Source organism: Saccoglossus kowalevskii, chromosome 21, assembly GCF_978046115.1.
Source record: "Saccoglossus kowalevskii chromosome 21, keSacKowa6.1, whole genome shotgun sequence".
Taxonomy (NCBI): domain Eukaryota; kingdom Metazoa; phylum Hemichordata; class Enteropneusta; family Harrimaniidae; genus Saccoglossus; species Saccoglossus kowalevskii.
Window position 1 is genome coordinate 19,589,072 of NC_140661.1, and position 133,409 is coordinate 19,722,480.

Here is a 133,409-nt window from a genome sequence, read left to right on the forward strand (position 1 = left end):
ACAATATGTATATCGTTGTCACAACTTTTAAAATTGTAGAATCAAACACTAAAAACCACGACGATATCTTCATTGCCACACCGCCCAACAGAACTCGGCTATCTGTTTGGCTAATGACACTTTTGCGCAGAATCGACACGTTGTCGCTAAGCGACCGATACAATAAATTAAAGACAAATACCACGATAATTCGAATAATGTTAAACCTACATCGTTCGAATCATTTGTCGTGAGCCCTTTCTAAAACAACAACTGAATTCCCGCGGGACACGAAATTTGGAATAGATTATTGAGTCTGCAACAGACGACAATTGGACGGACGTTGTCGTCTCTTGGAAAACCACAATTCATGTTGGTCGGGATGGACAGAGTCACTGAGGTCAACATCCTATGTAACTTGGTTCATCATTTTTCTCACGATGGTTCTAATAATGTAAAGGTGCGCGGTGATGATGAACTTCTCAATAAGGCCACTTTATAAAGGTGTGATCGTTACATAACACAAGGTCTGAGGTTTCTGTCATTCGCACGGCATCGTAAAAAGCGTAAAAACGTTGTTTTGATTAAAACGGGAGGGTCGTCACCTGCGCACGCGCGGAAATTGAGTCCCAAGCGACGATAACAACGCACGCTAAAACGCAAAGGCTCATGGGTAGACGCTTGTTTGTAAACAACGACACGCTATGACCATCTGACGCATGCGCAGGTGACGACTCCCCCGCTTTAAATATTGCAGAGTTATAAGTGGTCACGGAATCCATTCACTGTCTGTACGCGATGTATGTGTTGTGTCAGATACACTACATGAGCACTGCATGACGGATGTATGACGTCACAGAAATGTTACTCATAGGCAGAATGACCGACATGCATCAGTGTCGATTCCGATGCTCTTGAACAATATTAATATTGATGCAATATTGATGCAATATTAAGGGACGTTCGACGTGGATCCCAAATACATTGTTTGTTTACGTGAAATTCGAACGCGAGCTGCATAAACTTTGAACGCCACAATGTTTTCCCGCCAACATTCCAGTGCAACATCTTACACATTTTTTCTATAATTTCTCTGTTAATTCTGGATTAATTAGGCATACTTTCCTTTTGGCTACATATCTTGATCAAAATTAATGAAAATTATTATGTTTTAATTGAATTTGACCTTGTCGTTGAACAAGTGAATAATGTGATTACATTGCGTAAACAAAATTACGATCAACGAGCCTGTCTCAATGAAAACCGCTTTTGTATTTAATGCCAATTTAATAGACCATTTTCCGTTCACTGCGAGAATCACGCGTTATGCGTGAAATCGAACGTAAAAACAGGACAAACAAAGGTCATAGCGTCGTAGTGGCGTCAAACATCGCGTGGGATTCGACAAACGCGAAAGTATTTCGGGGACATTTCCATGCTTAATAATGTGCTGTCCACATTTGATGACAGGCAATTTCGATTAAGTAAGGGTATTCGAAAGCAATATTCCTCTGTCGAAGATCGGCCGGTCAATGTAAGTTACGAAATATAGAAATTCTAGTTTAAAATCAAATCGTTCGATTTTTGCGGCAGACGTTCGACGCGCGTCTTTCATGCATCTCGCGAGATCTCGCAATTGTACGGAAAATCACCTATTCTTTTACTGCTAAAATGGCGGTAATTTTGACGTAATCAGAGAGAATATCACGCACATCCGAAACTCGCAATAATCCATTACTGTCACGTCTATAGCACAGCAAACTACATATGACATATTTTAACGTGATGTCATCGCAGTAATTCATTGCGATTGAGAAATTTATTTTTCATTGAATTCAATAAGTAAATAAAACAAAAAATCCACATTTTATAGGAGAATCCTTATACATTTTTGTATTGATACTGATTTATAATTACTTGCACATATAAATAACATACTAAATATAGGATATACTTTCTAAACACACACACATAACCTAAATGTCCAAAATATGGCGCGTCAATGAAGTGGGTCACATTTCTAAAAATAATAATAAATAATAGTCACACACTGTGACAAGTCCTAATCAGAGTAGTAGTAGTAACTTCTGATCTGTTTTGTCAACCATGAAATAACGTCACGAGCTTCATTCTGATTACTGTATATGTACTGTATGTGTATTGACCCGTACTAGATTTGTACAGCGTTTTGATGTTCCGTTCAATAATTCATGTTGTTGTGATATTTACATATGGTGTCCATGTACTAAATTACGTCATTTAATTTAAGTCACGCAACCAAAAGTTTACACGTCTGATGACAACAAAAATCACTTTTAGTTTCAAGTCGAAGAGGTAATCGCACTGTTAAAAGACAAGATGAACGGCACATCGTTTGAAGGACATTAAAAAAAAGACAATCATGATTCGGGGATGGGAAATACGAACGCATCAACAAGTTTTCAAAATTGCATTATATAACGCAGGCACAGTTAATTAAAAAGAAAATCGTAGTTCCAATTTGTTGCCACGGTAACCCTGCTACCTGTTTCAGCGGAGGGTAATTACTACAAGAACGACATGCTGCATCGCCCAGTCTGGAAGACGCTTTTTGACCTTTTGTTATTTATAAGAAACTACGGTTTAATGCATCGTAAATTGTCATCTAATTCGTTTCTTTTTCTTTTCATGATATCAATCGATGTCTTCATCAATTTTTCTATTTCCTCTTACAGAGTACCCTCTGACGATTGATGTTTGATTTGGCGCGTTTGTTAGTTCTTTTTGTTCTACGGGCACAGTTTACTGAGAACGAGTGTTAGATAAACGTATTGGGCTCATGTAAAAATGCGCGTGACAAAGATTTATGTAAGACTGCGCATGACAGTAACCATATTTTGTGTGTTCTTTCTTGCGAACAGATTATTCACTCTCGAAGTCAAATAGCAACAGGTGCATTTTCGAATGTTTTTTTATTTAGAGTACAGTGTGGCGCTGGGTCAGACGGGGATGGTTAAATATAAAATGAATTCGGGAATAGCTGCCCGTTCAAACAATGCCACGGCTCATCCAATTTCGAGAAAAAAATAGTAGAGCTGCAAGATAAAATACAAACAATACGCATGCGCGTGACAGCGATAACCCAACCTCAATTTCTCTACATGAGCATCTACCTAATTGAGTTCACCTAATGAGAAGTTTAATTGACATTTTTTAAAAGACAAATTGAGTTTCTGGGCAGCAATATATTTATTTTGGTACATTTTCTTTGATCTAAACCAGAACGCATCAATCTGCTAGAATTGTTTCTCGTTTTATTCACGTAGCGGTGCATGGATAGACTCAACGCTAAAACGGTCTTGGCTGACGAGTTCTGTACTTAAAGGTAGCTGTGACGAGTAGACAATCTCGAGCGAAAACAAGTAAGCGAAGACATTATAATGACACTATTACTTTCATTCAAGACATATACTCTATAGCTGCACATACTCAACACACGGAGATATTTTAACAATATCTGTACTGTTGCCATGGCAATTATAATAACAACGATTGGAATTTTATTATTCAGTCTGCCAATCTAAATTTATTATTTTTGTTCTCTAAAAACATTACGACATCATTTTTAACAATCGATTTAGTGATTTTATCACGTATTCATTTTCATTCAACTAACATATTTTCTCGACGCCATTACAAAAAGTAGCGCCCTTCATTTCGCGACGAGCGATTCTTGGACGCCATGGAATGTAACCATGGAGACGCCAACGATGTCGTTCAATTTGCAATTTAGGTTGTGTTTTATTTCGTCTTTAGAATATAGCTAATCTCCTAAAAACAATGTGTTTTGTGCATAATAAAAACAATATAGACGGTGGGATGACGTCACATACACGCTTTGTCGCTAGAGGGCGCGACGAAGAGGAATGTGTATAATACGTGGGAGAATTGATGATTGTCAAGTTGTAGGTTCAGGAGTGTATTTTCTGTGCTGCGCATGTGCAAACACAAGGCGTTCATAAATTTGCCAAGTCCATCGCCTCGTACCTAAACGTCTGAAATCAGCGAATAGAAATCTGTTCTTATCGTGGGCGCGCTGTATTACTTAACAATTTCTGCGCATGTTTATTTTCCATGTAACTAAACAAACACAACGTCTACGCTCAACAAATTACAGAAAAGAAAGACGATGGTTTTTTTCTACGATTCGAATTCATCAACTGAAGTATCAATTAATTTATTTGCATCATTTCTTTAATTTAAATAACAGCCAAAAACGTCTCTTCACTAATATGAATGAAGTAAGAAAACATTAAATTACTTGAGGATAACAGCCAAAAGCCACGTACACACGCATACACTAAAGTACCCACGATGAACGTCACTCATTCTCTGGACACTTAACAAGACATGGACGTTGTTCTCATACATTTCACAGACGTCTGTTAAAAGGTATTTCCTGTTTTCGCACCTGAATCATTCACGTCATGCATCACGATTCAGTTGACGTTGTCACCTGGGACGTTTTGACGCCCTCAGTGTACACAAGCTCAATGCAACAGGCAATTCCATGGACGACAGTTATCATTTCACAACGTGTAAAAATCACGTCTGCGCGGGTGACGCCACCTCTCCTCTCTCACAATGAGCAATAACGCAGATTGCAACGTATTTTGTTATCAGGTAAAGTCATCGTTTGAACTGTGATCCTCTTGAGCGTAAAGGTCGCTCGCTCTTCAAAACGCCATACGTTATTGTTGATTCGGGTAAACCGCGAGTCCCACCCGGGATGAAACACAAAAACAGCGCCCCCCATAATCTGGACGAATACCTCTCCAAACCTATAATTGGTCTACTGTAAAGGTAGCGAAGTTGTAAAGTTGCAGGTGTTTGATCAGTCACAGTTTGAATGACGTATTGCATCACCACACTGACATGCGAAGGTGTTTCTTATGGTCATCTAACTAATTTATTTTCCGCTACTATTAAACTGTGTATGACCAAGTAGGCTTGATCGCTAATCAATTCAGATACGAAGAGATCGACATCGCAAAGCTGAATAAAATGACTCTGCTGGTACTGCTGCACGATGCTATGTCAACACTAAACCATAAATTCCCATCAGTGGAGAATATTCAATAGAAGATAAAGCTAAAACTAACCAGGCACACGTTTCAGTAGACACTGTTACCAAAGCTGGTATGAACAAAAACACGTTACGCATACAAAGTCTAAGAATCTAAGAATTTCTCAGAATAACAGGATAGATTTGCATCAGTACAGCATTCCCGAAACAAATGGCGTATTGGTGTCAAAGAATTTAATGGCCATTTCACAGGTCTCACTTGAGACATAAAACCAATGGCCTTTGATGGACAGGGATTTACTCTAGCTACCCTGAACAATTTAAATAAAAAAAAACACTTCAACAAAGCAATCAATATTGTCAAATATTGGAATACTATGAGATGATTAAATTTACCAATCTGAAACTGATTGAAGTGATAACTTTCAATGCGTGGCGATATTTTCAAGAGAAGGAGTATACACTCTTTTTATGTTGGCGATCAATAAGCTGTCTGACTAAGAATGAATGATCATGATTTCTTTCATCGACGTACATTTCGTATAATTAGAATGAGTCGCACGAATGATGACTGCTATTGTTGAAATGTGCAGTAACTGTGCTAAAAAGTGGAGCATATACACGTTTCCTTGGGGTAGTTAGATATGTCGAGAAATAAGAATGCTTTGAGATATAACATGTAACTGACATACACATATTTTTTGCATATCACCAACTCTGAAATGTTGAGGCTGCTATTCTCGGAGAGTGCAACACGTAAAGATGATATACACATATTTTTGCATATCACTAACACTGAAATGTTGAGACCGCTATTCTCGGAGAGTGCAACACGTAAAGATGACATACACATATTTGTGCATATCACTAACACTGAAATGTTGAGGCTGCTATTCTGGGAGAGTGCAACACGTAAAGATGACATACACATATTTGTGCATATCACTAACACTGAAATGTTGAGGCTGCTATTCTGGGAGAGTGCAACACGTAAAGATGACATACACATATGTTTGCATATCATTAACTCTGATATGTTGAGGCTGCTATTCTCGGAGAGTGCAACACGTAAAGATGACATACACATATTTTTTTTGCATATCACTAACTCTGAAATGTTGAGGCTGCTATTCTGGGAGAGTGCAACACGTAAAGATGACATACACATATGTTTGCATATCATTAACTCTGATATGTTGAGGCTGCTATTCTCGGAGAGTGCAACACGTAAAGATGACATACACATATTTTTGCATATCACTAACTCTGAAATGTTGAGGCTGCTATTCCGGGAGAGTGCAACACGTAACGATGACATACACATATTTTGTTTGCATATCACTAACTCTGAAATATTGGGGCTGCTATTCTCGGAGAGTGCAACACGTAAAGATGACATACACATATTTTTGCATATCACTAACTCTGAAATGTTGAGGCTGCTATTCCGGGAGAGTGCAACACGTAACGATGACATACACATATTTTGTTTGCATATCACTAACTCTGAAATATTGGGGCTGCTATTCTCGGAGAGTGCAACACGTAAATATGACATATACATATTTTTGCATATCACTAACTCACTTATCACTAATGTTACGGGTATAAATGAAACGAAAATGATCACTGTCCTAAACTACTAAGGGTTATTAGGTATATTATTTCCGAATAATTAATGTTGTTGTTTGTTTGTTTGTATTAAAAATTATGTCTGAATGGCTACAAAATTCAAGTTATGTTACAGAGTGGGTACATAATATATGTATGTTGCACTCTGTGATCATTCATTACACTTCGTTGGGATTTTGTGACTTTAATGTAGAATACAAAATTTGCGAAAATTGACGAAAATAAACACGCACTGCTATTGTTTGTGTATTTTTTTGTCTTTGGAGTAGCTTTAGAAATATCTATATTTAGTCATTTATTGGGTTTTACCAGACGCACTTGCAGTATAGCCTTTTGTAAACAGTGATTTCTATTTTTATAATGTTTGACAATGAAGTACACCTTGAGATATCTATCAACATAACCACCGGTGCCACAGAGTTAGAAGCAATATGCATTAGACTTTTTCTCAAATTTGCATCATTGTGCGCGACATTATTTATATTACTTATTGAAACATATATGTTTTACAATAGTAATAGTAGTCAATAATTATCCCTATTCTTCCCGCATGTTGTTGTGATAGTATGACAAATGTGCCGTGTTTAGTAATCAATTCGATTTCGAATAATAAATGTGAGTGTTGGACTGTATCGCATTAAATTACAATGACGAATTACAAGACAGTGTGACACCTTCAACTGGACAGTTTCAACGACAAATCAGGCAGTCTACTGTAACAATCGCGGATTTAGTCATTATGAAAAGTTTCTTGTCAAGGGACACGACCCTTGTAGAAATCAGTTCTAGTTTCAAGGCTAGTCTGTTTTGAGAAATAAATTTTACAAAAAACAACAACAAAAATACACGTGGAATTATTGTGTTGAATGAAACACATATGATATAGTACGACATAGTATGTGCGAGCTTCATATATGTAGTTTGTTTATTTCGTTTATTCTTTGCCATGTCAGAAGCTGGTACAATACTAGTACATTCTTATATAACTACTTCACAATTATCCATAGGTTATGTAAATTTTCGGGGTTTAAAATAAAAAAGTCATGAACTTTATGACTTATAAATTAAAGAAATATAAATAGTTCGGAAAAAAACGAAAAGTCAATATAAAAATGGGGTGGGGGTATTGGTTTACTTATCAAAAATAACTTTCAAGTATTAGATTCTAACCTATTTGAATCACAAGATGATGATCTTGAAAGATTGTGGATAAAGGTACAGATTAAAGGGCATCAATCATTATGTATAGGGGTAGTATATGTTTTACCAGAAAATACTAATAAAGAGAAGGTAGATGAATTATACCATGAACTGTATGATGACATATCAAAATTGCTTGAAGCAAATAATCAGTTCATATTATTAGGAGATTTCAATGGTAGAATTGGGGATATATCTGGGGATGTAATTATTAATAATAATGGTAAAAAATTAATATCATAAATAGATGATTTTGACTCAATAACAGTGAAGTTAGCATTGGAAAATGGGCATGGTCTAGACATACGCAACAATAAGTTATTGACTATATGCTGACTAATAACCAATTTAAATACAAAGCTAATAAATTTTATGTTGACGATGAAAGAATATTTGACATTGGAAGTGACCATAACATTATGTACACCAGACTAGCAATACCTGACATAAAACCTGATATTAAACAAAAATGGGACATTAATATTGACACTAATTGGAATGAGATTCAGAATGTTTTAACAAAAAAACTTGAATCATATTATAGTATTGTTGCACTGGCTTCTGACAATGCAGATAAACAAACAGCATGTGATAAAGTATGGAATTGCTGGCTAACCAGTGTTACCGATACATGCCATGAAGTTATCGGTAAAAAAAACATTAAAAAGTACCACTAAGCCATGGTTTGATAAAGAAACCAAAGCTGCAATAAACTTAAGAAAACAATCAAATAAAAATCATAGACAGTGGATAAAAGAAATTGACAAGAAAAATAACCCAGATACTCATAAAGTAGGGCAAGAACTGTGGCATAAATACTTAGATGATAAACTACATGCACAAAACTTAATCAAAAAGAAACAAATATATACTAAAGACAAACAATGTGTTGATATTGCAAAATTAGGTGGCAAATCTACTCGAAAATACTGGTCCTTATTAAAAGGTACTAAACAAAGATCATATTCCACTGTGGTCCTTGACCAAGAAAATAAATTAATACTAGAAACAAATAAAGTGAAAAGAGTTTTTAGTAAACTACTGGCAACATCTTGATGAACACAATCAACAAAATGTAGATGAAAATGATGATCTATACTTGGAATCAACAAATTTTGAAAATAAAGTGATAAAGTCCATAATAGAATTTGATGAAGAATCAATAAAAAATACTGAAGTTATAAACATAACGAATGAACAAGTCAAGGAAGCGATTTCAAATCTTAAAAATAACAAATCTGCTGGACCAGATGAAATTACTCATGAAATAATAAAAGGAGGGGGTGAAGTAATGATTAAATCATTGAAACATCTTTTTAACTTTTGCTTTGAGATAGAAGCAGTTCCAAAAAATTGGGGATCAAACATTATTATACCAATACATAAGAAGGGAGACACCAAAAATTTGAACAATTACAGAGGTATTTCATTAAGCTCAGTTATTGGAAAACTGTATAATTGAATGGTCGAAAATGAATTGAGCCAATTGGTTGAACCAAGTAATATGCTGGGAGAAATCCAAAGGGGTTTTAGAAAAAACAGACACACAGGTGATCAAATTTTTATTTTGAAAGGTATATCAACTATCTGTAAACTAGACAAAAAGCACACTCATCTTGCATTCCTGGACTTCAAAAAAGCTTATGACAGTATTTGGCGAGAAGGGTTGTGGTATGCCTTATGGCAAAATGGGATAAAGGGAAAACTATTGCGTATAATAAAACACACTTATGACCACATTGAGAGTAAAATTACATTTGGAGATGTTGAAACCGAATACTTTGAACAGAAGGAGGGTCTTAGGCAAGGTTGTGTCCTGGCTCCAATGCTATTTGCAATTTATATAAATGAATTCAAAAAAATCCTGAATGATTCATCACTAGGCATAACAATAAGTAATATACTCATTAATGGGTTATTCTTCGCTGACGATGTGGCACTTATTGCCTCAAATGAGGAACAGCTAAAATCTATGTTAGAGATTGCCAATAAGTCTAATATCCTGATAGTAAATAAAAGAATAAATAAACATAAGGAATGGTATATTGGAGATTTAAAAATTAAAGAATCTAATGAATACAACTATTTAGGCTACTGGTTCACCAGAAACCTGTCTGATCATACTCACTGTGTAAAACTAAGTGAAAAATTCAAAAAACTATTCCCAGTAATGAAAGCAACCCTTGGAAATCATGGAAACATTAATAGGGTAGATTATGGATTATCACTATGGAATAATGTAATACGCCCTTCATTAGAATATGCTGGTGAAATAGTAACGCCTAGTTTATCTGATATGGAGAGTTTGGAAAAACTGCAAAGAACAGTTGGAAAATTTATACTGAAAAGTCAGCGAAACACTGCAAATGAAGCTGTTCTTGGTGGTCTTGTGTTGAATACAATGAAAAGTAGATTAGATATAATGAAGTTAAAATATTATAAGAGACTGAATGAAATGAATGAATCTAGGTGGACAAAAGTTATTTTTACTAATGTAAATGAGCTAAATCAAGAAACTGAACAACATAGAGGTTACATATTTTGGAACTGGCTAAAATATACAGATTATATAATAAAATATGTCAAAATAAACAAAAAACAGTTTACAAACTTAACTGATAAAAAACTAAAAACATTGGTTCTGAACCATGATGAATCCAAGTGGAGAGAAAATATGAAGTTAAAATAAAGCCTTAATTATTATAGAAACTAGCTTGAAAAGTGAGAAATATCTTCAGTCAATAAATAACTTTAAGGGAGCACAGCTAAAATTCAAATTCTTGGGCTGGCATATGAAAAACGAAAATGGGAAAATAATAGTGAAGATGACATAATTTATTTTGCAATGTCCAAGTTTTAAAATAAAAAGGGAAAACTTAATGTGTGAAATAAAAGAAATGTTATTGAAGATGAAAGAAACAAATTTATCTGATAACTTCCAGCAACTGAACAACAAAGAGTTAGTATGCTTCCTTCTGGGAGATACGACTCAAGGTTATAACAAAGAAATATGTTACACCATGGACAAACTTATGAAAGAATTTTTAGTTGATGCCATGGATGTTAGAACAACATTTTAAAACTAATAAGTAGATTGTAATGTTATTTTTATTTTACTAATATTAATTTTGTTATATGCTATTTTTCATGATCTATAACAGTATTTCTTGTATTTATTTTAAGAAACGTATCTTTAATTTTGCAGCTCCTGTAAAAGTGAGCCCCTGCTTTAAAAGGGTAGCAACAAATAAATAAATAAATAAGTCAGCGTATGGCGATGAAACCTCTTATGCAGCGCGACTTCATTTCGGTCAACAATGTCGTCCGTATTCGAGTAGTGAAAAGGTTTTGTGTATTCCGGACTATATACACGTGCAATCCCCAACACGGTGATTTGTAGCAACTGACTATCAACTTGAAATGTTCTGGGGACATTTTACAAAATTACATAGTACGTTAACATAAACGCTGTCATGGGCCTCGGTCTGCACACCTACTTACAGATTGACAGACATTATTCGTATATGTGAAGAATATATTTCGCTGATATTGAAGATATTGCCGTTCTTATATGTGTATGTTAGATTTTTAGATGTTATGGTAGCATAACAAACGTATTATTATTCGTGACTAAGTTCGTGACTATAGTTATAAAAACGCAAACAAACACAATCCCAGTGCAAATGCTGCGTACTCAATGTTCAAAATACAAAAAAATGTATAATACCTTTAGTGGATGTTAAACTCCTCGAAGTGGTACTCACGTGATACTTACTCGAAAGGTTATTAAATGGAAAATAAGTTGCACCACGCGATAGAAATTACGCATCACTCTCACTGAAAGATTAGTCCATCGCTTCTGGCGTCTCAATAAGATGACCGGGAGCGCCTTTTCACTTAATTGTAATTCTTTGTTAGAATGAATGTTGTCCTAAGGGCTACAAACAGTTCAGTCATTCGTTCTCAAATTTTAGATTCGACGCTTTCTATTTTAGTCTAAGAAAACGTTGTATATAAACAGGGGATATTGTCTGATGCGCCAACATGCGCTGATAGTGTATTTGAGAATAGAGATCCTTCACGGAAAATGCGCATTCGTGTCTATATGTAAATTTCCTTGAAACATTTTTTTGCCCACATTTCACACCCGTGCACGTACACAGCAAACGATACGCGAAAAGAATAATTTTAAGATGGTCTTATTTGTGATATGATTTTTTTAAAAATCCAGTGGCATTTACAATCAGCATATGCAATTGTGTTTACAGAAGACATTAAATAACTGCAAGCCGAACCTTTTAGTCGAACTAAAGGCAGCCATACTGTCACCTTGTGTTTGCTGTTTGTTAAGTGAACCACGAACTTCGGAAATACTTGACGTACGAACAAAAATGATACCATTCAAAACTAAAAGCAACTGAAATGGTTTGTAAGCAATATGAAAATCTGTGAATGTGTGTGTTTCTTAGTGTTGCCATAAGTGACCTAGTTGCGGCTGCCCTAAAAAATAAATCGCATTCGTTTTAAGTGGAATGCATCTAGAACTGTTACATTACAGAAAGTTTCCTGCATACTGTGTTCAGCCTTGAAATATTTGTAACGCTGCAGGCACCCTCGATGCTACTTGCGGGATTTGTAAAGACATCCAATTCATATTCAGGTTCTGGCGTATGTATATTAATACGCGTAAGATATACTATCAAATCCTTTAGCATGTAGACAGAGATGCAGGCACTTCCTACACTAATGTGCGCGCACAACAAGAGCGTAAAGCATTATATTATATCAATGGATATTGGCACAACATTTCAAGTTAATGTACTTAAAGGGCGGCAGTCGTCGTGCCGCGTCCTGTTCGATATGGGACTCATAGCGACGTATACAACGCGTGTAAAATACATTGTTTATTTACACGAAATTGGAACACGCGCTGCGCGACGACCACCGCGCTTTAAAATAAAGACAGTAAAACAAAATTCCGTCTATATACCATTGCCGCATTAATTTAATAGGATTCCAATTTTCGCGAACGCTGCGAGAATCAACACATATAACATATAGACAATCGTAGTAGATGATTGTTAGTCCTTGGTAATTATTCAAAATATTCAGACCGTGTTTTGCATATGGAAATGAGAAAAATAATATTACAATAACCTATTCTCACCAAGACGTTTTAAAAATGCAGTTGTTTTTGAGACACACAATGATTGTTAGCATTATATATACACATTAATATTTGTTGAATTGGCAATAAACTAATACAGTTTACCAATTTTCAGTTGTTATAAATTTGATCTTTGTGATAAATGTGTTAAACATATCTATGAATTAGATAGAATATAGTGCCTGAACCGATCGGAAAATATCGTAGACGTATAAGAACGCAGAACTTAAGAACGAATAAGCCACGTGACCTGCTTTCGATACACAAAATATATTCCATTCTCTGCGGATACCCAGTCTACTGTTCTCCTTACTTCTTTAGCCATGAGAGTATGATGGGAAAAACAAGTCTCGTGGCACTCTCGCACTCAACGAGATCTCGGCGGCCTGTCATGTAAGATGACTTTACGAATGAATGTCGAGCAGACAGATTCGGTTGAGCATGAATACAAGGCAGAAAGACATCACCTTATAGTTAATTGATATCCAAAATGTATAATCATAGTAGATAATTTACAAACAAACAAACGTCTGTCAAACATATTATATCAGCAGCAACAAACGCATTGCAGTACATGGTTAAATCACATCACCTGATATAACAAAATGAAAAACAAATTTCCGTTTACACAAGTTCTTCCTATAATCGAATTTTATTCTTGCTTTGAAGTGCCTCGCTTGCAAAGGGCAAAGAGGTCACAAGTGTACTCACAACCGCCTTCTTGCTGACGGAGAGAAATAAAATGGAAGCAGCTACTAATGGTGACGGAATTAATGGTTCTTGATGAACCGTTGCTAAGATTCGAACACTCAAGTTGAGGGCGTTGTTAGACAGATGTGATAAACAGGTTTTGACAACTGGAGTGTTTGTCGTTTTCGTGAAATGTAATGGATGTAGAAGGGGATGTGCATTTCATTGACTTGACCCACTTTTATAACAAGAAAATAAACACACATAAGCACATTTTAAGCACATTCTTCTTGGACAAGACAGTTTGTTCTGTATAATAGAGTAGATGATGGAGATATGCACCTGTTGAATAAATAGACATCATCCGGGAAACAGTGGAATCGATGACAAGAGAGGATGAGAGAATATTTGAAAGGCAAAAACAAGTTTCACTCGTTCTTCACGAGATCTCGACAGCACTTTGCTCCAAAGGTCTACTCGGGATTGCATAGAGAATCTCGAAAAGCTCCGTTAAACAACAAAACGCCCTAAAGTGTCGAACTTACAATAAATAAATAAACATATATAGACATCACAGTTTTACAAATGTGCACATAATGTACGTAATCTAAGGAAGAAAATGCTATACAATATTATAATCAGTATGTTTATGTAGGCGCACAACGTCATCAATAAATTGTGTGTCTGCATCATTTGAGTCCAAATGTTAATAATGTACTTATTTTCAGCGACTTATTTTCGTATAATTGGATGTTTAAACTAAAAATTAAAGATGTCAATGTAAAGAAGAAACTATTACAATACACTGTGGATACCTGATATGGGAAACATTAGATGTGATTCTACAACATTATATTGATTGGACATGTGTAGTAATTTCCAGTTGCCGAGCTTTGATGAATAAATGAATAACAAATCTTATAATCTAGAGTATAGACTTTCATATCTCACTTACCCCAAATATCAGTCTAACATAGAAATTGGGAAGGTGCAGTTAAAACACCACAGAATGTCATTATTTACATAAATAAACACAGTTCAAGAACACAAATGTACCCTCATGTGATTAGAGAATATTTTTTGAGTCATGAATATTTTAGAGATGCATTGGTTACATAGTTACTAATATTGAAATGAATCAATCCATGATTTTTACGCGGTCTCTGAATAAAAAAAAACTAAACCTTTAGTTAAATAAAACAGTGCAGTACAGTCAAATTGTGATTGGGAGAATTGGAAATGGTGCATCACGTATAATTACGAACAAATATAATTGCTATAATTTTTTCAAGAAATAAAGTGTAAAAACATATTGAGATTGTTGGCGGAGTTTCAGCGTGAAGACATATTCACCTTGAGTAAACGGTCTACTCAGATTACCACGATTGTTATTACATTGTACGAAAATATCAAAATCATTGATTTACTATAACTTTGCTTTACTATAAGGAAAAAGAGTAAAACGCGAAATAGATAGCTTTGTCACATATATCATTGCAGAATAGTGTAATAAAGCAGTATAATACTTGTCTATATTTAAATACCGTGTAATAAAAATCGAGGCATTCTGATTGTTTTATGCATGATGGCAAAGAATCACAAAATATGTTGATGGTCTTAAGCAATATTATTTTTAATAATTATATTGATTCAAATATTTCTGATAGTGTCTGCAAAAACGCGTGTCTGATAAAAAGCCGCGTATGTTCGACACGTCATTTCATATTCTCACAGCCTTGATTTCTCCGCACACAGAAATTTCAACCATGTCTGTGGCGTGAAAAGGACACTGTTAGAACAGACTCCAAAATTTGTAATGATGTGACCAATGCCACCTCAAAACTGAATATATAGTGATGACTCGGTATTTGGTTTTCACGACTAGCGAGAAGCACTGAACTAACCAACCATTAATCCAAAATCAAATAGATAGATCAATAAAGACTATATTTAAACTTATAAAAATAAAAAAAAATAAAGGTAGGACAAAGTACATTTATACACGGACTTACGAAAATGTGTACAGTGATATAGAAGTTGAAATGCACGAGAGGAAATGATCAGTTTATGTACAAAAGAATGATATATGGACTTCGAGGTTAAGACCACGAAGTGATATCAGGTGTTTGCAAAGATTGAGTATATCCTGTCTTACGGTTAGCACCCGCCATATGTCAATCGGAGTAGTCGATTGAGGAGCCACGTGATACAGAACGCTCTACGATGTTTGAATACGCGCTCAAAAATTACGATCGCTACGTTTAGTTGTTAGCCTCTAGGAGCTCTGAAATTAATACCAGGGATCAACAGGATATGAAATGCATGACCAATTTTAAACTCAGGAAGAAAGACAGCAAGGCACCAACTAATCATTAATCGCAATACAAATGTATCAGGTCATGGTACAATTATTCACAAAAAAAAAACAGGAGACGTATCGCTTCTGTGGAGAGAGCTTTTTAATAAATTGACAATTGTAAATTGGCTTCACAAATGATTGAATTCTTGTAAGATAATCAGTAATTGAATCCATGCGTTATATGATTGTAATTTATTTCGTCTAATATTATATCAGGATAAATTAATTCTCGATACATAAATATTATACTTTTTTACAATTCATACATAACCTTTAATCTTCGTATTGTCATGGAGTCGGCATTGAACATATTCTCAACTCGTGTTTAAAGACGCATGTTTAACATCAGGTTTGAATTGTAGTATTAATGTTACAGGTGGCTTTGCATTACGTTTAGTCATCTGTCGCATACGACTTATTTACCACTTCCGTGTCACTGAGAATGTTCTAGAACCGTACTGTGTCTGGGTGGAATATTCTAGATTATGTTTAGAGACTGGTTGAATAGGTAATAGAACACTGTAGGAGGCAATAGAAGGTAATGGAACATTCTAGAAATTTGTAGTAAGTTCAAGACTCATTATGTATGCTGATGTAATGGTCTATTTATAGACAGTGCGGGTATATATAGGGGAGTTGTTCAGCACTGAGATCAGATCGGAGATCTCGTTGAATTGTATTGGAGTTTAAGTATCTAGTTATTGGAGTAGTGGAATTTTACTACGTTATTGTACTTGATGTTTGCAGAGTATAATAATACCAGTACCAGTTGAAACCTCATCTGTTGGCTCCGTGTTCGTATGTTATCATCGCCGCCTGGGAAGTCTTTATGTTACTGTTGCCATTTTGGTATTTGAACCATCACACCTGTACTATACCAATTACGGTAATATTACGTTGCGTGTGACGTCATCACACAGCACCATTTGTTCATTTTTTAGACAATGTTTCTATTTTAGAGTTATTTAAGATATGTCAAGTAATTACAAAAAAACATTATACTTAGATTAACATGATTCATTTGCATATTAGCCATACACTCTTAGATTAACATGACTCATTTGCATATTAGCCATACATACTTAGATTAACATGACTCATTTGCATATTAGCTATACATACTTGGATTAACATGACTCATTTGCATATTAGCATTACATACTTAGATTAAAATGACTCATTTGCATATTAGCCATACATACTTAGATTAACATGACTCATTTGCATATAAGAATTACATACCTAAATTAACATGATTCATTTTATCCTTGCGCAAGAAGAATAATATGACTCATTTTTATAATAGCCTTATATGATTAGATTTGCGCGACTCATTTGCGTATTAAGCTACGTAATACATTTAAAATTACTCATTTGCCTATTAGCCTTACGTAATAATATTAACATGATTCATTAATAATGTCATACAAGAATATTATGTTCTATTTATCTATTTATTTGTATTTTTATCAACGGGGTAAATTATTAACTTTTCATATAAAGAAAACAAAGGAGAGAAGATTATTTATTACAAATGCGCACTTTTCTCTCAGCAGCTTTCTCCGATTCAAGTCATTTCAGATATGTGTGAAAGAATACTAAACTAAAGTATTAACTGCAATTTGTATATGAAAATTTTCTCCAAGGGGAGACAAATATAAATGTTTTGTCATTTTAAATTCGGGCGTTCAATTGTCAAAATATTGTATGGTGATTTGCATTGAATATCCGTGGTCTTAACTGCAGCGTGGAGTCGAACAAACTGGCACAACGGTCCCGGGACAACAGTACTGTACAAGGAGATATTTATTCGCCGAACAATTAAAATGTCGTTGTGATTTTCAGCATATGTATTGAAAATATTCTTCTGAATGTCAGAGTAAACAAACTTGTCGACTTTGTCAGTACTTTGACTTTCAACATTTTGCATTTTTATATCCAAATACGGCAGCCAGTAACAGTGTGATTGCGTGGTTCGGCGTGCAGTCGCCATGGAGTAGACTGTCGGCGTGATTTGCATAAAATCAGGGGTTATTTTATTCTTTCCCATGTGACCGGCCATCTTCCAATCAGCTCGGCGTATTAGAATACGAGAGATGACAATCGTGTGTATTGCTACATTACCACGTCACAGCTACTACTCGTAGATTCATTTCACATTCCAGAGCATAATGGCAACACAGTTTTCCATTTGCATCTATTACCTTAGATACATAATGGTGTATGTGGCCTAGATATCAATGAAAATGATTTTTTAGAAAGACATTTTGATGATAATGACGTGAAGCCTCATAAACAAGTTTATTTTGAGATATAATCATTCCTGGGACGAAATATCTGTTTGAATGAAACAATAATATCTCGTCACGTGCAAATTGTATATACGCAGGCCTATACGTATGACCTGAATAGGTTATTTGCAATAAAAGTAACGTGCAGCGCCAGCTACATGGTTCATGAAGAAGATGCTACAAAGAGGGCTTTTTGTCAGGACTGGTCGCTCACATGCAGGTTGATCGATGAAGATAAATGCCAGGCAGACAACATGCAAGGTGGTGACGTCATCGTCTGCTGTGAATCGTCGAGAAGTGCATGTAAATAATGTAAAGGATTTTGAGTGAATATAGAGGATTGAGGCTAGTGTGAGAAACTGTAATTGTTTAAAAGCTTTGTGTATTATTATTATCCGATTGTGACGTAAGCGCTAATTCCGTCTGACTGCTAATGCATTTTGCATGGGTTGTTGCTGCCATATGTTATTTCTGTTCATCTGAAATATGTTGAACTGGTGTATAGTATTGGGTAATGGCTGCAAGCGTCTTAAACTTATTCTGAGCGGCCATATTGAAACTGTACAATTGAAATCGATTTGAAAATTGTGGTAATTGACAAGCATTAGCGTGTGTAAAAAGGGGCGGGGTCACAAGAGTGTAATCCCTTCCATTTGAAAGAAACTTCATTTATGGAGTGACATGTTCGTATTTCAACCTGTTTCAGCTTGATTAGAGCGGGGGTGCCGTCACTTGCGCATGCGTCAGATGGCCATAACGTGTCACTGTTTACAAACAAGCGTCTACCCACGAGCCTTTGCGCTTTAGCGTGTGCTGTTATCGTCGCTTGGGACTCAATTACCGCGCGTGCGCAGGTGACGACCCTCCCGCTTTAACTTTTCTAATATTGCCAATAGCAGTGAAGTCAAATCTGTGACTCACTCAACGTCTGTGTTATTACTGTTTACCAGAGTATTTAAAAAACAAATTATTAATATATAAATGAAAATATATTTTTTTAATATTGAATACTTTACTCAGTGACTTTATATGAAAAATAGAACCGTTTCTCAAATTTATACATTGTCGTCTATGAGGAGTATAATTGTAGCGTGAAACCTAAAATTAGCGCGAATAGAGCAATGTTGTCTGAGTATTATGCGCGAGAAGTGAAAACTCTGCAGCGTTAGAAGCTTTGTAACTGAGAGAGTGTAAATGTAAAACAAACAGTAATGGTGGCAGCAGTGGGATTACATCAGCCCACCGAAGCATTCATTGATCAAAATCATAGCTTCATATGATATGTTGTTGGGTGCATTTATTCGGTAGCACAGCGGTATTCAGAGGTGAAAACTCTGGGTAAAATCTATCTATACATCGTGTTTCAAATTCCCTGCAAAATCACTGGAAACATATTTGGTTGGGAAAATGTGACTTAAAAGTGAAAAAAAAAGATTCAATTTAACACTGCTGTTGTTTTTTTCCGGCTGTTATCAGCATTTTAGGCGTAATGTCACGAAGTGAGCAGCTAATGATTAAATATCGAAAGTAGTTGTACTAATGGACAGAATGCTCTTAAGTAAAGACGGTATGGCAGTGTACCTTTCAGCGAAATTGTCAGCATGACAGTTATGAAACATGTTTAAGTGTTTTTTTTCGACAGTACTAAATGCACCATGTAAACACGATTATCTACGTTCCCTCTGTATGTGGTACACTGTTAGAATGAATACGCATGCTGTATTTTTATGTAGTGGATATGTTCAATACTGGACAAAATTCATTATTATATTAATGACAAATTATAATTCACCACTAAATGGTTTACATGCGTCTGATAGGATAGAATAAACGGCCTTGTACGCAGATCATTGGAAGCTACGTGAACACGCAATGAGTTGAACGCCGGCAGTGCACACTCTCAAAAAACACGCGCATCTATGCGTAATTTGAATAATGGTTTTTGAATAACTGCGTTGATGCATGTAGAATTGAAAAAGCATTTTTTTTATATTTCAAAGAATAACCTTACTTTATACTTTTCTTGCCATAATTACCTACACGTTGATGAAAAGAGATCGAGACTCGTGGTTATGATTGATTTAAACAATTTGCCCCATATCTAGACAGAAGCATGTCATTGGTGTACACACAAAAACAGCATTCTTTGAATGTATGTTTTCAAATTTATCTAATACATTTCACAAATGTGAAGCACGAGGACTGCCTGCATGCTTCTTTGCTTGTCATTTTGAATGGAGATTTTTTTTTGCAATAACAGATATTGTATAATTAGAATTTAGATATCGTATATTTGAGCCGCGAAGCAGACTGATATGATCCGCCTCGTCCAATAGTATTTTTCAGTTGAAACGACAAGGTTAGAAGATCCATCATTAGCTGAAATACAAATATTCTTCTTACGTGTTTTGCATGTTCTCGATCATCTCGACGTATACAAATATGACACCATTCTTGTAGACACTATTTATTCACAGTTAACTAACTCTCTTGCTGATTATTTAATTCCACTGCAGATGGGTTCTGTGAAGCAGCTCAATTTGCCACCTCCAGTTTTTAATCATTAACTAAATATGTTGCATGGGGAGATGCAACTGAATGAAAATTTCCCCATTCATCGACTTATTGCTTTACTGAGAAGCGTACGTTGACAATTGCTTCCTCGAGCACATTGCATCTTTACAAACAAGTAATTTGAATCGAGATATTGCTGCAAAATAGCCGATTGAATATATCTGCTTTTAGTTGTCAAGAAGAGTTTTGTATCGACGTTATGCGAACACTCGCTGCAAGATATTTGTATTCTAGAACATATTTTGTAATATCGAATATATATTCTACATTGAAATGTTGAGCAACTGAGGTACAGTACCCTGGAGTTATCGCACCATCCTTGTGTGATGTTTCTATAATCTTAATATTGTAAACGGAGGTGTTCTGTTAGATTAATCTTTTATTAAGTTTGTCTCCCCCAAAAAACGAAATGTAAAATATTGCAGTGACTTTCAGTGAAAAGCTTTCAAATAAATGCGTGTGCACTTAACTGGACTGCCTCTTCTATATACTCATGGGGATTTCAACTTGCATTATGGTAATAATCAACAACAACATTCGGTATCATTTTGCATCAAGCGCACAACGTCTTCAGTAGACTCATTTGCACGGAACACAGTTTACTGCACTATTGAAAGGCAATTCACATTCAAACTGTCATAATAATAATAATTTATTCAGTACTTTGGCCTCCGGCCTTATGTACAAAGAGTGTTACAAAAATAATAAGTACAAGAAGTAAAGATTACAAAAGAAAAGAAAAACACATTTTTTAAATACTATCTTGTATAGTATATGCCTGTATTAAATAGCATGCTATGTTTCTCTGTAAATGTTTGTTATTTGTTTTCATTAATTTATTAAATTTAATTGGATCTGGGTAAGTATAATAATAAGCTGGTAAGTATGTTTTCCTTATGTCAGAATAAAGTGGACAGCATAACAGGAAATGAAACTCGTCTTCAACGATATCACGACAAAAATTACAGTAACGTTCATTTCTAGAAACGTTTTCATCAATTCATAGTCCACCCCAGAAGCATTGTCCATTTTTAGCCTTTCCATATAATATATAACTCACATTTTTTAGCAATACATTTAGCCATGATTAGTATATATGGCATTATTTGTGACGATTGTTGTACTTAACCGTAGTATTTGTATATGTACATGATCTGAATCGATTTGACTGCTTCCATGTTCTTTCATCTCCTACAAAATTTCCTTTGCATTTCTAAGAACAGTTTATGAAAATAAAAAAGCTAAATCTGACATCATACATTGGTTATTAATGTAGGTGTTCTGTGAACGTGTACACCGGGATACATTCCCTAAAAGCTTAACCTTGTCTCCTACTACGAGGTGATTGGGGCATACACGATGATTGCTATCGAGCGTCTCCAGGCAAGAAATCCGTCGACATTTCCATTCCTTGATTTGTCGTGCTTGGAGGTGTTGGACGCTTTCCACTCAGTGCCACACGCAGACAATAATGACGTAGATGGTATATAATGGCATAGCAGTTACAGTACACTCGTAATAAATTACCGGTAAGAAGTCGATGTACTTCTCCCAGGTAAATACACAATTGAATATTTTGCCTGATTGCATTTTAAGGCTAAATAACACATTTTGGTTAGAATTCGCTGTGCCATGGTATAGCATTATTGTCTCTTGAATATATTGAATCAAAAATGCACATGAAACAGATAAGTAAACGTGAAACGATGAATGTGTTACGTCGTCATGAAATGTACATCACGTAGTGGAGTGCTAGAGGCACGTATGATCGGAGGGGGTGTAATGCTTTCCGTCTCGTATGCTGTTTGTAAACTCAGTGCACGTACAAAAATAGCGGTGCCCTTTTCGAGACGAGTAGTGAATTACTGCTGGATAACTGGAACTATCTCTGGGGAGACAATGTCTCCATAACAAAAAAACAACCAGAAGACAAACCACTGCTTAAAGGGCCGCAGTCGTCGTGCCGCGTCCTGTTCGATGTGGGACTCATAGCGACGTATACAACGCGTGTAAAATACATTGTTTATTTACATGAAATTCGAACACGCGCTGCGCGACGACCATCGCGCTTTAAATATCAAATCATTATGAGTAGTCGTTCTCTTTTGTATATAAAAAAACAACAACATGAACTGATCAAACGCTGTGAACTATTCAAGTTTGAAATTTCCTGATGGCTGGAAAAATGCAAATACGGGAACGTTAATTTTTTGTTCAGTGTATGTTTCGCCGTGTATATAATTAGTAAATAAAGCGGTCTAGATGCAGTATTATGAAATGTTTTTTTTTTAGTTTTCATTCTCGCTTCTCGAATAATTATTTTTTTAAACCTGAATTTTAAATAAATTCATGATAGCAAAACGTATACCATCAGTCACAGTATATAATGTGTTCACCAGCCAACGCTTTTAGATATAGGTTAATATTATTCTCGAAAAACAGGCTGATGACCGCAAACTATTTTTCAGCCGGAAGTACATTTTATTGCAAAATTGATAAATTCTGGGTATTTTTAATAGATTTTTTTACATAACTTTTAATTATCAAAAATCTAAGGGGCGCCATTGCCGTCATCAGTATAGGTTCTACAATATAATTAAACGATTATTGACCGCTTACTGAGGATCTCACGCTTTTGCTACTTTTCGTTTGTTTTAAGCATTGTGGTGCTCCCATGGTGCATCTCACTTTTTGTTGCGCATGCGCATTTTTTTTGTATGTTCATTAACTGAATGCCGCCATGTTTTCTGCCAAACGAACGTTCTATTTTACGATAAGACATACTCGGTTGTTCTTCTCAAGATATAATAAAAAAATATTCAAATATTCTCAAAATCATGAGATTTGATATAATTAAAATACCGAGAAATTAAATCTGATATATGCACAAAACATTCAAAATATTGCATTTAGCCACCATGTCGATGTGTTGTGTTTATTTGTTTAGTTACGTGCGTATGGTCAGTTAATCAATAACAAACCACACAGTGTATGTAACTATATATGTTCACAAAAATAACATTACCTATATTTATAGTTGTATAAATTCGTAGCTTGGCTCATGGGAGTTTGTGTTCCAATTGATCCGAATGCAGATACCCATGAACCAAGGTACACGGCATATAGTTATGTATTGTATATATAACTATCATCTGCGGTACCCTCAGTGTGTTTCCAACATAGAAACACATTCTTCACTACGGAGCAAGGGGCAATTATTAGTCACAAACAATATTTGCATATACATGTATATATATATATATGTACCTACCTTTTTATGCGGACTGTCTGTGTACGTCAGGTACTGAGACTGATAAACATGACAATGTCTGTATATATAGCTTAGGCTGACGTCATTCCTCGGAGTGGTATAAGTGTCAAGTACGCAGACAGGTGTGCGATATGCAATGTACATGATTCTTCCCAGGCATTATGACTACCTAGTTTGGTTTGAAACGACATAGTCGTGCTACGTAGGTTGTCTTTCATTTGTCTTGTACCACGACTTTCTTGAATTGGCCAATGGGCGTTCTACAGAATTGCCGGTGGTAATAATCACTACGTGGCCATGCTGTAAATAGTACACCATTAGTGTCGTGCTTATTTTTGTGAAAACACTTATTTTGAAATGTGTTTCAAGGAATTGGAATAAACATTTCTTTAGATAATTTGAAATACACATTATAGACAGCTAATTTGAGATGAGCCATGAAATCGGAAACATTCTAGAAAAAAAAGTTATTGTGAAAATAGTAGCAGGTGTTGATTTTATTGTGGTGCGACATTATATATGCCGGTGCCAAAACACAAATGTTCGTCAAGAATACAGACAGAAGAGACTATTATGGAAAAGAAATAATACAGGAAACAAATGTGACCCTATCAACCTTAACATAATGATTGGTTCATCCCTCAGTAACATAATGATTGGTTCATCCCCCAGTAACATAATCATTGGTTCACCCCTCAGTGACATAATCATTGGTTTGTCCCTCAGTAGCATACTAGTAATCATTGGTCCATTCCTCAGTGACATAATCATTGGTTCAACCTTCAGTGACATAATCATTGGTTCAACCTTCAGTGATATAATCATTGGTTTCATCCCTCAGTAACATAATCATTGGTTCATCCCTCAGTAGCATAATCATTGGTCCACCCCTCAGTAACATAATCATTGGTTCATTCCTCAGTGACATAATCATTGGTTCAACCCTCAGTAACATAATCATTGATTGGTTCATTCCTCAGTAGCATAATCATTGGTTCATCCCTAAGTAACATAATCATTGATTTATCCCTCAGTCAGAAAATACTTCGTTGGATGCTGTTCGTTGGTGAATATTTCCTATCAAGACTGTTCTAGCCAAAAAAATACCATCTGTACTGAAAAGATATAAACAATTGTGCGTACCTTTGAGCAGGAAGACACTATTAATAGCATCATTTAACTGAAAAAAAAGAAGTGTAGCCATCTGCTACGAATAAATATCCAAAAAAACACGTCAGATTTGATAAATTGCGTTAATTTAAATCGTTAGTATATAGGTTAATATGAGAATGCAATTACATGTGGAAATAAAGGCTGACTATGAAATCGTGTTGATATAGCGCGTTGATGTACAGCGTAAATAACAGAAGGCAAAATGTGACACTGTGACTAGTAGGTCGATGTGGCGGGGATCCCTGTGCGTACATTGCACTGAACCACGCAAGGTTATCATGAAATAATCTTAGGTGAAAATGACCGCCGTCCTCAAATATTATTCAATTCTAGTCAGTTATTGCGTTTGATGTTCCACTTAACTATGTGGTTATAGTATTCGGGACAGCAGACGCAGATGACATGAAGAAAACAGAACAAACGGCAAAACCCAATGGATTCTCGTTCCAAACGACACCTGGGCAGCCGTTTGCGTCCAAAGATAAAATTAAGTTAAAATGGGAGTGTCGTCACATGCGCACGCGCGGGAATTGAGTCCCAAGAGACGATGACAACACACACTAAAACGCAAAGACTCGTGGGTAGACGCTTGTTTGTAAACAATGACACGCTATGGCCATCTGACGCATGCGCAGGTGACGACTCCACCGCTTTAAAATTGTACAATGTAGTTGTGTTTCGAGTGACAAATTTTCTACGATCGTATGAACGCTAACATTGAACAATCGATGTTCAGCACCATTTTAGATCCAACCTTATTTTTGTTTTAATAAGGATGCATAAAGTATCGCAGAGATCCATTGAGACAGGAACTGCTTCGGGCTGTTTGGAAGTATTATTTTCACGACGTTGCAGTTTCTTTGGGATAATTAAGGCGTAACAAGGACACTAATAAGTGTTATGTATTTTTCTGATGCACCATATCAGCGAGTCTATGTATAAATATATCAGTAACAGTGAGGCTGTTATCCAGTAACATTTTAATATATATTGTTTGGTTTGTTTCGTTATTATTTACTGATTTTTAATTGATATGTTTGCTCTATATAAAGGGCGCCAACATGCGCCCAGATTATTTGAGATACATTTTTCAATGTAATATACTAGTATTTATGTTGCTGTGCAAACCAAACAAAACTAATTCGAGTAGAGCAACCACATAATTGTATGTATATATTTCCAGAATTGTATACACGTATTTGAAGGACAGTGGTCATTCTGTTCAGTGCGACGTGCACAGCGCGTGCAAAATTTCGTAGACACCTATATGTACAGCTAATTCGAAGCAAATGTGCACGAGCGTTGGCACAATTTCTTCCCAGAAACATTGCTATGTTCGCTTATTCCACGATGTATTATCAAACTACAATGTTCGTGAACATGCTTAAAATACTCAAAGATCATTATACACAATAACATAACATTTTGCCAAATAAAATGAAATAAACTACAGCGTTTGCGTGTTCAATTCCAGGTACGTACAACAAATCAAAGTGTGTGTTAATAGTGATTACGTTCTTTTCGATTACAGAGTTCGCTCTTTCAGTTTCAGCTTTAATAGAGGGTCGGCAAGGGGTATTTTCGTAAGCTTAAGGTATAGGTAATTGTTTTAATTTTCGTAATAATGTGACTTAAATAAATAAAAAAACGTAAATTCGTAGACATGGGCAAGGTGAAAATTTTAATCAGCTATTTTAATCGTCTGTAACTTGTACAAAGATCCTTTTTTTTGTAAGCGTATTTTTCATTTTCAGCATTAAATGTTAAATTTCAGACGCAATTACCAATTTTGATTTTTAAAAACATATTATCAAATATATTATAAAAGTGTAATTAGGAATTTGCTTTTTCTGTAAAGTGTGAAAAATAATTTCTTTCATTTTATTTCCTATAATTTATTTCTTGTAACCTGTACCAGCTATCCCCCTTTGCCCACCCCTTAAGCTGATCCTCAGTATGAATGTATAATCAAAAGAGGTTGAGCGAGTAATCAACAAAAACTTATCCACAAATCCCCTAAAGCGGAGTCACGTACTTTGAGGATCCGACGTATCTTACACAACTAGTGATATTCTAAGAACAGCAAACATCTTTTGAGAATTGTGAGACGTAGAAATCCCTCTATCGATGCAGAAATAATATATGTCCTCGATGGGCTAGTGTGATTCAATGTCAGAAGCAAAGGGGTTTGACATATTGACGCCAGATATCAATACGTGTAGTTTGCACATGCTTACTATGCGTCGAGTAGTCAGAAGGTCTCAAACTCATTAGATTTTTTACGTCGCCCTTATATGTCATTTCGATGTCAAAAAAGCGTCCTGGCACTAGAGGGCGCTACTTAAGGGAATGGTATTACAGAAGTCGCGAGATCGTGTAAAATACAGGAAAACGGTATATTCGTTCGGCGTCGGTCTCATAAACAGAAGATCATGGGTTCGAACCCCATATCTAAGGCTAAATTAGAAGTAGTTTTAAAGCGCTAATAAATTGAGAAAACAAAAATCGGGAAGAACATGGATGGTCGAAATAAAAGTTGATTGGAAATATGACAATTGACATGAAATAAAACGGCGTACTTTGAAGTACCAGAGAGGGTGGAGTATAAAAGCACTTACTGAATTCGTTGAACATACTGTAAAAAACTTTATTTCAGCTGGAATTAATATTCGCTGAAAAGACTTTTTGGGTGTTATGTATGAAATTTGACGAGTTGAATGTCAATTACAGGGAAACGGTATCTTCGCTCGATTTTATTTTAAATGTACCATTTCTTCGCCAAAAATAGCGAAAATTAGTTGCAAGCGAAAATAAAGTATTTTACAGTTCTATTATTTCGAAATGTATTTGATAGTGTAATGAATGCCAATTTATTTGTGTAAGAACATGAAATGAACAATATTTGATTAACATGATATTTACCATGACGTCATGTGTGGCGGATATAGTGATGTCGATTTTGCATTGGCCTTCCTAAATTGTAGTGACGTCACTGCCATTTATTTTCAGTGCAACAAAGCCTCAGTGGCCAAGTGGTAAGGCGTCGGTCTCGTAAATTGAAGATCATGGGTTCGAAACCCATCTGAGGCTAAATTAGAGGTAGTTTTGGATTGTAAGTATTCCACAAATCTCATTTCGCATTTGAAGCGCCAAAAAGGTGAGAAAACAAAAACCGGAAAGAACATGGATGGTCGGTATAAATATGACAATGAACATGAAACAAAATGGCGTTCTTTGAAGTACCAGAGAGGGTGCAACTTAAAAGCACTCGCTGAATTCATTGAGCATACTGTAAAAAAAACTTTATGTCAGCTGGGATTAATATTCGCTGAAATGACTTTTTGAGTGATTTGTATAGTAATTATTTTCACTGATTTTTGACGACTTGAATGTAAAATACAGGAAAACGGTATATTTGTTCGATTTTATTTCAACTGAATCATTTCTTCACTGAAAACCGCGAAAATTAGTTGCAAGCGAAACTAAAGTATTTTACAGTTCTATTATTTCGAAATGTATTTGATAGTGTAATGAATGACAATTTATTTATGTAAGAACATGAACAATATTTGATTAACATGATATTTACCATGACGTCATGTGTGGCGGGTATAGTGATGTCGATTTGTCATTGGCCTTCTTAAATTGTAGTGACGTCACTGCCATTTATTTTCAGTGCAACAAAGCCTCAGTGGCCAAGTGGTAAGCCGTCGGTCTCGTAAACCGAAGATCATGGGTTCGAACCCCATCTGAGGCTAAATTAGAAGTATGTTTGGATTGAGTATTCAACAAATCTCATTTCTCATTTGAAGAGCCAAAAAGGTGAGAAAACAAAAATCGGAAAGAACATGGATGGTCGGTATAAGAGCTGGTTAAAAATATGACAATGGACATGAAACAAAATGGCGTACTTTGAAGTACCAGAGAGGGTGCAGTTTAGAACCACTTGCTGAATTCGGTGAACATACTGTAAAAAAATATGTTAGCTGGGATTAATATCCGCTGAAATGACTTTTTGAGTGTTTTGTATAATATTTATTTTCACTGATTTTTACCGAGTTGAATGTAAAATACAGGAAAACGGTATATTCGCTCGATTTTATTTTAACTGAATCATTTCTTCACTGAAACCCGCGAAAATTAGTTGCAAGCGAAACTAAAGTATTTTACAGTTCTGTTATTTCGAAATGTATTTGATAGTGTAATGAATGCCAATTTATTTATGAAAGAACATGACATGAACAATATTTGATTAACATGATATTTACCATGACGCCATGTGTGGCGGCTATAGTGATGTCGATTTTTCATAGGCCTTCCTAAATTATAGTGACGTCACTGCCATTTATTTTCAGTGCAACAAAGCCTCAGTGGCCAAGTGGTAAGGCGTCGGTCTCGTAAACCGAAGATCATGGGTTCGAACCCCATCTGAGGCTAAATTAGAAGTAGTTTTGGATTGTAAGTATTCCATGATAAATCTCATTTCTCATTTGAAGCGCCAAAAAGGTGAGAAAATAAAAACCGGGAAAAACATGGATCGTCGAAATAAGAGCTAATTGGAAGTATTCCATGAATCTCATTTGAAGCGCCAAAAAGGTGAGAAAACAAAAATCGGAAAGCACATGGATGGTCGGTATAATAGCTGGTTGAAAATATGACAATGTTCATGAAACAAAATGACGAACTTCGAAGTACCAGAGAGGGAGCAGTTTAGAAGCACTTGCTGAATTCGGTGAACACATTTATTTTTACTGATTTTTGACGAGTTGAATGTAAAATACAGGAAAACGGTATATTCGCTCGATTTTATTTTAACTGAATCATTTCTTCACTGAAACCCGCGAAAATTAGTTGCAAGCGAAACTAAAGTATTTTACAGTTCTGTTATTTCGAAATGTATTTGATAGTGTAATGAATGCCAATTTATTTATGAAAGAACATGACATGAACAATATTTGATTAACATGATATTTACCATGACGCCATGTGTGGCGGCTATAGTGATGTCGATTTTTCATAGGCCTTCCTAAATTATAGTGACGTCACTGCCATTTATTTTCAGTGCAACAAAGCCTCAGTGGCCAAGTGGTAAGGCGTCGGTCTCGTAAACCGAAGATCATGGGTTCGAACCCCATCTGAGGCTAAATTAGAAGTAGTTTTGGATTGTAAGTATTCCATGATAAATCTCATTTCTCATTTGAAGCGCCAAAAAGGTGAGAAAATAAAAACCGGGAAAAACATGGATCGTCGAAATAAGAGCTAATTGGAAATATTCCATGAATCTCATTTGAAGCGCCAAAAAGGTGAGAAAACAAAAATCGGAAAGCACATGGATGGTCGGTATAATAGCTGGTTGAAAATATGACAATGTTCATGAAACAAAATGACGAACTTCGAAGTACCAGAGAGGGTGCAGTTTAGAAGCACTTGCTGAATTCGGTGAACATATTTATTTTTACTGATTTTTGACGAGTTGAATGTAAAATACAGGAAAACGGTATCTTCGCTCGATTTTATTTTAACTGAATCATTTCTTCACTGAAACCCGCGAAAATTAGTTGCAAGCGAAACTAAAGTATTTTACAGTTCTGTTATTTCGAAATGTATTTGATAGTGTAATGAATGCCAATTTATTTATGAAAGAACATGACATGAACAATATTTGATTAACATGATATTTACCATGACGCCATGTGTGGCGGCTATAGTGATGTCGATTTTTCATAGGCCTTCCTAAATTATAGTGACGTCACTGCCATTTATTTTCAGTGCAACAAAGCCTCAGTGGCCAAGTGGTAAGTCGTCGGTCTCGTAAACCGAAGATCATGGGTTCGAACCCCATCTGAGGCTAAATTAGAAGTAGTTTTGGATTGTAAGTATTCCATGATAAATCTCATTTCTCATTTGAAGCGCCAAAAAGGTGAGAAAATAAAAACCGGGAAAAACATGGATCGTCGAAATAAGAGCTAATTGGAAGTATTCCATGAATCTCATTTGAAGCGCCAAAAAGGTGAGAAAACAAAAATCGGAAAGCACATGGATGGTCGGTATAATAGCTGGTTGAAAATATGACAATGTTCATGAAACAAAATGACGAACTTCGAAGTACCAGAGAGGGTGCAGTTTAGAAGCACTTGCTGAATTCGGTGAACATACTGTAAAAAAAAATATGTTAGCTGGGATTAATATCCGCTGAAAAGACTTTTTGGGTGTTTTGTATAATATTTATTTTTACTGATTTTTGACGAGTTGAATGTAAAATACAGGAAAACGGTATATTCGCTCGATTTTATTTGAACTGAATGATTTCATCCCCGAAAACCGCGAAAATTAGTTGCAAGCGAAACTAAAGTATTTTACAGTTCTGTTATTTCGAAATGTATTTGATAGTGTAATGAATGCCAATTTATTTATGTAAGAACATGACATGAACAATATTTGATTAACATGATATTTACCATGACGTCATGTGTGGCGGATATAGTGATGTCGATTTGTCATAGGCCTTCCTAAATTGTAGTGACGTCACTGCCATTTATTTTCAGTGCAACAAAGCCTCACTGGCCAAGTGGTAAGGCGTCGGTCTCGTAAACCGAAGATCATGAGTTCGAACCCCATCTGCGGCTAAATTAGAAGTAGTTTTGGATTGTAAGTATTCCGTTAATCTCATTTCTCATTTGAAGCGCCAAAAAGGTGAGAAAATAAAAAACGGGAAAAACATGGATCGCCGAAATAAGAGCTAATTGGAAGTATTCCATACATGTCATTTGATGCGCCAAAAAGGTGAGAAAACAAAAATCGGAAAGAACATGGATGGTCGGTATAAGAGCTGCTTGAAATATGACAATGGACATAAAATAAAATGACGTACTTTGAAGTACCAGAGAGGGTACAGTTTAGAAGCACTTGCTGAATTCGGTGAACATACTGTAAAAAAAATGTTAGCTGGGATTAATATCCGCCGAAAAGATATTTTGGATGTTTTGCATAATATTTATTTTCACTGATTTTTGACGAGTTGAATGTAAAATACAGCTGAAAACGGTATATTTGTTCGATTTTATTTTAACTGAATCATTTCTTCACCGAAAACCGCGAAAATTAGTTGCAAGCGAAAATAAAGTATTTTACAGTTCTATTATTTCGAAATGTATTTGATAGTGTAATGAATGCCAATTTATTTATGAAAGAACATGACATGAACAATATTTGATTAACATGATATTTACCATGACGCCATGTGTGGCGGCTATAGTGATGTCGATTTTTCATAGGCCTTCCTAAATTATAGTGACGTCACTGCCATTTATTTTCAGTGCAACAAAGCCTCAGTGGCCAAGTGGTAAGGCGTCGGTCTCGTAAACCGAAGATCATGGGTTCGAACCCCATCTGAGGCTAAATTAGAAGTAGTTTTGGATTGTAAGTATTCCATGATAAATCTCATTTCTCATTTGAAGCGCCAAAAAGGTGAGAAAATAAAAACCGGGAAAAACATGGATCGTCGAAATAAGAGCTAATTGGAAGTATTCCATGAATCTCATTTGAAGCGCCAAAAAGGTGAGAAAACAAAAATCGGAAAGCACATGGATGGTCGGTATAATAGCTGGTTGAAAATATGACAATGTTCATGAAACAAAATGACGAACTTCGAAGTACCAGAGAGGGTGCAGTTTAGAAGCACTTGCTGAATTCGGTGAACATACTGTAAAAAAAAATATGTTAGCTGGGATTAATATCCGCTGAAAAGACTTTTTGGGTGTTTTGTATAATATTTATTTTTACTGATTTTTGACGAGTTGAATGTAAAATACAGGAAAACGGTATATTCGCTCGATTTTATTTGAACTGAATGATTTCATCCCCGAAAACCGCGAAAATTAGTTGCAAGCGAAACTAAAGTATTTTACAGTTCTGTTATTTCGAAATGTATTTGATAGTGTAATGAATGCCAATTTATTTATGTAAGAACATGACATGAACAATATTTGATTAACATGATATTTACCATGACGTCATGTGTGGCGGATATAGTGATGTCGATTTGTCATAGGCCTTCCTAAATTGTAGTGACGTCACTGCCATTTATTTTCAGTGCAACAAAGCCTCACTGGCCAAGTGGTAAGGCGTCGGTCTCGTAAACCGAAGATCATGAGTTCGAACCCCATCTGCGGCTAAATTAGAAGTAGTTTTGGATTGTAAGTATTCCGTTAATCTCATTTCTCATTTGAAGCGCCAAAAAGGTGAGAAAATAAAAAACGGGAAAAACATGGATCGCCGAAATAAGAGCTAATTGGAAGTATTCCATACATTTCATTTGATGCGCCAAAAAGGTGAGAAAACAAAAATCGGAAAGAACATGGATGGTCGGTATAAGAGCTGCTTGAAATATGACAATGGACATAAAATAAAATGACGTACTTTGAAGTACCAGAGAGGGTACAGTTTAGAAGCACTTGCTGAATTCGGTGAACATACTGTAAAAAAAATGTTAGCTGGGATTAATATCCGCCGAAAAGATATTTTGGGTGTTTTGCATAATATTTATTTTCACTGATTTTTGACGAGTTGAATGTAAAATACAGCTGAAAACGGTATATTTGTTCGATTTTATTTTAACTGAATCATTTCTTCACCGAAAACCGCGAAAATTAGTTACAAGCGAAACTAAAGTATTTTACAGTTCTATTATTTCGAAATGTATTTGATAGTGTAATGAATGCAAATGTATTTATGTAAGAACATGAACAATATTTGATTAACATAATATTTACCATGACGTCATGTGTGGCGGATATAGTGATGTCGATTTTTCATAGGCCTTCCTAAATTATAGTGACGTCACTGCCATTTTTTTTCAGTGAAACAAAGGCTCAGTGGCCAAGTGGTAAGGCGTTGATCTCGTAAACCGCAGATCATGGGTTCGAACCCCATTTGAGGCTAAATTAGAAGTACTTTTGGATTTGGAAGTATTCCACAAATCTCATTTCTCATTTGATGCGCCAAAAAGGTGAGAAAACAAAAATCGGAAAGAACATGGATGGTTGGTATAAGAGCTGGTTCCAGAGAGGGTGCAGTTTAGAAGCACTTGCTGAATTCGTTGAACATACTGTAAAAAAAAGTATGTTAGCTGGGATTAATATCCACTGAAAATACTTTTTGGGTGTTTTGCATAATATTTATTTTCACTGATTTTTGACGAGTTGAATGTAAAATAAGCTGAAAACGGTATATTTGTTCGGTTTTATTTTAACTGAATCATTTCTTCACCGAAAACCGCGAAAATTAGTTGCAAGCGAAAATAAAGTATTTTACAGTTCTATTATTTCGAAATGTATTTGATAGTGTAATGAATGCCAATTTCTTTGTGTAAGAACATGAAATGAACAATATTTGATTAACATGATATTTACCATGACGTCATGTGTGGCGGATATAGTGATGTCGATTTTGCATTGGCCTTCCTAAATTGTAGTGACGTCACTGCCATTTATTTTCAGTGCAACAAAGCCTCAGTGGCCAAGTGGTAAGGCGTCGGTCTCGTAAATTGAAGATCATGGGTTCGAAACCCATCTGAGGCTAAATTAGAGGTAGTTTTGGATTGTAAGTATTCCACAAATCTCATTTCGCATTTGAAGCGCCAAAAAGGTGAGAAAACAAAAACCGGAAAGAACATGGATGGTCGGTATAAATATGACAATGAACATGAAACAAAATGGCGTTCTTTGAAGTACCAGAGAGGGTGCAACTTAAAAGCACTCGCTGAATTCATTGAGCATACTGTAAAAAAAACTTTATGTCAGCTGGGATTAATATTCGCTGAAATGACTTTTTGAGTGATTTGTATAGTAATTATTTTCACTGATTTTTGACGACTTGAATGTAAAATACAGGAAAACGGTATATTTGTTCGATTTTATTTCAACTGAATCATTTCTTCACTGAAAACCGCGAAAATTAGTTGCAAGCGAAACTAAAGTATTTTACAGTTCTATTATTTCGAAATGTATTTGATAGTGTAATGAATGACAATTTATTTATGTAAGAACATGAACAATATTTGATTAACATGATATTTACCATGACGTCATGTGTGGCGGGTATAGTGATGTCGATTTGTCATTGGCCTTCTTAAATTGTAGTGACGTCACTGCCATTTATTTTCAGTGCAACAAAGCCTCAGTGGCCAAGTGGTAAGCCGTCGGTCTCGTAAACCGAAGATCATGGGTTCGAACCCCATCTGAGGCTAAATTAGAAGTATGTTTGGATTGAGTATTCAACAAATCTCATTTCTCATTTGAAGAGCCAAAAAGGTGAGAAAACAAAAATCGGAAAGAACATGGATGGTCGGTATAAGAGCTGGTTAAAAATATGACAATGGACATGAAACAAAATGGCGTACTTTGAAGTACCAGAGAGGGTGCAGTTTAGAACCACTTGCTGAATTCGGTGAACATACTGTAAAAAAATATGTTAGCTGGGATTAATATCCGCTGAAACGACTTTTTGAGTGTTTTGTATAATATTTATTTTCACTGATTTTTACCGAGTTGAATGTAAAATACAGGAAAACGGTATATTCGCTCGATTTTATTTTAACTGAATCATTTCTTCACTGAAACCCGCGAAAATGAGTTGCAAGCGAAACTAAAGTATTTTACAGTTCTGTTATTTCGAAATGTATTTGATAGTGTAATGAATGCCAATTTATTTATGAAAGAACATGACATGAACAATATTTGATTAACATGATATTTACCATGACGCCATGTGTGGCGGCTATAGTGATGTCGATTTTTCATAGGCCTTCCTAAATTATAGTGACGTCACTGCCATTTATTTTCAGTGCAACAAAGCCTCAGTGGCCAAGTGGTAAGGCGTCGGTCTCGTAAACCGAAGATCATTGGTTCGAACCCCATCTGCGGCTAAATTAGAAGTAGTTTTGGATTGTAAGTATTCCATGATAAATCTCATTTCTCATTTGAAGCGCCAAAAAGGTGAGAAAATAAAAACCGGGAAAAACATGGATCGTCGAAATAAGAGCTAATTGGAAGTATTCCATGAATCTCATTTGAAGCGCCAAAAAGGTGAGAAAACAAAAATCGGAAAGCACATGGATGGTCGGTATAATAGCTGGTTGAAAATATGACAATGTTCATGAAACAAAATGACGAACTTCGAAGTACCAGAGAGGGTGCAGTTTAGAAGCACTTGCTGAATTCGGTGAACATACTGTAAAAAAAAATATGTTAGCTGGGATTAATATCCGCTGAAAAGACTTTTTGGGTGTTTTGTATAATATTTATTTTTACTGATTTTTGACGAGTTGAATGTAAAATACAGGAAAACGGTATATTCGCTCGATTTTATTTGAACTGAATGATTTCATCCCCGAAAACCGCGAAAATTAGTTGCAAGCGAAACTAAAGTATTTTACAGTTCTGTTATTTCGAAATGTATTTGATAGTGTAATGAATGCCAATTTATTTATGTAAGAACATGACATGAACAATATTTGATTAACATGATATTTACCATGACGTCATGTGTGGCGGATATAGTGATGTCGATTTGTCATAGGCCTTCCTAAATTGTAGTGACGTCACTGCCATTTATTTTCAGTGCAACAAAGCCTCACTGGCCAAGTGGTAAGGCGTCGGTCTCGTAAACCGAAGATCATGAGTTCGAACCCCATCTGCGGCTAAATTAGAAGTAGTTTTGGATTGTAAGTATTCCGTTAATCTCATTTCTCATTTGAAGCGCCAAAAAGGTGAGAAAATAAAAAACGGGAAAAACATGGATCGCCGAAATAAGAGCTAATTGGAAGTATTCCATACATTTCATTTGATGCGCCAAAAAGGTGAGAAAACAAAAATCGGAAAGAACATGGATGGTCGGTATAAGAGCTGCTTGAAATATGACAATGGACATAAAACAAAATGACGTACTTTGAAGTACCAGAGAGGGTACAGTTTAGAAGCACTTGCTGAATTCGGTGAACATACTGTAAAAAAAATGTTAGCTGGGATTAATATCCGCCGAAAAGATATTTTGGGTGTTTTGCATAATATTTATTTTCACTGATTTTTGACGAGTTGAATGTAAAATACAGCTGAAAACGGTATATTTGTTCGATTTTATTTTAACTGAATCATTTCTTCACCGAAAACCGCGAAAATTAGTTACAAGCGAAACTAAAGTATTTTACAGTTCTATTATTTCGAAATGTATTTGATAGTGTAATGAATGCAAATGTATTTATGTAAGAACATGAACAATATTTGATTAACATAATATTTACCATGACGTCATGTGTGGCGGATATAGTGATGTCGATTTTTCATAGGCCTTCCTAAATTATAGTGACGTCACTGCCATTTTTTTTCAGTGAAACAAAGCCTCAGTGGCCAAGTGGTAAGGCGTTGATCTCGTAAACCGCAGATCATGGGTTCGAACCCCATTTGAGGCTAAATTAGAAGTACTTTTGGATTTGGAAGTATTCCACAAATCTCATTTCTCATTTGATGCGCCAAAAAGGTGAGAAAACAAAAATCGGAAAGAACATGGATGGTTGGTATAAGAGCTGGTTCCAGAGAGGGTGCAGTTTAGAAGCACTTGCTGAATTCGTTGAACATACTGTAAAAAAAGTATGTTAGCTGGGATTAATATCCACTGAAAATACTTTTTGGGTGTTTTGCATAATATTTATTTTCACTGATTTTTGACGAGTTGAATGTAAAATAAGCTGAAAACGGTATATTTGTTCGGTTTTATTTTAACTGAATCATTTCTTCACCGAAAACCGCGAAAATTAGTTGCAAGCGAAAATAAAGTATTTTACAGTTCTATTATTTCGAAATGTATTTGATAGTGTAATGAATGCCAATTTATTTGTGTAAGAACATGAAATGAACAATATTTGATTAACATGATATTTACCATGACGTCATGTGTGGCGGATATAGTGATGTCGATTTTGCATTGGCCTTCCTAAATTGTAGTGACGTCACTGCCATTTATTTTCAGTGCAACAAAGCCTCAGTGGCCAAGTGGTAAGGCGTTGGTCTCGTAAATTGAAGATCATGGGTTCGAAACCCATCTGAGGCTAAATTAGAGGTAGTTTTGGATTGTAAGTATTCCACAAATCTCATTTCGCATTTGAAGCGCCAAAAAGGTGAGAAAACAAAAACCGGAAAGAACATGGATGGTCGGTATAAATATGACAATGAACATGAAACAAAATGGCGTTCTTTGAAGTACCAGAGAGGGTGCAACTTAAAAGCACTCGCTGAATTCATTGAGCATACTGTAAAAAAAACTTTATGTCAGCTGGGATTAATATTCGCTGAAATGACTTTTTGAGTGATTTGTATAGTAATTATTTTCACTGATTTTTGACGACTTGAATGTAAAATACAGGAAAACGGTATATTTGTTCGATTTTATTTCAACTGAATCATTTCTTCACTGAAAACCGCGAAAATTAGTTGCAAGCGAAACTAAAGTATTTTACAGTTCTATTATTTCGAAATGTATTTGATAGTGTAATGAATGACAATTTATTTATGTAAGAACATGAACAATATTTGATTAACATGATATTTACCATGACGTCATGTGTGGCGGGTATAGTGATGTCGATTTGTCATTGGCCTTCTTAAATTGTAGTGACGTCACTGCCATTTATTTTCAGTGCAACAAAGCCTCAGTGGCCAAGTGGTAAGCCGTCGGTCTCGTAAACCGAAGATCATGGGTTCGAACCCCATCTGAGGCTAAATTAGAAGTATGTTTGGATTGAGTATTCAACAAATCTCATTTCTCATTTGAAGAGCCAAAAAGGTGAGAAAACAAAAATCGGAAAGAACATGGATGGTCGGTATAAGAGCTGGTTAAAAATATGACAATGGACATGAAACAAAATGGCGTACTTTGAAGTACCAGAGAGGGTGCAGTTTAGAACCACTTGCTGAATTCGGTGAACATACTGTAAAAAAATATGTTAGCTGGGATTAATATCCGCTGAAACGACTTTTTGAGTGTTTTGTATAATATTTATTTTCACTGATTTTTACCGAGTTGAATGTAAAATACAGGAAAACGGTATATTCGCTCGATTTTATTTTAACTGAATCATTTCTTCACTGAAACCCGCGAAAATTAGTTGCAAGCGAAACTAAAGTATTTTACAGTTCTGTTATTTCGAAATGTATTTGATAGTGTAATGAATGCCAATTTATTTATGAAAGAACATGACATGAACAATATTTGATTAACATGATATTTACCATGACGCCATGTGTGGCGGCTATAGTGATGTCGATTTTTCATAGGCCTTCCTAAATTATAGTGACGTCACTGCCATTTATTTTCAGTGCAACAAAGCCTCAGTGGCCAAGTGGTAAGGCGTCGGTCTCGTAAACCGAAGATCATCGGTTCGAACCCCATCTGCGGCTAAATTAGAAGTAGTTTTGGATTGTAAGTATTCCATGATAAATCTCATTTCTCATTTGAAGCGCCAAAAAGGTGAGAAAATAAAAACCGGGAAAAACATGGATCGTCGAAATAAGAGCTAATTGGAAGTATTCCATGAATCTCATTTGAAGCGCCAAAAAGGTGAGAAAACAAAAATCGGAAAGCACATGGATGGTCGGTATAAGAGCTGCTTGAAATATGACAATGGACATAAAACAAAATGACGTACTTTGAAGTACCAGAGAGGGTACAGTTTAGAAGCACTTGCTGAATTCGGTGAACATACTGTAAAAAAAATGTTAGCTGGGATTAATATCCGCCGAAAAGATATTTTGGGTGTTTTGCATAATATTTATTTTCACTGATTTTTGACGAGTTGAATGTAAAATACAGCTGAAAACGGTATATTTGTTCGATTTTATTTTAACTGAATCATTTCTTCACCGAAAACCGCGAAAATTAGTTACAAGCGAAACTAAAGTATTTTACAGTTCTATTATTTCGAAATGTATTTGATAGTGTAATGAATGCAAATGTATTTATGTAAGAACATGAACAATATTTGATTAACATAATATTTACCATGACGTCATGTGTGGCGGATATAGTGATGTCGATTTTTCATAGGCCTTCCTAAATTATAGTGACGTCACTGCCATTTTTTTTCAGTGAAACAAAGCCTCAGTGGCCAAGTGGTAAGGCGTTGATCTCGTAAACCGCAGATCATGGGTTCGAACCCCATTTGAGGCTAAATTAGAAGTACTTTTGGATTTGGAAGTATTCCACAAATCTCATTTCTCATTTGATGCGCCAAAAAGGTGAGAAAACAAAAATCGGAAAGAACATGGATGGTTGGTATAAGAGCTGGTTCCAGAGAGGGTGCAGTTTAGAAGCACTTGCTGAATTCGGTGAACATACTGTAAAAAAAATATATTAGCTGGGATTAATATCCAGTGAAAAGATTTTTTGGGTGTTTTGCATAATATTTATTTTCACTGATTTTTGACGAGTTGAATGTAAAATACAGGAAAACGGTATATTTGTTCGATTTTATTTTAACTGAATCATTTCATCCCCGAAAACCGCGAAAATTAGTTGCAAGCGAAACTAAAGTATTTTACAGTTCTGTTATTTCGAAATGTATTTGATAGTGTAATGAATGCCAATTTATTTATGTAAGAACATGACATGAACAATATTTGATTAACATGATATTTACCATGACGTCATGTGTGGCGGATATAGTGATGTCGATTTGTCATAGGCCTTCCTAAATTGCAGTGACGTCACTGCCATTTATTTTCAGTGCAACAAAGCCTCAGTGGCCAAGTGGTAAGGCGTCGGTCTCGTAAATCGAAGATCATGAGTTCGAACCCCATCTGCGGCTAAATTAGAAGTAGTTTTGGATTGTAAGTATTCCGTTAATCTCATTTCTCATTTGAAGCGCCAAAAAGGTGAGAAAACAAAAACCGGAAAGCACATGGATGGTCGGTATAACAGCTGGTTGAAAATATGACAATGTTCATGAAACAAAATGACGAACTTTGAAGTACCAGAGAGGGTGCAGTTTAGAAGCACTTGCTGAATTCGGTGAACATACTGTAAACAAAAATATGTTAGCTGGGATTAATATCCGCTGAAAAGACTTTTTGGGTGTTTTGCATAATATTTATTTTCACTGATTTTTGCCGAATTGAATGTAAAATACAGGAAAACGGTATATTCGCTCGATTTTATTTTAACTGAATCATTTCTTCACTGAAACCCGCGAAAATTAGTTGCACGCGAAACTAAAGTATTTTACTGTTCTATTATTTCGAAATGTATTTGATAGTGTAATGAATGCCAATTTATTTATGTAAGAACATGACATGAACAATATTTGATTAACATGATATTTACCATGACGTCATGTGTGGCGGATACAGAGATGTCGATTTTTCATAGGCCTTCCTAAATTGTAGTGACGTCACTGCCATTTATTTTCAGTGCACTAAAGCCTCAGTGGCCAAGTGGTAAGGCGTCGGTCTCGTAAACCGAAGATCAAGGGTTCGAACCCCATCTGAGGCTAAATTAGAAGTAGTTTTGGATTGGAAGTAAAATCTATAAATCTCATTTCTCATTTGAAGCGCGAAAAGGTGAGAAAATAAAAACCGGGAAAAACATGGATCGTCGAAATAAGAACTGATTGGAAGTATTCCATAAATTTCATTTGATGCGCCAAAAAGGTGAGAAAACAAAAACCGGAAAGCACATGGATGGTCGGTATAACATCTGGTTGAAAATATGACAATGGACATGAAACAAAATGACGTACTTTGAAGTACCAGAGAGGGTGCAACTTAAAACCACTTGCTGAATTCATTGAACATACTGTAAAAAAATATGTTAGCTGGGATTAATATCCGCTGAAACGACTTTTTGAGTGTTTTGTATAATATTTATTTTCACTGATTTTTACCGAGTTGAATGTAAAATACAGGAAAACGGTATATTCGCTCGATTTTATTTTAACTGAATCATTTCTTCACTGAAACCCGCGAAAATTAGTTGCAAGCGAAACTAAAGTATTTTACAGTTCTGTTATTTCGAAATGTATTTGATAGTGTAATGAATGCCAATTTATTTATGTAAGAACATGAACAATATTTGATTAACATAATATTTACCATGACGTCATGTGTGGCGGGTATAGTGATGTCGATTTGTCATAGGCCTTCCTAAATTGTAGTGACGTCACTGCCATTTATTTTCAGTGCAACTTAACTTCAGTGGCCAAGTGGTAAGGCGTCGATCTCGTAAATCGAAGATCGTGGGTTCGAACCCTATCTGAGGCTAAATTAGAAGTACTTTTGGATTGGAAGTATTCCACGAATCTCATTTCTCATTTGATGCGCCAAAAAGGTGAGAAAACAAAAATCGGAAAGAACATGGATGGTCGGTATAAGAGCTGGTTAAAAATATGACAATGGACATGAAACAAAATGGCGTACTTTGAAGTACCAGAGAGGGTGCAGTTTAGGTGCAGTTTAGAAGCACTTGCTGAATTCGTTGAACATACTGTAAAAAAAGTATGTTAGCTGGGATTAATATCCACTGAAAATACTTTTTGGGTGTTTTGCATAATATTTATTTTCACTGATTTTTGACGAGTTGAATGTAAAATAAGCTGAAAACGGTATATTTGTTCGGTTTTATTTTAACTGAATCATTTCTTCACCGAAAACCGCGAAAATTAGTTGCATGCGAATCTAAAGTATTTTACAGTTCTATTATTTCGAAATGTATTTGATAGTGTAATGAATGCCAATGTATTTATGTAAGAACATGAACAATATTTGATTAACATAATATTTACCATGACGTCATGTGTGGCGGATATAGTGATGTCGATTTTCCATAGGACTTCCTAAATTGTAGTGACGTCACTGCCATTTATTTTCAGTGCAACAAAGCCTCAGTGGCCAAGTGGTAAGGCGTCGGTCTCGTAAACCGAAGATCATGGGTTCGAACCCCATCTGAGGCTAAGTTAGAAGTAGTTTTGGATTGGAAGTATAACATAAATCTCATTTCTCATTTGAAGCGCCAAAAAGGTGAGAAAATAAAAAACGGGAAAAACATGGCTCGTCGAAATAAGAGCTGATTGGAAGTATTCCATCTCATTTGATGCGCCAAAAAGGTGAGAAAACAAAAATCGAAAAGAACATGGATGGTCGGTATAAGAGCTGGTTGAAATCATGACAATGCACATGAAACAAAATGACGTACTTTGAAGTACCAGAGAGGGTGCAGTTTAGAAGCACTTGCTGAATTCGGTGAACATACTCTAAAAAAAATATGTTAGCTGGGTTTAATATCCGCTGAAAAGACTTTTTGGGTGTTTTGCATAATATTTATTTTCACTGATTTTTGCCGAGTAAAATACACCTGAAAACGGTATATTTGTTCGATTTTATTTTAACTGAATCATTTCTTCACCGAAAACCGCAAAAATTAGTTGCAAGCGAAACTAAAGTATTTTACAGTTCTATTATTTCGAAATGTATTTTATAGTGTAATGAATGCCAATTTATTTATGTAAGAACATGAACAATATTTTATTAACATGATATTTACCATGACGTCATGTGTGGCGGGTATAGTGATGTCGATTTGTCATTGGCCTTACTAAATTGTAGTGACGTCACTGCCATTTATTTTCAGTGCAACATAGCCTCAGTGGCCAAGTGGTAAGGCGTCGGTCTCGTAAACCGAAGATCATGGGTTGGAACCCCATCTGAGACTAAATTAGAAGTAGTTTTGGATTGGTAGTATTCCACAAATCTCATTTGAAGCGCCAAAACGGTGAAAAAATAAAAGTCGTTGACCTTCCTAAATTGTAGTGACGTCACTGCCATTTATTTTTATCATATACCTAGTGGCCAAGTGGTAAGGCGTCGGTCTCGTAAATCGAAGATCATGGCTTCGAACCCCATCTGAGACTAAATTAGAAGTAGTTTTGGATTGGAAGTATTCCACAAATCTCATTTGAAGCGCCAAAACGGTGAAAAAATAAAAGTCATTGACCTTCCTAAATTGTAGTGACGTCACTGCCATTTATTTTTTGTTCAACATAGCCTCAGTGGCCAAGTGGTAAGGCGTCGGTCTCGTAAACCGAAAATCATGGGTTCGAACCCCATCTGAGGGTAAATTATAAGTAGTTTTGGATTGGAAGTATTCCACAAATCTCATTTGAAGCGCCAAAACGGTGAAAAAATAAAAATCATTGACCTTCCTAATTTGTAGTGATGTCACTGCCATTTCTTTTATAGTAGCCCTAGTGGGCAAGTGGTAAGGCGTCGGTCTCGTAAAACGCAGATCATGGGTTCGAACCCCATCTGAGAATAAATTACAAGTAGTTTTGGATTGGAAGTATTCCACAAATCTCATTTGAAGCGCCAAATCGGTGAAAAAATAAAAGTCATTGACCTTCCTAAATTGTAGTGACGTCACTGCCATTTATTTTTAGTTCAACATACCCCTAGTGGCCAAGTGGTAAGGCGTCGGTCTCGTAAACCGAAGAGCATGGGTTCGAACCCCATCTGATGCTAAATTAGAAGTAGTTTTGGATTGGAAGTATTCCACAAATCCTCATTTGAAGCGCCTAAACGGTGAAAAAATAAAAATAATTGGCCTTCCTAAATTGTAGTGACGTCACTGCCATTTATTTTATTTTCAACATAGCCTCAGTGGCCAAGTGGTTAGGCATTCGTCTCGTAAACTGAAGATCATGGGCTCGAACCCCATCTGAGGCTAAATTAGAAGTAGTTTGGATTGGAAGTATTCCACAAATCTCATTTGAAACGCCAAAACGGTGAAAAAATAACAATCATTACCCTTCCTAAATTGTAGTGACGTCACTGCCATTTCTTTTTAATTCAACATAGCCTCAGTGGCCAAGTGGTTAAGCGTTCGTCTCGTAAATCGAAGATCATGGGTTCGAACCCCATCTGAGGCTAAATTAGAAGTAGTTTTGGATTGAAAGTATTCCACAAATCTCAATTCTCATTTGAGGCGGCAAAAAGGTGAGAAAACAAAAATCGGGAAGAACAAGGATGGTAGAAATAAGAGCTGATGGGAAGTATTCTACAAATATCATTTCTCATTTGAAGAGCCAAAAAGGTGCGAGAAACAAAATTCGGGAAGAACATGGATGGATGAAAATATGACAATGGACATGAAACAAAATGGCGTACTTTGAAGTACCAGAGAGGGTGCAATTTAAAAGCATTCGTTGAACATACTGTTAAAAAACTTAATGTCAGCTGGGATTAATATCCGCTGAAAAGAATTTTTGAGTGTTTTGTATAATATTTATTTTCACTGATTTTTGACGAGTTGAATGGAAATTACCAGAAAACGGTATCTTCGCTCGATTTTATTTTAAATGAATCTTTTCTTCAACAAAAACCGCGAAAATTAGTTGCAAGCGAAACTAAAGTATTTTACAGTTCTATTATTTCAAAATGTATTTGATAGTGTAATGAATGCCAATTTATTTGTGTAAGAACATGAACAATATTTGATTAACATGATATTTACCATGACGTCATGTGTGGCGGATAAAGTGATGTCGATTTGTCATTGGCCTTACTAAATTGTAGTGACGTCACTGCCATTTATTTTTAGTTCAACATAGCCTCAGTGGCCAAGTGGTGAGGCGTCGGTCTCGTAAACCGAAGATCATCGGTTCGAACCCCATCTGAGGCTAAATTATAAGTTGTTTTGGATTGGAAGTATTCCACAAATCTCATTTGAAGCGCCAAAACGGTGAAAAAATAAAAGTAATTGACCTTCCTAAGTTGTAGTGACGTCACTGCCATTTATTTTTAGTTCAACATAGCATCAGTGGCCAAGTGGTAAGGCGTCGGTCTCGTAAACCGAAAATCATGGGTTCGAACCCCATCTGAGGGTAAATTATAAGTAGTTTTGGATTGGAAGTATTCCACAAATCTCATTTGAAGCGCCAAAACGGTGAAAAAATAAAAATCATTGACCTTCCTAATTTGTAGTGATGTCACTGCCATTTCTTTTATAGTAGCCCTAGTGGGCAAGTGGTAAGGCGTCGGTCTCGTAAAACGCAGATCATGGGTTCGAACCCCATCTGAGAATAAATTACAAGTAGTTTTGGATTGGAAGTATTCCACAAATCTCATTTGAAGCGCCAAATCGGTGAAAAAATAAAAGTCATTGACCTTCCTAAATTGTAGTGACGTCACTGCCATTTATTTTTAGTTCAACATACCCCTAGTGGCCAAGTGGTAAGGCGTCGGTCTCGTAAACCGAAGATCATGGTTCGAACCCCATCTGAAACTAAATTAGAAGTAGTTTTGGATTGGAAGTATTCCACAAATCTCATTTGAAGCGCCAAAACGGTGAAAAAATAAAAGTAATTGACCTTCCTAAATTGTAATGACGTCACTGCCATTTATTTTATTTTCAACATAGCCTCAGTGGCCAAGTGGTTAGGCATTCGTCTCGTAAACTGAAGATCATGGGCTCGAACCCCATCTGAGGCTAAATTAGAAGTAGTTTGGATTGGAAGTATTCCACAAATCTCATTTGAAACGCCAAAACGGTGAAAAAATAACAATCATTACCCTTCCTAAATTGTAGTGACGTCACTGCCATTTCTTTTTAGTTCAACATAGCCTCAGTGGCCAAGTGGTTAAGCGTTCGTCTCGTAAATCGAAGATCATGGGTTCGAACCCCATCTGAGGCTAAATTAGAAGTAGTTTTGGATTGAAAGTATTCCACAAATCTCAATTCTCATTTGAGGCGGCAAAAAGGTGAGAAAACAAAAATCGGGAAGAACAAGGATGGTAGAAATAAGAGCTGATGGGAAGTATTCTACAAATATCATTTCTCATTTGAAGAGCCAAAAAGGTGCGAGAAACAAAATTCGGGAAGAACATGGATGGATGAAAATATGACAATGGACATGAAACAAAATGGCGTACTTTGAAGTACCAGAGAGGGTGCAATTTAAAAGCATTCGTTGAACATACTGTTAAAAAACTTAATGTCAGCTGGGATTAATATCCGCTGAAAAGAATTTTTGAGTGTTTTGTATAATATTTATTTTCACTGATTTTTGACGAGTTGAATGGAAATTACCAGAAAACGGTATCTTCGCTCGATTTTATTTTAAATGAATCTTTTCTTCAACAAAAACCGCGAAAATTAGTTGCAAGCGAAACTAAAGTATTTTACAGTTCTATTATTTCAATATGTATTTGATAGTGTAATGAATGCCAATTTATTTGTGTAAGAACATGAACAATATTTGATTAACATGATATTTACCATGACGTCATGTGTGGCGGATAAAGTGATGTCGATTTGTCATTGGCCTTACTAAATTGTAGTGACGTCACTGCCATTTATTTTTAGTTCAACATAGCCTCAGTGGCCAAGTGGTGAGGCGTCGGTCTCGTAAACCGAAGATCATCGGTTCGAACCCCATCTGAGGCTAAATTATAAGTTGTTTTGGATTGGAAGTATTCCACAAATCTCATTTGAAGCGCCAAAACGGTGAAAAAATAAAAGTAATTGACCTTCCTAAGTTGTAGTGACGTCACTGCCATTTATTTTTAGTTCAACATAGCATCAGTGGCCAAGTGTTAAGGCGTCGGTCTCGTAAACCGAAGATCATGGGTTCGAACCCCATCTGAGGCTAAATTAGAAGTAGTTTTGGATTGGAAGTATTCCACAAATCTCATTTGAAGCGCCAAAACGGTGAAAAAATAAAAATCATTGGCCTTCCTAAATTGTAGTGACGTCACTGCCATTTATTTTCATTTCAACATAGCCTCAGTGGCCAAGCAGTTAAGCTTTAATCTCGTAAACCGAAGATAATGGGTTCGAACCCCATCTGAGGCTAAATTAGAAGTAGTTTTGGATTAAAAGTATTCCACAAATCTCATATGAAGCGCCAAAACGGTGAAAAAATAAAAGTAATTGACCTTCCTAAATTGTAGTGACGTCACTGCCATTTATTTTTAGTTCAACATAGCCTCAGTGGCCAAGTGGTAAGGCGTTGGTCTCGTAAACCGAAGATCATGGGTTCGAACCCCATCTGAGGCTAAATTAGAAGTAGTTTTGGATTGGAAGTATTCCACAAATCTCATATGAAGCGCCAAAACGGTGAAAAAATAAAAGTAATTGACCTTCCTAAATTGTAGTGACGTCACTGCCATTTATTTTTAGTTCAACATAGCCTCAGTGGCCAAGTGGTAAGGCGTTGGTCTCGTAAACCGAAGATCATGGGTTCGAACCCCATCTGAGGCTAAATTAGAAGTAGTTTTGGATTGGAAGTATTCCACAAATCTCATATGAAGCGCCAAAACGGTGAAAAAATAAAAGTAATTGACCTTCCTAAATTGTAGTGACGTCACTGCCATTTATTTTTAGTTCAACATAGCCTCAGTGGCCAAGTGGTAAGGCGTTGGTCTCGTAAACCGAAGATCATGTGTTCGAACCCCATCTGAGGCTAAATTAGAAGTAGTTTTGGATTGGAAGTATTCCACAATTCCTCATTTGAAGCGCCTAAACGGTGAAAAAATAAAAATAATTGGCCTTCTTAAATTGTAGTGACGTCACTGCCATTTATTTTAATTTCAACATAGCCTCAGTGGCCAAGTGGTTAGGCTTTCGTCTCGTAAACTGAAGATCATGGGCTCGAACCCCATCTGAGGCTAAATTATAAGTTGTTTTGGATTGGAAGTATTCCACAAATCTCATTTGAAGCGCCAAAACGGTGAAAAAATAAAAGTAATTGACCTTCCTAAGTTGTAGTGACGTCACTGCCATTTATTTTTAGTTCAACATAGCATCAGTGGCCAAGTGGTAAGGCGTCGGTCTCGTAAACCGAAGATCATGGGTTCGAACCCCATCTGAGGCTAAATTAGAAGTAGTTTTGGATTGGAAGTATTCCACAAATCTCATTTGAAGCGCCAAAACGGTGAAAAAATAAAAATCATTGGCCTTCCTAAATTGTAGTGACGTCACTGCCATTTATTTTCATTTCAACATAGCCTCAGTGGCCAAGCAGTTAAGCTTTAATCTCGTAAACCGAAGATAATGGGTTCGAACCCCATCTGAGGCTAAATTAGAAGTACTTTTGGATTGAAAGTATTCCACAAATCTCATTTGAAACGCCAAAACGGTGAAAAAATAAAAATCATTGACCTTCCTAAATTGTAGTGACGTCACTGCCATTTCCTTTATCATAGCCCTAGTGGCCAAGTGGTAAGGCATTGGTCTCGTAAACCGAAGATCATGGGTTCGAACCCTATCTAAGGCTAAATTAGAAGTAGTTTTGGATTGAAAGTATTCCACAAATCTCATTTGAAGCGCCAAAACGGTGAAAAAATAAAAGTCATTGACCTTCCTAAATTGTAGGGACGTCACTGTCATTTATTTTTAGTTCAACATAGCCTCAGTGGCCAAGTGGTAAGGCGTCGGTCTCGTAAACCGAAGATCATGGGTTCGAACCCCATCTGAGGCTAAATTAGAAGTAGTTTTGGATTGGAAGTATTCCACAAATCTCATTTGAAGCGCCAAAACGGTGAAAAAATAAAAAGCATTGACATTCCTAATTTGTAGTGATGTCACTGCCATTTTTCTTATAGTAGCCCTAGTGGGCAAGTGGTAAGGCGTCGGTCTCGTAAACTGAAGATCATGGGTTCGAACCCCATCTGAGGATAAATTAGAAGTAGTTTTGGATTGGAAGTATTCCACAAATCTCATTTGAAACGCCAAAACGGTGAAAAAATAAATGTCATTGACCTTCCTAAATTGTAGTGACGTCACTGCCATTTATTTTTAGTTCAACATAGCCTCAGTGGCCAAGTGGTAAGGCGTTTGTCTCGTAAACCGAAGATCATGGGTTCGAACCCCATCTAAGGCTAAATTAGAAGTAGTTTTGGATTGGAAGTATTCCACAAATCTCATTTGAAGCGCCAAAACAGTGAAAAAATATAAATCATTGGCCTTCCTAAATTGTAGTGACGTCACTGCCATTTATTTTCAGTGCTCCAAAGCCTCTGTGGCCAAGTGGTAAGGCGTCGGTCTCGTAAACCGAAGATCATGGGTTCGAACCCCATCTGAGGCTATATTAGAAGTAGTTTTGGATTGGACGTATTCCACAAATCTCATTTCTCATTTGAAGCGCCAAAAAGGTGAGAAAACAAAAAATCAGGAAGAACATGGCTGGTCGGTATAAGAGCTGGTTGAAAATATGAGAATGGACATGAAACAAAATGGCGTACTTTGAAGTACCACAGAGGGTGCAGTTTAGAAGCACTTTCTGAATTCGATGAACATACTGTAAACAAAAATATGTTAGCTGGGATTAATATCCGCTGAAAAGACTTTTTGGGTGTTTTGCATAATATTTATTTTCACTGATTTTTGCCGAATTGAATATAAAACACAGGAAAACGGTATATTCGCTCGATTTTATTTTAACTGAATCATTTCTTCACTGAAACCCGCGAAAATTAGTTGCAAGCGAAACTAAAGTATTTTACTGTTCTATTATTTCGAAATGTATTTGATAGTGTAATGAATGCCAATTTATTTATGTAAGAACATGACATGAACAATATTTGATTAACATGATATTTACCATGACCTTGTGTGTGGCGGATACAGAGATGTCGATTTTTCATAGGCCTTCCTAAATTGTAGTGACGTCACTGCCATTTAGTTTTAGTTCAACATAGCCTCAGTGGCCAAGTGGTAAGGCGTCGGTCTCGTAAACCGAAGATCATGGGTTGGAACCCCATCTGAGGCTAAATTAGAAGTAGTTTTGGATTGGAAGTATGGACATGAAACAAAATGGCGTACTTTGAAGTACCAGAGAGGGTGCAATTTAAAAGCATTCGTTGAACATACTGTTAAAAAAACTTAATGTCGGCTGGGATTAATATCCGCTGAAAAGACTTTTTGAGTGTTTTGTATAATATTTATTTTCACTGATTTTTGACGAGTTGAATGGAAATTACCGGAAAATGGTATCTTCGCTCGATTGATTTTAAATGAATCTTTTCTTCAACAAAAACCGCGAAAATTAGTTGCAAGCGAAAATAAAGTATTTTACAATTCTATTATTTCAAAATGTATTTGATATTGTAATGAATGCCAATTTATTTGTGTAAGAACATGAACAATATTTGATTAACATGATATTTACCATGACGTCATGTGTGGCGGATAAAGTGATGTCGATTTGTCATTCGCCTACTAAATTGTAGTGACGTCACTGCCATTTATTTTTAGTTCAACATAGCCTCAGTGGCCAAGTGGTGAGGCGTCGGGCTCGTAAACCGAAGATCATGGGTTCGAACCCTATCTGAGGCTAAATTAGAAGTAGTTTTGGATTGGAAGTATTCCACAAATCTCATTTGAAACGACAAAACGGTGAAAAAATAAAAATCATTGACCTTCCTAAATTGTAGTGACGTCACTGCCATTTCTTTTCAGTTCAACATAGCCTCAGTGGCCAAGTGGTAAGGCGTCGGTCTCGTAAACCAAAGATCATGGGTTCGAACCCCATCTAAGGCTAAATTAGAAGTAGTTTTGGATTGGAAGTATTCCACAAATCTCATTTGAAGCGCCAAAACGGTGAAAAAATAAATGTCATTGACCTTCCTAAATTGTAGTGACGTCACTGCCATTTATTTTTAGTTCAACATAGCCTCAGTGGCCAAGTGGTAAGGCGTCGGTCTCGTAAACCGAAGATCATGGTTTGGAACCCCATCTGAGGCTAAATTAGAAGTAGTTTTGGATTGGAAGTATTCCACAAATCTCATTTGAAGCGCCAAAACGGTGAAAAAATAAAAATCATTGGCGTTCCTAAATTGTAGTGACGTTACTGCCATTTATTTTCATTTCAACATAGCCTCAGTGGCTAAGTGGTAAGGCGTTCGTCTCGTAAATCGAAGATCATGGGTTGGAACCCCATCTGAGGCTAAATTAGGAGTAGTTTTGGATTGGAAGTATTCCACAAATCTCATTTAAAGCGCCAAAACGGTGAAAAAATAAAAATCATTGACCTTCCTAAATTGTAGTGACGTCACTGCCATTTTTTTTATCATAGCCCTAGTGGCCAAGTGGTAAGGCGTCGGTCTCGTAAACTGAAAATCTTGGGTTCGAACCCTATCTGAGACAAAATTAGAAGTAGTTTTGGATTGGAAGTATTCCACAAATCTCATTTGAAGAGCCAAAACGGTGAAAAAATAAAAATCATTGACCTTCCTAAATTGTAGTGACGTCACTGCCATGTATTTTTAGTTCAACATAGCCTCAGTGGCCAAGTGGTAAGGCGTCGGTCTCGTAAACCGAAGATCATGGGTTCGAACCCCATCTGAGGCTAAATTAGAAGTAGTTTTGTATTGGAAGTATTCCATAAATCTCATTTCTCATTTGAAGCGCGAAAAGGTGAGAAAATAAAAACCGGGAAAAACATGGATCGTCGGTATAACATATGGTTGAAAATATGACAATGGACATGAAACAAAATGACGAACTTTGAAGTACCAGAGAGGGTGCACTTTAGAAGCACTTGCTGAATTCGGTGAACATACTGTAAACAAAAATATGTTAGCTGGGATTAATATCCGCTGAAAAGAATTTTTGGGTGTTTTGCATAGTATTTATTTTCACTGATTTTGACGACTTGAATGTAAAATGCAGCTAATGAAAACGGTATATTTGTTACGATTTTATTTTAACTGAATCATTTCTTCACCGAAATCTGCGAAAATTAGTTGCAAGCGAAACTAAAGTATTTTACAGTTCTATTATTTCGAAATGTATTTGATAGTGTAATGAATGCCAATTTATTTATGTAAGAACATGAACAATATTTGATTAACATGATATTTACCATGACGTCATGTGTGGCGGATAAAGTAATGTCGATTTGTCATTGGCCTTACTAAATTGTAGTGACGTCACTGCCATTTATTTTCAGTGCAACATAGACTCAGTGGCCAAGTGGTAAGGCGTTGTTCTCGTAAACCGAAGATTATGGGTTCGAACCCCATCTGAGACTAAATTAGAAACAGTTTAGGATTGGAAGTATTCCACAAATCTCATTTGAAGCGCCAAAACGGTGAAAAAATAAAAATCATTGGCCTTCCTAAATTGTAGTGACGTCACTGCCATTTATTTTCATTTCAACATAGCCTCAGTGGCCAAGTGGTTATCCTTTCGTCTCGTAAATCGAATGATCATGGGTTCGAACCCCATCTGAGGCTAAATTATAAGTAGTTTTGGATTGGAAGTATTCCACAAATCTCATTTGAAGCGCCAAAACGGTGAAAAAATAAAAATCATTTACCTTCCTAATTTGTAGTGACGTCACTGCAATTTCTTTTTACTTCAACATAGCCTCAGTGGCCAAGTGGTAGGGCGTTGGTCTCGTAAACCGAAGATCATGGGTTCGAACCACATCTGAGACTAAATTAGAAGTAGTTTTGGATTGGAAGTATTCCACAAATCTCATTTGAAGCGCCAAAACGGTGAAAAAATAAAAGTAATTGACCTTCCTAAATTGTAGTGACGTCACTGCCATTTATTTTTAGTTCAACATAGCCTCAGTGGCCAAGTGGTAAGGCGTCGGTCTCGTAAACCGAAGATCATGGGTTCGAACCCCATCTGAGGCTAAATTAGAAGTAGTTTTGGATTGGAAGTATTTCATAAATCTCATTTTTCATTTGAAGCTCGAAAAGGTGAGAAAATAAAAACCGGGAAAAACATGGATCGTCGAAATAAGAGCTAATTGGAAGTATTCCATACATTTCATTTGATGCGCCAAAAAAGGTGAGAAAACAAAAACCGGAAAGCACATGGATGGTCGGTATAACATATGGTTGAAAATATGACAATGGACATGAAACAAAATGACGAACTTTGAAGTACCAGAGAGGGTGCAGTTTAGAAGCACTTGCTGAATTCGGTGAACATACTGTAAACAAAAATATGTTAGCTGGGATTAATATCCGCTGAAAATACTTTTTGGGTGTTTTGCATAATATTTATTTTCACTGATTTTGACGACTTGAATGTAAAATGCAGGAAAACGGTATATTCGCTCGATTTTATTTTAACTGAATCATTTCTTCACTGAAACCCGCGAAAATTAGTTGCAAGCGAAACTAAAGTATTTTACTGTTCTATTATTTCGAAATGTATTTGATAGTGTAATGAATGCCAATTTATTTATGTAAGAACATGAACAATATTTTATTAACATGATATTTACCATGACGTCATGTGTGGCGGGTATAGTGATGTCGATTTGTCATTGGCCTTCCTAAGTTGTAGTGACGTCACTGCCATTTATTTTCAGTGCAACATAGCCTCAGTGGCCAAGTGGTAAGGCGTCGGTCTCGTAAACCGAAGATCATGGGTTGCAACCCCATCTGAGGCTAAATTAGAAGTAGTTTTGGATTGGAAGTATGGACATGAAACAAAATGGCGTACTTTGAAGTACCAGAGAGGGTGCAATTTAAAAGCATTCGTTGAACATACTGTTAAAAAAACTTAATGTCGGCTGGGATTAATATCCGCTGAAAAGACTTTTTGAGTGTTTTGTATAATATTTATTTTCACTGATTTTTGACGAGTTGAATGGAAATTACCGGAAAATGGTATCTTCGCTCGATTGATTTTAAATGAATCTTTTCTTCAACAAAAACCGCGAAAATTAGTTGCAAGCGAAAATAAAGTATTTTACAGTTCTATTATTTCAAAATGTATTTGATATTGTAATGAATGCCAATTTATTTGTGTAAGAACATGAACAATATTTGATTAACATGATATTTACCATGAGGTCATGTGTGGCGGATAAAGTGATGTCGATTTGTCATTCGCCTTACTAAATTGTAGTGACGTCACTGCCATTTATTTTTAGTTCAACATAGCATCAGTGGCCAAGTGGTGAGGCGTCGGGCTCGTAAACCGAAGATCATGGGTTCGAACCCCAACTGAGGCTAAATTAGAAGTAGTTTTGGATTGGAAGTATTCCACAAATCTCATTTGAAACGACAAAACGGTGAAAAAATAAAAATCATTGACCTTCCTAAATTGTAGTGACGTCACTGCCATTTCTTTTTAGTTCAACATAGCCTCAGTGGCCAAGTGGTAAGGCGTCGGTCTCGTAAACCGAAGATCATGGCTTCGAACCCCATCTGAGGCTAAATTAGAAGTAGTTTTGGATTGGAAGTATTCCACAAATCTCATTTGAAACGACAAAACGGTGAAAAAATAAAAATCATTGACCTTCCTAAATTGTAGTGACGTCACTGCCATTTCTTTTTAGTTCAACATAGCCTCAGTGGCCAAGTGGTAAGGCGTCGGTCTCGTAAACCGAAGATCATGGGTTCGAACCACATCTGAGACTAAATTAGAAGTAGTTTTGGATTGGAAGTATTCCACAAATCTCATTTGAAGCGCCAAATCGGTGAAAAAATAAAACTCATTGACCTTCCTAAATTGTAGTGACGTCACTGCCTTTTATTTTTAGTTCAACATAGCCTCAGTGGCCAAGTGGTAAGGCGTCGGTCTCGTAAACCGAAGATCATGGGTTCAAACCCCATCTAAGGCTAAATTAGAAGTAGTTTTGGATTGGAAGTATTCTACAAATCTCATTTGAAGCGCCAAAAAGGTGAAAAAATAAAAATCATTGGCATTCCTAAATTGTAGTGACGTCACTGCCAATTATTTTCAGTGCAACATAGCCTCAGTGGCCAAGTGGTAAGGCGTCGGTCTCGTAAACCGAAGATCATGGGTTCGAATCCCCCTCTGAGACTAAATTAGAAGTAGTTTTGGATTGGAAGTATTCTACAAATCTCATTTGAAGCGCCAAAAAGGTGAAAAAATAAAAATCATTGGCCTTCCTAAATTGTAGTGACGTCACTGCCAATTATTTTCAGTGCAACATAGCCTCAGTGGCCAAGTGGTAAGGCGTCGGTCTCGTAAACCGAAGATCATGGGTTTGAACCCCATCTGAAACTAAATTAGAAGTAGTTTTGGATTGGAAGTATTCCACAAATCTCATTTGAAGCGCCAAAACGGTGAAAAAATAAAAGTCATTGATCTTTCTAAATTGTAGTGACGTCACTGCCATTTATTTTTTGTTCAACATAGCCTCAGAGGCCAATTGGTAAGGCGTCGGTCTCGTAAACTGAAGATCATGGGTTCGAACCCCATCTGAGACTAAATTAGAAGTAGTTTTGGATTGGAAGTATTCCACAAATCTCATTTGAAGCGCCAAATCGGTGAAAAAATAAAAGTCATTGACCTTCCTAAATTGTAGTGACGTCACTGCCATTTATTTTTAGTTCAACATAGCCACAGTGGCCAAGTGGTTAGGCGTTCGTCTCGTAAACCGAAGATCATGGGTTTGAACCCCATCTGAGACTAAATTAGAAGTAGTTTTGGATTGGAAGTATTCCACAAATCTCATTTGAAGCGCCAAAACGGTGAAAAAATAAAAGTCATTGACCTTCCTAAATTGTAGTGACATCACTGCCATTTATTTTTAGTTCAACATAGCCTCAGTGGCCAAGTGGTAAGGCGTCGGTCTCGTAAACCGAAGATCATGGTTTGGAACCCCATCTGAGGCTAAATTAGAAGTAGTTTTGGATTGGAAGTATTCCACAAATCTCATTTGAAACGCCAAAAAGGTGAAAAAATAAAAATCATTGGCCTTCCTAAATTGTAGTGACGTCACTGCCAATTATTTTCAGTGCAACATAGCCTCAGTGGCCAAGTGGTAAGGCGTCGGTCTCGTAAACCGAAGATCATGGGTTCGAACCCCATCTTAGACTAAATTAGAAGTAGTTTTGGATTGGAAGTATTCCACAAATCTCATTTGAAGCGCCAAAACGGTGAAAAAATAAAAGTCATTGATCTTTCTAAATTGTAGTGACGTCACTGCCATTTATTTTTAGTTCAACATAGCCTCAGTGGCCAAGTGGTAAGGCGTCGGTCTCGTAAACCGAAGATCATGGGTTCGAACCACATCTGAGACTAAATTAGAAGTAGTTTTGGATTGGAAGTATTCCACAAATCTCATTTGAAGCGCCAAATCGGTGAAAAAATAAAACTCATTGACCTTCCTAAATTGTAGTGACGTCACTGCCTTTTATTTTTAGTTCAACATAGCCTCAGTGGCCAAGTGGTAAGGCGTCGGTCTAGTAAACCGAAGATCATGGGTTCAAACCCCATCTAAGGCTAAATTAGAAGTAGTTTTGGATTGGAAGTATTCTACAAATCTCATTTGAAGCGCCAAAAAGGGGAAAAAATAAAAATCATTGGCCTTCCTAAATTGTAGTGACGTCACTGCCAATTATTTTCAGTGCAACATAGCCTCAGTGGCCAAGTGGTAAGGCGTCGGTCTCGTAAACCGAAGATCATGGGTTCGAACCCCATCTGAGACTAAATTAGAAGTAGTTTTGGATTGGAAGTATTCTACAAATCTCATTTGAAGCGCCAAAAAGGTGAAAAAATAAAAATCATTGGCCTTCCTAAATTGTAGTGACGTCACTGCCAATTATTTTCAGTGCAACATAGCCTCAGTGGCCAAGTGGTAAGGCGTCGGTCTCGTAAACCGAAGATCATGGGTTTGAACCCCATCTGAAACTAAATTAGAAGTAGTTTTGGATTGGAAGTATTCCACAAATCTCATTTGAAGCGCCAAAACGGTGAAAAAATAAAAGTCATTGATCTTTCTAAATTGTAGTGACGTCACTGCCATTTATTTTTAGTTCAACATAGCCTCAGAGGCCAAGTGGTAAGGCGTCGGTCTCGTAAACTGAAGATCATGGGTTCGAACCCCATCTGAGACTAAATTAGAAGTAGTTTTGGATTGGAAGTATTCCACAAATCTCATTTGAAGCGCCAAAACGGTGAAAAAATAAAAGTCATTGACCTTTCTAAATTGTAGTGACGTCACTGCCATTTATTTTTAGTTCAACATAGCCTCAGAGGCCAATTGGTAAGGCGTCGGTCTCGTAAACTGAAGATCATGGGTTCGAACCCCATCTGAGACTAAATTAGAAGTAGTTTTGGATTGGAAGTATTCCACAAATCTCATTTGAAGCGCCAAATCGGTGAAAAAATAAAAGTCATTGACCTTCCTAAATTGTAGTGACGTCACTGCCATTTATTTTTAGTTCAACATAGCCACAGTGGCCAAGTGGTTAGGCGTTCGTCTCGTAAACCGAAGATCATGGGTTTGAACCCCATCTGAGACTAAATTAGAAGTAGTTTTGGATTGGAAGTATTCCACAAATCTCATTTGAAGCGCCAAAACGGTGAAAAAATAAAAGTCATTGACCTTCCTAAATTGTAGTGACATCACTGCCATTTATTTTTAGTTCAACATAGCCTCAGTGGCCAAGTGGTAAGGCGTCGGTCTCGTAAACCGAAGATCATGGTTTGGAACCCCATCTGAGGCTAAATTAGAAGTAGTTTTGGATTGGAAGTATTCCACAAATCTCATTTGAAACGCCAAAAAGGTGAAAAAATAAAAATCATTGGCCTTCCTAAATTGTAGTGACGTCACTGCCAATTATTTTCAGTGCAACATAGCCTCAGTGGCCAAGTGGTAAGGCGTCGGTCTCGTAAACCGAAGATCATGGGTTTGAACCCCATCTGAGACTAAATTAGAAGTAGTTTTGGATTGGAAGTATTCCACAAATCTCATTTGAAGCGCCAAAACGGTGAAAAAATAAAAGTCATTGACCTTCCTAAATTGTAGTGACATCACTGCCATTTATTTTTAGTTCAACATAGCCTCAGTGGCCAAGTGGTAAGGCGTCGGTCTCGTAAACCGAAGATCATGGTTTGGAACCCCATCTGAGGCTAAATTAGAAGTAGTTTTGGATTGGAAGTATTCCACAAATCTCATTTGAAACGCCAAAAAGGTGAAAAAATAAAAATCATTGGCCTTCCTAAATTGTAGTGACGTCACTGCCAATTATTTTCAGTGCAACATAGCCTCAGTGGCCAAGTGGTAAGGCGTCGGTCTCGTAAACCGAAGATCATGGGTTCGAACCCCATCTGAGACTATATTAGAAGTAGTTTTGGATTGGAAGTATTCCACAAATCTCATTTGAAGCGCCAAAACGGTGACAAAATAAAAGTCATTGATCTTTCTAAATTGTAGTGACGTCACTGCCATTTATTTTTAGTTCAACATAGCCTCAGAGGCCAAGTGGTAAGGCGTCGGTCTCGTAAACTGAAGATCATGGGTTCGAACCCCATCTGAGACTAAATTTGAAGTAGTTTTGGATTGGAAGTATTCCACAAATCTCATTTGAAGCGCCAAAACGGTGAAAAAATAAAAGTCATTGACCTTTCTAAATTGTAGTGACGTCACTGCCATTTATTTTTAGTTCAACATAGCCACAGTGGCCAAGTGGTTAGGCGTTCGTCTCGTAAACCGAAGATCATGGGTTTGAACCCCATCTGAGGCTAAATTAGAAGTAGTTTTGGATTGGAAGTATTCCACAAATCTCATTTGAAGCGCCAAAACGGTGAAAAAATAAAAGTCATTGACCTTCCTAAATTGTAGTGACATCACTGCCATTTATTTTTAGTTCAACATAGCCTCAGTGGCCAAGTGGTAAGGCGTCGGTCTCGTAAACCGAAGATCATGGTTTGGAACCCCATCTGAGGCTAAATTAGAAGTAGTTTTGGATTGGAAGTATTCCACAAATCTCATTTGAAGTGCCAAAACGGTGAAAAAATAAAAATCATTGGCGTTCCTAAATTGTAGTGACGTTACTGCCATTTATTTTCATTTCAACATAGCCTCAGTGGCTAAGTGGTAAGGCGTTCGTCTCGTAAATCGAAGATCATGGGTTCGAACCCCATCTGAGGCTAAATTAGAAGTAGTTTTGGATTGGAAGTATTCCACAAATCTCATTTAAAGCGCCAAAACGGTGAAAAAATAAAAATCATTGACCTTCCTAAATTGTAGTGACGTCACTGCCATTTTTTTTATCATAGCCCTAGTGGCCAAGTGGTAAGGCGTCGGTCTCGTAAACTGAAAATCTTGGGTTCGAACCCCATCCGAGACAAAATTAGAAGTAGTTTTGGATTGGAAGTATTCCACAAATCTCATTTGAAGAGCCAAAACGGTGAAAAAATAAAAATCATTGACCTTCCTAAATTGTAGTGACGTCACTGCCATGTATTTTTAGTTCAACATAGCCTCAGTGGCCAAGTGGTAAGGCGTCGGACTCGTAAAACGCCGATCATGGGTTCGAACCCCATCTGAGGCTAAATTAGAAGTAGTTTTGGATTGGAAGTATTCCACAAATCTTATTTGAAGCGCCAAAACGGTGAAAAAATAAAAGTCATTGACTTTCCTAAATTGTAGTGACGTCACTGCCATTTCTTTTTAGTTCAACATAGCCTCAGTGGCCAAGTGGTAAGCCGTCGGTCTCGTAAACCGAAGATCATGGGTTCGAACCCCATCTGAGACTAAATTAGAAGTAGTTTTGGATTGGAAGTATTCCACAAATCTCATTTGAAGCGCCAAAACGGTGAAAAAATAAAAATCATTGGCATTCCTAAATTGTAGTGACGTCACTGCCATTTATTTTCATTTCAACATAGCCTCAGTGGCCAAGTGGTTAGGCTTTCGTCTCGTAAATCGAAGATCATGGGTTCGAACCCCATCTGAGGCTAAATTAGAAGCAGTTTTGGATTGGAAGTATTCCACAAATCTCATTTGAAGCGCCAAAACGGTGAAAAAATAAAAATTATTGGCCTTCCTAAATTGTAGTGACGTCACTGCCATTTATTTTTAGTTCAACATAGCCTCAGTGGCCAAGTGGTAAGGCGTCGGTCTCGTTAACAGAAGATCATGGGTTCGAACCCCATCTGAGGCTAGATTAGAAGTAGTTTTGGATTGGAAGTATTCGACAAATCTCATTTGAAGCCCCAAAACGGTGAAAAAATAAAAATCATTGTCCTTCCTAAATTGTAGTGACGTCACTGCCATTTATTTTAACTTTAACATAGCCTCAGTGGCCAAGTGGTTAGGCTTCTGTCTAGTAAACAGTAGATCATGGGTTCGAACCCCATCTGAGGCTAGATTAGAAGTTGTTTTGGATTGGAAGTATTCCACAAATCTCACTTGAAGCGCCAAAACGTTGAAAAAATAAAAAGCATTGGCCTTCCTAAATTGTAGTGACGTCACTGCCATTTTTTTTTATCATAGCCCTAGTGGCCAAGTGGTACGGCGTCGGTCTCATAAACCGAAGATCTTGGGTTCGATCCCCATCTGAGACTAAATTAGAAGTAGTTTTGGATTGGAAGTATTCCACAAATCTCATTTGAAGCGCCAAAACGGTAAAAAAATAAAAGTCATTGACCTTCCTAAATTGTAGTGACAACGCTGCCATTTATTTTTAGTTCAACATAGACTCAGTGGCCAAGTGGTAAGGCGTCGCTCTTGTAAACCGAAGATCATTGGTTCGAACCCCATCTGAGGCTAAATTAGAAGTAATTTTGGATTGGAAGTATTCCACAAATCTCATTTGAAGCGCCAAAACGGTGAAAAAATAAAAGTCATTGACCATCCTAAATTGTAGTGACGTCAATGCCATTTATTTTTAGTTCAACACAGCCTCAGTGGCCAAGTGGTAAGGCGTCAGTCTCGTAAACCGATTGGAAGTATTCCACAAATCTCATTTGAAGCGCCAAAACGGTGAAAAAATAAAAATCATTGGCCTTCCTAAATTGTAGTAACGTCACTGCCATTTATTTTTAGTTCAACATATCTTCAGTGGCCAAGTGGTAAGGCGTTGGTCTCGTAAACCGAAGATAAAGGATAAAGTGATGTCGATTTGTCATTGGCCTTCCTAAATTGTAGTGACGTCACTGCCATTTATTTTTATTTCAACATAGCCTCAGTGGCCAAGTGGTGAGGCGTCGGTCTCGAAAACCGAAGATCATGGGTTCGAACCCCATCTGAGGCTAAATTAGAAGTAGTTTTGGATTGGAAGTATTCCACAAATCTCATTTGAAACGCCAAAACGTGAAAAAATAAAAATCATTGACCTTCCTAAATTGTAGTGACGTCACTGCCATTTCTTTTTAGTTCAACATAGCCTCAGTGGCCAAGTGGTTAGGCGTTCGTCTCGTAAATCGAAGATCATGGGTTCGAACTCCATCTGAGGCTAAATTAGAAGTAGTTTTGGATTGGAAGTATTCCACAAATCTCATTTGAAGCGCCAAAACGGTGAAAAAATAAAAATCATTGGCCTTCCTAAATTGTAGTGACGTCACTGCCATTTATTTTTAGTTCAACGTAGCCTTAGTGGCCAAGTGGTAAGGCGTCGGTCTCGTAAACCGAAGATCATGGTTTGGAACCCCATCTAAGGCTAAATTAGAAGTAGTTTTGGATTGGAAGTATTCCACAAATCTCATTTGAAGCGCCAAAACAGTGAAAAAATAAAAATCATTGGCCTTCCTAAATTGTAGTGACGTCACTGCCATTCATTTTCCTTTCAATTTAGCCTCAGTGGCCAAGTGGATATGCTTTCGTCTCGTAAACCGAAGATGATGGGTTCGAACCCCATCTGAGGCTAGATTAGAAGTAGTTTTGGATTGGAAGTATTCCACAAATCTCATTTGAAGCGCCAAAACGGTGAAAAAATAAAAGTCATTGACCATCCTAAATTGTAGTGACGTCACTGCCATTTATTTTAGTTCAACACAGCCTCAGTGGCCAAGTGGTAAGGCGTCAGTCTCATAAACCGATTGGAAGTATTCCACAAATCTCATTTGAAGCGCCAAAACGGTGAAAAAATAAAAATCATTGGCCTTCCTAAATTGTAGTGACGTCACTGCCATTTATTTTAGTTCAACATATCTTCAGTGGCCAAGTGGTAAGGCGTTGGTCTCGTAAACCGAAGATCATGGGTTCAAACCCCATCTGAGGCTAAATTAGACGTAGTTTTGGATTCGAAGTATTCCACAAATCTCATTTGGAAATGGTGAAAAAATAAAAATCATTGACCTTCCTAAATTGTAGTGACGTCACTGCCATTTATTTTTAGTTCAACATAGCCTCAGTGGCCAAGTGGTACGGCGTCGGTCTCATAATCCGAAGATCTTGGGTTCGAACCCCATCTGAGACTAAATTAGAAGTAGTTTTGGATTGGAAGTATTCCACAAATCTCATTTGAAGCACCAAAACGGTAAAAAAATAAAAGTCATTGACCTTCCTAAATTGTAGTGACGTCACTGCCATTTATTTTTAGTTCAACATAGCCTCAGTGGCCAAGTGGTAAGGCGTCGCTCTTGTAAACCGAAGATCATTGGTTCGAACCCCATCTGAGGCTAAATTAGAAGTAGTTTTGGTTTGGAAGTATTCCACAAATCTCATTTGAAGCGCCAAAACGGTGAAAAAATAAAAATCATTGGCCTTCCTAAATTGTAGTGACGTCACTGCCATTTATTTTTAGTTCAACATATCTTCAGTGGCCAAGTGGTAAGGCGTTGGTCTTGTAAACCGAAGATAAAGGATAAAGTGATGTCGATTTGTCATTGGCCTTACAAAATTGTAGTGACGTCACTGCCATTTCTTTTTAGTTCAACATAGCCTCAGTGGCCAAGTGGTTAGGCGTTCGTCTCGTAAATCGAAGATCATGGGTTCGAACTCCATCTGAGGCTAAATTAGAAGTAGTTTTGGATTGGAAGTATTCCACAAAATTCATTTGAAGCGCCAAAACGGTGAAAAAATAAAAGTCATTGACCTTCCTAAATTGTAGTGACGTCACTGCCATTTATTTTTAGTTCAACGTAGCCTCAGTGGCCAAGTGGTAAGGCGTCGGTCTCGTAAACCGAAGATCATGGTTTGGAACCCCATCTAAGGCTAAATTAGAAGTAGTTTTGGATTGGAAGTATTCCACAAATCTCATTTGAAGCGCCAAAACGGTGAAAAAATAAAAATCATTGGCCTTCCTAAATTGTAGTGACGTCACTGCCATTCATTTTTATTTCAATTTAGCCTCAGTGGCCAAGTGGTAAGGCGTCAGTCTCGTAAATCGAAGATCATGGGTTCGAACCCCATCTGAGGCTAAATTAGAAGCAGTTTTGGATTGGAAGTATTCCACAAATCTCATTTGAAGCGCCAAAACGGTGAAAAAATAAAAATTATTGGCCTTCCTAAATTGTAGTGACGTCACTGCCATTTATTTTTAGTTCAACATAGCCTCAGTGGCCAAGTGGTAAGGCGTCGGTCTCGTTAACAGAAGATCATGGGTTCGAACCCCATCTGAGGCTAGATTAGAAGTAGTTTTGGATTGGAAGTATTCGACAAATCTCATTTGAAGCCCCAAAACGGTGAAAAAATAAAAATCATTGTCCTTCCTAAATTGTAGTGACGTCACTGCCATTTATTTTAACTTTAACATAGCCTCAGTGGCCAAGTGGTTAGGCTTCTGTCTAGTAAACAGTAGATCATGGGTTCGAACCCCATCTGAGGCTAGATTAGAAGTTGTTTTGGATTGGAAGTATTCCACAAATCTCACTTGAAGCGCCAAAACGTTGAAAAAATAAAAAGCATTGGCCTTCCTAAATTGTAGTGACGTCACTGCCATTTTTTTTTATCATAGCCCTAGTGGCCAAGTGGTACGGCGTCGGTCTCATAAACCGAAGATCTTGGGTTCGATCCCCATCTGAGACTAAATTAGAAGTAGTTTTGGATTGGAAGTATTCCACAAATCTCATTTGAAGCGCCAAAACGGTAAAAAAATAAAAGTCATTGACCTTCCTAAATTGTAGTGACAACGCTGCCATTTATTTTTAGTTCAACATAGACTCAGTGGCCAAGTGGTAAGGCGTCGCTCTTGTAAACCGAAGATCATTGGTTCGAACCCCATCTGAGGCTAAATTAGAAGTAATTTTGGATTGGAAGTATTCCACAAATCTCATTTGAAGCGCCAAAACGGTGAAAAAATAAAAGTCATTGACCATCCTAAATTGTAGTGACGTCAATGCCATTTATTTTTAGTTCAACACAGCCTCAGTGGCCAAGTGGTAAGGCGTCAGTCTCGTAAACCGATTGGAAGTATTCCACAAATCTCATTTGAAGCGCCAAAACGGTGAAAAAATAAAAATCATTGGCCTTCCTAAATTGTAGTAACGTCACTGCCATTTATTTTTAGTTCAACATATCTTCAGTGGCCAAGTGGTAAGGCGTTGGTCTCGTAAACCGAAGATAAAGGATAAAGTGATGTCGATTTGTCATTGGCCTTCCTAAATTGTAGTGACGTCACTGCCATTTATTTTTATTTCAACATAGCCTCAGTGGCCAAGTGGTGAGGCGTCGGTCTCGAAAACCGAAGATCATGGGTTCGAACCCCATCTGAGGCTAAATTAGAAGTAGTTTTGGATTGGAAGTATTCCACAAATCTCATTTGAAACGCCAAAACGTGAAAAAATAAAAATCATTGACCTTCCTAAATTGTAGTGACGTCACTGCCATTTCTTTTTAGTTCAACATAGCCTCAGTGGCCAAGTGGTTAGGCGTTCGTCTCGTAAATCGAAGATCATGGGTTCGAACTCCATCTGAGGCTAAATTAGAAGTAGTTTTGGATTGGAAGTATTCCACAAATCTCATTTGAAGCGCCAAAACGGTGAAAAATAAAAATCATTGGCCTTCCTAAATTGTAGTGACGTCACTGCCATTTATTTTTAGTTCAACGTAGCCTTAGTGGCCAAGTGGTAAGGCGTCGGTCTCGTAAACCGAAGATCATGGTTTGGAACCCCATCTAAGGCTAAATTAGAAGTAGTTTTGGATTGGAAGTATTCCACAAATCTCATTTGAAGCGCCAAAACAGTGAAAAAATAAAAATCATTGGCCTTCCTAAATTGTAGTGACGTCACTGCCATTCATTTTCCTTTCAATTTAGCCTCAGTGGCCAAGTGGATATGCTTTCGTCTCGTAAACCGAAGATGATGGGTTCGAACCCCATCTGAGGCTAGATTAGAAGTAGTTTTGGATTGGAAGTATTCCACAAATCTCATTTGAAGCGCCAAAACGGTGAAAAAATAAAAGTCATTGACCATCCTAAATTGTAGTGACGTCACTGCCATTTATTTTAGTTCAACACAGCCTCAGTGGCCAAGTGGTAAGGCGTCAGTCTCATAAACCGATTGGAAGTATTCCACAAATCTCATTTGAAGCGCCAAAACGGTGAAAAAATAAAAATCATTGGCCTTCCTAAATTGTAGTGACGTCACTGCCATTTATTTTAGTTCAACATATCTTCAGTGGCCAAGTGGTAAGGCGTTGGTCTCGTAAACCGAAGATCATGGGTTCAAACCCCATCTGAGGCTAAATTAGACGTAGTTTTGGATTCGAAGTATTCCACAAATCTCATTTGGAAATGGTGAAAAAATAAAAATCATTGACCTTCCTAAATTGTAGTGACGTCACTGCCATTTATTTTTAGTTCAACATAGCCTCAGTGGCCAAGTGGTACGGCGTCGGTCTCATAATCCGAAGATCTTGGGTTCGAACCCCATCTGAGACTAAATTAGAAGTAGTTTTGGATTGGAAGTATTCCACAAATCTCATTTGAAGCACCAAAACGGTAAAAAAATAAAAGTCATTGACCTTCCTAAATTGTAGTGACGTCACTGCCATTTATTTTTAGTTCAACATAGCCTCAGTGGCCAAGTGGTAAGGCGTCGCTCTTGTAAACCGAAGATCATTGGTTCGAACCCCATCTGAGGCTAAATTAGAAGTAGTTTTGGTTTGGAAGTATTCCACAAATCTCATTTGAAGCGCCAAAACGGTGAAAAAATAAAAATCATTGGCCTTCCTAAATTGTAGTGACGTCACTGCCATTTATTTTTAGTTCAACATATCTTCAGTGGCCAAGTGGTAAGGCGTTGGTCTTGTAAACCGAAGATAAAGGATAAAGTGATGTCGATTTGTCATTGGCCTTACAAAATTGTAGTGACGTCACTGCCATTTCTTTTTAGTTCAACATAGCCTCAGTGGCCAAGTGGTTAGGCGTTCGTCTCGTAAATCGAAGATCATGGGTTCGAACTCCATCTGAGGCTAAATTAGAAGTAGTTTTGGATTGGAAGTATTCCACAAAATTCATTTGAAGCGCCAAAACGGTGAAAAAATAAAAGTCATTGACCTTCCTAAATTGTAGTGACGTCACTGCCATTTATTTTTAGTTCAACGTAGCCTCAGTGGCCAAGTGGTAAGGCGTCGGTCTCGTAAACCGAAGATCATGGTTTGGAACCCCATCTAAGGCTAAATTAGAAGTAGTTTTGGATTGGAAGTATTCCACAAATCTCATTTGAAGCGCCAAAACGGTGAAAAAATAAAAATCATTGGCCTTCCTAAATTGTAGTGACGTCACTGCCATTCATTTTTATTTCAATTTAGCCTCAGTGGCCAAGTGGTAAGGCGTCAGTCTCGTAAACCGATTGGAAGTATTCCACAAATCTCATTTGAAGCGCCAAAACGGTGAAAAAATAAAAATCATTGGCCTTCCTAAATTGTAGTGACGTCACTGCCATTTATTTTTAGTTCAACATATCTTCAGTGGCCAAGTGGTAAGGCGTTGGTCTCGTAAACCGAAGATCATGGGTTCGAACCCCATCTGAGGCCAAATTAGTCGTAGTTTTGGATTCGAAGTATTCCACAAATCTCATTTGGAAACGGTGAAAAAATAAAAATCATTGACCTTCCTAAATTGTAGTGACGTCACTGCCATTTATTTTTAGTTCAACATAGCCTCAGTGGCCAAGTGGTAAGGCGTTGGTCTCGTAAACCGAAGATAAAGGATAAAGTGATGTCGATTTGTCATTGGCCTTACTAAATTGTAGTGACGTCACTGCCATTTATTTTTAGTTCAACATAGCCTCAGTGGCCATGTGGTGAGGCGTCGGTCTCGAAAACCGAAGATCATGGGTTCGAACCCCATCTGAGGCTAAATTTGAAGTAGTTTTGGATTGGAAATATTCCACAAATCTCATTTGAAACGCCAAAACGGTGAAAAAATAAAAATCATTGACCTTCCTAAATTGTAGTGACGTCACTGCCATTTCTTTTTAGTTCAACATAGCCTCAGTGGCCAAGTGGTTAGGCGTTCGTCTCGTAAATCGAAGATCATGGGTTCGAACTCCATCTGAGGCTAAATTAGAAGTAGTTTTGGATTGGAAGTATTCCACAAATTTCATTTGAAGCGCCAAAACGGTGAAAAAATAAAAGTCATTGACCTTCCTAAATTGTAGTGACGTCACTGCCATTTATTTTTAGTTCAACGTAGCCTCAGTGGCCAAGTGGTAAGGCGTCGGTCTCGTAAACCGAAGATCATGGTTTGGAACCCCATCTAAGGCTAAATTAGAAGTAGTTTTGGATTGGAAGTATTCCACAAATCTCATTTGAAGCGCCAAAACGGTGAAAAAATAAAAATCATTGGCCTTCCTAAATTGTAGTGACGTCACTGCCATTCATTTTTATTTCAATTTAGCCTCAGTGGCCAAGTGGTTATGCTTTCGTCTCGTAAACCGAAGATCATGGGTTCGAACCCCATCTGAGGCTAAATTAGAAGTAGTTTTGGATTGGAAGTATTCCTCAAATCTCATTTGAAGCGCCAAAACGGTGAAAAAATAAAAGTCATTGACCATCCTAAATTGTAGTGACGTCACTGCCATTTATTTTTAGTTCAACACAGCCTCAGTGGCCAAGTGGTAAGGCGTCAGTCTCGTAAACCGATTGGAAGTATTCCACAAATCTCATTTGAAGCGCCAAAACGGTGAAAAAATAAAAATCATTGGCCTTCCTAAATTGTAGTGACGTCACTGCCATTTATTTTTAGTTCATCATATCTTCAGTGGCCAAGTGGTAAGGCGTTGGTCTCGTAAACCGAAGATCATGGGTTCGAACCCCATCTGAGGCCAAATTAGTCGTAGTTTTGGATTCGAAGTATTCCACAAATCTCATTTGGAAACGGTGAAAAAATAAAAATCATTGACCTTCCTAAATTGTAGTGACGTCACTGCCATTTATTTTTAGTTCAACATAGCCTCAGTGGCCATGTGGTGAGGCGTCGGTCTCGAAAACCGAAGATCATGGGTTCGAACCCCATCTGAGGCTAAATTAGAAGTAGTTTTGGATTGGAAGTATTCCACAAATCTCATTTGAAGCGCCAAAACGGTGAAAAAATAAAAATCATTGACCTTCCTAAATTGTAGTGACGTCACTGCCATTTCTTTTTAGTTCAACATAGCCTCAGTGGCCAAGTGGTTAGGCGTTCGTCTCGTAAATCGAAGATCATGGGTTTGAACTATATCTGAGGCTAAATTAGAAGTAGTTTTGGATTGGAAGTATTCCACAAATCTCATTTGAAGCGCCAAAACGGTGAAAAAATAAAAATCATTGGCCATCCTAAATTGTAGTGACGTCACTGCCATTTATTTTTAGTTCAACGTAGCCTCAGTGGCCAAGTGGTAAGGCGTCGGTCTTGTAAACCGAAGATCATGGTTTGGAACCCCATCTAAGGCTAAATTAGAAGTAGTTTTGGATTGGAAGTATTCCACAAATCTCATTTGAAGCGCCAAAACGGTGAAAAAATAAAAATCATTGGCCTTCCTAAATTGTAGTGACGTCACTGCCATTTATTTTCAGTGCAACATAGCCTCAGTGGCCAAGTGGTGAGGCGTCGGTCTCGTAAACCGAAGATCATGGGTTCGAACCCCATCTGAGGCTAAATTAGAATTAGTTTTGGATTGGAAGTATTCCACAAATCTCATTTGAAACGCCAAAACGGTGAAAAAATAAAAATCATTGACCTTCCTAAATTGTAGTGACGTCACTGCCATTTCTTTTTAGTTCAACATAGCCTCAGTGGCCAAGTCGTAAGGCGTCGGTCTCGTAAACCGAAGATCATGGGTTGGAACCCCATCTGAGACTAAATTAGAAGTAGTTTTGGATTGGAAGTATTCCACAAATCTCATTTGAAACGCCAAAACGGTGAAAAAATAAAAATCATTGACCTTCCTAAATTGTAGTGACGTCACTGCCACTTCTTTTTAGTTCAACATAGCCTCAGTGGCCAAGTCGTAAGGCGTCGGTCTCGTAAACCGAAGATCATGGGTTGGAACCCCATCTGAGACTAAATTAGAAGTAGTTTTGGATTGGAAGTATTCCACAAATCTCATTTGAAGCGCCAAATCGGTGAAAAAATAAAAGCGTTTGACCTTCCTAAATTGTAGTGACGTCACTGCCATTTATTTTTAGTTCAACATAGCCTCAGTGGCCAAGTGGTAAGGCGTCGGTCTCGTAAACCGAAGATCATGGGTTCGAACCCCATCTGAGACTAAATTAGAAGTAGTTTTGGATTGGAAGTATTCGACAAATCTCATTTGAAGCGCCAAAACGGTGAAAAAATAAAAATCATTGGCCTTCCTAAATTGTAGTGACGTCACTGCCATTTATTTTTAGTTCAACATAGCCTCAGTGGCCAAGTGCTTAGGCGTTGGTCTCGCAAACCGAAGATCATGGGTTCGAACCCCATCTGAGGCTAAATTAGAAGTAGTTTTGGATTGGAAGTATTCCACAAATCTCATTTGAAGCGCCAAATCGGTGAAAAAATAAAAGCGTTTGACCTTCCTAAATTGTAGTGACGTCACTGCCATTTATTTTTAGTTCAACATAGCCTCAGTGGCCAAGTGGTAAGGCGTCGGTCTCGTAAACCGAAGATCATGGGTTCGAACCCCATCTGAGACTAAATTAGAAGTAGTTTTGGATTGGAAGTATTCCACAAATCTCAATTCTCATTTGAAGCGGCAAAAAGGTGAGAAAACTAAAATCGGGAAGAACATGGATGGATGAAAATATGACAATGGACATGAAACAAAATGGCGTACTTTGAAGTACCAGAGAGGGTGCAATTTAAAAGCCCTCGCTGAATTCGTTTAACATACTGTAAACAAAACTTTATGTCAGCTGGGATTAATATCCTCTGAAAAGACGTTTATGGTATTTTGTATAATATTTATTTTCACTGATATTTGACGAGTTGAATGTAAAATACAGCTGAAAACGGTATATTTGTTCGATTTTATTTTAACTGATCATTTCTTCACCGAAAACCGCGAAAATTAGTTGCAAGCGAAACTAAAGTATTTTACAGTTCTATTATTTCAAAATGTATTTGATAGTGTAATGAATGCCAATTTATTTGTGTAAGAACATGAACAATATTTGATTAACATGATATTTACCATGACGTAATGTGTGGCGGGTGTCGTGATGCCGATTTGTCATTGGCCTTACTAGATTGTAGTGACGTCACTGCCATTTATTTTTAGTTCAACATAGCCTCAGTGGCCAAGTGGTAAGGCGTCGGTCTCGTAAACCGAAGATTATGGGTTCGAACCCCATCTGAGGCTAAATTAGAAGTAGTTTTGGATTGGAAGTATTCGACAAATCTCATTTGAAGCGCCAAAACGGTGAAAAAATAAAAATCATTGGCCTTCCTAAATTGTAGTGACGTCACTGCCATTCATTTTTATTTCAATTTAGCCTCAGTGGCCAAGTGGTAAGGCGTCAGTCTCGTAAACCGATTGGAAGTATTCCACAAATCTCATTTGAAGCGCCAAAACGGTGAAAAAATAAAAATCATTGGCCTTCCTAAATTGTAGTGACGTCACTGCCATTTATTTTTAGTTCAACATATCTTCAGTGGCCAAGTGGTAAGGCGTTGGTCTCGTAAACCGAAGATCATGGGTTCGAACCCCATCTGAGGCCAAATTAGTCGTAGTTTTGGATTCGAAGTATTCCACAAATCTCATTTGGAAACGGTGAAAAAATAAAAATCATTGACCTTCCTAAATTGTAGTGACGTCACTGCCATTTATTTTTAGTTCAACATAGCCTCAGTGGCCAAGTGGTAAGGCGTTGGTCTCGTAAACCGAAGATAAAGGATAAAGTGATGTCGATTTGTCATTGGCCTTACTAAATTGTAGTGACGTCACTGCCATTTATTTTTAGTTCAACATAGCCTCAGTGGCCATGTGGTGAGGCGTCGGTCTCGAAAACCGAAGATCATGGGTTCGAACCCCATCTGAGGCTAAATTTGAAGTAGTTTTGGATTGGAAATATTCCACAAATCTCATTTGAAACGCCAAAACGGTGAAAAAATAAAAATCATTGACCTTCCTAAATTGTAGTGACGTCACTGCCATTTCTTTTTAGTTCAACATAGCCTCAGTGGCCAAGTGGTTAGGCGTTCGTCTCGTAAATCGAAGATCATGGGTTCGAACTCCATCTGAGGCTAAATTAGAAGTAGTTTTGGATTGGAAGTATTCCACAAATTTCATTTGAAGCGCCAAAACGGTGAAAAAATAAAAGTCATTGACCTTCCTAAATTGTAGTGACGTCACTGCCATTTATTTTTAGTTCAACGTAGCCTCAGTGGCCAAGTGGTAAGGCGTCGGTCTCGTAAACCGAAGATCATGGTTTGGAACCCCATCTAAGGCTAAATTAGAAGTAGTTTTGGATTGGAAGTATTCCACAAATCTCATTTGAAGCGCCAAAACGGTGAAAAAATAAAAATCATTGGCCTTCCTAAATTGTAGTGACGTCACTGCCATTCATTTTTATTTCAATTTAGCCTCAGTGGCCAAGTGGTTATGCTTTCGTCTCGTAAACCGAAGATCATGGGTTCGAACCCCATCTGAGGCTAAATTAGAAGTAGTTTTGGATTGGAAGTATTCCTCAAATCTCATTTGAAGCGCCAAAACGGTGAAAAAATAAAAGTCATTGACCATCCTAAATTGTAGTGACGTCACTGCCATTTATTTTTAGTTCAACACAGCCTCAGTGGCCAAGTGGTAAGGCGTCAGTCTCGTAAACCGATTGGAAGTATTCCACAAATCTCATTTGAAGCGCCAAAACGGTGAAAAAATAAAAATCATTGGCCTTCCTAAATTGTAGTGACGTCACTGCCATTTATTTTTAGTTCATCATATCTTCAGTGGCCAAGTGGTAAGGCGTTGGTCTCGTAAACCGAAGATCATGGGTTCGAACCCCATCTGAGGCCAAATTAGTCGTAGTTTTGGATTCGAAGTATTCCACAAATCTCATTTGGAAACGGTGAAAAAATAAAAATCATTGACCTTCCTAAATTGTAGTGACGTCACTGCCATTTATTTTTAGTTCAACATAGCCTCAGTGGCCATGTGGTGAGGCGTCGGTCTCGAAAACCGAAGATCATGGGTTCGAACCCCATCTGAGGCTAAATTAGAAGTAGTTTTGGATTGGAAGTATTCCACAAATCTCATTTGAAGCGCCAAAACGGTGAAAAAATAAAAATCATTGACCTTCCTAAATTGTAGTGACGTCACTGCCATTTCTTTTTAGTTCAACATAGCCTCAGTGGCCAAGTGGTTAGGCGTTCGTCTCGTAAATCGAAGATCATGGGTTTGAACTATATCTGAGGCTAAATTAGAAGTAGTTTTGGATTGGAAGTATTCCACAAATCTCATTTGAAGCGCCAAAACGGTGAAAAAATAAAAATCATTGGCCATCCTAAATTGTAGTGACGTCACTGCCATTTATTTTTAGTTCAACGTAGCCTCAGTGGCCAAGTGGTAAGGCGTCGGTCTTGTAAACCGAAGATCATGGTTTGGAACCCCATCTAAGGCTAAATTAGAAGTAGTTTTGGATTGGAAGTATTCCACAAATCTCATTTGAAGCGCCAAAACGGTGAAAAAATAAAAATCATTGGCCTTCCTAAATTGTAGTGACGTCACTGCCATTTATTTTCAGTGCAACATAGCCTCAGTGGCCAAGTGGTGAGGCGTCGGTCTCGTAAACCGAAGATCATGGGTTCGAACCCCATCTGAGGCTAAATTAGAATTAGTTTTGGATTGGAAGTATTCCACAAATCTCATTTGAAACGCCAAAACGGTGAAAAAATAAAAATCATTGACCTTCCTAAATTGTAGTGACGTCACTGCCATTTCTTTTTAGTTCAACATAGCCTCAGTGGCCAAGTCGTAAGGCGTCGGTCTCGTAAACCGAAGATCATGGGTTGGAACCCCATCTGAGACTAAATTAGAAGTAGTTTTGGATTGGAAGTATTCCACAAATCTCATTTGAAACGCCAAAACGGTGAAAAAATAAAAATCATTGACCTTCCTAAATTGTAGTGACGTCACTGCCACTTCTTTTTAGTTCAACATAGCCTCAGTGGCCAAGTCGTAAGGCGTCGGTCTCGTAAACCGAAGATCATGGGTTGGAACCCCATCTGAGACTAAATTAGAAGTAGTTTTGGATTGGAAGTATTCCACAAATCTCATTTGAAGCGCCAAATCGGTGAAAAAATAAAAGCGTTTGACCTTCCTAAATTGTAGTGACGTCACTGCCATTTTTTTTTTAGTTCAACATAGCCTCAGTGGCCAAGTGGTAAGGCGTCGGTCTCGTAAACCGAAGATCATGGGTTCGAACCCCATCTGAGACTAAATTAGAAGTAGTTTTGGATTGGAAGTATTCGACAAATCTCATTTGAAGCGCCAAAACGGTGAAAAAATAAAAATCATTGGCCTTCCTAAATTGTAGTGACGTCACTGCCATTTATTTTTAGTTCAACATAGCCTCAGTGGCCAAGTGCTTAGGCGTTGGTCTCGCAAACCGAAGATCATGGGTTCGAACCCCATCTGAGGCTAAATTAGAAGTAGTTTTGGATTGGAAGTATTCCACAAATCTCATTTGAAGCGCCAAATCGGTGAAAAAATAAAAGCGTTTGACCTTCCTAAATTGTAGTGACGTCACTGCCATTTATTTTTAGTTCAACATAGCCTCAGTGGCCAAGTGGTAAGGCGTCGGTCTCGTAAACCGAAGATCATGGGTTCGAACCCCATCTGAGACTAAATTAGAAGTAGTTTTGGATTGGAAGTATTCCACAAATCTCAATTCTCATTTGAAGCGGCAAAAAGGTGAGAAAACTAAAATCGGGAAGAACATGGATGGATGAAAATATGACAATGGACATGAAACAAAATGGCGTACTTTGAAGTACCAGAGAGGGTGCAATTTAAAAGCCCTCGCTGAATTCGTTTAACATACTGTAAACAAAACTTTATGTCAGCTGGGATTAATATCCTCTGAAAAGACGTTTATGGTATTTTGTATAATATTTATTTTCACTGATATTTGACGAGTTGAATGTAAAATACAGCTGAAAACGGTATATTTGTTCGATTTTATTTTAACTGATCATTTCTTCACCGAAAACCGCGAAAATTAGTTGCAAGCGAAACTAAAGTATTTTACAGTTCTATTATTTCAAAATGTATTTGATAGTGTAATGAATGCCAATTTATTTGTGTAAGAACATGAACAATATTTGATTAACATGATATTTACCATGACGTAATGTGTGGCGGGTGTCGTGATGCCGATTTGTCATTGGCCTTACTAGATTGTAGTGACGTCACTGCCATTTATTTTTAGTTCAACATAGCCTCAGTGGCCAAGTGGTAAGGCGTCGGTCTCGTAAACCGAAGATTATGGGTTCGAACCCCATCTGAGGCTAAATTAGAAGTAGTTTTGGATTGGAAGTATTCGACAAATCTCATTTGAAGCGCCAAAACGGTGAAATTAAAGTCATTGACCTTCCTAAATTGTAGTGACGTCACTGCCATTTACTAGTATTTTTAATTCAACATAGCCTCAGTGGCCAAGTGGTGAGGCGTCGGTCTCGTAAACCGAAGATCATGGGTTCGAACCCCATCTGAGGCTAAATTAGAAGTAGTTTTGGATTGTAAGTATTCTATAAATATCATTTCTCATTTGAAGCGCCAAAAAGGTGCAAAAAACAAAATTCGGGAAGAACATGGATGGATGAAAATATGACAATGGACTTGAAACAAAATGGCGTACTTTGAAGTACCAGAGAGGGTGCAATTTAAAAGCATTCGTTGAACATACTGTTAAAAAAACTTAATGTCAGCTGGGATTAATATCCGCTGAAAAGACTTTTTGAGTGTTTTGTATAATATTTATTTTCACTGATTTTTGACGAGTTGAATGGAAAATACCGGAAAACGGTATCTTCGCTCGATTTTATTTTAACTGAATCATTTCATTCCCGAAAACCGCGAAAATTAGTTGCAAGCGAAAATAAAGTATTTTACAGTTCTATTATTTCAAAATGTATTTGATAGTGTAATGAATGCCAATTTATTTATGTAAGAACATGAACAATATTTGATTAACATGATATTTACCATGACGTAATGTGTGGCGGGTGTCGTGATGCCGATTTGTCATTGGCCTTACTAAATTGTAGTGACGTCACTGCCATTTATTTTTAGTTCAACATAGCCTCAGTGGCCAAGTGGTAAGGCGTCGGTCTCGTAAACCGAAGATCATGGGTTCGAACCCCATCTGAGACTAAATTAGAAGTAGTTTTGGATTGGAAGTATTCCACAAATCTTATTTGAAGCACCAAAACGGTGAAAAAATAAAAGTCATTGACCTTCCTAAATTGTAGTGACGTCACTGCCATTTATTTTTAATTCAACATAGCCTCAGTGGCAAAGTGGTAAGGCGTCGGTCTCGTAAACCGAAGATCATGGGTTCGAACCCCATCTGAGACTAAATTAGAAGTAGTTTTGGATTGGAAGTATTCCACAAATCTTATTTGAAGCACCAAAACGGTGAAAAAATAAAAGTCATTGACCTTCCTAAATTGTAGTGACGTCACTGCCATTTATTTTTAATTCAACATAGCCTCAGTGGCAAAGTGGTAAGGCGTCGGTCTCGTAAACCGAAGATCATGGGTTCGAACTCCATCTGAGGCTAAATTAGAAGTAGTTTTGGATTGGAAGTATTCAACAAATCTCATTTGAAGCGCCAAAACGGTGAAAAAATAAAAATCATTGGCCTTCCTAAATTGTAGTGACGTCACTGCCATTTAGTTTCAGTTCAACATAGCCTCAGTGGCCAAGTGGTTAGGCGTCCGTCTCGTAAATCGAAGATCACGAGCTCGAACCCCATCTGAAGCTAAATTATAATTAGTTTTGGATTGGAAGTATTACACAAATCTCATTTCTCATTGAAAGCGCCAAAAAGGTGAGAAAACAAAATTCGGGAAGAACATGGATGGTTGAAAATATGACAATGGACATGAAACAAAATGGCGTACTTTGAAGTACCAGAGTGGATGCAATTTTAAAGCCCTCGCTGAATTCGTTTAACATACTGTAAACAAAACTTTATGTCAGCTGGGATTAATATCCTCTGAAAAGACGTTTATGGTATTTTGTATAATATTTATTTTCACTGATATTTGACGAGTTGAATGTAAAATACAGCTGAAAACGGTATATTTGTTCGATTTTATTTTAACTGATCATTTCTTCACCGAAAACCGCGAAAATTAGTTGCAAGCGAAACTAAAGTATTTTACAGTTCTATTATTTCAAAATGTATTTGATAGTGTAATGAATGCCAATTTATTTGTGTAAGAACATGAACAATATTTGATTAACATGATATTTACCATGACGTGATGTGTGGCGGGTATAGTGATGCCGATTTTTTTTGGCCTTCCTAAATTGTAGTGACGTCACTGTCATTTATTTTCCGTGCTACATAGCCTCAGTGGCCAAGTGGTAAGGCGTCGGTCTCGTAAACCAAAGATCATGGGTTGGAACCCCATCTGAGGCTAAATTAGATGTAGTTTTGGATTGGAAGTATTCCATAAATCTCATTTCTCATTTGAAGCGCCATAAAGGTGAGAAAACAAAAATCGGGAAGAACACGGATGGTCGAAAAACGAGGTGCTTGAAAATATGACAATGGACATGAAACAAAATGGCCGAGTTTGAAGTACATTGTACCAAAGAGGGTGCAATTTAAAAGCCCTCGCTGAATTCTGTAAAAAACACTTTATGTCAGCTGAGATTAATATCCGCTGAAAAGATTTTTTGAGTGTTTTGTATAATATTTATTTTCACTGATTTTTGACGAGTTGAATGTAAAATACAGGAAAACGGTATATTCGCTCGATTTATTTTAGCTGAATCATTTCTTCATCGAAAATAGCGAAAATTAGTTGCAAGTGAAAATAAAGTGTTTTACAGTTCTATTATTTCAAAATGCATTTGCACATTTACTATGACGTCATGTGTGTCGAGTATAGTGATGCAAGTACTTTGGTAAGCGCCAATGTATTTGATAGTGTAATGAATACCAATTTATTTATGTAAGAACATGAACAATATTCGATTAACATGATATTTACCATGACGTCATTAAAAATCACTCGCTGAATTCGTTGAACATACTGTAAAAATCTTTATTTCAGCTGGATTTAATATTCGCTGAAAATACTTTTGGGGTGTATTGCATGAAATTTATTTTCACCGATTTTTCACAAGTAGAATATAAAGCATAGAAAATAAAGATATATTCGCTGGATTTTATTTTCACTGAATCATTCTTTCAGCGAAAATGGCGAAAATTATTTCCAAGCAAAAAAGTATTTCAAAGTAATACAATTAACTATACGAATGGTCGCTCGTTACAACTATCCGCAATATCCAAATGGCGGGTCACGGGAAATCTCGCGTGATCTATATCCAACTAGGTTGTTCAACACAGCAGCGGAACGGAAACTATATTATAGAACATTTTTTCGAAGAACGCTTTATAATTCACTTCTTTGAATAGTTTTTACATATAACCGGGTGTCTTGAAAGGTGGTGATGTCATAAATGCATAAAAACACCAAGATATGAGTAATTTAGTATATAATAATAAGTGTGTATGTACAGGCGTGGATCCTGGCATAACATTTTACGTTCGAGTGTGACGCCGACAAGCATATGCAGAGAATGGACGCCCAGGAATAAACCATTGTCGTAGGTGGCGCCCTATAGCAAAGAAGCGATCTGAAGTAAAATCACCATGTCACTGCGTTCGCGGCTGACAACTATGATTGGGTTGTTTTCGTCATCTTGAAAGAACTGCATTAAAAAGCACTTCAGTTGTCACGCAACGCCACAGTTTAACCTCGTTTGAACAAAAAACTAGCGTTGTTTACATGAACCCCTGGCATGAACCTATACCGGGACGCATATCGAAGACTACGGGGGTACAAAGACTGCAGCTCTTCAAATTTCGATATTGGTGGCCTACCTTTCACGACCGATATATATACGGCTTAGTGCGACGCGACACGTAACTAGCATTGCCTATGCGCTTAGATAGTCGACAAGTTAACATCAATTCATACATTTCTATCCGTATACCTACAGCACTTTTCCCGCAAAACTAATGAGGTTCAAAGTTCGTCAGTCCAATGATAAACTCCATCATGTGATTAGCCAGTGATAAATGCAGTTATCGTTATTGAAGTCTACATATCATTACGATAACGAGTAGTTTAGTTTCCATGCAACGTAACAGGTAATATAATAGCAACGATGTCGGGCATGCTGCTATACACCATGTATATTGTTATCCCCAGATTTATTTAATGCGTTCATGTAAACAATAATTGTTTAACATAAATAATGGTAGGAAAATTACACGCATCACTATGGAATACGCAAGAAACGATATATAAATGAGGACGGTAAAGAAGTGTATAAAGATGTGTATAAATAAATAAATAAATAAATAAATAAATAAATAAATAAATAAATAAATAAATAAATAAATAAATAAATAAATAAATAAATAAATAAATAAATAAATAAATAAATAAATAAATAAATAAATAAATAAATAAATAAATAAATAAATAAATAAATAAATAAATAAATAAATAAATAAATAAATAAATAAATAAATAAATAAATAAATAAATAAATAAATAAATAAAATAAATAAATAAATAAATAAATAGCACTTTACACGGCACAAAACATTTCAATCCTCACACTCTGACATATCGTTGATATCATGATACTCATATAAAGCCAAGAGACTCAAAACATGCTGTTACACCAATTTGAGTGCTATGACACTTCCCTTTATTGTAGCTAAATCATGCTATTCTATAGCATCGTTCTATGGAACTAGAGATATGCGAAAACAAACGGTGGACATATCCCGTTATTGACACAGGCGACCCGGGCTACTGTGTTGTTGTTGTCACTATGCAATTGCTTTAAAACATGACCTTTGTACTCAGCCGCGTACAAACCGCTATTCACTAAAACGGTCAGTCTTTTGAACGGGGTGTGTGCTGGCACTGGTTCAACAACCAGATAACAATGCGGTGATATACAATGCACAATATGACCAAAGCCATTGAAAAGACCGCCTAGCTATATACAAAGAAGGCTATTGTGAGATTCGAATAATAACATACCAACCCGAACGGTGCCCATGTTTGTAAATACACTCAGAAACATAAGGGGCTCTGATTTTATGAAGTATTCAGGTAACCAGGTACGCACTTTTCCAAAATAATCCCCGTCGCGTTTTTAGTCATGGCTGCCTCTGGACCAGGAAAGGAGTTAGACAAATTTCTTGATTTAATTGACGAAGATTACTTTAGTTGTTCGATTTGTTTTGAACAATATAAAGATCCAAAGATACTGCCTTGTCTGCATACATTCTGCGAGGCTTGCCTATTGTCGCTGGTAGACAGTACAGATAGTACTCAGGTGAGTTGCCCGACGTGCAAAGAAGGGGCTGGCGCGACAATGACAACTCGTGAACTGCGAGATTTGAGAGGAAACGAACTAATGATGTCACTCGTGAAAATATTCAACGAGAGAAGAAAGGTGACACGAGACGAAGGCGAATGCGAGGTATGTGAAGCCGATATTGCCAGTCATATCTGTGTGGACTGTCCACAATATTTGTGTCCAATGTGCACAGAAACCCACACTCGATTCAAGGCACTGCGTTCACACAAGGTTATAACAATAGAAGCCCACAACCAATCCAAACCAACAGACTCACCGAGTTTGATGACAGCAGATTTTTGTGAAGTTCACCGTGAGAGCAAACTCAAGTTTTATTGCGACACTTGTAAGGTTCCAGTATGTATGGACTGCACTGTTGTGAACCATCGGTTTCCCGAGCACGTACAACGAGACATACGCGACGTTGCCAGGCAACAGAAAGAACTGTTAAAAATAGACATTGAGACCCTGAATCAGAAATTCAAAATTTTGGAAGCAAGCAGCTCTGCAGCGAAAAACAAAATTAGTGCATTGAGAAAACTGTGTCAGAAAGAAAAAGAGAAGGTGAAAGAAAAAGCGAACGAAGTAAAAGCCAAGGTAGATGCGGAACATGATCACGTGATTGCTCAGTTGAAAACACAATATAAAGAAAAAGAACAATCAGTACAGAATGAACTGGATGAAATCGAAATGCATCACGGGAGACTGGCGAGTTTAAAAAGCTACCTGAACACACTGATACATCATGGCAATGCTGCACAGCTAATGTCTTCAAAAACGGATGTGATGACTCGCATCGACGAGGTTGTTGCCATGGATATAGAACCCAATTTCAGTGATGAAGTGGTTACATTTCAACCTCTTCCGGAATTCAAAGCGCAGGGAATTCTCGGATTCTTGGCAACTAAGAGAGACGTTTGCATTTCACAGTGCACAATTGAGAATGTTCCCAGACAGCTACTCAAAGGGGAGTTTATAGACCTAGTCATCACAACCAGGGACAAGGAAGGGACTCAGGTCGTTCCACAAGAAGAAGTGGAAGCTAAGCTATTGAAACCAGATGGATCATGGGCGGAACTTGAGGTTGTAAGTGGCAGTGATGGCGCCCACAAACTCTCCATTCGAGGTGAAACTGCTGGGAACCATGAAGTGTACATGACGATAAATGGTCAAGACATGCCAGGATCACCAGTTGAGATTGTAGTCACCGGACTGATAAAAACACATGGCAGAGATGGTAGTGGGGAAGGCGAGTTCAATTTTCCTCATGGTATAACCATTGATAAAGATGGACGTTACGTCACTGCTGACAATAGCAACAGCAGAGTACATATTGTTACTGAAGATGGCAGGTCCTGTAAAAGTATAACGTTCACAGAATTTAAGCAAAACTTCCGGCCATTCGACATAGCGATATCACGTGGAAACGAGTATTTCATGACTGATGCTGGTAACAACCAAATCGTTGTGGCGGAAAGCAGTGGCGACTTGCTTCGATGCTTTGGTCATAAAGAACTGAAAAGTCCACGAGGTCTTGCCATCAGTCCCATAGATGGCGCTGTTCATGTAGCTAATTTCAGCTCCAATACTGTGGAAATCTACACACAAGATGGTGAACACGTTGACAGTTTTGGTGGAAGTGGGAGTGGCGATGGACAATTCATGGGGCCAAACGATATCGATATCGATGCTCAAGGAGTCATATTTGTTTCTGATTACTGCAACCACCGTGTTCAGGTCTTCAATTCGAATCACCAGGTCGTCCGAATCATTGGCTGTGAAGATCACAATGAAGGTCGACTATGTTATCCTCTGGGCATTGCAGTGTGCAATAACACACTGGTTTACATATCTGATGAGAAACACAGGATTCTCAGCTACACTTACAGTGGGCAGTTTCTCTGTCGTGTTGACTGCGATGTGGATGGACTGAGCTATCCTCACAGTATAGCCCTAACGAATGAGGACACTCCTAAACTGGTTGTAGCTGACACTCATAACCATTGTTTGAAAGTTTTCTTGTAGTACACGTGTCATTCGGAGGAACAATGTTTGTGGACATAAAATATTTGAATATTACGCGTATGTCTGATATACACCTGTAATACATGTCACAATGTTTCTGTAATGTAAATAGGTGAAATAATTGTTCACACCATCAATATTTTTGTTGAGCTTCAATTGTTTATATTTACTGTAATCTAAACAACAGACGACCACAAAAAAACATAGTTGTAACTTTGAACGACATTGCTATCAGCATCAATGTCATTTTGACGTAACAAATGTATTTCACCGCTTGAGGGCGCGACTTATATAACAAAGGTTTATTGATGAGTTGTCATTTGTGCTAAATCCAGTCAACGCTTTGACCGTTTATTGCCAATAATCATGAAACTAGGGGGGTCATTTGGTCATACTGAACTGACAGTGACACGTATCATAATGAAAATGTTTACTACACTGTACAATTTTCTGTAATTTGTTCTGGGACGTCAAATGATGTGTACGGGTGTATGCAATGCCTCATAAGTCTGTTTGATTGTGTAATTATTTGATACTTAGAATAAATATGCCAGATACGACACAGCATTTTGATTGGTTAATGAAAGACAAAGGAAGTTGTTTCAAGTCAAATCGTGCTGAAAAACTGCATGGCCTACGATCGAAACATACCAAAACGAACTTGAAGATAATGATAAAGATCTTGCCTTCGACTGTTTCCCCACAGACGCTACCTATTATTACACCGTAAATTCAGAGGGTATGTAAATCGTATTGTAATAAAATGTGTGTGTTTTTGTGAATATGTTTGTTTCTTTATTGTAAACGTGTCGTGGAAATCAATGACGCATTTTTTCTTCAAAAAGAAGTATTATTTTTCCGAGCCTGGCGTGGTGAGCGAAAGATGTAATTTGGATATTTTTTCGTTGTTGACAAGATGGTTGCAATGTTTAACCCCAAACAAAATCATCTTTTCTGAGGTTGTCCTCGAGTATAAGCCCATATCTTACTTTTCCCGATTTTTCGTGTTCATGTTCATCAGGGAAGTACGGTAGACTGTGAACTTAGCGAAGATTCAGATCAGTCCAGTGTGAGTGACGAGAGTCTATTTGACGTCGACGATGCCCCTTGTTCGGACGATGTTATTTCAAATTACGCGAAAGTCTGTGAACAATCTGCTTGGTGTTTCTGTCAGTGCAGCCTCGTGAATATATGGGCACATAGTTTTCCACCACCACCCTACGAACTCAAGATTACATACTCAGCATCCAGACTTTGAAATAATTTGCACGCATGGAACAGTAGTGAAAACAGCATTTATTAGACAGTTGGGCAGAAAAAGAAATGAAAGAAACAATATGCCTGTCTCGATCAATCGCACATCCATAATGTTTGCATGTTGATACGCTTGTAAATAACATTAACGTAAAAGTCGAAACTCAATCCAGCCAACTATGGCTCTCTAAGTTGTTTATATATAATCAGATACTATTTCGTCATCATGCTTTGTTGCCTTTCCTGTTTATACCTCATGCGGGCGTTTTTATGGCAAGATGGCGCAAACGGAAGTCCTTTAGTTTTATGGTTAGCACCAGCGCTTGCACTCATTTTAATATATCAGCAAGCGCAGATCCTTAACATGAAATTTCAAATCAATTTGGTTTTATAAAAAGAGGGTTTTTAAGGGTTTTTGTCATGTATCATTAATTAATTATAGTTCTGTGACATGCTAACATTTTGGTAAGCACGAGTTATCGTGGGTCGGCACCAACTCACTAACAGCTAACAGTTGTGTGCACTAGAACAAAACTACCACTTCACGAAAAAAGACAGTGGAAAAAACGGACGAAGCAAATGAAAAATCAATACAATAACAAATGACTTTCCCGCCCAAAAGCGTGGAAAGCCTTTTTAATATTGTTTTATATTCCACCAACATAGTACTGGGTTGATTCATCGGTGCACGGTCTGCGGCAATATGTTCACACCTTTTTTTCATAAACTTCGAACTTATATTGAATTCCTTTCTCTTCTTGGATTTCGCACGGTACATCCGGGTCACTGTAAAATTTGTGAACAAAATGTTTTACTAAGAAGCTACTAGTATTCAATAAACGTCTCGGAAAACAAAGTTGTGATGTTTATGTTCATGCATCTTCGTGTATAATTTCTGGGGTTTTTCAGAATTATATGGCATCTCTGGTAAAGGGAAGCGTAGGTATCCGACTCAGTCGTTCAAATATTTACTCACACTCTACCAACGTCTGGTTACTAATATTTTGCCCTGGCCGTTACTTGATGACCGTGATGTTGATTGGTTGATAAATATAGCACACTGCTAATCTGAATATGCTAAGTGATGGCAGTTACACGTGTTTCCCACGTGCCATGTCGACTGATAGTTGTTACAGCTACTCCAGGCGGTAATGGAAAGTGAGTACCTGATTGAACAGTGGTTTGGTATCAGGACTACTGTGATTATAACTAGAACGTTCCCTCATGCATTGCGATCACACGATGATTTTACGGTACATTTCTAAGGGTACACTCACATGACACTGAAACCTGCCAATCGTCTACTCCCTGTATTATGCTTTAGCTAAATATAATTATCCATCCTCGTCGTCGAGTCTTGATCAAGTAAACAATTCACGTACTAATTTAAAGCGGGGTGTCGTCACCTGCGCATGCGTCAGATGGCCATAGCCTATCCTTGTTTACAAGCAAGCGTTTATCCATGAGCCTTTGCGTTTTAGCTTGTGTTGTTATCGTTGCTTGAGACTCAATTCCCGCGCGTGCGCAGGTGACTGTCCTGCCGCTTTAAATGTCAACATCTGGTTTCTAAGCTTTACTGTACGCATGCGTGAAACCTACAGACAACAATTACGCACTTTACCTGACAAGGTGGAATACATTTGTGTTAAATTCTGGAAAAAACGTATCACACTCATAATCCGCCATAATTCTTGTAAGATAAATACGAAAACAGAGCGGGGATTCCACAGATTCCTAAAAAGGTCAAATATAATAATGAGTAGTTTTAGTAGATTGTTTGATAGTGTATGTTGTTACGCCCTCTATATTATTATCAGCATAGTATGAATAACTGGTACGTACAAATAATACAAATAAGTACGAATAATTGTTTAGGAAGTAGGAATGTTCTTAGACAAATTAACGCGATCCTGAAACTATATGGATGGCCCCGTAAATTACTGTATATGTCACCTGACTTCTGCTGTAGTAAACCTTGGTAGAAACACTTGATCATATGTTTAAAGAGGGAGGGTCGTCACCTGCGCACGCGCGGGAATTGAGTCCCAAGCGACGATAACAACACACGCTAATAACGCAAAGGCTCATGGGTAGACGCTTGTTTGTAAACAATGACACGCTATGTCCACTTGACGCATGCGCAGGTGACGACACCCTCGCTTTAAAACCTTACCTTATAAATACCACTGCCTCCGAGAATGAAGACTTTGTCAACTTTGTCCGCTAGAGGGGGATCTGACAATTGCTTGACGGCATATACGAGAGATGTTGCCACCAAATCTACTCCAGTCGGACGTTCTCTACGAGGAAAACAAAACAAAACAAGGTTTGTCGGTTCTACGAAACACGTGTAAATTATTAAAGTAACCATTATTACAGAACAAGGAATAACTAGTTCAGTGCTATGACGTCATTCTTGTATTCTCGTCACTCACTTCAAATGTCTGCTCAATACTACATTGTATCTGCCATCTAATCTGCCTGGAAGAGAATTCCACGTTTTTCTTCCCATGACAACTGCATTCTGTTTCCCGCCTTTCTTTGTGTCAGATGTGATTCTATTATAATAGTCACTTTCTTTCCTGTAGGTGGATTGAAATGAAGTCAACATCAGTATGTAATACTGTCAAGTACACGTGACCTGTGAAACTGGCCAACTGTCGACACTGCTGACGTTTTTTTTGTTTTTTTTCTGACAAATTTGAAGGTGGAAAGTGTAGCTTGTTTCCAACATTTTTAAAGAGTTGATCTGGACAGCGAGTACATTTTTGGCGATAACTAAGCATGTCTTTTTAGCGAATTTAGCGAGAGAACTGATTCGCTAATTCAAGATGTCGCTAATGACTATATTATAAATTCAAAATGGCCAAGGCTCGGTAATTTGTATACAGTAATCCGGAACATAAAAATCTGAGGCGCTTCCTAATTACACTTGACAGTTTTTCTTTGTTTTTATGGAGGTGATAACTTCGCATTAGTTTTGGCACGCGACAGACTAGTATTGTGAAAACAGAAAATCAACAATGAAAACTGGGAGATTCGCTAAATCAACATTTCGCTATTACGTCATTTTACCACAATTCGCTAAAATTGCATGTCGCTTTTTCAACATGTTTTACAGTAATTATATACACATGGCTTCAGTGAATTAGAACAATATATTTTTTTCGAAACATTCTCCTTCAATCAAATATACTTCCATTACATATATGTGCTTGGCGTCGTTACGGTTCTGATCCCTGCTACATGTGTTAAGTCGTGTTGAAGCTAAAATGTGTCGACTTACGATGACTACTTGATTCCGAGCGCAGTTCAGGGAAATAAATCGTTTTCCGAACAGAACATAGACTAACCTTGACACGTGGCATAATAGCAGCAACGTTGTTTATTATTCGAGTAATAGCAAGTCTAACCCTGAACCTTTCCTCGATATGGGCACAGCCATGCTGGAGAAAGTCTCCGTTTGAAAATAACTCACAGTGAGTTGTTCAAGAGTTCTTTCCGGGGGGGATAGAATCTAAACCCACCCGATACAAGTTAGCATCGAATATATGCGGCTAGAATATACTGAAAAAGAAGGCTTATGAATATTATAATTATACTGTGCTTACTTACGGTAGATCCCATGGCAACATTCCGTTTACTCCAATTCCCATGTCGTTACAGACAGCAGCAATTGGAATGATTGTCTTCATGGCTAGTGTCTGTATGGTGACAAGTCTCTCGGTGACAGTGGGAAGACGAATTCTAACGGCACACGGTTCGCTTGCACACGTGTATGGCGAAGCGTATGGCCAGAGTCGTAAATCCGAACACATACCGGTAGAAATAAAAATAGCTACTTGATGCTGTCGGTTCATATTAATCTGCCTATATGTCAACACGAAGATAATGGTGACACACAGCAAAAACACACTACTTGGAATATGTCGATCTAAATAATTTGAAATACTATAATTTTAATGATATTGTATATTATATAGCACAGATTATAGTACAAATTATTGTGCTAAACTCGTTAATACGTGCCTACATACATATTACTTTCAATTGTGGTCGTTTGGATATATGCGAATTGGTATAAACATATTTCAATAGATATACTCAAGGCATTACCAATAAGGTGGAAAAATCACGTGACAATATAATGATAATAGGGGTAGTAAATCCTAGTATATGAACAGAACGATCATATAGTTGGTGGGGTCGCGCAAGGGGCATGCAACATGGCCGTGTGGTTGAAACTATGTCATGTATGTTTCATACCACATAAATGGTTAACGTGCACACTCAATATTTTACTGTAACTAGTGACTTAATTAGTGTCTGCTAGCAAATAGGGCAATTCTACCAGAATTATGATTTCCATATTTTAAAATTGTCTGCTAATTATTAAATGTCACCTATCGCAAATTGTAGTCCATGTATGTTTCATACCACATAAGTGGTTCAGGTGCACACTCAATATTTTACTGTAATTAGTGTTTTGATTAGTATCTGCTGTCAAACAGAGAAGTTCTAACATAATTATAATTTCCATATTTTGAAATGGTCTGCTCAACTTGAAAGTGGTCATGGGCATAAGGACGAAGAATTGATTGCTACCAGAAAATGGGGCAATGTCAAAGTCGCCATGCCCACCAGCACACAAGATTTGGTTTTCCCCTTCGCCTGTGACACCAGAGTGGACTTTGGGGAGGAAATCTCAATGCCCGTTGACTGGATATAACATCTGGATACACGAAATGAAGATGCATTGCTTCAAAAGCAAACATATATTGTGTGTCATGGGAGAAAACAAACGGTCCTGTACTGTAATGTCTTTTGTCATACTAAACCATATGTTTTTGCGCTTTACGCAATAGCACCTCTGACATAGGCAGCCTAGACTGGCCAGGCCATGGCAATTTTATATCTATTTTTCTTAAATCGTGGTCAGACGCGAAATCACCACGACTGGTCCATTCTGATGCGTCTTTATTTATATTGACCCGGAAGTGAAACACTTCCAAATGAGGAAATTAGGCGTGCGCTTGTGAAAATCTTTGCGCTTAAATTTTTTGGCCAATCACCTCACTACGCACGGTCATTTTCCCGCAGTTATTCCACCTAAAACCGAGCAAAGAAAAGTGGGAAAAATATATATTACAACTGAACTATTTCATTAATTGTCTGACTTCTGTAAAAAATGTAAACGAAAATTTTTATCGCGGACTACGTTGTGTAAAGTAATGTTATTGTAGTGAAATGGCGCACTAATTCGACTGATAAACGCAAAAAAGGGCAAAATCGTTTTAATTTACAAAAAATAATTTCCTGTCGATTGCCAGACGAAGAAATATAAACAAACGATAGTATTGATAGCTAACTCGTCCTACTGCCATTCAGTTTGTGCTACGGAAAGTAAAAAATTACCTTTTCAGTTTGAAAACAGCTAGAATCTTTAAACAATGCGTACGCTTTCACAGGGTTTGAAAATCGAACACCTGCATGTCAATGTTTTGGTGGGAGATTGAAGCATTTGTAGTCGTTTCACGCGAACTTGAACATGTAACGTCACTTAAATATACGCTGATGTCATTACTTTTAAATACGTTCTTTACGTACGCCGCGTGGACGTATACTACGTGTAAAACACTGTTTTCGCGTAAGATACAAACGTGTTCACTTTTTGATTTACAATGTCATCTATTCATTCTGACTTTATTGCAATACGAATATATGATGATAAATCATTAGCGTATTGTTACCGTACACCTTACATATATTTTTTGTTTCGTTTAACGTTGTATATTTCTTGTTATTCGAAGTTCGGTTAACGGATAACGAAAATTCGAGTTACGAAACTTGAACTTAGTCGTCGCGCTGCGCATGTGCGACATTTGTGTTGATAAACATTGATTTTCCCACAATCCAATGCGTTCTTCAAATGGAAATTACAAGTATGAGGTTTGACCTGGGCGCGACTTGCACTGATTACCGACGGTGACTCTTTCGATACTTTCCAATCACATGAAAATTGCATACGTAAAGCGGAAACGTCTCAGTTCGTACTCGTTGATCTGCGCAACAGTCAAAGTAGCCATCTTTGTTCTCTGAATGATATATTGAATTAAAATCTCTGACTCAATAGTTGTTGCCTTCTGTCCTTGATTGGGTGTGTGGTGGCAGAGATACTTTTGATGTTCTAGACGCAAGGAACTCTGGGAAGGAGAAAAACAACGTAAAACAACTAAAAATTCTTATGACAAATGCTCCATTCAAATAATTAGCGCCATCTAGCCACAGGGAGCCCAGGAACTATGATCAACTGTACGCACTCCCTATGAGCGGGGGGGGGGGTATCGGCTGGTATCTAGTGTAAGAAATAGACAAGGGATGAAGGCTCCAGCCAGCTAACATTTTTTAAACTCGATAAAACAGACAAAAAGAATGAAAAATAAAATCTAAAAAAAATATCAGGTTGAAGAATATTTAATAGCTGCTCCTTCAAATTTCGCCAAAGCCTTACCTACATTTTACCCATATCTGCAGAATAAATCAAGAAAACTACACAAATTTACTCCATTTAGGAATTCCTAACGGTTTGCCCGAACGCACGGCACAGTTGGAGGCGTGGCCTGTTCATCATTTGTCAACAACCAATCACAAGACTGGTTACGAACCACATCGAGGTCACGACTCGGTTAGCCTTGCTCAACTGGTTCGTAACCAGTATTGTGATTGGTTGTTAACAAATGCTGAACAGGCCACGCCTCCAACTGTGTCGTGCGTTCGGACTAACCGTTAGGAATTCCTAAATGGAGTCAATTTGTGTAGTTTTCTTGATTTATTCTGCAGATATCGGTAAAATATAGGTACGGCTTTGGCGAAATTCGAAGGAGCAACTAATATTCTTCAACCTGGTATTTTTTTTAGATTTTATTTTTTATTTTTTTCGTCTGTTTTTTTTGAGTTTAAAAAATGTGAGCTGGCTGGAGCCTTCATCCCTTGTCTATTTCTTACACTAGATACCAGCCGATATCCCCCCCCCCCGCGCTCATAGGGAGTGCGTACAGTTGATCATAGTTCCTGGGCTCCCTGTGATCTAGCGACAAAAAACATGCGAGAGTGCGTTCAAATTACTCTGTATGCGCTTGGTTGTGAAATTGTCCGTCATTAAGAATATCGAAAATCTCTAAAAACTGGATTATTGAACGGCCACAAATCAAAACGATGTCGACGAAGAGTTTTGTCACTAGAGGGCGCAACTTCTAGGAACGGCGTCTTGAGTTTTGAGAGTTAGGGCAACACTTCACACAACGGAGGATTGCGCTATCTATCGTTGACTTATAAATAGCATACAGAAGCATATTAGTGACATATTTACACAAATAAATAAAAATATAGTTAGCGTTTGACTCTCACAAAGTCAATAATCTAGCGAAATTTTCAACCGTTTTTTTTTCAACTGCTTCTCAAAAGTTTATGATGTCAATAGTTTGTACTCGAAATATAAGACAAAATTCTTTTAATAGATAAAATAGTAGTAGTTCAAAATGGTATTAGTATCACGGATAGAATATATTTTACGATTAAAAGTAAACAAAACTGAAGCGGCCCTTACGATTTTGCTACTGGCCCGTCCCCGATCTTACTTTGTTACATGTCAAAGGTTCAGGTCAAAGGTCGCCGACATGCGCAGTATTTAACCGCCTTATTCAAGTGATACACAAAATAAGACCGGTGTGTTACGGTCGAATCGGGGAATTATCTTGTTCGGTTACTACCTCGCTATTTCACGATGAAGAAAATTAGTCTTGTTGCCGCTGCATGTAACAACATGGGGATCGGAAAGAACGGGGACCTTCCATGGCGACTACGGTGAGTTGATTGTCATTGAACAATTATTGACATTTAATCTCCCCGATTATATTGTAACTCTTTTATTGAAATCATATCTTTTTGGGGATTTAAGATTAAAGTACAATGAAGTTTGAGCATGCTAAAGTAATTAAAGTTTCAGTGAGCGTTTGTAAAAAGTCGCCATCATTCACCGATTGTTTCCATGTTTCCGTGATATGATTGAACTTTGACCCTGGAGTCTTGACTTATTATCTTGCCGTATCAACCATTTATAAATATATATTGAATTAAGGGCCAAGAAAATAGTTTTTTACGGTATGAGTTCTTTGAGCCTCATCACTCTAATACCAACCCAGCTCTTCTAGTGCCCCTCTCACATTTTAATTGTGTATACCCTTATTTGGTTATTTGGAGGGGCATGTTGAATTACACTGGAGGCTGGAGTGTTAGGGGTTAGGGTTCAGGTTTGAGGTGAGGGGGGAGCTTAAGGAACTCTCTCCCAATGAGGATCTCAAGTTGCATCAATTGCAAGATTCTAAGACAAATTTATAGATATGCAAAACTAGTTTTTTTTTTGTCTCAGTCTGTTCCTTTTTGAATACAATAATATAATAACCTAGCTCTTATCTGTTTACTTTCCATCTATCACAATCTGTGTTAACCCCTATCTTTATAGCACATGAAGATTCCATATCTTTAAGAGATAATAAATTTAAAGACACAAATATTTAAAACAGAAACATTTTGTTATTCATATTTTAATCGGATATATTATTCATGGAATAAATATCGATTTTTGGAATCAATCCATGCAAGGACTGAAAAATTATTGTGAAAAATATTGTATATTATATTTGTCAAGTATATAATAACAATCTGTTTCACAATAATTTTTCTTCAACAAATTCCTTTACATACATGTAGGTCAGTAAATGCCTCTGTTCGCATTGCTCTTAGATTACTGTATTTTAAAACTACAAAATACAATTTGTTGATATTTTTCGGGTTCATGTTTTATAGATTCCCGCTAGGAAAGAGTTCCTTTTGCACCCCACCTCTAATTCAATTGTAAATGCCCCCTCCAGATAACTAAAGGTGTCCTTAGAAGGGAAATATACCGGTACAATTAAATTGGGGAGTGCTGGGAAGTAGGGCTAGGGTTAGTTAGGGTAAGGGGAGCAAAAGGAACCCTTTTCCCCATGCTATTTTAATAGTGTCACTTCACAATAATACTGAATAAAATGAAGATTAATAGATTCTTTGTAAAAGTGAAATAAAATTAGTTTATCTATTGAGTACTGGGTTTTATGTTATTTAATTAATGCATGGATGTAAAAATAGATTTGTCTGTCAGTCAAACTCCTTCAAACCAGTTTTCTATTTCAATTTTAATTGGCTAAGAAAATATATTCTTGCATCTAACTGAAACATAGGATGACATATTTGTAATCAACGATTTATGAATGTTCATGACTTGTGTCATTACCGATCTACAAAAGTGATTTATTTGGTTGATAATGTTCATAGTGGATATAGGGTATAATTTACTTTATCACTGGTACTCACGTTTCTGTCTTTTAAAAAGTTAATTATTTATGAAAATAATTATTTTGTGTAATCTATTTTTTTAAGTCTTATGATCACAGTATTGTTTGTTTATAGCAACAGCCGGCAGCACAATTTTTGGGGGTGTGAAAAATGAATAGATATGTAAAATTTGCAAATGTTGTGGTTAAAAAACAACTGTGATGAAACCAAGGTCGATAGGCAATAGGTGTGCGTCTGTTCCGCTATAAAAGAGAAATTTCACTAAAGAACTATAATGGGGTAGGCATTCCAGACTTCTTGAACTCGAATATTATTTATGGTGTTTGTGCAGGACAGTCGAAAATCCAAGATAACAGCAAAATCATGTGACTGATTCAAACTATTTGTTTACTGTCTAGAAAAGTTTCGTATAGAGATGCAACATGGCAAATTTTAAAATAGTCGGATATATGAGGCATTAGTAAAAAAAATTACTTCCTGTTTAGAAGAAATCACAGATAACAGACAAACCACAAGACCAATCACAATGAGTTTCTCGTTCTCTAATAAGCATATATAGATGCTAATAAATCAATTACAGATCAATGTGTTCAGTGGTTAGGAAGAAGATTTTTAAAAGGTTTTTAGCTATTTTTCGGGATAAAAAATTTGCAAAAAAAGTCATGTGAGCACTTTTTTATTCAAAAAATAGGTAGCCCATTTATCAATACTGCTACTACAAAAAATTCAGAATTCCTAGGCCTTCAAAAGGGGTTTAATATTGCCACTTCCTGCGTAACTTTAATAAAAAATGGCTGCCTTGAACCTTTCAAACAATCAAAATTGGGTGCACCAGTTCACATAGTCCCTAATGTACTTGACAAGTTTCAGAACTCTACAGACAAGTGTTCAAGTTCTAGGGCGAAATTAAGAGAAATTTGAACAAAAACAATCAGGTCTAAACGTACTTGTACCCTAATCATTGATGGCAATGATACTAACTTTAAAAATTGTGGAAAATTTTATGAAAAGGCAAAGTTAACTGATTACCAGTTTAGGAGTTCAATAATCATATGATCAGACTGAACTGTTCATTACATGTTTTATGTTGACTGGATTCAAAATCATCACAGTAATAATACAGTAAAAAGGTGAAATTTTGCCACGTACTGTAAAATACTTTATTTTCGCTTGGAATTAATTTTCACTATTTTGGCTGAAGGAATAATTCAGTGAAAATAAAATCCAGTGAATATACCTTTTTTCCTATATTTCACATTCAACTGATTCAAAAATCAGTGAAACTATATTCCACACAAAAGACCCAGTGAAAATTAATTAATTCCAGCTAAAATAAAGTATTTTACAGTACTAGTTTGTTTTTATTTCAGTAAAGAAATGAGTTTTTTCACCACAGTGACATTGGAAACTAAGGAACTTGGAAAACAAAATGCTGTTGTTATGGGCCGGAAGACTTGGTTCTCAATACCGGAAAAGTACCGACCATTAGCTGGCAGATATAACGTAATTTTAAGCAAAAACTTGAAGTAAGCATCTTAGTTGTTTTTTTACCTGCATATTATCTTGTCAACCTGTGCTAGAATTATGCTTCATTAGCTGTGCATAGACCTATAGAATTTTCAAATACGCATCAACAATATAATCACGGCGTTCACTACATTGCACCAATGGTGCTCTGAGGGGCAGTGAGATGAGTTTTCTCAGAAAAAAAAATGAACAAAATGAGTCTCGCTACGAAGAAAACTCTCTCTCTAATTCTGCGAAAGATTTATTATTTTGACCTTCCAAACACGAAAGTCCAATTTTGTCAGTTTTCACAAAATAAACACACCAAATGTAATAAATGTTAAATTATGCCCATTTGGTCCAAAATTAACAAAAAATTATATAAAACACATGAAAATGAGTAAAATCATTTTGTTAAAGTTGTGAAATTACAACATTATTTAATTGAAGGCGTCACAGATGAGCCCATGGAGTGGTGTCATGTACTATGCATGAAGATTTGAACATATTATCTCTGTTTTTAATCAATTTATTTTATTTTGCAGAGAATGTCCATCAGGAGCCGATATGTTGTCAGAATCACTGGATGATGCAATCAAGCAATTGTCAGAACCCCCTCTAGTAGATAAAATTGACAAGGTCTACATTATTGGTGGAAGTAGTGTTTATAAGGTCAGTGAACTTTGATGGTACAATGTAACATTATTTAATGTTTTAATTTGTTGTTTTCTCACTGAAGGGCTTAATCAGCATAAGCCTATAGTACAATGTATATGCTGTGTTTCACTCACTATACGCCACTCTACAAATGCCTAGCTACAATGCTAGTAATATCTCATTATATAGCCTAGAATCTTTGCAGTGTTCCACTCACTATACACCACTCTACAAATGCCTAGCTACAATGCTAGTAATATCTCATTATGTAGTCTAGAATCTATGCAGTGTTCTACTCACTATACACCACTCTACAAATGCCTAGCTCCAATGCTAGTAATATCTCATTATGTAGCCTAGAATCTATGCAGTGTTCCACTCACTATTCACCACTCTACAAATGCCTAGCTACAATGCTAGTAATATCTCATTATGTAGTCTGGAATCTATGCAGTGTTCCACTCACTATACACCACTCTACAAATGCCTAGCTACAATGCTAGTAATATCTCATTATGTAGTCTAGAATCTATGCAGTGTTCCACTCACTATACACCACTCTACAAATGCCTAGCTCCAATGCTAGTAATGTCTCATTATGTAGTCGAGAATCTATGCAGTGTTCCACTCACTATACACCACTCTACAAATGCCTAGCTACAATGCTAGTAATATCTCATTATGTAGTCTAGAATCTATGCAGTGTTCCACTCACTATACACCACTCTACAAATGCCTAGCTACAATGCTAGTAATATCTCATTATGTAGTCTAGAATCTATGCAGTGTTCCACTCACTATACACCACTCTACAAATGCCTAGCTACAATGCTAGTAATATCTCACTATGTAGTCTAGAATCTATGCAGTGTTCCACTTACTATACACCACTCTACAAATGCCTAGCTACAATGCTAGTAATATCTCACTATGTAGTCTAGAATCTATGCAGTGTTCCACTCACTATACACCACTCTACAAATGCCTAGCTACAATGCTAGTAATATCTCATTATATAGCCTAGAATCTTTGCAGTGTTCCACTCACTATACACCACTCTACAAATGCCTAGCTACAATGCTAGTAATATCTCATTATGTAGTCTAGAATCTATGCAGTGTTCCACTCACTATACACCACTCTACAAATGCCTAGCTACAATGCTAGTAATATCTCATTATGTAGTCTAGAATCTATGCAGTGTTCCACTCACTGTACACCACTCTACAAATGCCTAGCTACAATGCTAGTAATATCTTATTATGTAGTCTAGAATCTATGCAGTGTTCCACTCACTGTACCCCACTCTACAAATGCCTAGCTACAATGCTAGTAATATCTCACTATGTAGTCTAGAATCTATGCAGTGTTCCACTCACTGTACACCACTCTACAAATGCCTAGTTACAATGCTAGTAATATCTCATTATGTAGTCTAGAATCTATGCAGTGTTCCACTCACTGTACCACCACTCTACAAATGCCTAGCTACAATGCTAGTAATATCTCATTATGTAGTCTAGAATCTATGCAGTGTTCCACACACTATATGCCTAGTTACAATGCTATGAACTATTGTATTTTCACTTTTTTTGCTGAAGGAATGAATTCACCGAGAATATCTTTTTTTCCATGTTTTACATTCAAGTCATCAAAAATCAGTCAAAATGCATACATACAAAGCAGACAAAATATCTTTCAGTAAAAATTAATTCCAGCTGCAATTTTACAGTATTTTGTATATTATCCTTGTTCAATTAAACACAAATTGTTTCTGTTTTCATCTTGTAGGAATCTCTGGAATCAGCGGCATGTTATCGTATTTACCTCACTAGGGTAATGGCCGACTTTGACTGCGATACATTCTTCCCAGAATTTGACACAAATTTATTCAATCTTGTCAGGTAAGTGTGTCAGTTACATTCAATGTACATGTACGTATTATGAAACTATGTGTGCATTGTTTATAGATGCTGTTTGACAGTATGAAGACTGGATTTATATTAGGTTAAATGCATACTGTGGAATACTTTATTTTCACTGGAATTAATTTTCGCTGAAAAGGCTTTTTGGGCGTTTTGTATGGAATTTATTTTCACTGATTTTTGATGAGTTTAATGTGAAATATAGAAAAAAAAAGTATATTCGCTAGATTTTATTTTCACGCAATCATCCCTCCAGCGAAAATAAATTCCAAGCAAAAATAAAGTATTCTACAGTATTAATTAACTTAATTTGTTTAATAATTGGTCAATATTATACTTTTCCACTGATAAATCAGCCCATATAAAACGATATACTTTCATGTTGGCCATCACTTCAGATTTGATAGCTGGATTATAGCAAATATTCACAATATGGCTATAAATAAACTTGATGGATAGGTTTATTGTTGGGCCATACAGTAACAGCCAAAGCTGAGGATTCATGAGGGATCCTCACTTGACTGCCATTTAAAATAGATATTTTAATTTAAATTATTAATTTTTAAATGATTTGAAATAATGAAATTATTTAAAACATTTTCTGTATTTTTGAATTTTAAAAAAATCCAGCCATTATAATGTGAGAAAAATGTACTGTAAATGCATTAATTATTCACTGGGTTTTATTTCGATTATTTTTGCTGATAGCTAAAATCCGCTAAATTAAATCTGTGTGAATATGTAAAATAAAAATAAAACTCATTGTTTTCTTGACAAATTCATGAAATTAAAAAACAGTGAATATGCTCAAAACATTAAAATAGTGAAAATAAATGTTTTTACAGTAGTCATTGCCCAACCCTCTTGTTTACATTAAAATATTTGATTACTTAACAAAGTATGAATACATGTATAGTTCTTGAAAAGAATATTCAACAACAGCTGTAACTGTAAAAACATTCCATATATATGTGCATTTCATATAACAAACTTTATAAATTTTCCCATCATTTGGTAAACAAAATTTGCCAATTTTTATTTTAACTAGTGGTTATGAGAATGTTAAAAAAAGCTAAATTACCTTTGAATTAATTGCTCTGCTTTTTAGTTCCACAGTCATTGTAGTGGGTGGAGCTTTTCATATTGGTGATTGTCCATTCGTTTATCGTCTGTCAACAATTGCATTTTCGACTACTTCTTGAAAACTACTAGCTCAATTGTTTTGATACTTGGTTATGTAGGTAACTTGGCTGGACCTCTGTCAGATTTGTTTATTTTGCGTCAATATCTTCAATTCTCTATTTAGAACAAGTATTTTTTGTTAAAAAATATGTTTGAATGGACATTGAGCAGTTGAACAAATTTGTAACAAATTTTTTTCGAAAACAACACTTTGCATAGAACATCATTTTATTTTTCCATTTGACAGCGATTATTATCTAGTATGTTTGGTTTTTAATGCAGATTATGTCAGTTACTAGTAACAGAGGTACATTACTTGGGGTTTCCAACTCAGAAAAATGCGAATGCGCATGCCCGACTGAAGTATTCAAGACAACTTGAGTATAGAATCATTGTGACAAATAGCTGTACAGAACAGAATTTTTCCCGCCACAATTTTTAGCTACATTTTCATGCATTTTTTTTATACTTTCTTTGTTATTTTTGGACCAAATACACATAACTTTGCATTGCTTACAAATCTTGATCATCTGAATCTGAAAACAATTGTGTGTTCAATTTGTTGAATAGTTATTATTATCAAAATTATTATGGTAGTTATAATTAAACAATAATGTACTCCCCGATGGCTCATAATGAATGAATACACACTTTGCACGACAAAAGCACATTATGGAGTGCAAAGTGTGTTGATAATTTGGAAGAAATGACTGAAAACATTCAACAGAATCGCCTCTACATTATATGGGCCTTGTAATAAGCAACAATTTCACACACACAAGCACAACACAGCAATCATCAATGTGCAGCAATCATTTCAAAATAACATGTATACAAAAAATAGACAAACTTAGAACTCCCTATCCTATATGATGTTAACGTTGCGATGATCGGGGTGACCAGTGATGTGTCGATGGATTGAAGCTCGTAAACCAGACAGCTTGCACCCCATCTTGCTTGCGAGCTGAAGCGTAAAATTCCCGCAGCAAGTCGACGAGCTCAACGACAGGAAGGTCTTCAAAATTGGTGGCGCATGCCCCTTGAATTCAAGCCATTCTAGGAAAAAAACATTTAGTCCGCTGTGAAGTATTTTTTTCATTTCTTGCATTTTCGAGCACATATAACTGGGATTCGTCGACATCGATAAAACGAGCCATCGTATTTGCCTTTGGTGAGCTACGTTTATTTATGCGTTGGACGTCAGTAATGAGTGTTTCTCGCAAAGTTGGGATTTGCAACGATTTGTGTTTGTCGTTATGGCGAGAATGACATTTTTCATGTAAACTAAGAACAAATAATTATTTTTCATATATAACAGAGTTATTCATTTTCAGTTTTGATTTTAATCGTTTTCACCCCATAACTTCCTTTATTATTAAATGCCAGTCTCTTTATTTGTTTTCTAAACTCATATTGATGCTCAATAATGCAATACCTTATCGTGAATAATCTAGGGCAATGATGTCATAAAATTCGCTGGTATTGACAATGCTATAATATAATTCTAATTATAATGCAGTTGCATTTTTTCTGCACCACTATGTTTTCACAGTGACCCGGATGTACCAAGCGAAATCCAAGAAGAGAAAGGAATTCAGTTCAAGTATGAAGTTTATGAAAAAAAGTAGTTATGAATAAGAGTGAGGATTCTTAACTATTTCATGAAATGTATCATGTTTTAGCAGTATTTCCATGGTCAGCTCAAAGGTCCACATTGTCTACTACTCAATATATTTACATCCAAACTGCAGTGTTTTTTCCAGATACTGTAGAACACTTTATTTTCCCTTCAAAATTATTTTCACTGAAGGAATGGTTCAGTGAAAATAAAATCCAGTGAATTACCTTTTTTTCTATATTTTACATTAAACTTGTGAAAAATCAGTGAAAAAAAATTTCACACACAACACCCAAAAAGTCTTTTCAGCGAAAATTAATTCCAGCGAAAATAAAGTATTTTACAGTACATATTTACATTGATCAAATAGCTGACATGGACATATATTGTTGTTTTTCAGCGCATTTACTGGGCATGTTTTAAGCACCCAAGTCAAAATATGTCTCACAAAATATTTTTTCCTTCGTTTTGATCAAGATCTGTAGGAAATGGGAAATTATGTCCAATTGGTCGAAAATTGGCAAAGAAATCATAAAAAAATATGAAATTTATTTAATGTTCCCCCAACATTTTGGCAGGAAAATAAAATAATAAATAATGAAAGTTAAAATATATGATTTTCTTGTTTCATTCAAGGTTTTGAGAAATATCCACAAAATTGAAATATGTGTGTCTGCAAACTATCCTGGGATGGAGCATAAGAAAATGTGTAGTCTAGTTTTGTATGTGCTTTCAAGGTTCACAGTGACCTTTGCGATAACCACCTAGCCATTTTGGTCAGTTTATCTCATTAGCCATGCAAATTTATTCAACTGGCATATATTAACGCATAGCCATTGGTGGACAGTTTATTACATCTTATTAGTCATGCAAATTTATCCAAACATCACATACAGTGGGCCGAAAGTTGAATACTCTTTGTTCATTGGTCAATTTAAATGCTGTCTGCATAAATCATGTTATTTCCAGAAGATTGATACTTCTAATTTTCAGTCAATTTTCAAATTACAGTCAACTAAGTGATTACATTTACCAATGGTTGATTCTATCTATGCATGTTAAGCGCATATGCTTTATGTTATTTTAACTGGAATGTACATAATTTTGAAAATGTGTTACTTTTTGCTGTATAAGCAATCATGGATGAAACCTAAATAATATGTTACCAAAATGATATGATCTTTATTTGAAATGGTTAATTGCACATGAACAATTTTTACTTATAGATTGCATATTGTTAAATAAAGCCAATTTCTGGTCAATTGTTTTTTTTCCAGAATTGTCTATCTGACTGTCTGACTGACTGACTGACTGTCTGTCTGTCTGTCTGCGTGCTAACAGAATTACTAGTATCTCATAACCTAACTATCTGATTAGTTTTGGGTAATAATTCTTGTATATTAAGTACATAATTTGCATAATAATTGATTAATTTTTACCTTTTCCTTGATATCTCAAGAACTAATCATTATGTTTACAATAAAACTTGATACATAGACAACCAGGGCAATGCCCAGACTTGATCTAAGTTGCATAATTTCTATGATAATTACTGGTAGTCAATTTTCAGCTTTCCCACTAATATCTCATGAACTATGATTGTCACATTTTAATGAAACTTGGTTCATAAGTTCTCTAGAGGTAATCCCTGCAAATTATTTTAGATTTAAAATTTGCATATTATAGACAGTTTTCTGATATCTTGATAACTGTCAGATTAAACGAGGTGCACAGGTACTCTGCAATAAATGACAATGCAAACTACATATTTACAATGAAACAATTATGTTTCTTGCTACCAGCCAACCGCCAAATAAAATTGAGGTTCAATCTTTTCTTTACATTTATTCAGACACTGTATAGCACCTCTGTCAGAGGTCTTGATCATTGAGTTTTAGTCTTGTGTGGAATTTAGGATTTTCCATCTACAGTCTTACAATGAAGTCCGGTATAAATTCATGAAGAATATTTAAGTTTCTATAACCTGTTACATATAGAATGAAATATGTATAATTGTGAAACCTGCAAAAATTGTGTCATCCCATTGTTGAGAAGAAAAAAAATTTCTTAGTATTATATACTTCTATCATATTGCTTGCACCTTATGAATCTCAGAGGTTAGAGCTATACTCACAAGGCTAATTTGTATATGATTTTACAAATATTTTCTATTTTACCTATGTGCGTCAAATACTGTGGAATACTTTATTTTCGCTGGAATTAATTTTTGCTGAAAAGGCTTTTTGGGCGTTATGTATGGAATTTACTTTCACTGATTTTTTATAAGTTTAATGTGAAATATATATGAAAACTTTATTTTCGCTTGGAATTTATTTTCGCTATTTTCGCTGAAGGAATGTTTCCGTGAAAATAGTGAAAATAAGTATTCTACAGTATCCTCTGCTAAGCTTTCTTTGATTCTCGGGTGACTTTTACAGTCAGCTAGAATGTTGGCAATATAGGGCATTTGCATTGAATTGCCATAGAGGGCATACTTTTGTTGTGAACAAAGCCTTGTGTTCGGGGGGGGGGGGGGACTTTGATTTGCTTGGCTGATAACACTTACCAAAGACCCAAAGAAATACACATAAGTTCATTACGTCTTGTCTAGCTATATTCATCCAAACTGTCAGCTGAGGTAATGCCTCTCTGCCTCCTTCTCTTGCAAAAACTTACCAGTGATGTGTCTCTCGGTTAAAGGACTGCGAAGTTGCTACTACCGTGTACAATTAGTAAACAATCTATAAAATTCCCCAATTACTGTTCTAAAGAAACATACTGTAAGATAAATCATAATCCAAGAATGACCTTCAACAATACATGAATTACAATACATATGAATCTTCGCAACACCTGAACACAATAAAGAGGTCAAATGGTGTCCCAGGCAGTTCTCTAAGAGAATCCCCATATATATTGCATCCTAATTTAAGAATACACACTGGATTATAAAAAAAAAACACGAAATTTTCATAACTCGTATATGATATGTACGAAAGGTTTACAAATAGAAAATGCGTACCGTGTGTATTTAAATTTATAATCTAAATCTGCAATATAATCACGCATTTTGTTGGCAATTGGGCGCAATATAGGTGGATGAAATAAATGCACAATACTGTGACAGCAAACTTTTACAAAATAGAGAAAATAACTTGTTTTAAGCTTACTAAGAGTTTCCTGTTTGTTATTTAATGATTGCATCCAAGCCGTTTAAAAATCTGTCCTTATTGACGTTTGTTTTCAATTGTAAAACAATCTTGCGGGTACGTTGCAAGCTAATTTATATGCCGTGTTTGCGTGATTACTGCTTTCCCAATCTAATAGTAAGTCGGTAAAAAACGTTATATCTCAGGAATGTCCTCGGATAATGTACTTGATTAAGCTGAAATGTATATTACGCAAGATAACGTGCATTTCAGCAACGTGGTATTGCATTCAAGATCGATTTTCACGAGAACATTTTCGAGCGAACGTCTAAGAAATGACTTGTTTTAAACTCAACTACTAGTATCAATTGATTTCACAATCTTTGATTAGAAATAATTCAACGCAGTATAGTACATTTTATTCTGAGTCTTTTTAACCGACTCGTATAATATTCATGTGTGCTTATTAGTTACATTTATTCTGCCCTTAGTAATTATTTTCTGTGCATAGATAAACCATTTTGAAAGTTAGCTAATAATAAAGTATAATTTATTTACAAACAAAGCAAAATACCGACTACATACCCGAAAATACTACATACCTTCTTCATCAGGCGTGTCCTGACAGTCGAAAGGAATGAACAGATTGGGCCAAGTTTGAAAAAAAATGCAATAGATGCACTAGTTATGAGAATTATTCTAATAGCAAGATTCTGAACAAGAAACTAGTGGACTTGAGAGTCCTTCGGAGCTCGAGATTCTATCTCATACACATTTCTTAATGAATGTATATTCTGTCTCCAACAACATTTCGCAGAATTAATATATTAGGTATAATAATCTGTTAACTTTTCTTCATGTTAATTTGTTAGCATGGTAGACATGCATATTGAGTAAAGAATCATTTATTTATTTTAAAAGGTAGTATTTATATACCCTACTAGTAACTTGTAAACTGCACGCTACATATTCAGTAGATGAACATCTTAATAAATCATTGCATGGTCATTACTTTTATGTCGTTTCATGTTCAACAAAGAGCAGACTTCCATATTGAGATATGTATGCACAGCATGACACTAAACGGTTCAACAAAATGTTTGATCTCATTTATGACCATTACGAAATACGGAAACAAACATACTAACTGGCATTATAACTATTTACCAGGACGGTTATATTCGTTTTATATTTTATAGTTTCCCTGCGTTTTTATAAAATCAGTATTTACAGACAAATATTTGCATTTTTAGTGATGTTTTAAACAATAACATATGTGTATTCCCAAGCCCGTATAAGGAGTTATATAGAAAACTTAACTTGGAACGGCTTGGGGTTTATAAATGTTTTTAATGTTTTGCCGGTGAAATTTTTAATTATTTTTTCGGTGTTCTAAGTGCCATTTCCACCGGCGTGACCTCCTTGCTGTGCTTGAAAACAATCCTCAGATTTTTAAAAAAATCGCTTTACAATTATTAATAATCTGACCCGTAGTTCTAAGATACCATTGCTTTTCTCGATAGTAACACGCAGTACATAGTGTATGAGCTTGCAAACGCTAGCTCCGCAAACATTCACGTAATCTGCAGCCTGTTTCCGTCGTAAATCGCTTTCAATGCCAAAAGGTTTAATTCTCGGCGAAAATGATGCGGTGAAGTGGTCATGACATTGTTCTTAGAATATTTTTTTCAAATATTTTTTTTTAATACTAGGACAACTGTATATATGCTGATTTAGACCTACAAAGAATTCTTTGAAATACTAAGTAGACAACACATTCTGCCGTATGCGGCATACTTCACAAATACGCGAAATTGAAAAACAAACGTGCGAGTCGCAGGTTTAAACCATCGCGTGCGAAGACGGGAAGTAAAACTATTTTATTTTTGCCTAAATTTTTCAAACAGCTTTCTACTGACTTGTCAATGTTGTTCAGATTTACTGTCATGTAAACAGTGTGTTTATCGTCAATAATATAAGGTGCCAGGAATTCTGTATTCTGGGTCGCTCTCTTAGGATAATCACACGTACATTCCAATACATGTAGTTACGTATGACACTTATATATTCTGTCCCATTGTCCACCCTAAGGCAAGAGCGTCTGAACATAAAGTCGTCGCGACTCAAACTCGACTATTTCTAGATAGTATTCATAACTTGATACATTTTGGAAATCGCATAATTAAACCCTGCCCTCTAAAGTTACGTTAATCACAAAAGCGGCTTGCGCCACTATGCATATCGGATTAGGTTTATTAGATATTGCTGATACGCACTTGTCACCAAGTTGCATTGTTGTTGTCATGACGATGCTATGGGGCGACGCCCTCACTGGCGGAGTCCACATGCCGTCATGACAACGCATGCAAAGTATTTAGACTATTGGTTGAACGATTAACACTGTCGTTTATAAAAATGGGGGGTTATGGCGTATTAAGTGAGAAGAGGACCGGGGGCGTATGGTGACGATGGTTTATTTATTTATTTATTTATTTATTTATTTATTTATTTATTTATTTATTTATTTATTTATTTATTTATTTATTTATTTATTTACTTATTTATTTATTTACTTATTGACTCTTACACAATCCCCGGAGGGAAAGAAAATGGTCACAAAGTACAAGGAGAAAAATATATATAAAAAACAAAACAAAAAAACACAATATACTAAATAACAAATACAATCACTAAATTACTAAATAATACAAGATCTCTATAATACTAACTAATATAAAATTACTAAATTGACAGCAGGCATTAAGATGTCAAGTAAGACCCTGCTTCCTGACTTCAAAGCTTTTACTTATGAACTGTGCTACTGGTATAATAACGTTTTCATTCTGTAACAATTCCATGAATTTTTTCTCTGCAGGTTTATTTTCAAATAGTTGTAATAAATATCCGGCTATACTACATTACTGGTGTCCTTATGACTGAATGGTGCGTATAAGTGTCGAGCGATCCTAGAGTACCACTCACTGCCTTGCGAGTTACCCATTCCCCGTTACAACCACTTCCCGTGTATTCAACCTGACGAACCACGTGCTGACGAACCATCCACCCATAACAACCCCTGATAGACGAAACCCGCATTGTTTACACACTGCTGACGTCCCTTCAAGTGCGCCCTCTTGCGTTGTATGCAAACCAATATATCATATCTCGCTTTGATTTGAAGAAAACATCCCTGACTTTTTTCACTCGCGCCCTCTATCTGAAATTTGTGGAAATTAAAACACGAAAGTTGTAAGTATTGACATAGATTTATTTGTTTTTGTTTGACGTGTTATGTTTCCTGTAACTGTTAATTAAGATTCGAGTTAAACAAAACAACAATTCTAATTTTTGTGTCAACTGAATTCTTATTTTTCCAAAATTCTGGTCGATTGGTTTGTCTCGAAAATTACATATAAATTCGTACATAACGTTCTTTTTAGTCATCCTGCTGAAGACACACGAACGGACGGACGCACAGACGGATGGGCAGACAGACAAACTCTCTAAGCCAAGTCTTATCCACTGTGATATTGCATCTTTTAACAATCGATAATTGTTAAATAATTTCGGATGTCATGATTCGGATTCCGAAAGGGAAAACCATATAGTGTTATTTAAATAATCTATCTGGTCTTACTTGACGTTGGGTTTTCACCAATTTTTCACAAAAGTGGCAATCCATTAGCAATAACTTTCAAAGCCGCGAAAACATAAACACGACATATCAATGGCCACTGTTCTCACATGGTGCTTTTCAGCAATTAGGACGCCTGACCTAACCATATAATACATTTATATTGAACTCTATTATATTTCAAACGGTCTTTCTTCTTGCACTAAGTAATGTCTTCAAGTTTCCTGTCCTTCTTTATTATTACACTGATTTTAATTGGTTGAGCATACTTAGTCTACTGGATAAATGAGAATGAATAACTTAACGACTAGGTGGTCCAATTAGCTGTATCGCCGTATATGAAAAATAAAAATACAACGCTATATGTTTATTTATATTTATTTATTAAGATTAAATAACACATAAATATATACAGTAAAATGATTGTCTTTTTCACTTCAATGAGAAATATACAATGTAATATATAGTAAATGCATTTACAAACTTAAGGTCAAAGTTCAGGCTTTTGGGCGGAACATTAGTGAGAACTTGTTTGGCACTGGCACGACAAAATATAATAATAGTTTGCAAACAATTTAACAGGCGATTGAATAACTTTCATGTTATTGTAATTCATTACAAGCCCCCTTTCTCCGCCGGTTTCCAACAAAACATATCATCAGACTTTACAATGAGATTGCATTGTATGATGTTGTACAAAAAAACCTAGTTTAAAAAAAAAACGCAAACGTGGTTACAAATCGTATGTGATTATAAGATGGGTATTTATGGTTGTCATGAATTATTAAATGTTGGTGATAAATATTTGTATTTTTATGAAATAATGCTTATTCTGGATTCTTGTGAACATATATTCCCACAAGTGTTACGTTTTTTCGGAAAGTGTTTCTTATATTTTGTACTAAAACAAACAAAAGTTGATGACTTGGTTCCAAATTAATATTTATGTAATAAACGAATATGATAATTATTGTAATTCAATAGGCAAAATACTCCCAAAATGAGCTTAATGTAACATGCGTGTGTTCATCGCTCGCTATATATCAAGTATCTTCATAAGTGTTGGTGTAAGCGCCACCGCGTCGTATCCGTCACGGGTTCCGCGGCGTGAAATGGACGGCGCGTGTAAAACACAGCGTTTATTTACATGAGATTTGCACGCGTGGTGCGTGGCGACTGTGGCGCTTTCAATGTTCTTGGTTAAAATAATACAAAACTGGTAACCCGTATGTGAGGGGATCGTATTGTAACTGTTGCAGCGAAAACATGCGTTTGAAATACAACACTGTAACACACAAGCGGCATTCTTATCAATGACGTCACTGATGATCTTCAGAATTTGGTTCCATACTCGATCTGACATCGAAAGAAAATAATTGTGTCAGATGTTCGCAGTATCCCAAAATTCATCATTCATTTACAGGGCTGGTTGGAAATCGTAATATTTATATCTAATTATAAAACATGAAGGCTACAAACTAGGACAAACAAGATGGCGGGTTTGACGACGTACTGACTCTATCACGTGACACTGGACCCCACAACTAGTCTATTGATTATCAAATAGCTACGGAAGTAATATAAAACAAATGTCATGGTAACAGACTTGCCAGGGATCCGAATTCGAACAGTATATATATATTTCTGTTTCACGTACTTCAAATATTTCAGTGTTTGTCGTTAAATGTAGAAACCTAATTAAGTACAAGACGTTTATGAATATGTGAATATTTAAAAAAAATGGATAAAAGCTTTCTAAAACATGTTTTTCGCTGTCTTCAAGATTGTTATCACACACTTTGTAAATGCAATGACGATATTAACTTAATATCGCCAACAAATAAATAAAAATACTTTGAATATATCTGTACATTACTGTTGGGACACTCACATTTTAACCGGAAAAATTATTTCTTATGTACACCACGATATCGATTATGCACATTCGCGAAATGAATCTTAAATATAATATTCGTGATATAAATTGAATTTTAGCTTATAGAATGATGCTAAATGTGACTTTATAAAAGTGTTTTCACCATTCCTTGTAAATATAGGAGGGAATCGCATTCGGCGGGTTTTTGTGCATCCGTTTTGGTAACATGGAAGGCGCGCTTATCTTCCGCTGCCTCGGCGGCGGTGCGCTAGGTGGCGTCGTAGTTTTCGCACCACTTGGCATGCACGGTAGTCGAGACGGCAAGCTGATTTTTCTCATTGGTCGTGGCGGGCTTGTTCCAGGACTTGTTAGGCGTGGACCTCCAGTGGGGCTGCGAGGGGTACCAGAGCACGGTGTGTTCGCGTATTTGGAAACGACCCCCGTTCTTCTCTGTCGCTGCGAGTCAGGCGAGGATGAATGTCCGATTGTTTTGGGGGATGTTGATATTCTTGTAGCAGGGCGCGGTGATCCTGGTTTCGTAGATGTTGTTTTTACTGGAGGTAATATAACGTTCCCTGTCGTCCATGCCCGTGGTCTGGAGTAGTCACACTGCTCAACAGGGGCGCCACACGGAAAGGATTTACTTAGGGGACTTTCTCCTCTTTTCCACTTTTCATATCCGTGGTTCAAGTCAGCCAAGTTAGGGAGCGAACTTGACTGTACTTTCATTGTCAAATACTCGTCCATCTCTTGTTCCTCGCGCTTTTCCAAATCTGGCTTCTCCGTCAAACGTTCCATGAGATGTCTCCCGACTTGAAAAGACAAGCTACGTTTTGCCTGCATCTCCTCCGCGCTTAATCCGTTTTTACTAACAACAAAAAATCCGAAATCCTTTTTGGGACAGGACTCTAACGGCATATGAATCTCAGACACTTGGTGGTTGTAATGCCGGGTCTCGGTCACATAATCTGACAAAATTTTCTTTCCACGGGCCTCCCTAGCTCGCCTGAGTTTTGTCTTTCTTTGAGCTACTGGCGAAAGCATCAGTATATCGGGGGTGTGACAGCGTCCGCTCTCCATCGCATACTCCTGAGCGGTTCCGTAGTTTACTTTGTCTCTTGCGGTCAAGTCCGCTTTCCCGATAGTTACAAGATGTCTGCAAATGTTATTGTCTCCGTTCTTGGCAGCTTCCAGTAAAGGTGTCTCACCTATTGAAAAGAAGAACAAGAAAAGTATTTAACGCACTTGTCTTATAAGTCGCGCCCTCCCGCGACGGAGTGCTTCCGTGACGTCAAAATGACGTGTATGGTGAAAGCAGTGTCGTTAAAATCGACCAATGTGTTGAGTTGTGTAGTCATTCTTCGCCTAGAATATAGTATAATCTCTCAAAAGTTTGATTGATGGACTATTACAGATCGGAACGATTTCGACGCTTTAAACGGAGTTAGGCGTTTCACAAATTTACGTCATAGCACCACTTTCGTCATTAGAGGGCGCGATTTGCAGAAATGGTGTACTACTACTATGTCTCGTAAGTGGCCATTGCAACAGTGTCGACGATGTCTTGAAAATACTGTCGTAAATGTTACTCAAAATCACATTATTAACATAGTTGGCCAAATCTGCAGCAAAAGTATCTGGAACATATTTGATGTTTGACGCGTTTTTATTAGTTCAACCGCATAAATGTTTTTTTGGTGACAATTTGTATTTCACTTAATATTCAAGACGTTCTTCAGGAAAGCTGAGAGCAAGACAAACAAAAAATGTCTTTTTTGCTGCTCGCCGTCATCTGTCGTGACAGAACCAGAAGTCTGTACTACCCATGATACCCCGCAGTCGATTCTCGGAGAATGTGTATGTCATCTGAAGAAAATGTTAAAACAATATGTATACGTATTATATTTACCTAGATCGTTTGCTTGGTCTACTTCCAATCCAAATTTCCTAAAACAGTTTAGAAGAGCAACTACAACGGAGATATTCCCTGACCGAGTCGCATACATCAGAGGAGTATTACCGGCATCGTCGGCAATGTTCGGATCAATGTCGATGTGTTCCGAAAACACTCGAACTAGATCGTCAAGTTCGAGAATACACGCATGCGCCAAAGCAGTTCTTCCCTTCTCGTCCTGTGTGTTTATGTCCATTTTGGGTTGTTCAATTATCAACCTGGCGAGTTCTCGTCGGTGCTTCGATCCGATCTCAGTGTAACACAGTTTCATCAGTGGAGTCATTTCCTCGCGTGACGGGTCCTTGAAGTTCATATCCGCATCTCGCACCTTAAGGGCGCTTCTTATCTCGGTGAAGCTGTTGCTCCTGAACGCCTCTCCCATTTTCAGGTTCGCCTCTTTGTACTTCTTCTGTTGCATGTCGTTGTTTTCCTTGTAACCCATTGGAACAGAGTGTTCGACAGATTCGATACGTTTCAAATATCACTGTTAGCTACGGTTATTAGCTTAATATACTCAATATCCACACCAGATTTATGCTTATTCACTCCAAACTAATATCTGGAAAGAAAAAATGGCAAACGTTTAGCGAAAGTGAGCAGGAATTCAATTAAAGCGGAGGGGTCGTCAGCTGCGCACGCGCGGAGATTGAGTCCCAATCGACGATAACAACAAACGCTAAAAACGCAATAGCTCATGGGTAGACGCTTGTTTGTAAACAATGACACGCTATGGACATCTGACGCATGCGCAGGAGGTGACGACCCTCCCGCTTTAATATGTGTATTCAATTTCCGGATGAAACTGATTCCGGGGGAGCTTTCATTTAATATTCAGTAAGGGGAGTGTTGCCCTTGCTCAAATTATCTGTCTATTTTAAAAGATTTTCAACAGGAAAAATAACAGGTGAAATTACATCAAGTTTTTGTCATATTACAGAGACTCCAGCACAAGATATCTCTGGATTCACACGGTATATTATATGGGGAAACTCGTGCTTGGTCGATATATCCGAAGAAAGGCCGTAACTCGGAAATCCCTGCCTGCGAAAAAATAAAATAAAAAATACCAAATAATAGAAAATTGCATAAAAATCGAGCGAGCCGATCGACAGTTGACATAGAGCCTGGTTCGGTGTATTCTGAAATAAATTGCAAAAACAGGCGCTATACTAAATAGATAAAAAAAAAACTGTACTACTGTAGGAGTTGCACATATTACGTACGACCTCTGTGGTTCATTAAAGCGTTCAGATCTGTGACGTCATCCTACCTGAATGGTAACTCAGGTTAAAGAACAATCAATATTCCCAATTACAGTTCCGTTAGTATAAGTCACTCCCTTTCTTTCAAACCCCCAACAGTGAACTGACAACTCTCCGTGTTCTGATTTTAAAACGAGCCACGATACTAATGAACCTATCAACCTATTTTATATGGACCACCTAGCACAGTTTTAAATAGACCACTTAGCACAGTTTTAAATGGATCACTTAGCACAGTTTCTAAAACATGAATGACGGTAAACTTCACCATGACGGAATTTAATTGCGTTCTATTTCGGGTGGGTCTGTTTATTTAATTGCGTTCAATTGTGGATAAGGTTGGTCATAAACCCGACATCAATAGTATTGATTCTATGGGACCGCAGTGTGGTTTTCCTTGGTGTGCGATATTTGTAAATGATAGGCATATCCGCAATCATTGCGTATTTCTTAAAAGCTTCCGCTTGATCAGAGTACGAGACATCGATATTGACCAAATTAATAAGGGTGGAATGTTACCCTGCTTTCCTGTGGCCTCGTAAATGCCACTTCCTGCACTCGGCAATGCGCAGTATTTATAAAGCCAGACGCGCTGCATTTCAGTAACTGACATCAGACGACCATTAATTTCACGACACTGCTTAATACATAGTCTAGAATTGATGGGGGTGTTCTACTTACTTCACTCACCCATCTCAAATACACGTAGAGAGTTCCCGGAATCACGTGAGAACCAGATGATTGACACATTGTTTAACCACCAATCAAATTTATGGCCACTCGCTGATTGCAATTAACGTGACTAGCATTGTATCTAGGCGTTGGTGAAGTGTGTTATGAGGGGAACACCGCCGATATGTTAGGCTACTTCACACGAGAATCTTATTATGGCGAAATTAATTCACCCTGAATTCAATATTGCGCATGTTACTGCACACATGTGCAATGCACCAATTTTAATCACATTGGAAACTAACTAGAATTAAATGTATTTTTGACCGTTTTCAAAATGTTAGGATTCATATCAATAGTAATATTTGATATTTCTTTCTAAGTCACCGAGCAAAATGTCGAGATATGAAGAAACAATGTCACCATAGAAACCAGTGCTGAAATGTAAATATAATATTTCTTGACTGTGATCCCGTGACATTTGTGATAATTATTTCGCCCCTGTTTAAAAAGTCAAATTCCCGTGACTTCTCACAGTTCAGATCACCATTTTGCACGCCTACAGCAATATCAATGTCTATGGCTACCGTTGAGTAGACCATGACAGCTGAAAAGGATTCGCCAAAACGCGGGCGGCATGGCGTACCTCGAGATTCGGACCAATTGGAAAAGCTTTTCAACCTTTCGGTTATTGAACGTGTCGTCAAGGCAACACATTTCCTGTGGTTGGTTGATTTAGCAATCGGATTGAAAACAATCTAACGGTTTTCACGCCACATGTAATTTCTCTTACATATATAGTCGTAAACACTTAAGGTATAGTCAGTGAGTCGTAAATCCGGGAGTTTATTAAAATTGCCGACATCTAACTCACACAACTAGGCAGTAAAATCAAAACATCCTTTTGAAAAAAAAATACTTTGCTGGTTGGATTTCAGAGAGTTTTTCAAGGGCACGGAAGTACATTCACAATAAATCTCGCATTAAACAACATGAGTTCCGTTCTTTTTTATTATAATTAACGAATACGGTTATAATACGAGAATGACCGTGTCTACTGTAACAGTTATTAGTGGAGTAAAACCTATAAACGATTTCTGCTTTGAAGCTACAGACAATTATTTCACATTAATTTTACCCATGATCCACCATTTGTAATTTTATTATTTTAAAGGCTCCCATAGCGTGGTGAAATCAACACGTCGTCACTGAACACGTACACAAACCTTTACTCATATTTCCAAACAGCATCTCTCCCGGCGGCAAATTGCATTAAGACCACTAAAATTTAATTTAAGCCAACAATTCGTTTTATTTTGAACTGGATTAGCACAATTTGCTGATAGCTGAGCGGTAACTGAGAGATAATGCCAAAGTTGAATGAAATCATGTACTAACATTTTTACCGCGAAATTTCCAGAGCTGCGTTGTATGACAACCACACACTGACTGCGTTTGAAAACACCTACAAGGGTAATATAATTACGTTTGTATAAATTGAATTTAAAGCAAATTTGATATAAACGATACGTTTAATGGATAGGTTTGAACATATAGAAACGATATTACATCCATTACGGAGTATCGGCCAGTACATCGATGAACTTAATGCTAATAGAAGAAACAAACAGCCGCGCCTGCTTGTTTCCATGAAAACGGAGATCACTGGAATCTCTGTGGCATTTTGCGCCTTTCTGTGGTTGAAGATACAGATGCGGGAAAGGGGTCCAAGCTATTTCGTCTGACTTTTGAAGCTGGTTATTCCTCTAAAATAGCCTTACGTCTTATCGTGGGTTTAGTTCGCAACTATCCTATCAATGTCTGCCTGATAATGAGTGTAAAACATTGACAACACTGTTCAGTTGTTTTATCTCTTAACTCGAAGTCAACAACACGGAGAGAAGAAGATTGAAAGTTGATGGTGGCAATGGCGACGAATCGTGTAAAATACATTCTATCACGGTTTCAATGCGGGCTGTTGTGTCATGAAGCGAAAGAAAAATGCGAGACATATGTGGGGTGTGCTTTGGATCACGATTCTGGGTGTTTTTACACTGATAAATAGTATCAATGATATCATGAGTTCTGCATGTTGATTGATTCACTGAAAACGTTGTTTTGATCACGGAATGAGGAGTCACGTATCTGCGCATGCGCCTTATTTATACTTACTGTCAATTGCAAATTACGTACGCGCATGTTAGTGGAAATAGACACCAGAAAGTGGCTGGATTGGTGCAAGCAGATTAAACTATCGATTATCGAGCATACAATAAAACGCAATACAATTTGATTTAATTTTATTATATTTCAAGAATATGTCACACGGCACGCAATAAGAGAAATGTATATGATGTGAACCTTAGATTCTGTCGCAGACACTTACGTCACTGTAGCACTCCGCGTGATTTTTATGTGGATAAGTGCACGTCGAACATAACAAAGAGGTATATTCAATACAGAGTGTTGAGTGAAACGCTGTTGTTGCTCGCTAAACGTCTTCCGCTTAGTAGCAAGAACGGTGATTGATTGAAAGTAATTTACAGGTTTGACGTATACAGCCGTGATGCTACGTTTTTTCTTTTTAAACCTGTTTCAAGCAAATTTATCTTGATATTTGTTGAGGGTTTCCGCGACGTTACAGGGTGTAAATGATGTCGTTTAAAGAGCCAATAGCCACAACTGTCTATTGTGTAGTTGTTAGTCATTCAAAGTATAGCAAATTTTCACTCACCGACGATCAAAGATCAAAGCATTATCAAGGTCGCCCTTTAAATCCATGCACGTCACAGATGTGGCTCGTCGCTAAATGGCGCCATTCATTGTACGTGTATTGTACGTGATATTTAATTTACATTGAAGAAAAGCGAGTTTAGCTTTTTTTGTTTAAAATTACCAATATTTGAATAGAAAAGATAACGAGAAACACTGAATTCGATTCTTGAATGATCCCTGAACTGTTGTTTTTTTCCCCTCATGTTATGAAATTACTGTTTCAGCATGTCCTTTTATTTCTGTAACAAGGACGGATATATTCAGTAAATGGTAAATAAATGTATTTATGTATTTTCGTCAAAATATTATTTTCCCCCGAAATGTATTAATTTCAATATTCAAAATATACCGAAATTAACACAAAATTTCTAAATTCACTGAAAGTGTGGACATTTGGGTGAACTTAGTACAGTTTAAATGTGACGTTTAGGTAACTTCAAGTTCAATATTTGGAATAAAATACTAATATGCGAATGAATTCAAAGTCAATCACGCTCGAGCTAGATTAACATTTCAATCTTAAAATCTATTTTAACTGCACCACCCAAGTATTTGTTTCATTGTTTCCATGACAACAAATCTCCGCACTTAATTTGCTCGAGTCGTTGTCATTGCAGCGTTGAGAGGTATGGTGTATTTACTTCAACGCTGTTTACTCATGTGGATATGTAAGTTTGAGCTGTTTATTTTTTTTTTATAAAATTAATCCGAGTTAATCTCCCTTATTGCGTACTAGATTAAGTTAATCGAAAAATACCGTCACAACACATCTGGTGCTGCGGACGGCCCAAATCCGACATTAGTATGTATCACCGAAAAGTACGATTACGACTCGGTATCAACGCAAATTGTCGTTAGTTTTATGAGCGTTTGTTGTGAATAAACATACCCTCTGTATGCACCATGCCTTGGTCTGAACGTCAATCATTTGGTGTACACCGAAAACGTGTAGCAGACAGCACCAACCTTTGGTTTACGTCGATAACATTTAGCAGAGGAGACGTACCCGTGGTACATTCGATTGTAACATAAAGTTAAATACGACTTCAAACATTGAGATAATGCCGGCCTCTCTGTGTATGAGAAATGGTACAAGTTAGGAAACGCCGTTCATTATTTTTACGGGGGTCTTATTTCTAATCTCCTGTTTTCACGTCAAACATATGCCTAATTTTGATGCCAAACCACCAATGGCATCATACATACTCATACATGCATATCTAGGTAGCTATAGTTACTATAACCAGGTTACAGCACAGTATCCATGGAAATTCTAGAACGCACATTGACCGATTTAAGACAGCCGTGATAAAAACACTAAATAAAACACACATTGGTGTAAAATGTACGCCTTCAAATCAGAGTTCTCAGCTCTCACCTGGATAACGGTGTTGGTTTTACAGATTTGGATCCGAGCCGCCAATAATGGCCTTGTCCTTGGCCAGTAATGTAATTAATTAGTCCGATAAGCCACAGGCAATCTATGATAGAGGGATTGTGGATAAGCGAGGGCGATTTGCGTTGATTGGCGCCGTTATCGCACAAATACAGGGCGAGAGTTCAACTCTGAGAGTTTATATCTGATAACAGTTACACCGTTGAGCAATTTCAGGGCCCAATATTGAAGATATTTTTGGTTAAAATACAATATAAATAGGAAAAATCTGCGGTTAATGTTATTCATCGACAAAATTTGAATTCGACAAAACTGTAATTGAGATATCACCGGTTGACATAACAACGAGTGTGAATTTTGAAACAAGATATTATCGACTGTAGTAGTGTACACACGGTTCATTCATCGCAAAGTTGCCCTAGAAGGCAACCGTTCCAGGCACACTTAAGAGATTTGAAAATTTTACTATATTCCTGAAAAGTTGCACAGTAAGGCCATTATATACACAGTGTGCATCCCATAATCCCCCAAGTCCACCCTTCAATTCTCATGACAAACAAGTTATAGCAACGAACAAACAACCACCTGTTGCCATGCACTAACGTCTGCCCCTCGCGTGGCTCGACGAACGATTTGATTACCGAAGCGCATATCATTTTGGAGACAAAGACCATTTATATCCAGCGGAAAATAATCAAATTTAGATATACGCAGTGTCTTATATGAGAACGATTCCAAGGTCATCAATATAAGACGCTGTTTTTAAGGTCGCCGGGGTCACCGATAATTCATTTTCGTTTTATTCGTATATTTGAATATACATCCTCAAAAGCGACTGTCACCAAGTGTTTCACGTAGAGTAGCATATTTATAGTAGTATGTTTATTTATTGAGAGATTGAGCTGCGAATAACTTCCATATATGGAATTAGTGTCCCGCTATCCCCTGATGGTTTTGTTAATTCGCATCCAAGCTTAGTATGGATTTATTTTTAAGAGATATTTACGTTTACTTTAGTCTTGTCGGAGGCATGAACGGCTTTTATGATTATTTATAAAATATTTATTCCGGAAGAACCCATTTTTTTCAGAAAACGCCACAGAAAACAACAGATGATGTTACCAGTATTCAAAATGTGTTTACACGTAACGGTCTGGTATGAAGCTATCCGGTGGTCACTTAGTTACCACTCACCAGTTTAAATTTGCTGTCGTTGAATTTGTATGCAGAATATTATAACGCCAAAGATTTGTCGTCACGGTGAGAGTGGTCCGATATACAAAATGACCGCCATGGTAGTATACGATACATTCTAGCATAGTTGTATTGCACGCATGCGCGAGATAGGGGTCTCATATAAACAAAGATGGCGGCTTCGACTGTTTCGCAGACCAACGAATGCAAACTGAAAAGGCCACCAAGCCTTAATTAGGTAATTTTTTTGGCGATTGAAAGGTATCGAAGAAGTCATCGGCCGTAATTAGTGAAAGTCACGCCCAGGTCAAAACTCATACTGATGATTTCATTGGAAGAACGCGTTGGATTGTGGGAAAATCAATATTTATCAACACAAATGTTGCACATGCGCAGTGCGGCGACCACCGCCCTTTAACGTGAAATTGTATTCAAACAAGTCAATGACATAGTCCCATTCAGTTTCAATATTTTAGCGACTGTGACAATCCGACCCAGGCAAGGCCGAGGACATGCGAGACCAAAGTGTGCGACAAAAATGGCCACCAGTCGGTCAAACGTCATCAAAATGTAAAACAAATGACAGACCGTATGACAAAGATAATCAGCGTGTATATGTATTAAACTCGCCATACACTGTCTTTAAGTGAAGAAGAGCGGGCAGACGGAATCCAAATTAATAGTCCCCGTTTTCGGACTCGTCTGAACGGGAATAAAAATGTAATAACTCAAATATTAGTCTACACATCGACCGACTTCCAATGTACCGAGAAGGCATTCCCAAATTGTAATTTGGTGACTTTGACGACGCGCATATGGAGAATCCCCTCGTATGTGTCTGTGACGTGGACTACCAGTTATGGGATACGCACTCTTGCAGAAAATATTGTTTTTAACGCAATTGCTCATAAAATCAATAACACGCGGCTAACGTTAAACCAAGACAACTTACAGTTAAATGCACTTCCGATATAGCGCAATGATACGTAGTCAGGTGTTTGTCAACAAAGTAGCACAATTTTAAGGCTTTTATATCCCTTCGACATACGTTAATACAATGTACTACGTAGTTTCCGCTCTAAACAACGCATACCCCGCGAGCGAATACCGGTGATTAACTACGTACGACGTGGAATGATGGACTAACGCACGTTTCAAACCAATACTGCCGAGCTTACCTGAAAGACAAAATAATTAAGTCGCCGTCACGCTGGCTGCAGGACGTATGCAATTACCTGTGTATATCAGGGTTGCGAAGCAGCTATCGCACTCGAATCCTAAACGGCATTCTTTCCTCAACGACCAGTTCAGTTCGGGCAAACACGCTTCCTGCGCTTGGTTATATACGGTTGTGGCTCGGTTTACAATAACTGTTGTAATTTGTTTTCCTTAAAAGCCCGGATCGATAATTTGTAAGTGGTTGTTATTGACGCGCTCCTGTATTTGCCCGGCCGCTATCATTGTTAGACTGTCCGCCCTGTACCATGCATCACGAAAACAAACATGGGTATGACGTCAGTGCACACCTGATAGTGTGCTTGGATGTGAATGGTGAACAAGCCAATGTGAACTTTACCGTAATCGTCTGCTGTTGAAATTGAAGCCAAATATAATACATTTCACGTGATAACCATACGATGGGGTTTGGGTTTTCTCTTTACAGAAATGCACATCTCAATTTATTGCAGTCCATCTCGGGAAGGGTAGGTTCATCTGAGAGGCGGCAAATTGTTAAAATGCTGCCAATAGGGGGGCAGCTCCATTCTGATATTTGCTAGCTGTGTTTACCCTGGGTTTAGAGTGTGCTCTGTTAGTATTGGTATATATGAACGGCGCGGCGTGTCATGCATTTACGTAGTTCTGTCAGTGAAACATGAAACATAGCAAATACTTATGGGAGCGTCAAAGATAAATTTAAATCTTGTCAAATGACAACGTGCGTCGGAATTTTATAAAAAAAAAGTCAATTGAACGCGGAGATGTCCTACTACGTGAATTCCGATTTAGTGTTTTAAACAGATACTTATCGGTGTAGATACTTGTAATATCCTGATGATGGCAACATTTAAAGATAATTTTGTTTTTATAAACTACAAACGACGGTTAAAATCATTTGACCAATTGACGTCACCACGCGTGTACGTGCTTCGCGGAATAGGCCAATCACATTTCTCAGATAATACAAGAACACCAAAGTGAAAAAGACGAACAATAGCGTTTCTTCTACGGGGGACACATTCGACAATCAGACGGTTAAAGCGGTCACCGATCTAAATACCGATGGTTGCACGACAACAGCCAAAGAAACGACAATTGTAACATGACAGATGCCTGGCACGACCTGTTCATCGGAGTATGTACCGCATCGCGTAACATATTATTAACGATTCACTTGCTGTTACGACCTTACAATCACTCGAGTATAGTCAGTATCTAACTACTGTGAAATGACTAATTTTCACTGGGTTTAAATTTCACTGATTTACCATTTCAGGCATATTCGGTGGGTTTTAAATTCACAGTTTTATCATTTAGATAATGTGTTCTGTGCTCAATTTTACATATCCACTGGGGTTTAATTTAGCGCATTTTCCAGTCAGCGAAATAAGCAAAATTAAAACCCAGTGAATAATTAATCCTTTTGCAGTGTAACATAGTGAAATTAATTGCGCATTGCCCATTATATGTCATAGTGGACCAATGCCCGGTTTGGCTCCGTGTTCAGTACATTGAGATTGTGACAGAAGAGCATAGTTGAAGTGAACAATAGTTGAAGTGAACTTAAAGGACGGCGGTCATCGCGCAACGTCCTGTTCGATATAGGACTCATACTGGCGTACACAACGCGTGTAAATTACATTGTTTGTTTACGTGAAATTAGAACACGGCTTTAAAGCGGAGAGTCGTCACCTGCACATGCGTCAGATGGCCATAGCGTGTCAATGTTTACAAACAAGCGTCTATCCATGTTTAACGTGTGTTGTTATCGTCGCTTGGGACTCAATTCCCGCTCGTGCGCAGGTGACGACCCTCCCGCTTTAATCTATTGGCGTGTGACTGCACAAAATCGGACAGTGAGCACGATGGTGACCAATGTGGAAATCATCAGATCTATATGTGCAACGTGTGCACGCTACATGGTATATACATATTATTAACATTGTGAATAATGTATAACAACGTGTGACCAGTGGCCAGTATCATCGATGGTGTATATGATATGCGCATGCGCATGTAACCACCATTAAAGAAAGAGTAAACCAAAAACCCCAGAAAATGAAAGAACTTGCAAAAAGTGCAATTCAGATCAAATTGAAGATGAAATGCATTTCATCTTAGATTTCAATTTTTATGAAGTAGAGAGAAAACATGTCTTGAAGTATTTTAAAATAAAAATTAATGAGTTGTCCAGAATGGAAAGCTTCGTGAAAATAATGGGAAATAATATGGCTTTGTCAAATTATTTAAAAAATACAATTTTCTAAAAGTTAAATATGTAACTGTGGTCTGGGGGAACCTTGCTGCTGTTTAATCATTTTTTTCAGAAATTTTCTAATTTTTATTACTTTCTTTTGTTGAATTTCAGTGTATTTTAATTTTAGTGTTTTAGTGTGTCTAATTTATTTGTCTTTTGTAATCATTTTTTACCTTACTAAACCCACAGATGGTTAAGTTGCGTAATAAAGTTATTATTTATATTATTGTATGTCATTGGACATATCTAGACAGTTTCTGCACCAGTTCTGCTCACAACAAATTTACATGTACTATCATATTCAAAACAAAGAACGAAAATCCCAAATTTATGTCTTACAAGTTGGGGAAACTAGAATCAGTTCATGTATCATTCATTTCAATAAATAAATGGTACGGCGGTCTGAGAGTCAGTTGGGATACTACTACTCATGTCTCTTGTGGCAATGGACGGACGGACGGACAAATAGGTGGACAGACGGACAGACACGCTGAACAACACGTACTAACTTGTCGTTCAAATTACGTCACTTACGTTTGACCCACTTTGAATCTCGGTCAGTTAAGCGCGTTAAGCTAACGGAGCCACTGACCGAGGTGGTTATACACAATTGGAGACAGACCGCGGAGTTCATGGCGGTCTATCGTCAAACATACTAGTAGTTCACGTCATCGTTCTCGCGACAGTGTTACAAAAGTCCTTACGCTACAAGTAAGTGTGATTTGTTAGTTTGCAGCTGGTAATGACAACCAGGTTGACAGCTCGTCGGCGATTTTTGTAGTAAAATTGAAGAAATCTAGAGAATAACGGATGAAATCACGGATGAACTAGGGGGGTTAGATTATGTGAACGTCCACACTATTTCTGTCCCAATACAGTACTCATTACCGGAAGTCGTATCTATGTGAGCACGTGTTATGTTTGTTTGTTTTCGTCTACAACTTTTATGATAGATGTTTCATTGCAGTTTATGCCGATGAAGTCTTATATCAATGTTTTCTGAATCATGCTAACTTTGCTGGGGCAATGCAGCATCAAAGCAGTTGAACAGAGTTACCATGAAAGTATTTCACCATATACCTTGTATATAGCGTGTAACACTCGCTCTTCGTCGAACAGGCTCTGGACGATTTTTTTTCAAGTTTAGGCAATTTGATGTTCGATCCACGCTTCAACGTATCAGCATAGAGGGTTGATCATCAGAAAAAATGTGCACTAGTTTCGTGCTTGATTTATTTTTTTAACTTTTCAGTGGATGTTTGTTTTCAAATTCTTCTCTATACAGGTCAAAAATTTACCCCACCCTCACCTCGAGGAACCCCAAATAACCAGAAAAGTTGTGTTGGTATTCATCATGAGTAGAAATAATTCGGTCAAGGAAGAGTATTTGTAGTTTTTTAAAAGAGATTCCGCACTTGACCTCATATGATAACAACAGGTTGTTTTACGAGCAATCGTCGATGTTTCAATGCTTGCCTTGGGGCAAAATACACTCGGTGTACGGGGCTAGGAAAACATCGTCTCTTTATGCCAGAGAAATAAACAAATCACAATGCATACATGTTTTGCTGTTTTTGAGTTTCGCGTGTGTCTGTGTGAAACACCATCACGACCCCCACTGGCGACAGTTCAACAAAGACACCACGTCCTTGAAAACATTTGTCCAGGTTTGTTTCTCTTTCAGTTAAAGCACTATGATGAAACGTCGTTATGTGCAAACACTGTCTGAAGAGTGTATTCTCCTATGACAGACATTAATATCCGAAATTATCCATAATGTACATTAAGTCAAAATTTATAAATGATACCGAAAAAAACTATCAACTACAATACAATACTCTTAGATTTATATGTGTAAAAAATGAAATGAAAGGAACACATGTACACATTTAAATATCAACAATAAATAAACAAAGGTTAAACCAAAGACACTAGAAAAACTAACCCAAATGTCAATTTGAAAATAATGCCGATTGATTTTCAATACATCTACCGATGAATTTGTTTATTATTGTGATATTACACTTATAAACACGAAACAACTTTTGTGAAAACGGTCATTTAGTCACAACTGTCAATATCAACAACAACGTATGTATCCCATTTGTACTTCATTCGTATTGCGCTCAAACCGACTCTGATTCATTGTTCATACTAATACTAGTATATAAAATTAAATGCATGTGGTATTCTCTGTGTGGGTGTTCAGCAGAACCCGTTAACTCACCCCAGTACTTATGATGTTTGGCTTGACAGATAAATCGTCTACAATTGTACCTCAACTACAGGCGTTCTCAACTATAAATCTCGTCTATTGTATTTTTATTATTTCTGACCGATCCATCGAACTACTAGGCTCAGATGTCGTGAGAAAAAGAATATCTGTTCCTTTGAAAAAAAATAGACAGGCACGCGAGTATGAGTGAACTAGGGGTGGACCATTAGAAACTCTGGGGTCGATACCAGAATTGGAAAAAAAATGCACAAGAAAAAAACATGTAATCATCTTGCAGAGATCAATACTAGAAAAATAGTCATATTTCACACAATTACAGTAAATTCAACGAGGGAAAAACAACGTTGCGAAAGAAAACATTTCGCACAGCCGAAGCCCCCCCCCCCCCCCCCACACACACACACACCACACACCACACACAGAGGACTCACATCTCTAATGGTTCACCCCGTAGTGCATTTTTGGGGGGACATATCAGCCTTATATATTTTGTTTCCAATTTAGTGAGACTATTGGCCGGCTGATAAACATCACATTTGCATACATGCGTATATCGATTAGAACAAATACGCGCAAACATGGCTCTACGTGTTACAGATGTACATCAGTCAAATGATGACCGAATGCCGATTGTATTTTTTTTATTTTATCTAGAAAACAATACACGTATACATTAATGTTTAACCAAACCGTGCAATGTCTAATATAGACTCGTACGAACATAGAGTACGAATAGTTGTTATTGTCAATATACACATATTGACAATGCATGCAATTTTATGGCATAGTGCCAAGCAAATAAAAATCAATAATCTGGCGCCAAATTCGTAGCTGCCCTCGCCAAGTAATAATGGGCACTAAATGGGCACTGCGTTTTTTCGTTAGAACGTGTTCCATTAAAGACTCATGCTAGAGCTGCCACACAAGTAGTAATTATTGCCGATGAAGTAGGGCGCTAGAAAGTACATCGCTTATTCACTATTACTGCACCGATATCGGATGGATTGATGTGCTACTGCCCTCAACCGTTTCAGCTCGGCCATGCGATCTCGACCTTCACGGTTAAAAAGACTACAAAACTCGGCCTCTGTCATTTTATTTGTATTCTCCATGCAATTATCATGAATACTATTGTATTTTTTTTCTTTCTATTGATAATTTCAACAACGTCCTTTATTGTACTTTTCCAATCAAATAAACTATTTATAAATTAAAGTTTATATGCGGACGTGCCACTTTTCGGGACGGTATTTGTTAAATATTGGCGTTAAATGGGTTGCTATGATGATGAGACGAAAATCTACGAACAAGCCAATCAGTGAAGACATATAATTGTGTCGACTACGTAGATTCACCAGGTCATTCTTCAGAATGACTGGATTCCAGGTGATACTGATAGTGCACACTACTGGGTTTTAATTTCGTTATTTTCGCTGATAAATAAAATTCGTGCGAATGTGCATAACAATGGAACTCATTGTTTTTCTGAACTTATAACCCAGTGAAAACGCTAAAAATGGTAAAATTAAATGGCCCAGTAAAATCAAATGGTCTTACAGTCTCATTTAGTCTATAATGGGTTGTACTAAATCATAACTTGCTCGTTTCGATACATATGGTCTGTAATAAAGTAAGGAATTTGACTTTCGGGCCACACATCTCTAGCAAACTAGAAAGAGTCACCCGCCCGGGGAAAGGACTCGGCGATACGCATATATATATTCGCGACAAGACAGATCAATACAGTTGACGTTAATACTATAGTACATGTACTACGTGTAAGTGTAGCGTAGTTTGCATGTTTATTATGGACACCAAGGAATGGAAGGAATGCTTCTACGGCTATTTGATCGTAAACGTTTGCTTAGATAAGAAAAAATCTACTCCAAACTAGAAAATGCCCCGAATTTATCAAAATTAGTTCTTTTGTTTTGAATTATTGTTAAAATGTGGTGTTTAAAGCGAGAGGATCGTCACCTGCGCACGCGCGGAAATTGAGTCCCAAGTGACGATAACAACACACGCCAAAAACGCAAAGGCTCATAGGTAGACGCTTGTTTGTAAACAATGACACGCTATGGTCGGATTATTTTTTATGGATCACCAACTCATTACACTTGACACAGTATTTGTTCAAAAAAATCAATGAGTTGATCAAAATCGAATAAACTTCACTTGGAAATTGTTTTATAAACTCATCGCTGAATGACAAAATATTGTTGAAAGAATGGTCACAAACGAAGAATGGTCTTTATATACAGGATACTACTACGTTATGTATTGGGACTGCCTAAAAGTGTCCAACACGGGTTTGACTGGGGTCACGTGATAGTTGCCTAATCTAAGTATTGTACTTTGAACGGAAATACCTCTAACAGCACCGTGCACGTACGCAACAATAGGTATCACAGTTACGCCGTAGAAAAGACGTGTGTGTGATTTTTTTTACCTTCGTGAAATTAAATATTTAGATTTCACATACTAACAAGCATGGCGCAAATAATTATCGATTGAGTGCGGACGCAACGCTACGAGGACGCCACAGCACACAGACCGGGTTTCAACTCACATGGTTAATGGTTTAACGAACAAAATCAACACTAACTGAACCGACGTAAATATACGCATATATCGATCGATTCATTCCAGATATAGTGTGTATATATTGAAATATTAGTAAACAAACACTATAATAGGTTACCTGATTGTTGTCGAGGAACTTAACACTAATCATGTAGCTTCACATAATAAAAATACAATCCGATAAAATACCAGAGGTCATAGACTTACCATTAGTTTAACTTCACACAGGTATTAGAATGTACTGATTTTCGACGCTGGGCGTACAGTATGGGCCGCCTAGTCCACGACTACAATGTAAACTGGCAAGCCCATGAGGAAACACCTTATTTAAGTAAAGTCATACGGTTGTAATTTCGCCATAGTACTGCGGTGAGTCACTGCTTCGTGTACAATGGGTACGAAGGTGGTACTTATACATGTAAGAGGCCGTTATTATTTAGGCCCCACGTGTAGTCAAACAACTGGAGTGATTGAGAAAAGTCAATATCATCCCGGATATTATCGCGACTTCATATCGAATACGCATAACATACACATGTTTTTCATATTTAATTAATAATCGCCCTAAGCATGTATCATGTATATTGTTGACACCGGAACAGATTATGCACGTTGTATTCCCTTTTAAGGAAGTACGTCACTGATCCCAACAACTATGAGGGGTGAGCTATCATTATTATTATTGTAGAAAGATACAGACTATTTTGTTTTGTTTATGCCTTTTATTTTACATGAAAGGCTTCCATGCAGGTCACGTGATTATCTAGTATGCAAATTGTATTTCTTTCACTGGATTTTTTTTTTTCGTGTTTTTTTTTAGGACGACTGTCACCTGTGTGATTATATATGAAAACCAGCGAATCACGTCGTGAATTGGGCATAATAACATCAACTCCATAAATATATAGTTATGTGACGTAGCATATTGTATGACGTGTTTAAAGTGCCGGTTGTAGAACAACCTATCTACGGTGTTATGATCGGTCGATTGATTACTTACTTAGAGTATATTTAACGTCTAGGGCCAGTAATACAAATAACATTGATAAAATGTTCGGTATGGATAAATAACATTTGGCTAAATATAACTCACTCAGCTAAGAATATCGTCCTTCATTATATTTCAATTTATCATCAAATAGCGCGTGTTCAATTTGCCAGACTTTGTTTACACACTTCACGAGAGATAAAGACGGCGTCTTTCAAAGAAAATATATCAAGCATATAATTTATTTCGTTGGAAAAACACATTATAGTATAAATACAGGGCGTGCCGTCCGTAGGGCATTGTAGAGGTATACTTTGTCGATGGAGCGGAAGTCACGTTGAAAAATCCGTTCGTCACGTTCAGTCTGAATGGAACCTGTTGATTCGAGGAACCGTTTTTTAAATATTCTTTAAGTTAAAATAAATCGTTTTTGGATATATTGATTTATACTTCGCAGATCATACCATGCTACAGTTGATTTTATATAAAATATAATAAAAAAATAAAATAATAAAAATCTAAATACACTAGAGAAATTCAGGAGACGAAAACTGTTAACATGTTAGTTATTAATCCTCATGCGTACCTCCCTGTACCGTAATGGTTGGTTCCGCCAATCTGAGTTCAAGCACCGCTCACTTTGTGACTTTACAAAACAGAACTAGTCTACTTCGTTTTTTATTCGGGTCTCTGATGAACCGCACAACGGGACTGTCTCAGCCCTATTCACAATCACATTAGTTCCAGTTGAAGTGATTGCCAGACGGCACTGTGATTTTATTGATACTGATAATTTAATTAATTCTTCAAATTGAACAAGTCGCTGGAATACATATTTCGGGCCCGTGTTCTTGTTGTTGTTCGTTTGTTTGTTTTTTGTATCACTTCTGTCAGCGTAATTCTCATTGAAATGATCATTAAATTCCATTGTGAGTTCTCCTAATAATTCAGTTTAGAAAATAACATAATCTCAGTTCATTCCAAGTTTGAACGCTACGCGCAGGGAATTCGCCATAATTAGACGATTGATAAAGACAGCATTTGCACTCTAGTCCAGTCGCCAGATGCTGAAAATACTGATTCGGTTACACCTCTCTGTGAGAAAAGTTACACCAAATTTAATACTTAAATATGATACTTGCCGTTCTAAAATGCATGTTGTAAAACTGGGTTGGTAGCAGATCTAGAGGTATGAGCCTTTAAAATCGAGCAAGTGACGCAATTGGTTAAAGGGCGGCGGCCGTCGCGCAGCGCGTGTTCAAATTTCACGTAAACAAACAATGTATTTTACACGCGTTGTATACGCGGCTATGGGTCCCATGTCAAACAGTTCTCGGCGTGACGACCACAGCTTTTAACATGATTCAGGTCAAAAAATTTAACCAACTCCAAAAACGTCATGTGATATATCACATGACTTATTCAATTCTGATATAAAATCATTAATCAGAAGGAGAGTTTTTGAGATATCGTTGAGATTGTTATGAAATTCGGTAGACAAAGGTAATGTTATGCAGACATGTATTAAAAAAAAAACAGACTTAAGATTGGACAATGACTCTCGGAATGTTAGTATTGATATTAGCACAGGTCATAGCACCGTATTATGTGTCTAGGCACAAACAATGATAAAATGGTGATGTAGCAATAAAGGGGCTCCTCGTCCCTTCGATATCGGTATTTTCTGGTCTGCCATATTTTATTCAAATTGGAAAAAAAGTATAAAAATATCAATGAGTTAGGGATACCCTACCTCTAATTTGCATATTGATCTACGTGAATGACGTAATTATAATTATTACACGTATATTCAGCGATACAATTGTCATATTTTTCACATCAAATGTGATATATCAAATAAATAGTATTTTAATGGAGAATTATGTTCCGAGTCGAAACATATATTTCACCTAAAGCAACTAACCAAACTAATTTAATGTGACTGGGTTTCACGGCGTTATCCCGAGAAAATTTTTCACCAATTTTATTCAAATTGGAAAAAAAGTATAAAAATATCAATGAGTTAGGGATACCCTACCTCTAATTTGCATATTGATCTACGTGAATGACGTAATTATAATTATTACACGTATATTCAGCGATACAATTGTCATATTTTTCACATCAAATGTGATATATCAAATAAATAGTATTTTAATGTAGAATTATGTTCCGAGTCGAAACATATATTTCACCTAAAGCAACTAACCAAACTAATTTAATGTGACTGGGTTTCACGGCGTTATCCCGAGAAAATTGTAAGCCTTTGAATAATAACCTTTTCCAATTTTCTGGTATAGTAAAGCGGTACAGGAACAGGAATATTTAGGCCGATGAACCGTCTGTCACTGAGGATAAACGGAGCTTATAAAGTCGGAGTTACAATAAGAACGATCGCGTTTTGAAAAAAAAAAAAAAAACATCTATTGTAGAAACCTGTCACCAAACATGTAACTAAAGTTTACCCGCGGCTGAGCTTGGCACAATTTTGCTGCGTATACTATTAGATCTATATTATTGTTTAAAATATCCCCAAGCGACAATTGTTCACTCACACGACAGCAGACATAGATAAACAAACAGGATGAGCGCTGTGACATTAATTGATGTTTTTTTCCCATTTGTTATTGTGTAAAATAGTACAGTTCTGCCGAGATTCTATACGACCCGAAAGACAAACTACGTTTTCTGTGAATATATAAGTAAAAACCCACCCGCGGCTGAGCTTGACCAATTTTCGCAGAATATCCTATTTTAGTTGTCGTCGTGCCGCGTCCTGTTCGATATGGGACAGATACAACGTGTGCAAATACATTGTTTGACGATCACCACCCTTTAATTGATTGAAAATAATCAAGTACTTTATATCACATTATTCAAATCTCTTCACCTTAACTCAAAATTAAAAAAAAAACATCCCTCGCAAGAATCATTTTACGTGACCACAAATCGACATATGCATGTCACCCAATATTTGGTAATGTGCAGAGGTCATATACGAAATACAAATTACGTTTACTGTGAAATCCCCCTTTTCAATTGTAATATAGATACCAGCCTTCGAATATGTAAGTTTTCGCAAAACATTCTATTGGATTGGGTATATTCTTTCTTTTACAGTTACCAAATATCTTCTTTATATTCCTAATTGTTAGTAACCCTTAACTAAAATTAGAAATATTTCCAACTACAGCGTGATAGTAATCTTCACTTGTACGGCAGAAAAGGTGGAATGTAGGAAAAATAAACATGAAATTACGTCTTTGTCAAGTAAGATCGGTGTATTCGGCCATCGCTTCATCATTATACATTGTGTGCTAATTAAAGGGCAGTAGTCGTCGCGCCACGTGTGCGCAAGTATGGGTCTCATATAAACAAAGATGGCGACTTTGACTGTTGTGCAGATCAACGAGTACAAACTGAGACGTTACCAAGCTTTAAAGAATGGTGGTCGTCGATCAGCGCGTGTTCGAATTTCATGTAAACAAACAATGTACTTTACACGCGTTGTATCCTCGCAGAAAACGGTACTTTGCGATGGTTGTTGAGAGTCCCTTGAACAGTGTAACAAGATTAGCCCTACGTGTGTAACATATATGAATTTCGTTGTTCAGGATTACTTCAAAGTTGAGTTTGTGTTGTTTTCTCGAGTTTTCACCGGCTCCACCGGCGTTCCACAGCAGCGCGCACAAAGCCCATAGAAATACGTGGTACAGTGGTACGCGTCCTAGCAATGTAGAACGTCCGTGACGTAGCTCCGCTCCCGAGGATACGTCGCTATGAATTTTGCTGAGGTCAAATACGCGACCTCTCGATAGAATCACGCACGGTTTCGTATGGAAGTGGAGTATGTTTACATCGAGTTCGTGAAACCTCGCGTTCGGACGATGGTAAAATTCCAGAATATGAATGTTGGCAAAATGTGAATAGAAAAAAGACCTCAGGCCCTGAAAGAAGTAGTTATTTTCTCCCAATGCGTTCGAAATGTACGAGTCAGAACGAGCGCGGGATAAACAACGTCAACATGTAGATTGGTAATATTCACATAATATACCAAGCCCACCACATCAACCTTTCCAAAAAATGAACCTCGGGTCGCCTGCAAAGTGCTTTGACTGTAGAAGAATGATGGCAATGGTAAAACTCAATTACAGATGGACGATTTCATTGGATGAATTATATTATGGCCATTAAAATTGTGGACGTTTGCCAAGACCCCCTCGAGCGAATATTTCATGTTCTCATTAGACGACTGATCACGCATTTTTAAAAAGAAAATGGACTTTTTGTCACGGTGGGTGAACTGTACTATTGAAAATACTTATAAACACAAAGTGTTTGGTCTGCGGCTCCAGACTGGAAGTCTGTTGTTTTCAGTTTGTTAAAAGAAACCGCCCCAACAAGCCGAGACACGTGGCGTAAATGGGTAAAAAGAGCGTCGTTCACAGAATTTATTTTGTTTTGGTTTAAGACTACACATCATTGCGATGTTGACGTCACAAAAACGCTCCGCGCTAGAGGGCGCAATTTATGGATTGGCCCTCCGATACTTGAGAAAATCGCGACTCGTACACAATAGCGCCACATCGTACAACCAGGGTCTCTTGCGGCACCTGAAGAGTGTAGCGGAAACAAACACACTGGCGAACGAAAATGCGGTAACGTGTATCATACTTGTTCAAATTTAGTACAAAAACGAATCGAATTGATTTCGGTTACAGGAAGAAGTCGATTAAAGACAAAATTTAAAAAATGGATCAGCATGGTCCCAAATCATGTTACGTATTCAGTTTTTTAGAGATTGTATTTTTCAGAAACTGACGTCATTCGGCAGTAGTGTAATCTCTCGAACAAATCAAATTTCCAAGCCGATGCGTCATGTCTCAATACCGACATGGCCATTGGGTTTCCCCCGACTCCATGGCAGGGAGCCAAGTTTCAATATTGCGTAACGCGGACTGATCGTCATGTGACAGTCATGTGATATGTTTTATCTACGTCATGAGATAGAGGCTTTCAATTTCAATGTATCATTTGGAGAGCAAGTTTGTTTTCACTGTAAGGTGGATTTTCAGAACATAGTATAGTTCCATAGATACGATTTGTCTTTGAGATCTTGTTATATTTTGCTTAAATGTGCTGACACTTCTGCTGTTTAACATCGTCTCACGGTTCTTTTTTAGATCACCACCACCACGTAACAGTAGCAAGAACTGTTATTTTTTACCACCAACAAAATAATTACATTTTTGACGATTTTTATAATTCTTACATCAATTATGTAACGTTTTATTTATTAAGTGAACCTCCATAATTTGTGCGAGAACATATGTGAATGGTTTGATTTGATCTGTTTAAACTTGCATTTGAAGTTATTTGTAGTTTGTTGCTAGATAACCTGTTCGTGCGTAAAGACTAGTTTTTAACGTGTGTTGTTATCGTCGCTTGGGACTCAATTCCCGTGCATGCGTAGGTGACGACCCCCTCCCCCCGCTTTAACTGAAAGTAAAGTTAAAATTATCA

The 133,409-nt window shown here is 37.0% G+C and overlaps 4 protein-coding genes, 1 long non-coding RNA gene and 109 other non-coding genes across 117 annotated transcripts in view; 112 read left to right on the forward strand and 2 right to left on the reverse strand.

Annotated features, from left to right (window-relative positions):
- Positions 1 to 28,419: 28,419 nt before the first annotated feature.
- Positions 28,420 to 28,491, forward strand: TRNAT-CGU (transfer RNA threonine (anticodon CGU)). The gene has a single exon. It is a non-coding gene; the product is annotated as a tRNA-Thr (tRNA).
- Positions 28,492 to 29,086: 595 nt separating this feature from the next.
- Positions 29,087 to 29,158, forward strand: TRNAT-CGU (transfer RNA threonine (anticodon CGU)). Its single transcript has one exon. It is a non-coding gene; the product is annotated as a tRNA-Thr (tRNA).
- A 607-nt stretch (positions 29,159 to 29,765) lies between these two features.
- TRNAT-CGU (transfer RNA threonine (anticodon CGU)) lies at positions 29,766 to 29,837 on the forward strand. Its single transcript has one exon. It is a non-coding gene; the product is annotated as a tRNA-Thr (tRNA).
- Positions 29,838 to 30,472: 635 nt separating this feature from the next.
- TRNAT-CGU (transfer RNA threonine (anticodon CGU)) lies at positions 30,473 to 30,544 on the forward strand. The gene has a single exon. It is a non-coding gene; the product is annotated as a tRNA-Thr (tRNA).
- Positions 30,545 to 31,179: 635 nt separating this feature from the next.
- On the forward strand, positions 31,180 to 31,251 carry TRNAT-CGU (transfer RNA threonine (anticodon CGU)). Its single transcript has one exon. It is a non-coding gene; the product is annotated as a tRNA-Thr (tRNA).
- A 704-nt stretch (positions 31,252 to 31,955) lies between these two features.
- Positions 31,956 to 32,027, forward strand: TRNAT-CGU (transfer RNA threonine (anticodon CGU)). The gene has a single exon. It is a non-coding gene; the product is annotated as a tRNA-Thr (tRNA).
- Positions 32,028 to 32,726: 699 nt separating this feature from the next.
- Positions 32,727 to 32,798, forward strand: TRNAT-CGU (transfer RNA threonine (anticodon CGU)). The gene has a single exon. It is a non-coding gene; the product is annotated as a tRNA-Thr (tRNA).
- A 704-nt stretch (positions 32,799 to 33,502) lies between these two features.
- TRNAT-CGU (transfer RNA threonine (anticodon CGU)) lies at positions 33,503 to 33,574 on the forward strand. The gene has a single exon. It is a non-coding gene; the product is annotated as a tRNA-Thr (tRNA).
- Positions 33,575 to 34,907: 1,333 nt separating this feature from the next.
- TRNAT-CGU (transfer RNA threonine (anticodon CGU)) lies at positions 34,908 to 34,979 on the forward strand. Its single transcript has one exon. It is a non-coding gene; the product is annotated as a tRNA-Thr (tRNA).
- Positions 34,980 to 35,574: 595 nt separating this feature from the next.
- On the forward strand, positions 35,575 to 35,646 carry TRNAT-CGU (transfer RNA threonine (anticodon CGU)). Its single transcript has one exon. It is a non-coding gene; the product is annotated as a tRNA-Thr (tRNA).
- Positions 35,647 to 36,253: 607 nt separating this feature from the next.
- On the forward strand, positions 36,254 to 36,325 carry TRNAT-CGU (transfer RNA threonine (anticodon CGU)). The gene has a single exon. It is a non-coding gene; the product is annotated as a tRNA-Thr (tRNA).
- Positions 36,326 to 37,029: 704 nt separating this feature from the next.
- Positions 37,030 to 37,101, forward strand: TRNAT-CGU (transfer RNA threonine (anticodon CGU)). Its single transcript has one exon. It is a non-coding gene; the product is annotated as a tRNA-Thr (tRNA).
- Positions 37,102 to 37,795: 694 nt separating this feature from the next.
- TRNAT-CGU (transfer RNA threonine (anticodon CGU)) lies at positions 37,796 to 37,867 on the forward strand. Its single transcript has one exon. It is a non-coding gene; the product is annotated as a tRNA-Thr (tRNA).
- A 566-nt stretch (positions 37,868 to 38,433) lies between these two features.
- Positions 38,434 to 38,505, forward strand: TRNAT-CGU (transfer RNA threonine (anticodon CGU)). The gene has a single exon. It is a non-coding gene; the product is annotated as a tRNA-Thr (tRNA).
- Positions 38,506 to 39,100: 595 nt separating this feature from the next.
- On the forward strand, positions 39,101 to 39,172 carry TRNAT-CGU (transfer RNA threonine (anticodon CGU)). Its single transcript has one exon. It is a non-coding gene; the product is annotated as a tRNA-Thr (tRNA).
- A 607-nt stretch (positions 39,173 to 39,779) lies between these two features.
- On the forward strand, positions 39,780 to 39,851 carry TRNAT-CGU (transfer RNA threonine (anticodon CGU)). Its single transcript has one exon. It is a non-coding gene; the product is annotated as a tRNA-Thr (tRNA).
- A 697-nt stretch (positions 39,852 to 40,548) lies between these two features.
- Positions 40,549 to 40,620, forward strand: TRNAT-CGU (transfer RNA threonine (anticodon CGU)). The gene has a single exon. It is a non-coding gene; the product is annotated as a tRNA-Thr (tRNA).
- A 565-nt stretch (positions 40,621 to 41,185) lies between these two features.
- On the forward strand, positions 41,186 to 41,257 carry TRNAT-CGU (transfer RNA threonine (anticodon CGU)). The gene has a single exon. It is a non-coding gene; the product is annotated as a tRNA-Thr (tRNA).
- A 611-nt stretch (positions 41,258 to 41,868) lies between these two features.
- Positions 41,869 to 41,940, forward strand: TRNAT-CGU (transfer RNA threonine (anticodon CGU)). Its single transcript has one exon. It is a non-coding gene; the product is annotated as a tRNA-Thr (tRNA).
- Positions 41,941 to 42,635: 695 nt separating this feature from the next.
- On the forward strand, positions 42,636 to 42,707 carry TRNAT-CGU (transfer RNA threonine (anticodon CGU)). Its single transcript has one exon. It is a non-coding gene; the product is annotated as a tRNA-Thr (tRNA).
- A 617-nt stretch (positions 42,708 to 43,324) lies between these two features.
- Positions 43,325 to 43,396, forward strand: TRNAT-CGU (transfer RNA threonine (anticodon CGU)). Its single transcript has one exon. It is a non-coding gene; the product is annotated as a tRNA-Thr (tRNA).
- Positions 43,397 to 44,082: 686 nt separating this feature from the next.
- TRNAT-CGU (transfer RNA threonine (anticodon CGU)) lies at positions 44,083 to 44,154 on the forward strand. Its single transcript has one exon. It is a non-coding gene; the product is annotated as a tRNA-Thr (tRNA).
- A 331-nt stretch (positions 44,155 to 44,485) lies between these two features.
- On the forward strand, positions 44,486 to 44,558 carry TRNAT-CGU (transfer RNA threonine (anticodon CGU)). The gene has a single exon. It is a non-coding gene; the product is annotated as a tRNA-Thr (tRNA).
- Positions 44,559 to 45,295: 737 nt separating this feature from the next.
- TRNAT-CGU (transfer RNA threonine (anticodon CGU)) lies at positions 45,296 to 45,367 on the forward strand. The gene has a single exon. It is a non-coding gene; the product is annotated as a tRNA-Thr (tRNA).
- Positions 45,368 to 46,047: 680 nt separating this feature from the next.
- On the forward strand, positions 46,048 to 46,119 carry TRNAT-CGU (transfer RNA threonine (anticodon CGU)). The gene has a single exon. It is a non-coding gene; the product is annotated as a tRNA-Thr (tRNA).
- Positions 46,120 to 46,251: 132 nt separating this feature from the next.
- Positions 46,252 to 46,324, forward strand: TRNAT-CGU (transfer RNA threonine (anticodon CGU)). The gene has a single exon. It is a non-coding gene; the product is annotated as a tRNA-Thr (tRNA).
- A 735-nt stretch (positions 46,325 to 47,059) lies between these two features.
- Positions 47,060 to 47,131, forward strand: TRNAT-CGU (transfer RNA threonine (anticodon CGU)). The gene has a single exon. It is a non-coding gene; the product is annotated as a tRNA-Thr (tRNA).
- Positions 47,132 to 47,811: 680 nt separating this feature from the next.
- Positions 47,812 to 47,883, forward strand: TRNAT-CGU (transfer RNA threonine (anticodon CGU)). The gene has a single exon. It is a non-coding gene; the product is annotated as a tRNA-Thr (tRNA).
- Positions 47,884 to 48,015: 132 nt separating this feature from the next.
- TRNAT-CGU (transfer RNA threonine (anticodon CGU)) lies at positions 48,016 to 48,087 on the forward strand. The gene has a single exon. It is a non-coding gene; the product is annotated as a tRNA-Thr (tRNA).
- A 336-nt stretch (positions 48,088 to 48,423) lies between these two features.
- On the forward strand, positions 48,424 to 48,495 carry TRNAT-CGU (transfer RNA threonine (anticodon CGU)). The gene has a single exon. It is a non-coding gene; the product is annotated as a tRNA-Thr (tRNA).
- A 132-nt stretch (positions 48,496 to 48,627) lies between these two features.
- Positions 48,628 to 48,699, forward strand: TRNAT-CGU (transfer RNA threonine (anticodon CGU)). The gene has a single exon. It is a non-coding gene; the product is annotated as a tRNA-Thr (tRNA).
- A 132-nt stretch (positions 48,700 to 48,831) lies between these two features.
- Positions 48,832 to 48,903, forward strand: TRNAT-CGU (transfer RNA threonine (anticodon CGU)). The gene has a single exon. It is a non-coding gene; the product is annotated as a tRNA-Thr (tRNA).
- Positions 48,904 to 49,240: 337 nt separating this feature from the next.
- On the forward strand, positions 49,241 to 49,312 carry TRNAT-CGU (transfer RNA threonine (anticodon CGU)). Its single transcript has one exon. It is a non-coding gene; the product is annotated as a tRNA-Thr (tRNA).
- Positions 49,313 to 49,642: 330 nt separating this feature from the next.
- Positions 49,643 to 49,714, forward strand: TRNAT-CGU (transfer RNA threonine (anticodon CGU)). Its single transcript has one exon. It is a non-coding gene; the product is annotated as a tRNA-Thr (tRNA).
- Positions 49,715 to 49,846: 132 nt separating this feature from the next.
- TRNAT-CGU (transfer RNA threonine (anticodon CGU)) lies at positions 49,847 to 49,918 on the forward strand. The gene has a single exon. It is a non-coding gene; the product is annotated as a tRNA-Thr (tRNA).
- A 330-nt stretch (positions 49,919 to 50,248) lies between these two features.
- Positions 50,249 to 50,320, forward strand: TRNAT-CGU (transfer RNA threonine (anticodon CGU)). The gene has a single exon. It is a non-coding gene; the product is annotated as a tRNA-Thr (tRNA).
- A 132-nt stretch (positions 50,321 to 50,452) lies between these two features.
- On the forward strand, positions 50,453 to 50,524 carry TRNAT-CGU (transfer RNA threonine (anticodon CGU)). The gene has a single exon. It is a non-coding gene; the product is annotated as a tRNA-Thr (tRNA).
- A 612-nt stretch (positions 50,525 to 51,136) lies between these two features.
- Positions 51,137 to 51,208, forward strand: TRNAT-CGU (transfer RNA threonine (anticodon CGU)). Its single transcript has one exon. It is a non-coding gene; the product is annotated as a tRNA-Thr (tRNA).
- A 494-nt stretch (positions 51,209 to 51,702) lies between these two features.
- On the forward strand, positions 51,703 to 51,774 carry TRNAT-CGU (transfer RNA threonine (anticodon CGU)). Its single transcript has one exon. It is a non-coding gene; the product is annotated as a tRNA-Thr (tRNA).
- A 132-nt stretch (positions 51,775 to 51,906) lies between these two features.
- On the forward strand, positions 51,907 to 51,978 carry TRNAT-CGU (transfer RNA threonine (anticodon CGU)). Its single transcript has one exon. It is a non-coding gene; the product is annotated as a tRNA-Thr (tRNA).
- Positions 51,979 to 52,110: 132 nt separating this feature from the next.
- Positions 52,111 to 52,182, forward strand: TRNAT-CGU (transfer RNA threonine (anticodon CGU)). The gene has a single exon. It is a non-coding gene; the product is annotated as a tRNA-Thr (tRNA).
- A 534-nt stretch (positions 52,183 to 52,716) lies between these two features.
- On the forward strand, positions 52,717 to 52,788 carry TRNAT-CGU (transfer RNA threonine (anticodon CGU)). Its single transcript has one exon. It is a non-coding gene; the product is annotated as a tRNA-Thr (tRNA).
- A 1,019-nt stretch (positions 52,789 to 53,807) lies between these two features.
- TRNAT-CGU (transfer RNA threonine (anticodon CGU)) lies at positions 53,808 to 53,879 on the forward strand. The gene has a single exon. It is a non-coding gene; the product is annotated as a tRNA-Thr (tRNA).
- A 132-nt stretch (positions 53,880 to 54,011) lies between these two features.
- On the forward strand, positions 54,012 to 54,083 carry TRNAT-CGU (transfer RNA threonine (anticodon CGU)). Its single transcript has one exon. It is a non-coding gene; the product is annotated as a tRNA-Thr (tRNA).
- Positions 54,084 to 54,778: 695 nt separating this feature from the next.
- On the forward strand, positions 54,779 to 54,850 carry TRNAT-CGU (transfer RNA threonine (anticodon CGU)). Its single transcript has one exon. It is a non-coding gene; the product is annotated as a tRNA-Thr (tRNA).
- A 699-nt stretch (positions 54,851 to 55,549) lies between these two features.
- On the forward strand, positions 55,550 to 55,621 carry TRNAT-CGU (transfer RNA threonine (anticodon CGU)). Its single transcript has one exon. It is a non-coding gene; the product is annotated as a tRNA-Thr (tRNA).
- A 132-nt stretch (positions 55,622 to 55,753) lies between these two features.
- TRNAT-CGU (transfer RNA threonine (anticodon CGU)) lies at positions 55,754 to 55,825 on the forward strand. Its single transcript has one exon. It is a non-coding gene; the product is annotated as a tRNA-Thr (tRNA).
- Positions 55,826 to 55,957: 132 nt separating this feature from the next.
- On the forward strand, positions 55,958 to 56,029 carry TRNAT-CGU (transfer RNA threonine (anticodon CGU)). Its single transcript has one exon. It is a non-coding gene; the product is annotated as a tRNA-Thr (tRNA).
- Positions 56,030 to 56,161: 132 nt separating this feature from the next.
- On the forward strand, positions 56,162 to 56,234 carry TRNAT-CGU (transfer RNA threonine (anticodon CGU)). The gene has a single exon. It is a non-coding gene; the product is annotated as a tRNA-Thr (tRNA).
- Positions 56,235 to 56,366: 132 nt separating this feature from the next.
- On the forward strand, positions 56,367 to 56,438 carry TRNAT-CGU (transfer RNA threonine (anticodon CGU)). Its single transcript has one exon. It is a non-coding gene; the product is annotated as a tRNA-Thr (tRNA).
- A 540-nt stretch (positions 56,439 to 56,978) lies between these two features.
- On the forward strand, positions 56,979 to 57,050 carry TRNAT-CGU (transfer RNA threonine (anticodon CGU)). Its single transcript has one exon. It is a non-coding gene; the product is annotated as a tRNA-Thr (tRNA).
- A 132-nt stretch (positions 57,051 to 57,182) lies between these two features.
- Positions 57,183 to 57,254, forward strand: TRNAT-CGU (transfer RNA threonine (anticodon CGU)). Its single transcript has one exon. It is a non-coding gene; the product is annotated as a tRNA-Thr (tRNA).
- Positions 57,255 to 57,386: 132 nt separating this feature from the next.
- Positions 57,387 to 57,458, forward strand: TRNAT-CGU (transfer RNA threonine (anticodon CGU)). The gene has a single exon. It is a non-coding gene; the product is annotated as a tRNA-Thr (tRNA).
- A 132-nt stretch (positions 57,459 to 57,590) lies between these two features.
- On the forward strand, positions 57,591 to 57,662 carry TRNAT-AGU (transfer RNA threonine (anticodon AGU)). Its single transcript has one exon. It is a non-coding gene; the product is annotated as a tRNA-Thr (tRNA).
- Positions 57,663 to 57,794: 132 nt separating this feature from the next.
- Positions 57,795 to 57,866, forward strand: TRNAT-CGU (transfer RNA threonine (anticodon CGU)). The gene has a single exon. It is a non-coding gene; the product is annotated as a tRNA-Thr (tRNA).
- Positions 57,867 to 57,998: 132 nt separating this feature from the next.
- Positions 57,999 to 58,070, forward strand: TRNAT-CGU (transfer RNA threonine (anticodon CGU)). Its single transcript has one exon. It is a non-coding gene; the product is annotated as a tRNA-Thr (tRNA).
- Positions 58,071 to 58,202: 132 nt separating this feature from the next.
- TRNAT-CGU (transfer RNA threonine (anticodon CGU)) lies at positions 58,203 to 58,274 on the forward strand. The gene has a single exon. It is a non-coding gene; the product is annotated as a tRNA-Thr (tRNA).
- Positions 58,275 to 58,814: 540 nt separating this feature from the next.
- Positions 58,815 to 58,886, forward strand: TRNAT-CGU (transfer RNA threonine (anticodon CGU)). Its single transcript has one exon. It is a non-coding gene; the product is annotated as a tRNA-Thr (tRNA).
- Positions 58,887 to 59,018: 132 nt separating this feature from the next.
- TRNAT-CGU (transfer RNA threonine (anticodon CGU)) lies at positions 59,019 to 59,090 on the forward strand. Its single transcript has one exon. It is a non-coding gene; the product is annotated as a tRNA-Thr (tRNA).
- A 132-nt stretch (positions 59,091 to 59,222) lies between these two features.
- On the forward strand, positions 59,223 to 59,294 carry TRNAT-CGU (transfer RNA threonine (anticodon CGU)). Its single transcript has one exon. It is a non-coding gene; the product is annotated as a tRNA-Thr (tRNA).
- A 132-nt stretch (positions 59,295 to 59,426) lies between these two features.
- TRNAT-CGU (transfer RNA threonine (anticodon CGU)) lies at positions 59,427 to 59,498 on the forward strand. The gene has a single exon. It is a non-coding gene; the product is annotated as a tRNA-Thr (tRNA).
- A 132-nt stretch (positions 59,499 to 59,630) lies between these two features.
- Positions 59,631 to 59,702, forward strand: TRNAT-CGU (transfer RNA threonine (anticodon CGU)). The gene has a single exon. It is a non-coding gene; the product is annotated as a tRNA-Thr (tRNA).
- A 336-nt stretch (positions 59,703 to 60,038) lies between these two features.
- Positions 60,039 to 60,110, forward strand: TRNAT-CGU (transfer RNA threonine (anticodon CGU)). Its single transcript has one exon. It is a non-coding gene; the product is annotated as a tRNA-Thr (tRNA).
- A 132-nt stretch (positions 60,111 to 60,242) lies between these two features.
- Positions 60,243 to 60,314, forward strand: TRNAT-CGU (transfer RNA threonine (anticodon CGU)). The gene has a single exon. It is a non-coding gene; the product is annotated as a tRNA-Thr (tRNA).
- Positions 60,315 to 60,644: 330 nt separating this feature from the next.
- Positions 60,645 to 60,716, forward strand: TRNAT-CGU (transfer RNA threonine (anticodon CGU)). Its single transcript is given in 2 exon segments — positions 60,645 to 60,680; positions 60,684 to 60,716. It is a non-coding gene; the product is annotated as a tRNA-Thr (tRNA).
- Positions 60,717 to 60,848: 132 nt separating this feature from the next.
- Positions 60,849 to 60,920, forward strand: TRNAT-CGU (transfer RNA threonine (anticodon CGU)). Its single transcript has one exon. It is a non-coding gene; the product is annotated as a tRNA-Thr (tRNA).
- A 132-nt stretch (positions 60,921 to 61,052) lies between these two features.
- Positions 61,053 to 61,124, forward strand: TRNAT-CGU (transfer RNA threonine (anticodon CGU)). The gene has a single exon. It is a non-coding gene; the product is annotated as a tRNA-Thr (tRNA).
- Positions 61,125 to 61,256: 132 nt separating this feature from the next.
- Positions 61,257 to 61,328, forward strand: TRNAT-CGU (transfer RNA threonine (anticodon CGU)). Its single transcript has one exon. It is a non-coding gene; the product is annotated as a tRNA-Thr (tRNA).
- Positions 61,329 to 61,460: 132 nt separating this feature from the next.
- TRNAT-AGU (transfer RNA threonine (anticodon AGU)) lies at positions 61,461 to 61,532 on the forward strand. Its single transcript has one exon. It is a non-coding gene; the product is annotated as a tRNA-Thr (tRNA).
- Positions 61,533 to 62,348: 816 nt separating this feature from the next.
- On the forward strand, positions 62,349 to 62,420 carry TRNAS-CGA (transfer RNA serine (anticodon CGA)). Its single transcript has one exon. It is a non-coding gene; the product is annotated as a tRNA-Ser (tRNA).
- Positions 62,421 to 62,755: 335 nt separating this feature from the next.
- Positions 62,756 to 62,827, forward strand: TRNAT-CGU (transfer RNA threonine (anticodon CGU)). The gene has a single exon. It is a non-coding gene; the product is annotated as a tRNA-Thr (tRNA).
- A 488-nt stretch (positions 62,828 to 63,315) lies between these two features.
- TRNAT-CGU (transfer RNA threonine (anticodon CGU)) lies at positions 63,316 to 63,387 on the forward strand. Its single transcript has one exon. It is a non-coding gene; the product is annotated as a tRNA-Thr (tRNA).
- Positions 63,388 to 64,251: 864 nt separating this feature from the next.
- TRNAT-CGU (transfer RNA threonine (anticodon CGU)) lies at positions 64,252 to 64,323 on the forward strand. Its single transcript has one exon. It is a non-coding gene; the product is annotated as a tRNA-Thr (tRNA).
- Positions 64,324 to 64,455: 132 nt separating this feature from the next.
- On the forward strand, positions 64,456 to 64,527 carry TRNAT-CGU (transfer RNA threonine (anticodon CGU)). Its single transcript has one exon. It is a non-coding gene; the product is annotated as a tRNA-Thr (tRNA).
- A 132-nt stretch (positions 64,528 to 64,659) lies between these two features.
- On the forward strand, positions 64,660 to 64,731 carry TRNAT-CGU (transfer RNA threonine (anticodon CGU)). The gene has a single exon. It is a non-coding gene; the product is annotated as a tRNA-Thr (tRNA).
- A 132-nt stretch (positions 64,732 to 64,863) lies between these two features.
- Positions 64,864 to 64,935, forward strand: TRNAT-AGU (transfer RNA threonine (anticodon AGU)). The gene has a single exon. It is a non-coding gene; the product is annotated as a tRNA-Thr (tRNA).
- Positions 64,936 to 65,751: 816 nt separating this feature from the next.
- Positions 65,752 to 65,823, forward strand: TRNAS-CGA (transfer RNA serine (anticodon CGA)). The gene has a single exon. It is a non-coding gene; the product is annotated as a tRNA-Ser (tRNA).
- A 334-nt stretch (positions 65,824 to 66,157) lies between these two features.
- TRNAT-CGU (transfer RNA threonine (anticodon CGU)) lies at positions 66,158 to 66,229 on the forward strand. The gene has a single exon. It is a non-coding gene; the product is annotated as a tRNA-Thr (tRNA).
- A 488-nt stretch (positions 66,230 to 66,717) lies between these two features.
- TRNAT-CGU (transfer RNA threonine (anticodon CGU)) lies at positions 66,718 to 66,789 on the forward strand. The gene has a single exon. It is a non-coding gene; the product is annotated as a tRNA-Thr (tRNA).
- An 864-nt stretch (positions 66,790 to 67,653) lies between these two features.
- Positions 67,654 to 67,725, forward strand: TRNAT-CGU (transfer RNA threonine (anticodon CGU)). Its single transcript has one exon. It is a non-coding gene; the product is annotated as a tRNA-Thr (tRNA).
- Positions 67,726 to 68,011: 286 nt separating this feature from the next.
- Positions 68,012 to 68,085, forward strand: TRNAT-CGU (transfer RNA threonine (anticodon CGU)). The gene has a single exon. It is a non-coding gene; the product is annotated as a tRNA-Thr (tRNA).
- A 123-nt stretch (positions 68,086 to 68,208) lies between these two features.
- Positions 68,209 to 68,407, forward strand: TRNAT-CGU (transfer RNA threonine (anticodon CGU)). Its single transcript has 2 exons — positions 68,209 to 68,244; positions 68,372 to 68,407. It is a non-coding gene; the product is annotated as a tRNA-Thr (tRNA).
- Positions 68,408 to 68,743: 336 nt separating this feature from the next.
- TRNAT-CGU (transfer RNA threonine (anticodon CGU)) lies at positions 68,744 to 68,815 on the forward strand. The gene has a single exon. It is a non-coding gene; the product is annotated as a tRNA-Thr (tRNA).
- Positions 68,816 to 69,305: 490 nt separating this feature from the next.
- TRNAT-CGU (transfer RNA threonine (anticodon CGU)) lies at positions 69,306 to 69,379 on the forward strand. The gene has a single exon. It is a non-coding gene; the product is annotated as a tRNA-Thr (tRNA).
- Positions 69,380 to 69,502: 123 nt separating this feature from the next.
- Positions 69,503 to 69,574, forward strand: TRNAS-CGA (transfer RNA serine (anticodon CGA)). The gene has a single exon. It is a non-coding gene; the product is annotated as a tRNA-Ser (tRNA).
- A 540-nt stretch (positions 69,575 to 70,114) lies between these two features.
- TRNAT-CGU (transfer RNA threonine (anticodon CGU)) lies at positions 70,115 to 70,186 on the forward strand. Its single transcript has one exon. It is a non-coding gene; the product is annotated as a tRNA-Thr (tRNA).
- Positions 70,187 to 70,318: 132 nt separating this feature from the next.
- TRNAT-CGU (transfer RNA threonine (anticodon CGU)) lies at positions 70,319 to 70,390 on the forward strand. Its single transcript has one exon. It is a non-coding gene; the product is annotated as a tRNA-Thr (tRNA).
- Positions 70,391 to 70,522: 132 nt separating this feature from the next.
- TRNAT-CGU (transfer RNA threonine (anticodon CGU)) lies at positions 70,523 to 70,594 on the forward strand. Its single transcript has one exon. It is a non-coding gene; the product is annotated as a tRNA-Thr (tRNA).
- Positions 70,595 to 70,726: 132 nt separating this feature from the next.
- TRNAT-CGU (transfer RNA threonine (anticodon CGU)) lies at positions 70,727 to 70,798 on the forward strand. Its single transcript has one exon. It is a non-coding gene; the product is annotated as a tRNA-Thr (tRNA).
- A 132-nt stretch (positions 70,799 to 70,930) lies between these two features.
- Positions 70,931 to 71,002, forward strand: TRNAA-CGC (transfer RNA alanine (anticodon CGC)). Its single transcript has one exon. It is a non-coding gene; the product is annotated as a tRNA-Ala (tRNA).
- Positions 71,003 to 71,134: 132 nt separating this feature from the next.
- On the forward strand, positions 71,135 to 71,206 carry TRNAT-CGU (transfer RNA threonine (anticodon CGU)). The gene has a single exon. It is a non-coding gene; the product is annotated as a tRNA-Thr (tRNA).
- Positions 71,207 to 71,799: 593 nt separating this feature from the next.
- TRNAT-CGU (transfer RNA threonine (anticodon CGU)) lies at positions 71,800 to 71,871 on the forward strand. Its single transcript has one exon. It is a non-coding gene; the product is annotated as a tRNA-Thr (tRNA).
- Positions 71,872 to 72,157: 286 nt separating this feature from the next.
- On the forward strand, positions 72,158 to 72,231 carry TRNAT-CGU (transfer RNA threonine (anticodon CGU)). The gene has a single exon. It is a non-coding gene; the product is annotated as a tRNA-Thr (tRNA).
- A 123-nt stretch (positions 72,232 to 72,354) lies between these two features.
- TRNAT-CGU (transfer RNA threonine (anticodon CGU)) lies at positions 72,355 to 72,553 on the forward strand. Its single transcript has 2 exons — positions 72,355 to 72,390; positions 72,518 to 72,553. It is a non-coding gene; the product is annotated as a tRNA-Thr (tRNA).
- A 336-nt stretch (positions 72,554 to 72,889) lies between these two features.
- On the forward strand, positions 72,890 to 72,961 carry TRNAT-CGU (transfer RNA threonine (anticodon CGU)). Its single transcript has one exon. It is a non-coding gene; the product is annotated as a tRNA-Thr (tRNA).
- A 490-nt stretch (positions 72,962 to 73,451) lies between these two features.
- Positions 73,452 to 73,525, forward strand: TRNAT-CGU (transfer RNA threonine (anticodon CGU)). The gene has a single exon. It is a non-coding gene; the product is annotated as a tRNA-Thr (tRNA).
- A 123-nt stretch (positions 73,526 to 73,648) lies between these two features.
- On the forward strand, positions 73,649 to 73,720 carry TRNAS-CGA (transfer RNA serine (anticodon CGA)). Its single transcript has one exon. It is a non-coding gene; the product is annotated as a tRNA-Ser (tRNA).
- Positions 73,721 to 74,260: 540 nt separating this feature from the next.
- Positions 74,261 to 74,332, forward strand: TRNAT-CGU (transfer RNA threonine (anticodon CGU)). The gene has a single exon. It is a non-coding gene; the product is annotated as a tRNA-Thr (tRNA).
- Positions 74,333 to 74,464: 132 nt separating this feature from the next.
- TRNAT-CGU (transfer RNA threonine (anticodon CGU)) lies at positions 74,465 to 74,536 on the forward strand. Its single transcript has one exon. It is a non-coding gene; the product is annotated as a tRNA-Thr (tRNA).
- Positions 74,537 to 74,668: 132 nt separating this feature from the next.
- TRNAT-CGU (transfer RNA threonine (anticodon CGU)) lies at positions 74,669 to 74,740 on the forward strand. The gene has a single exon. It is a non-coding gene; the product is annotated as a tRNA-Thr (tRNA).
- Positions 74,741 to 74,873: 133 nt separating this feature from the next.
- Positions 74,874 to 74,945, forward strand: TRNAT-CGU (transfer RNA threonine (anticodon CGU)). The gene has a single exon. It is a non-coding gene; the product is annotated as a tRNA-Thr (tRNA).
- Positions 74,946 to 75,077: 132 nt separating this feature from the next.
- Positions 75,078 to 75,149, forward strand: TRNAA-CGC (transfer RNA alanine (anticodon CGC)). The gene has a single exon. It is a non-coding gene; the product is annotated as a tRNA-Ala (tRNA).
- Positions 75,150 to 75,281: 132 nt separating this feature from the next.
- TRNAT-CGU (transfer RNA threonine (anticodon CGU)) lies at positions 75,282 to 75,353 on the forward strand. Its single transcript has one exon. It is a non-coding gene; the product is annotated as a tRNA-Thr (tRNA).
- Positions 75,354 to 75,946: 593 nt separating this feature from the next.
- TRNAT-CGU (transfer RNA threonine (anticodon CGU)) lies at positions 75,947 to 76,018 on the forward strand. Its single transcript has one exon. It is a non-coding gene; the product is annotated as a tRNA-Thr (tRNA).
- A 135-nt stretch (positions 76,019 to 76,153) lies between these two features.
- Positions 76,154 to 76,225, forward strand: TRNAT-CGU (transfer RNA threonine (anticodon CGU)). Its single transcript has one exon. It is a non-coding gene; the product is annotated as a tRNA-Thr (tRNA).
- A 584-nt stretch (positions 76,226 to 76,809) lies between these two features.
- Positions 76,810 to 76,881, forward strand: TRNAT-CGU (transfer RNA threonine (anticodon CGU)). The gene has a single exon. It is a non-coding gene; the product is annotated as a tRNA-Thr (tRNA).
- Positions 76,882 to 77,013: 132 nt separating this feature from the next.
- TRNAT-CGU (transfer RNA threonine (anticodon CGU)) lies at positions 77,014 to 77,085 on the forward strand. The gene has a single exon. It is a non-coding gene; the product is annotated as a tRNA-Thr (tRNA).
- Positions 77,086 to 77,217: 132 nt separating this feature from the next.
- Positions 77,218 to 77,289, forward strand: TRNAT-CGU (transfer RNA threonine (anticodon CGU)). Its single transcript has one exon. It is a non-coding gene; the product is annotated as a tRNA-Thr (tRNA).
- Positions 77,290 to 78,085: 796 nt separating this feature from the next.
- TRNAT-CGU (transfer RNA threonine (anticodon CGU)) lies at positions 78,086 to 78,157 on the forward strand. Its single transcript has one exon. It is a non-coding gene; the product is annotated as a tRNA-Thr (tRNA).
- A 2,742-nt stretch (positions 78,158 to 80,899) lies between these two features.
- LOC100374974 (E3 ubiquitin-protein ligase TRIM71-like) lies at positions 80,900 to 83,157 on the forward strand. The gene has a single exon (XM_002734299.3). The coding sequence runs from the start codon at positions 80,932 to 80,934 to the stop codon at positions 83,155 to 83,157; it is 2,226 nt and encodes a 741-aa protein (XP_002734345.2). The 5' UTR covers positions 80,900 to 80,931.
- A 1,961-nt stretch (positions 83,158 to 85,118) lies between these two features.
- LOC100374824 (dihydrofolate reductase-like) lies at positions 85,119 to 88,271 on the reverse strand. Its single transcript, XM_002734298.3, has 5 exons — positions 88,027 to 88,271; positions 86,847 to 86,993; positions 86,585 to 86,711; positions 86,033 to 86,145; positions 85,119 to 85,197 (listed from the first exon to the last, which is right to left on the reverse strand). The coding sequence occupies exons 1-5, from the start codon at positions 88,269 to 88,271 to the stop codon at positions 85,119 to 85,121; spliced, it is 711 nt and encodes a 236-aa protein (XP_002734344.3).
- Positions 88,272 to 92,104: 3,833 nt separating this feature from the next.
- On the forward strand, positions 92,105 to 101,084 carry LOC102803922 (dihydrofolate reductase-like). The gene is made up of 5 exons (XM_085495440.1): positions 92,105 to 92,274; positions 95,175 to 95,330; positions 95,856 to 95,982; positions 97,759 to 97,871; positions 100,627 to 101,084. Exons 1-5 carry the CDS (start codon positions 92,195 to 92,197, stop codon positions 100,700 to 100,702), a joined length of 552 nt encoding a protein of 183 aa, XP_085351566.1. The 5' UTR covers positions 92,105 to 92,194; the 3' UTR covers positions 100,703 to 101,084.
- Positions 101,085 to 107,837: 6,753 nt separating this feature from the next.
- Positions 107,838 to 133,409, reverse strand: part of LOC100374675 (uncharacterized) — a 27,171-nt gene continuing 1,599 nt past the window's right edge. Inside the window, exons 1-3 of one of the 4 annotated variants that reach the window (XM_085494977.1) lie at positions 127,106 to 127,187; positions 111,261 to 111,864; positions 107,838 to 110,559 (exon numbers count right to left, since the gene is read on the reverse strand). In XM_085494977.1, the coding sequence (XP_085351103.1) occupies positions 109,511 to 110,559; positions 111,261 to 111,747 (1,536 nt within the window). In that variant the 5' untranslated portion in view covers positions 111,748 to 111,864; positions 127,106 to 127,187 and the 3' untranslated portion in view covers positions 107,838 to 109,510. Of the gene's footprint in view, positions 110,560 to 111,260; positions 111,865 to 119,782; positions 119,952 to 127,105; positions 127,188 to 133,409 lie in introns of those variants that run through there. The other 3 variants (XM_085494976.1, XM_085494978.1, XM_078008853.2) reach the window with 3 other exon arrangements.
- LOC144350782 (uncharacterized) lies at positions 111,501 to 112,463 on the forward strand. Its single transcript, XR_013420340.2, has 2 exons — positions 111,501 to 111,693; positions 112,243 to 112,463. It is a non-coding gene; the product is annotated as an uncharacterized LOC144350782 (long non-coding RNA).

Excerpts from the sequence above, each read along its gene's own strand:
- LOC100374824 (XM_002734298.3), bottom strand. The coding sequence starts at position 88,271 with ATGAACCGACAGCATCAAGTAGCTATTTTTATTTCTACCGGTATGTGT. Across the intron at positions 86,712-86,846 it reads GTATTGAGCAGACATTTGAA|AGAACGTCCGACTGGAGTAG; the intron begins GTGAGTGACGAG and ends TTTTCCTCGTAG. Across the intron at positions 85,198-86,032 it reads AATGTATTCCACCTTGTCAG|TGACCCGGATGTACCGTGCG; the intron begins GTAAAGTGCGTA and ends CAAATTTTACAG.
- LOC102803922 (XM_085495440.1), top strand. The coding sequence starts at position 92,195 with ATGAAGAAAATTAGTCTTGTTGCCGCTGCATGTAACAACATGGGGATC. Across the intron at positions 95,983-97,758 it reads GTGGAAGTAGTGTTTATAAG|GAATCTCTGGAATCAGCGGC; the intron begins GTCAGTGAACTT and ends TTCATCTTGTAG. Across the intron at positions 97,872-100,626 it reads AATTTATTCAATCTTGTCAG|TGACCCGGATGTACCAAGCG; the intron begins GTAAGTGTGTCA and ends ATGTTTTCACAG.
- LOC100374974 (XM_002734299.3), top strand. The coding sequence starts at position 80,932 with ATGGCTGCCTCTGGACCAGGAAAGGAGTTAGACAAATTTCTTGATTTA.